We start from the raw sequence: 139,928 nt of genomic DNA, 5'->3' as shown, positions 1-139,928 counted from the left end.
CAGAAATCACACCAGAGCCACTTCCTTCCCTGCCCAGCCCTGAGCCCCACAAACTGCATTCATCACCCAGGCTCCCTTGTCCTCCAGCTCCTTGCTGACTCTGACAATGGAGGGTATGGGCAGGAGTGTGGAAGGCAGGAGGTGAGAAGAGCTGGTGTTTCTCATCTGTGCCCTGCCTCTTTTGTGCCCTCTCTCTGGCAAGGCCTTTGTTCCTCCACAAGCTCAGCTCTTGCCTGCACCTCTTTTCCAAGGTTCCAGCTCTCCCTGGGCTCCAGTTACACTGGTTCCTCCCATTGTCCCTGAAGCGCTAAGGACAGTAACACTCACCATGTCTAGTCTAGTCTCTGGGTACCTCACCTTATCCACATTTCCTTTTTTGTTTTTTGAGACAGAGTCTCACTCTGTCACCCAGGCTGGAGTGCAGCGGCACAATCTTGGTTCACTGCAACCTCTGCCTCTTGGATTCAAGTGATTTTCCTGCCTCAGCCTCCCGAGTAGCTGGGACTACAGGCATGAGCCACCATGCCTGGTTGATTTTTTTATTTTTAGAGAGACAGGGTTTTGCCATGTTGGCCAGGATGGTCTTGAACTCCTGACCTCAAGTTTTCCACCCACCTCGGCCTCCCAAAGTGCTGGGGATTACAGGCATGAGCCACTGCACCCAGTCCCCTTATCCACATTTCCATAAGAAGTCCCTTCATTAAAGTCTTGTTAGTTAAACCATCTTGGGTGAGTGTTTCTTGCCAGGACCTTAACTCAAACCTCCTCGATTATTTTTGTAAAGCCAGAATAACCCTGATGCTAAAACTTGACAAGTGGCACAAAGTGAGACAGAATGAATGAGTCATACACCAGCCTCATTTACACAAATGTAGAGTGCTAATGAAAATTTAATCAGATAAGTCCAATGTATGTCAACAATGTATTAAAAGAATACGGCATGAGCAAACATTCCTGGAATGCATGGATAATTCTACATTAGAATGGTAGTGAACTGATTTACCATGGCAATAGGTCAAAGGAGAAAAAGATCATTTTACATACTGAATAGATGTTTGGTAAATTGCGACATCCATTCCTGATTTTCTTTTTAAAAGCTCAAGTAAACGGGAAATCAAAGTATACTTATCTCACATGATAAAAAATAATAAATCTCAAACCAACAGCCAAAATCAAAAGCGTAAAATACAAGTAGCATTCCACCAAATCTAAGAACAAGACAAACAGTTCTAGTATCTTGTTATTTAACGTTATTCTAAAGATCCTAGCTAATACCATTATATAGAAAATAAGAGAGGGAAACAAATTATAATTATTTGCAAATATGATTGTCTTCCCATAAAAAACTAAGAAAATACAAAATTACCAAAATAGAAGAATTTAGTAAAGTGGCTAGTTATAAAATAACTTTTTCTTTTCTTTTCTTTTTTCAAGACAAGGTCTTGATCTGTCACCCAGGCTGGAGTGCAATGGGGGTGATCTTGGTTCACTGCAATCTCTGCCTCCTGGGCTCAAGTGATCCTTCCACCTCAGGCTCCCAAGTAGCTGGGACTACAGGTGCTCACGCCACCATGCCCAGTTAATTTTTGCATTTTTAGTAGAGACAGGGTTTTGCCATGTTGCCCAGGCTGTTCTTGAACTCCTGAGCTCAGGTGATCCACCCACCTCGGCCTTCCAAAGTGCTGGGATTACAGGTGTGAGCCACTGCATCCAGCCTAAAATAAATTTTCGTTTCCTAATAAACTGTTAGAAAACATGATGCAAAAAACAGGGGCTATATTAGCTATCTCTGCTATGTAACAAATTACCCCCAAACTGAGTGGCTTAAAACAACATTTATTATCTCAAGTTTCTGTGGGTCAGGAATCCAGGTGTGGTTTAGCTAAGTCCTCTGGCTCAAAGTCTACAAGAGTAGAATTAAGGGGTCAGCCAGGGCTCTGGTGTCATCTGAAGGCTCAACTGGGGAAGGATTTGCTTCTAAGTTACCTCACATGGCTACTGGCAGCATGTGGTTCCTCACCAGTTGTTGGGCTGTGGGCCTCAGCTCCTGGCTCACTGTTGGCCAGCCACCAGCCTTGGTTCTCTGCCACTCGGGTTTCCCATAAGGTGGCTCATAACACAGTAGCTGGTTTCATGAGCACAGGCAAGCAAGAGGGTTAGAGAGACAAAATTACAGCAAAACAGAAATTAGCCTCTTATAACCTAATCTCAGAAGTAACAACCCATCATTTTTTGCCATATTCTATTTATGAGAATCAAGTCACTAGATCCAGCCCACACACAAAGGAAAGGGATTCTACAAGGGGGTGAATACCAGAAGGTAAGGATCATTGGGAGCCATTTCAGAAGCTGCCTGCCACAGATGTCATTGCTTTATTTTATGAAAATAAGCACCAAACACACTACATTCACCTATAAAATAAAGCTTCCTAAAGACCTATAGTAAAAAAGACCTTAATAATAGAAAGATATGCCACGTTCCCGGACAGAAACACTCAATGGTGCAAAGAAGTTGATTATCAGTAAATTAATCTACAAAACTAATCCAGCCGGGCGCGGTGGCTCACGCCTGTAATCCCTGCACTTTGGGAGGCCGAGGCGGGCGGATCACAAGGTCAGGAGATCGAGACCATCCTGGCTAACACGGTGAAACCCCGTCTCTACTAAAATACAAAAAATTAGCCGGGCGCAGTGGCAGGTGCCTGTAGTCCCAGCTACTCGGGAGGCTGAGGCAGGAGAATGGCACGAACCCGGGAGGCGGAGCTTGCAGTGAGCCGAGATCGCACCACTGCACTCCAGCCTGGGTGACAGAGTGAAGACTCCGCCTCAAAAAAAAATAAAATAAAATAAAATAAAATAAAATAAAATAAAAAAAACTAATCCAATTGCAATGTCCAGCGGGATTTTTCTTTGCTGGTTTATCTTGGCAGAAAAAAAAAAAGTTTAGAATTTATCTCAAAGAATATATGAATGACTGCAAAGAACACCTCAAAAGAAAAAAAATGGGCCAGGTGCGGTGACTCATGCCTGTAATCCCAGCACTTTGGGAGGCAGAGGCAGGTGAATCACTTGAGGCCAGGAGTTCAAGACCAGCCTGGCCAACATGGTGAAACCCTGTCTCTACTAAAAATACAAGAATTAGCCGGGTGTGGTGGCACACATCTGCACTCCCAGCTGCTCAGGAGGTTGAGGTGGGAGAATCACTTGAACCAGGGAGGTGGAAGTTGCAGTGAGCCGAGATAGTGCTACTATACTCCAGCCTGAGCGACAGAGTGAGACCCTGTCTCAAAAAAAATAATAATTAAAATAATAAAATAAAACAATGGGACTTGTATTCTCAGTCACTAACCCTTATTAAAAAGTTACAATCATTAAAATAGGGCAACAAATACCAATGTAAGAATGATGTGATAGGCCAACGGAACAGAATGGTAAACCCAGTCAAACACACAAAAATATTTAGCGTATGATAAAATGGCCTTTCAGATCATTGGAAAATGATTAATTTGTTTATAATTCATTTGGCGACAGTTGGTTAATTTGCTTTAAAGTTATGTTCTTACCTCTCACCACACATGAAGGTAAAAGAGTTTAATATAAAAAAGTGAAATGAAATCATAAAATCACAGAAGCACATTTAATTGAAAATGTATATGTTCCTGGTGAAGGCAGCAGTTATGCAACAATAAAGTCCAAGACGATAAAGAAAAGATTAATAATCTGACAGCTTAAAAATGAAGCATCAAGAAAGTATTTTAAAAATTGATGGAAATGATAAATTAATTGCATAATACGTGACAAAGAGCGATATATGAAAAGGTGCTAAATACACATCTTATAAACCAATACTAAAAAGATGAACATTACAATAGAAAATAGTCAAAGAATATGAACAGAAAATTTATCATTCATTCACTCAACAAATATTTATCGAGCACCTCTTCTGTGCCAGACAAGTTTACACATGGGACACAGCAGTGAACAAGACAAAGGTCTCTGCCCCAAGGAGCTTACATTCTACTGGAGACAGACAAACAATAAACAAATAAATTATGAAGTATTTTAGACAGTGGTAAGTACTATTGGTTAAAAAAAAAAAAAAAAAGAAGAGTTAAGTAAGGCGATCAGGAGTGAGACATAGGGAGCTCAGGGGCTGGGGAGGTCTCATTAGGAAGGAGACATTTGAGCAAAGCTTTGAACAGATTCAGGGAGTTGACCACACAGAGCAGGGGAAATTGCCATGGTGCGGTGGAGGGGCAGGAGAAGGCCAAGGTGGCTGGAACAGAAAGAGCAAGGGACCAAGTGGCGAGGATCCTGGAGACCTTGAACAGGACTTTGGCTTTTAACCTGAGAACCATTGCAGAGCTTTAAGCAGAAGAGTGAAATGTCTCAAAAGGATCATTCTGGCTACCGTCTTGAGAGCAGACTTTTGGGGTACAAAAGTAGGAGCAAATAGACCATTTAGGAGGTCAGCAAACATAAGGCAACATGTTCACTCTCACGGGTAACCAAAAAAAAAAAAAATGCAACTAAAAAAATATATTCACCTGTTTTTAACCTATCCAATTTTTAATGTTCTTTTAGAAAACGGTACCCAGTATGAGTAAGGGTGAGGGCACTTCAGGCAGGTAAATGGGAACCACCTTTCTGGATCTGGCTGGGTATTCTGTGCTAAAGCCTTAAAAACACTCAAACCCTTTCACCAGAAATGCAACTTCTAATAAATTAATCTAAAGGTCTAATAATTACTGATACTTAGTGAGTGCTTGTACACACCAGGTTCTGAACTAAACACACTCCACATTACCTCATTTAAATTCTTACCATTATTCCCATCTTACAGAAAGAAAAAAGGCATGAAGAGTCACATGTTCACAAATGAGGGCTAGAACCAAACCCAGGCACTGTGACCTGCTACACAGCAGAGGCAGATATGAAGATTTCTTCAAGGGTGCTTATTACAGCATCATTTATAATAGCAAATAAAGTACCCAAAAAAATCAACAAAGGAGGTGATTCATTCAGTTATGATTTGTCCACATAAGTGAGTCATTAAAAATCTGGTTAAAGAAAACTCATTTCCGATCCTGCCAGGTGCTGATACAGGCAGAACTTTCCGGAGCTTCTCCTTGGAAGCTGCCAGTTGCTGTGATGTCCCATTTCTTGATCCAGGTGGTAATGCAGAGGTGTGCTCACATTGGGATCATTCATCAAGTGCTACACTTCGGATTTGTGAACTTTTCTGTGTGTGAGCAGAGATCGCGCCACTTCACTCAAGCCTGGGCGACACAGCAAGACTCCATTTCAAAAAAAAAAAAAAGTTATTTTTAAAAATTTAAGTTGCCAGGTGTTTCTCCCTACGGGGACACCATAAGGCTGTGGAGCAGGCTTCTTGGGTCAGGGATGAGGCCATAGTTATGTAGACCCAAGGCTGGTAGCCACCGCTTGCTCCATGTGGAATTGGCTCTCAAGATTCTGTGGTCTGAGAAAGCCTGGTCCTTCCCATACTGCAGGAAGGAAATGCTATGCAGGAAGTGGCTGGCCTTCCGGCAGATAGAAATGAAGGTCCTCCCCCACCTCACAGCCCACCTTCCCATTCCAACCAGTGGGTTGACATTTCCACCTCCAAGTGAAACTGGCAATCTGACTGCAGGCCCAGGATACAGGTCCAGTCCTGAGGGAGACAAGGTCCTAACAGGGGAGGGGATCACCACTCCAGAACAGAGGGGGTATCTTGGAGAGTGGGGGACACAAGTCTTGACCTCCTCTTCATCTAGGCAGGCAGGAGCTCCTGTGATCAATATGAACATTGAAACAGCAGTTACCTTGACACAAGGAAATGTTCATCAACTGCTATCACACAAACAAAGCAGCTTGTAAAATGACATAGACACTATGATGTAATTGTTTTTTTAAATGAGTGGGCGGGGGGGGGGGTGTGGAGCCTAGAACAATGGTTTTTCTCTAGGTTACAGAATGAATTACTTTTTCTCTTTTACTCTGTATTCTAAATTTCCTATAATTGACCTATTTCTTTTGTAATCTGGGATTTAAAATTATATTACAAAAAACCTTAAGGGAGAGATTGCTGGTATCTCTTCTTTCATCACCCTGTGGCCCTTTCCTTTCCAGCGCCCAGCTGGGCAAAACTAGTCTCCACTGGCCCCAAGAGCCTGCTCCTTCTGTTACAGGAAAGGGGTCCCGATCCAGCCCCCAAGAGAGGCTTCTTAGATCTCACACAAGAAAGAATATGGGGCAAGTCCACAGAGTAAAGTGAAAGCAAGTTTATTAAGAAAGTGAAGGAGTAAATGAATGGCTACTCCATAAGCAGAACAGCCCCGATGACTGCTGATTATCAGTCATCTATGATTATCTTTTGATCATATATTAAAGAAGGGGTGGATTATTCATGAGCTTTCTGGGCAAGAGGTAGGGAGTTCCCAGAACTGACAATTTCCCTGTTCCCCTTCCTTTTAGCTCGCACAGGGTAACTTCCGGATGTTGCCATGGCATTTGTAAACTGTCATGCACTGGTGGGAGTGTCTTTTCGCATGCTAATGTGTTATAATTAGCGTACAATGGGGAGTGCGGTCAACCAGAGGTCATGATCACCACCATCTTGGTTTGGGCTGTTTTTGGGGTTTTGTTTTGTTCTTTTTGAGACAGAGTTTCGCTCTTGTTGCCCAGGCTGAAATGCAGTGATGCCATCTTGGCTCACTGCAACCTCCGCCTCCCAGGTTCAAGTGATTCTCCTGCCTCAGCCTCCCAAATAGCGGGGATTACAGGTGCACACCACCACGCCTGGCTAATTTTTTGTATTTTTAGTAGAGACAGGGTTTCACCATGGCCAGGCTGGTCTTGAACTCCTGACCTCAGGTGATCTGCCCGTCTCGACCTCCCAGAGTGCTGGGATTACAGGCGTGAGCCACCATGCCCAGCCAGCTGGCTTTTTAAAAATTTTAATTGCATTCTATCAGTGGAGTCCCTGTGACCTGTATCTTGGGACCTCCTGTTTCATCCTGTGACTACCAAGGCCTAGCCTCCTGGGAATGCAGCCCAGCAAGTCTCAGCCTCATTTTACCCAGTCCCCATTCAAGATGGAGTCCCTCTGGTTGGAATGCCTCTGTCACTTCCATCACCCACCTCCACTCTCAACCTACACCACCTCCCCTTCTCCAGGTCCACTACCAACCCCCACCAGGGGGAAATAAGTAAACTGCATGAGCTCTGAGAAAGCAGAAAAAAAGCCACCTCATGAAGGTGAGTCAAGGACTGAGTCACTGACAGAGATGGATAGGTAAATGGGCGGAAAGACAGACAGACATGGAGACTGAAATAGAAATGCCTCCCAAAGGCCACAGAGAGCCAGCACCATGTCTTCACCTCCACCCAGGACTATCACTTATGACACCCCCACCAGCCTGGGCACCCACGGGAGACTTGGCAGGTCTGGCTGCTCTCTGTGACAACTGTAGTCAGCACAGGGGCTGGTATTCCACAGATACCCAGGGAACATGCTGAGTGAGTGAGTGAGTGAGTGGATGAATGAAGGAATCGTTCATTGGGAGAAGCATCAGCAGATAGAGATGACGGGAGGGAGTGTGTAACAGAGTTGAGGAGGAACAGAAACAGATGGAGACAGATGGAGGCTGCAAGTCACACAGTTGGCCACAGACAGAAAATGAACGAGTAAGATGGAGGGAGGTTACTGCAGAAAATTTAAAAGCTATAGAAAGCCGGTCATGGTGGTGTGCACCTGTAGTCCCAGAGGCTAAGGCAGGAGGATGGCTTGAGCCCAGGAGTTCCAGGTTGCTGTGAATCCACTACACCCCAGCCTGGGGAACATAGCAAGACTATGCTTTTTTAAAAAAACAAAAACAAACAAACAAAGAAAAAGCTAGAGAAACCCAGAGAGATCCCAGTGAAAGTTAAATATACAGACAAAAAGAAAAGGAGGGAGAGAGAGCACACAAGCCCTCCCTTAACCTTGTCAGGACGTTAGTAGTCAGAACCAGTGGTTCCTGCCTTAGTTTCCCTCCTAGATTTGCAGGCCTCTGCTGGATTGTGTCCCCAGGGCCTGGCGCCCTGCTTGGTTTTGCCAGTTCTCTCCCTTGGGCAGGGGACAGTTGCCCTCTTCCCCCCAGGGCATGCCAGCTCAGGGCCCTCCCACCCAGAAGGCCCAGACAACTACGCAGGCAGGTCCCTGGGAGAAGATCCCTCTCCCCAGCTGGTCCTCATTCCTGCAATAACAATCGGCCCCTGCCTCTACTGGCTCTGGGCTCAGGGCCCCCAGGTTGGGTAGGGGTTGGGGCTGGAGGTGGAGGTAGAGACAGGAATGTTACCATTCTGCAGGCCACACAGAGCCTGCTTGCCCCAGACTCTGAGGAGGGGTGAAAGTCAGAGAGGGGAGAAGCTCTAAGGGGCTGAGGGGGCTTCCCGCCTCCACAGAACCCAACCGGAATGCCCAGAGTACTGTATCAGCTTGGTTATTTCCCAATCCCCTGGGAGCCGTGGGGGAGGGGGCCCAGAGAGCTGGGAGGAAAAAGGACTGGGAAGTAGCCAAAGCCACAGAATTCCCCTGGGTCCTAGAGAAGGGTGGGTTCCTTCCACCCCCAACCCCATTAGTCCCTCGAAAAGGCTCTGACCTCACCTCCCCCACTTCCGGAGTGGAGTTCCAGCCCTGAAGAAACACTTCCAAACCCATGGCTCTGGCCCCCTCCTCAGGCCCCTTCCTCAACTGCCTCGGCCCTGGGGACTGGGTCCCCCGCCCCACCGTTGCACCAGATGTGGCTGCGGGGGAGGGGTAGGCACGGGCCCCAGCTGGCAGTGGTCACTTGGTGGTCCTCTCCCTGCAGAGTCAGCGCTTTCTGTGCCAGCTCGCCCAGCCTCCTCACTCAGCACTTCCTCCAGCCCACTTTCCAGAGGCAGCAGCTGCCTGGGTTGGGTCTTGGATTCCCAGTGCTGCCCAAAACCCATCTACAGTGCAGCCTGGAAGATGGAGGGCTTGGGTGCTCCGGGGCCTGCCCTCATGGCTTCCCCACTACCACAGAAAATTCTGACCCTCAATGGGCCTCCTAGTACTTTCCTCTGCAAAGCAAGTGAGGAATCCCACAGCTCCTGACCCCTCTTTGCTCCCTAGACCTGCTGCTGGTCAGGCCTGCTGCTTCCTGGCTCCCCCATGGACTTTCCAGAACCCGGCCTTCCATGACAGGGTCACAGGACCCTGGCTGCTCCGTGGGAGCCCCAGCAACACAGAGCTGAGCATGCGGTAGGGGCTTAATAAAGTCGTGCCCGATCAACAGGCTCTTTCATCCTTCTATCACCACCCCTCTGAGGGTCCCTTGACACTGGTTCCTAGTGCCAAGAACTGGCAACAAGCCTCAAGCACATGCCTGGGTCTTAAAAATGTGGGTGTGAATCCCAGCCTGTAGGGACAGGCAGAGAGAGCTGCCCTTCCCCCCAGACAGCTCTGGCTCAGCTCAGCCTTTGAGTGCACGCCCTCATTTGACCCCAGCTCTGCACCCTCCATAGCCTGCCCAGGTCTCTTTTAGGACCCCACCCTGCAGGTTTCAACCTAAGGATGCCAGGACACCTCCAGCCACCGAGGCAAGGCCTTGCTCAGCATGAGGAGAGGTGAAGGTAGGCAGGCTCCCCTGGGCTCACAGAGCTGCTGGGCCTGTCAGCCACTGCAGGAGACCTAAACCCAAGCAGAATGAGGTCAGAGGGAGGGATTAGAGAGGAAGGGAAAGGACAGCTCTGGTGGAGGGGCCACCTCTGGCCCCCCTGCACAAGGTTCACCCTGGGCAAGGAAAGATGCTGAAGACAGATAAAAACAGGAAAGACAGAGGAAGTGGGAATGGGGGTCAACCCCAAGAGATACACCCCTCCCTTCTCTCACAAGTCAAGAGGAAAGAAAGAAAATAGTGGCCACATGTCTGGCTCTGTGCTGGGGACTTTTCAAAATCCTCTCATTCCATCCTCCCAAATATGCCACAAGAAAGGTATGATTACCCCCAGGTCACAGACGGGACTCTGAAGCTCTGAGAGCTTAAAAACCTTCCCTGGGGAGTGGCTGGGCCAGGCCAGGTCCCCCGCTTAAGTCATGGTGTGGATCCTGGGTCTCCATCTCAGCAGGGATGGCTGGCAGGAGCGCCGTCCTGGCCAGGGAAGTCTGTGCAGAGGCCCAAGCTATGTTCAGAGCAGAGTTTATTCAAATAGAGCCTAACAGGAAACTTGGCTCCTCTGACTCACTCTGATTCGACCTTATTAAGAAAAAAGAGAGAGGAGCAGGAGCCAGCATCGGGTAAGGTTTCACGCCAAGAGCTGGCTCCGAGGCCCGCTGAGTGGAATGGCCTGTGCCCTGATCCCCCCACACCCAAAGCCTTGAGGCAGTCCCTACTCTGCTGTCTGAGTCAAGGCGAGGGGTTCTGCCTTCATTTTAGGGCAACTGAGTTCCCTTCCTCACAGTCATCCTCTATCCTCCCTCCACTCCTCTTCCCTTCCCTCCCTGCCTAGGGGTACCCGGAGGCCTGTTTCCACTTCTCCCCCTCCTCTGCTGCCGCAGCTGCCCATCTGGCTGGCGGGAGGGCCCTACAGGACCCCAGGGATTCCAAGCAGCTGAGGCCAACACTGCAGGGGGCAAGCAGGAGGGAGGGAAGGCTTAACCCTCCAGGTCCCGGCCCTTAGTGAGTCCTGCCTCAGCATCTTGCTTGGTGTCAGTCACACCAATGGCTCTTTGGAGGAATCTTTTCTGGAGTCTGAGATGGAAACCCCACGCTAGGGAGCTGAGGTGTGAGCGTTGACAGGTTGCTGGCCAGGAGATATTGGAAGCCCCTGACCTCTGGGCTGAATTCCGGGCATTTAAAGCGTAGAGACATGCCAGAGTCCAAGCCTCAGTCCTGAAGAACAGTGCAATGGGTGAACAAATGCTGCCTGGCAAGGATGGGGTTGGGAGGTCTACAGTTCCCAAAGAATGTCCACTCTAGTTACCTCCTCCCTAGGTGGGCTCCAGGCATTTCCAAAATAAGAAGGAATATACAGGGGGCCAAATTAAGGGCAGGTCCTTCATACCTTGTTTATAAGCCCAAGAGGGCAATTTCTGCCCTTCGGTTCCCAGGAATACGGTTGGAGAAGGCAGCCCAGGGGAGGCCGGAAGAGCAGTATTTGGAGTGTGAAGTGTTCAAATTTCTGGGACCCCCTCCTATCCCTGCCATTCCCAGAAGGAACAGAGAATCACCCAAAGCACTCTCAGGAGTGGCCTAATCTTCCATTGGTGAGATGTGGCAGCTGGATCAGATAGAGTAAGGGACTGAGCCACACAGCAACAGGACCAGGCCAGTTCTCCGGAACCACCCTTCTGTTGCTCTATGCTTACAGGCTTCTCTGTCTCACAGTGACCCCTGTCCCATATCAAAGACAGCCCCTGGTTTTGTTTTATCCATGTGTACACTCAAGTTATTCCCAGGCTATGCAGAGTCAAGAGATGCAGGACAGAAACCATACGTGATGTCTGGGAAGTTGCCCTCTCCGAGGATCTCACAAGTGCTATTCAGCCCAGGGATACACCCCACTCTTCAGACTGGGAAAGTAAGCCCTGAGGTGTGCCACGAGGGAAAAGCAGCAGCTCCAGTGCCTCTCTACACAGGTCCAAGAGCTGCGGTGCACCTGAGGCCTGGAATTAGAGAGTGGTCCCTGTTCAGCATCTCCCTGAGGAGGCCCACAAACAAAGAGGGTGTGTGGTTTTGTTGTTTTTTTTTTTCTTATTGAGGGTGTGGGATAATGGCGGAAGGAACATACAAAGAGGGTGTCTCTTAATTAGCACTGGCTCTAGGGAACAAGGAAAAGGGAAAACTCGGGAGTACTGGGAGGAGGCTGGAGCAGACAGGAGTCAGAGGCCCATTCCAGCCCAAAGGAGAAGGCAGTGAGCAAGGTGGAGACCAGGGATGCTGTGTCCAAAGCAGAGAGGAATGGGCGGGGTGGTGCTGACACTCCAGCCCTGTTCTGCCTGCCAGAGCCCCACTTACCAGGCCCGAGTCCCCAGAGGTCCTCTCCTACTCCCTGCTCGATTCCCTTCCTCAGAGGCAGGTCTGTGGCTTGGCTGGGAACTCCAGGGACGGAGGGAGCACTGCAGCTGTAGGACCGGCACATAGCTAAAAGCCGGCGGGCCATAGGGCCCCGCGGAGGAGGCCCCAGCAGGCGGACCAAGAGGCCGAAGCCTCCCGACGCTCTCAGCCTGTTGCTTATTCATTCAGAGTGGGAAAGCGCCAGCCGAGCGGCCAGCCAGTGCGGGGCTGGCCATGTAAGGCCCACAGGCGGTCCTGCCCGCCCGGTGCCCTGCGGAGAGCCTCGTGCAGCCCTGGGCACCGCCCCTGCCCTGCCCTGACCCCTTGGCCTCGAAATGCTGTCATCGGAGGAGCCGTCCCGCTCGGGACAAGGCCAGCATGGACAAAGCTAGAGCTGGGGCAAGCAAGGAGCCTTCCTGTCCTCGAGGCCGTGGGAAGAGAAGCACGCCCAGGGGGCCACTCCTGAGAGCCTCTCTGTCCACCAGGCCTCTGCAGAGGGGTCACCATGGCTCTGGCCCGAGGCAGCCAGCAGCTGGGGGCCCTGGTGTGGGGCGCCTGCCTGTGCGTGATGGTGCACGGGCAGCAGGCGCAGCCCGGGCAGGGCTCGGACCCCGGGCGCTGGCGGCAGCTGATCCAGTGGGAGAACAACGGGCAGGTGTACAGCTTGCTCAACTCGGGTTCAGAGTACGTGCCGGCCGGGCCTCAGCGCTCCGAGAGTAGCTCCCGGGTGCTGCTGGCCGGCGCGCCCCAGGCCCAGCAGCGACGCAGCCACGGGAGCCCCCGGCGTCGGCAGGCGCCGTCCCTGCCCCTGCCGGGGCGCGTGGGCTCGGACACCGTGCGCGGCCAGGCGCGGCACCCATTTGGCTTCGGCCAGGTGCCCGACAACTGGCGCGAGGTGGCCGTCGGGGACAGCACGGGCATGGCCCGGGCCCGCACCTCCGTCTCCCAGCAACGGCACGGGGGCTCCGCCTCCTCGGTCTCGGCTTCGGCCTTCGCCAGCACCTACCGCCAGCCGCCCTCCTATCCGCAGCAGTTCCCCTACCCGCAGGCGCCCTTCGTCAGCCAGTACGAGAACTACGACCCCGCGTCGCGGACCTACGACCAGGGTTTCGTGTACTACCGGCCCGCGGGCGGCGGCATGGGCGCGGGGGCGGCGGCCGTGGCCTCCGCGGGAGTCATCTACCCCTACCAGCCCCGGGCGCGCTACGAGGAGTACGGCGGCGGCGAGGAGCTGCCCGAGTACCCGCCGCAGGGCTTCTACCCAGCCCCCGAGAGGCCCTATGTGCCGCCGCCGCCGCCGCCACCGCCCCCCGACGGCCTGGACCGCCGCTACTCGCACAGCCTGTACAGCGAGGGCACCACCGGCTTCGAGCAGGCCTACCCCGACCCCGGCCCCGAGGCGCCGCAGGCCTACGGCGGAGACCCGCGCCTGGGCTGGTACCCGCCCTACGCCAACCCGCCGCCCGAGGCGTACGGGCCGCCTCGCGCGCTGGAGCCGCCCTACCTGCCGGTGCGCAGCTCCGACACGCCCCCGTCGGGTGGGGAGCGGAACGGCGCGCAGCAGGGCCGCCTCAGCGTGGGCAGCGTGTACCGGCCCAACCAGAACGGCCGCGGTGAGTACCGCCCCCGACGCCCCTCCGGCCGCGCGTGCCCATGGCCGCGCGAAACTGCTCCGGGCGCCGGGCCCCTCAGAACTTCCCGGAGGCCTCCCCTGAGCTGCTAAGCACGGAGCAGCGCCCCCTGCCGACTTCCCCCGACCCAGCCAACAGCCCCCCTGGCACCTCACCTCCCAGCTTAACCCGAACCCAGGCATCTTCAGTGCCAGGGTTTGGCCAGGCAGGTGTGGGCTCTGATCCTGGCTTTGGTGGAGGGACTAGCCGAGCTTTGGGAGGAGGTGTGCCTTCTGCACCTGGCTTGGGTCATCTGAGGACAAAAGGAAGAAACCCTTCATCCAGCTTCTCCCTCATTTCAGTGAGGGCATCTCCTTCTCCCCTTAGAGATGTCCTATGCCAGCTTACAGGGTGAGGCAAGGAGCATCAGAAACCTGAGTCTTCAGGGCCAGAAAGGCCTTAAGGGATGCCCCTGGAGGTGTGGCAGGTTGCCCATCACTGGGCATATGTGAGCTTGGCCTGAGTGCGCAGGAGGTTAGAGGGGAGCCTGTGCTCCAGGCGGCAGTCCAGACTTCCTCGGGGGAGTCTGCAAGGCTGGGGCAAGACAGACCAGTCAGGCACTGGCCTGGGTGCAGAATTTCAGAGGCTACCAAAAAACACAGTAGTTGAGATGAGTAATATTGAGATGTGTTTTTTAAAGTCAAAATTAATGCAAAACAACAACAACAACAAAACAACCCTGTGAGAAACGATATATCCAAATTTTAAATAGAGTCAGTAATAGTGGTATGCCAAGCCATATTGGAGCCTGAGGCAAACTGAAAAGTCAGTAACACGGATCTTGTCTTAATTGGAAATTTGGATATTTTGTTCATTACAGATCTTTTTGCATTAATTTTTATTTTAAAAACTATTGCGTTAAATATTACTTATCTCCACTACTGAGTTTTTTTGGCACCCCCTAAAATTTTGCACCCCGAGCAAAAAAAGAAAGAAAACAAAACACCTCGCTGGCCTAATTCCCCTCACCCTGGTCCTGATCCTGGGGGAGAGCCCCAGCTGTGGACGGGCTCCCTCTGGCTTTTCAGCGGGTGAAGATACGTCCTCCTCTTGGGAAGGCCCAAGCCCTCTGCGCATGAGGACACACTGGAGAGGCAGCTTCCACCCATGCTGTTAGCAGTCAGGGCTACTGTGACAAGGGCTGACGGGTGGGTCTGGCTAGTGCGGATGGCCATCATCCATTCTCTGCTGTCCTAGAATCCCCCGCCCTGCTACGCTCTCCATACAGACAGCCTTTGGGTCAAGGTTTTCTGGTCAGTGCCTGGTACTTATGCAGTCCCACCCTGCCTTGCCTCTTTCAAGTTGTCATCAGTTCCCTCTACCCGTAATCCTCTGCTCCCCATTGAGGTTGCTGTGCCTGGCCCACCAAGTAAGGGCTGAGCCCTACAGTGCCCCAGAGCATAGGTGCTAGCACTCCAGCCTCCTCCTCAGCCTCTGTCAGCAGAGGGATGATGCCTTGTCTCCAGCCAAGCTGACCTCAGGAAGGGGCTGCTGCTCATGGGGTGCCTGTCTCCCTGGGTACTGCTGGAGGCCAAGACTAGGCGAGAGGAGTGTCTCCACGGGGAACACTCACTCCGTCACATCCAAGGGGACTCATTTGAGTTGTGTGCTGAATTCCACTTTAAGAACCTGCAGGAGCTCAGGAAAAATCAGATGGCAGGTCCTTCTGTGGTGTGATGCAGGATGCATCCACCTGCTCTGGTCCTTATCAGGTACTTGCAGCATCCCTGCAGAAGGGCACGTTATAGCCATGCATCAGCTGCTCTAGGGCCCCTTGGAGGACAGGATGTTTTACGTAGAGGGTGCTGAGCTTTTGCAGTGGCTTTTCTTAGAATGCAAGACCTCAGCATGAGGCTCAGCCTGATGGGCCCCACCTCTGGGCAGAGAAAACTGAGCCCTCAAATGCCACAATACTGGCAGAGGCAGGCCTGGGACTTGGCATCTGGGCACCAAGTCAGTGGGTTTTCTAGGGCCTCTCTTTGGGCTGTTAGTTCTTAAGGAAGCCAGTTGGTTGAGAGGGGAATGGGACAGGGCAAGGCCATGTCTGAAGTGGGGGTGCTTGGTGCTTAGCAGACCTCTGGCCACTACCCCTGAGCCCCACAGTTCATTTTGGGTCGGAAACATTTCTCCCCTGAAGGCAGCATCCTAGGTGCCAAGCTGAGTGTGCTCACATGCATCAAGTCCAGGCCCTTCCCTGGGGGAGTCTAGCAGGAGGGGCATCTCAGTGCTATAATTAGGCAAGCATTGGTGGGGCCAGGGGCTTTGGGAGCCCAGAGGAGGGCCCTCCCAGTCAGGGGCTACGGCTCAGGGAGACTTCCAGAGGAGGCAATGTCTAAGCATTGCTGCAAGGGATGGTCGTCAGCACCATCCAGGTGTCCCTTCCCCTAATCATTGAGGGTGTGGGGTGGGAGTGTGTTTTTTGCTGGGGAGGGGGTTGCAGGCTAGTTTAGGGCTCACAAAGAGGCCAGAGAGGGAGTAGTCTCTCCCATCATTGGTTCCTCCCTCCCCACCCTGCTAGGCCAGACCGTGGAAAATCCCAGCCCAAGGAAGGCCAAGCCTTGTACTTGAGATCAGACCCCCAGGCCTGGTGTGGGAGCCCAAGGCGGATTCTCCGAGACTGACTTCATTCCTCCTGGCCACACACCCAGGGGTCTGAGGCTGGGCGCTGGCAGCCTGAGCGTGTGTGTGGGCGTGGACGTGTCCTCACAACACCAAGCACATGTGAGCACCACCCACCTCCCTCCTTGGGTGGGTGGTTTCCAAGCGCCTGTCCTGAGTCCAGTTTCTTCCTCAGGTACCTGTGCCCTCTTTCTTCCTGCCCTGGGCACTGGTACTGCTTCCTGCAGTACCATTCTCACCAATTCTGAAACATGAAACTGAAAAGAAACTAGGGGAAACAGAGGCCCGGAGAGGGTCACATACTTTGCCTGGCTCTCAGAGCAAATCCTTGAAGAGAGGCCTGGAGGGTGGCCAGCCACTTCCCAGGCCCAGCTGCGTCCCCTGCACTGTGTCGGCTCCCTTGATGTGACCTCTCCCTCTACCACCAACCAGGCCCTCCTCTCCTGGGATCCTTGCCTCAGCTCCTGCCTCCCTGGAGTTTCAGCTTGTCTGAGCTGGGGGTCTTAGTGCCACGTAAGAAGCCCTGCAGCCCCAGAAGACCAAAGCTCCCCTCCAAGGCCTTACCCTCCCACCCCCCGCCTGACTCACCGGCTCTGGCAATCCTGTGAAAGGAACATGGAACAGGCTGCCCTGGGCATCCTCCCAGGGCATCTCGGATGGCTGTGCTAGCCTTGCCTGGCATGTGTCCTCTATCCCTGACCTCACATGGCCAATCAGAGGCCAGGAGGGAACTGCAGCTGCCTCCTCCCTGGTCCCTTGCTCCCAGTCTCTCTGTCTCCAGTCTATCCTACATGTGGGCAGATAAACCCCTGCAGTCTGACCAGGTTACTCCTCTGCTCAAGAAGATTCTGTAGCTCCTCAGGGCCTTTAGGACAAAATCTAGTGTCTCAGCCTAGCACTTCAGAGCTAGAGGCACCCCCTTCCTGTCCTTTCTTCCTCCTTTTCTCAAGCCTCCATAGCCCCCATCGGACCATGCTGCTCGTGGGCCTAGATGTTACACCTCCCTAGACACATGCAAGGGTGTTTCTAGGGTACCCCCTTCTCTGTCCAGCCTCCTGCACCCAAGAGGCCAGACCTGTCTGGACCCTTAGTCCCTGAGAGCAGCCCTGGCTGCCTGCTACCACCCCTCCTGCCTGAGCCCCTAGCTCACCTGGGCCTGCTCCACCCTACCTCCACAGGCTGCCTGCCCTCCTCTGCCCTCCAGATCACTCACCTTCCCCTGCAGAGTTTGGAGTAGATGCAGGGAAGGACCAAAGCAGGCTTTACCCAACAAGCTTCCAGAGTTAGAGCCCAGAGGCAGGGATAATAATGCCAACTTGGCCATTTGCGGAAGAGCACTTCCTGGGCTTAGTGACTTCAATGTGCAGTTTCATTCATCCTCACAACCTCCTAATGAGGTGCAGGTTATGGTGCTCCTGGTGTAGATGAGAAAACTGAGGCCTAGGGAGGTGGCACAGAAGGGTACAGCCGAGCTTGAATTCAAACTGATGCATCACAATGAGATGACCCAGGAGGATGCCATGTTCAGCCTGCGGGCGGGGCAGGGCGTGAGCACGGACCCCTCTGCCAGCTTTGCCTCTGTGGTACTCACCTCCCCCATCTGCATCCAGAGGAAGAATATGCTTGCATTTGCTGAGTGCATTACACATCATCTCCTTTAATTCCCAGGTCCTAGCCAGGTACTGTTTTTTGTCCCATCTTACAGATAAGGTGACAAGCTCACTTGCTGGCTTTTAGTAGTGGAACCAGTATTGGAGTCTGTGTGACTCCCTATCTTGAGTTCTTAACAACCATGCATTTTTAAAAAATTGTTGTGTATTACTGCTTATCTTGTACACCTCATTTGTTCACTCATTCATTTGGTCATTCATTCATTCAACAGATATTTGCCTGCTAGATTCTGGGCACTGGTTGTGACAGGGTGAGATGGGACAGTGAGTGTGAAAGACTTTGGAAGCAGAGTCTCTCCCCAGTGTGGTGTTAGGGTGTAGCCTGGTCATGGTCATTGCTGATTCCAGAATGTTTGTGTAACAAACACTCATATAGTGCATACTAAGTGCCGGACGCTGTTCTTGGAGCTTTGCAGTTAGAATCACTTAAGCCTCGACCAGGCGTGGTGGCTCACACCTGTAATCCCAGCACTTTGGGAGGCTGAGGTGGGCAGATCACGAGGTCAGGAGATCAAGACCATCCTGGCTAACACGGTGAAACCCCGTCTCTACTAAAAGTACAAAAATTAACTGGGCATGGTGGCGGGCACCTGTAGTCCCAGCTACTCGGGAGGCTAAGGCAGGAGAATGGCGTGAACCCAGGAGGCGGAGCTTGCAGTGAGCTGAGATCGAGCCACTGCACTCCAGCCTGGGTGACAGAGTGAGATTCCCTCTCTTTTTTTTTTTTTTTTTAAAAAAAAAAAAAGCATCTCCTATTCTTGTAACAACCATGGGATTGTTATCCCCATTTTGCAGATGAGCAAACTGAGGCCCTGAGAGGTTAAGCGACTTGCCCTGGAGGCAGAATCACAGATCAGCATCCCTCCTTCCTTCCCTGAAGTTGTCTCAGATTGTTCCTTCAGAAAGAAAAAGAGTCTTCAGGCTTAGAAAGCTGTGTTGGATCAGACAAGCTGTGGAAACAGAGGGTTCTGGGCCCTCCTCCTGCCTCCCTGTTTCTCCTTTGAGAGTCATCAGTGTCTGAACAAACAAGTAGAGTCCTAAGCAGCCTCATCCCAGGCAGACTTCCTGTCTCCTCTCTTATCAGCTACTTGCAAGACACCTTCTCTCTCCCCTGGTCTCAAACCGGACCATCCCTGCAAGAAGAGACAGCTGCTGTTTTCAATACTAAGAGTAAGAATATCTGATATTTATTGAACAGACACTATGCTAAGCATTTTATTTTTCTCATTTAATTCCCACAACAGCCTTGTGAGATTAATAGTACTATCATCTCCATTTTGTAGATGAGGAAACTGAGGCTTGGAGAAATTAAATAACTTACCCAAGGTCTCAGGGTTAATGAGTGGCCAAGCTTAGACCTAGGCTGACTGTCCACTCCAGTGGGCCCGGCCTCTGTTCTGTCTCTTAGGGAAGGGTGTTTTATGTTCTGTGTCACCTGTCTATGTGTTCACTGTTCCCCTGAGGTGTGAACACCTGAAAAAAACAAAATTTGGGTTTTCGCCTCAAGTTTGCAGGCCCCACAGAGTTGCTGTGGATGGTGGCAGAGCTGGGTTGGGAGCCATTAGTGCCTTTATGGGCCCCAGGCTACTGCTAGACTTGGCCTGGGAGTTCTGGCTTTTTGTCCTCTCTCCTTCCTCCTAACCTCAGCGGTCCCCACTGCAGCATCCTCTGGTCTCAGAAGGGGTACCCCTCTCCAGTAGCTCCTGAGTAGCTCCTGAGTCCATTCTACCTCCTTTCTAAGCTGGAAACACATGGAAGACTTCCCAGGACAGTGGCTGACATGGGCAGGAGAGGAAAGGGGCAGGGAGGGAGCTGGGGTCCACCCAGGTGGCCCACACCTGCTTCCAATTGCTGTGCCCCGCATTCCTACAGAAGAGCAGTCAGGGTTGCGATGCTGGAGAGAGAGGTTTGGACTTGCCCCCTCCCCTGGCCCTGACCTAGCCACCTCACTTCCACAGGCAGCTGGACCAAGGGCCTTCTTTTCGTCTGGACTCATGATCACAGGGCACGGGTTGGGTCTGGGTCATTCTCCCTCTTGCTGATGAGCACCCAGAAACTGGGCATTGCAGTACCACCTGGAAATGGGGAGAGGGGTCTCAGAATGCCAAAGCAGGAAGAGACGCAGGATGGGAAAGCGAGGCCCCAGAGGCCTTTGCCATCCAAACCTCAGGAGACAACCCAACCTTCCCCCTGCTTGTGGGCCAGTTGGAACCACAGGTTTTCCAAACCCGAAGCAAATCCTTTTGCAAAAGAAAGGACTTTGGGAATCGATTCCAGACTCTGCTTGACAATGAAGTCTGTGCTCACACAGGCAATGCCACCAGACCCTTTTTGGAGTGTGGGCATTGGCTCACGCACTTGCCAAGGGCATGCAGGTGCTAGGCCCTGAGCTGGGCATGGAGAATTTCAGGGGCACCTCAGACCCCTCCCTGGCCTCACTGACGTCTCAGCCTGGCAGTAAGAAAACAGACACCTGGGGTGCAGAGTGGCCCAAGCCCACGTCTGTCTTTGCCAGCTCCCAGCATCTGCTGTGCACCTGGGAGACGTGCGCCAGAAGCTGAGTACAGGCAAAAGACAATACCACTCACCCCTGCCCTCATGGGCTCTTGCCTGGCTGCGGAAGGCAGATATCATCTCGTGAGGAAATAGTCATGTAACAAATATTTATTGAGCAACTTACTGTATGCTGGGCACTGTTCTAGAGCTGGGTATTTGTGAAAAGAAAGAGACAAAATTCTTGCCCTTGTGGGTCTTCTATTTTCATGTATAAACATAATGAATATGTAAAAAAAAATAGAAGGTAATAAGTGCTGTGGAAAAATAGAGATAGGTAAGAAAGATCGGGAGTATAGGAGAGGGGCAGGTTGCAAAGGTGGTCGGGCCTCATGAAGGTGACATTTGAGCAAAGACTTGAGGCATATGAGTGAACCATGCAGCTGTCTGCAGGAAGAGCATTCCAGATAGGAAGACAGTCAGTGCAAGGCCCTGAGGCAGGAGTTCTCTGGGCTTTTCAGGTATGCTCCAGTGTGGTTAGAACAGAGTGGAGTGGAAATGGAGGTATAACGGGGGACAGGTCAGAGAGGTAATGGGGTCCAGGCCATGGGGAGCTTGTTGGCCATTGTGATGGGTTTGCCTTTTGTTTTCTGTGCATCCTCTTCCTCAGAGTTTGAGCTGAGCAGAAACATGGGTTTCTGCTAAACAGGGCCCCTGACTGCTGCGCCAGGAGTGGACAGTGGGGAGTCAGCCGGGGAAACTGAGAGGCGGCTGTTCCAGAGACCAGGAAGAGTGGTAGCAATGGAGGAAGCCAGCTTTAGGGTTTGTTCTTGAGATAGAGCTGAGGGCATTTCCTGCTGGGTTGGATATGGGCTATGAAAGGAAGAGAGGTGTCAGGGATGACACAGTGGTTTATGGCTGGTGTGGCTGGAAGGATGCAATTGCCTTGAGCTGAGATGGGAAGGCTATGGGCAGAGTAAGTTTTGTAAGAAATATAAAAATTTCAAGTCACTCTGCAGGGCCTGAGAGGGCAGAGAGGGAACCCCTGGAGTAACCGAAGCATCAGGGGAAGCTCCTAGAGGTGGGATAGGGGGCACCAGGCAGGGCTTGCAAGGGCGAGGAGGACTGCAAGGGCAGGGGTTGGGTTCACGCTGGGAAGAAATGTGCATTAGGTGTGCAGAGAGGCAGCAGAGGCTTGGCCTCTGGGCAGGGAGCTGACCTCTCCAGTGGGTAGTGTCGTCTGCCTCCCCCTCAGCCCAGCCTGCCTCCTGGGCAGCTGGTGCAATCAAGCACACACTTACAAATCCCTTCCGTGAGTCAGGCCCTTCTGCTGCTAGCTGTCTCTCCCCATCAGTGGGGTGGACAGACGAGTGCTGTAAAACGATGCAGGGTGGTGGAGGGGAGGTCAGGTCTGACAAGGTGGGCTTTGGAGCTAAAGACTGTGTACCCCTGCATAGGTAGAGCTGGTGTGTGTGTGTGTCTGTGTCTGTGTGTGCGTGCATGCACACACATGCATAGCTGGGAATTCCAGGACAAGGGCACCATGGGATCAGGGGGTAGAAAGGTTGGGGTATGCTGCTAGAGACCTGCCTACTGATCCTGAGGGTTAAGAGTTCTGGAAGGCTAGGTAAGGCCAAACCACAGACGGCTTTAGCTGCCACTCTAAGACTTCTGGGTTTGATTCTGTGGGCAATGGGGAGCCATTGAAGACTCTGGGCCTGGCTTGATGGCTGTCCTAGCTCTCAGGCTTGAGCTGGGATTACACCTTCATTATGGGGCAAAGTGGAATCTGCAACCCCCTTGCCTGCCTGCTCACCAAGTAGGTGTGGCACCACCAGGCCAGTGCTGACAAGTTAATTTCCTGATTATGAGATAATCATTTCCTAGGGAATCGGGCAGCCAGCTCCCGCCCTGGAGGCCTCTCTGGCTCATCTTTATTCAAGGCGCTGCTCTGCAGAGCTTTCTGCTTCTCCCCCACCTAGGAGCTCCTCTGGAGTCTGGCCGTCCTAGCCAAAACATCCCTCTCAGCACATATTTCACAAGCAACTGACCAGTTCCTGCTGGACTTTGTTTATCCTCCAGCCCTGGGCTCAACAGATTAGGGCTCTTTTGCGTTCCACTTTCCATCATCTGCCCCTCATGAGCAGGAGGCTTGGAGAGGAAAGATTTCAGAAACAAGGTTTACTGAACCACAAAAAAGAGGAAGCCAAGAGGGAAACAGGTGAGGTGTGGACGAGCAATGGGAAGGCAGCCACAGGGCCCTCAGCGCTGGGCAGCCTCCAGGAACCGTTGGGCAGGAGGGAACAGATTTCTAATGAAGCAGGAAGGATTTAGGTCAGACGGTGGGAGAATTTCCTGACTGCTAAAGTATCGTCTGTAGGGGTTGTGAGAGGTCTCGGGCTCTTGCCCAAGGCTGGGGAATGAACTGAAGAGCTCCTAAAAAGTATTTTAATCTCCAAGTGTTTATCGATCCATCCAACCTGTGTTCAAGGGCCAGCTAGTTCAGTCTCCCTCATCGTCCAGATGGAGAAAGTGAGCCTCAGAAAGGTGGCTGGGGAGACCGGACAAGACAGTGAACTCGCCCCTGGAGCCTCACCCCTGAGAAGGCCCCAACTGCATCCCACGAGGGAAGGGGCAGATGGTCTTTGTCCCCAGTTCCCGAGGGCTGGCACAGGAGACATCAGCAGCTCCAGACCCAGCGTTGAGCAGGACAGGGTGGGCTTGTCCCAAGCACACGGGCCCCAAGAGTCAGTGTGACAGGTTCCTCCTACTGTGCCCCTGCACACTCCCACGGAGGAAGCTCCAGGGGCGGAGCCAGGACATAGAACTTTGGTTCTGTTTTCTCAGCTCCATGTTTTCACTGCCCTGGAGGGTTGAAGGGGCTGCTATAGCTAAAAGGCTTACCCCACACCAGTGGCTGGCTGTCTCCCTGTGAAATGAATGGCCCTGGGACCCTATTTCCTTGCACCCAGCTCCTCCCCAGCCGAGCAGCCTGGCTTTGGCCATCTCAAGGGTCTTTGCCACCCTGTGACTCAGCATCCCTGCCATCCTGGCCCAGGTTCTGTGCAGCCTGCATCCGAGGAAGAACGCCCACAGAGGCCAGCACAGGGCCTTAGGCCCCGAGTCAGGTGGAGGACAATTAGAAGTGGAAGAATGGAGACCATGAATTCTGAAGTGGGGCTAGGTCAACCCAAGGCCACACAGGCCTGTAACACAGTAGGGTAAGACCCCAGGCTCCTGTCTCCCTCCTGGGAGGAAGAAATGGATGGTGGCCAGGGTTTCCTTGGGCAGTCTGAGCAAGCCCATCCACCCAGTCTTTGGATGGTGAGGCCCACCCCAGCCTACCCCCCACCAGTGGTGCTGGGGGCTTGGGAGAAGACTGAGCAGGGCTGTAGGTGACCCAGGGAGCTGGATGTGTATCTTTAGGCCCAGGAGGGGAATGTACAGCCATTCACTGTAGCATGTTTGTGGAGCGAGTCAGAGGCAACCTGGGGGTCTAAAACAGGAGGCTGGCCGGGCACGGTCACTCACACCTGTAATCCCAGCACTTTGGGAGGCCGAGGCCGGTGGAACACTTGAGGTCAGGAGTTCGAGACCAGCCTGTCCAACATGGGGAAACCTCATCTCTACTAAAAATACAAAATTTAGCCAGGCGTGGTGGCACACACCTGTAATGCCAGCTACTCCGGAGGCTGAGGCAGGAGAATTGCTTGAAAATACAAAAATTAGCCAGGCATGGTGGCATGCGCATGGTCCTAGCTACTTGGGAAGCTGAGATGGAAGGATCGCTTGAACCTAGGAAGCGGATGTTGCAGTGAGCCGAGATCGTGCCACTGCACTCCAGCCTGGGCTGATGGTTTCCCCTGTATTTGGAGTAAGCAAAAAGACCTCATTTGACTGGGTGCAGTGGTTCACGCCTGCAATCCCAGGACTTTGGGAGGCTGAGGCAGGAGGATCACTTGAGTCCAGAAGATCGAGGCTGCAGTTAGCCAAGTTCATGCCACTGCATTCCAGCCTGCACAACAGAGCAAGACCCTGTCTCAAAGAAAAAAGAAAAGGTGGAGGTGGCATGGGGAGCTGGATGTGTACCTTCACCAAGTCCAGGATCTTCCTTTAAAATGCATACTTTTTGAGGTGAGGGCTGATCACACAGTCTGATAGTAACTGGACTTCACCCAACATTGGCCACTCTGCTTGGAGGGCCTATTGTACCTTACAAGCCAGAAATTGCAGACCAGCCTCCCTACTCCTACACTGAGCGTGTCCACCAGCCCCCAACTCAATCAACCCCTCTTTATCCCCTTCCAACCTCACATAAGCCCCCAGCCCCAAGCCCTGCAGAGGGGCCAAGAGCCCAAGCCTACAGGCCTGACTGCTGACGAAATGTCCCCTGGGAGAGCTGTCCAGAGAAGGAGGCATTGTTCCTTCCTGGAAAAACATACCAGCCGTGGGAGGGGGTCTGCTGTTCTCTGGGACCTCGGCAAGGATCCTGAGGGTGAGGCGGGGGGGCCTGGCCTGAACTCCTGAGGCTACTCCTTTCCAGCAGCTTCCCCAAGCTGCTGCCTCTTGTGTCACCCCCACGGCCATGAGGGTGTGACAGAGTAGAGCACAGAGAGGAGGCCATTGGGGGAGTACAGGGGGCCCCGGTGATGGTTAGAGATGTAGAACAAAGAAAATTACAAAATAATGGTGAGAGTGATTCCATTTAAGTTCTAGAAAAGGCATAACTAATCTACAGTGATTAGAAGCAGTGCAGTGGCTGCCTGGGGTGGTGGAGGCGGGGCGGGGACTTACAGGGAAGGTACCAGAGGGTAATGGAAACAATCCACAGCTTGATTGTGGTGGAAGCTACACGGCTTTCTACATTTGTTAGAACTTATCAAACTGTACACCTAAAATCTGTGCATTTCACTGTGTATAAATTATAGCTCAAAATTTATTTTTATAAAGAGTGACAGGAGGAGTCCTGGGAGGGCAATGAGACCTAAGATCCCCTCCTGGGGTACCCCGGCTCCCTGTGTGACCCTGCGCAGATTTATGGGCCTGAGCCTCAGTTTCCTCCAGTGCTTCCAAAGACATTGTGTGCCTTGGTGTCTTGGGGGCAGGACATGGAACACACTTTGGATTGCCTGGAACAGTCATTAAAGAGGCTCTCCTGACAGAGCCTGAGGGGCTTTGGGCCAGTCAGTCACCCCTAAAACAAAAGTTGCTCCACTGAGGGCAAGTAGGACTCAGGCCCTGCCCATAGAACCCCGTCTGGAAGGGAGGAGACACACACAGGTTAGTATGGTGAAATCTAAGTGTAGATCAATACAAATGGGGTAGTAGTGAGAGAGGAGAAGTGTGTGCAGCCTGAGATATCATTACAATCAGGGGAGACTTCCCACAGGAAGAGGCCCTTGCCTGAGCATGAGATTCCTCAACAATAAGAGGAAGAAGATGATAATCTGTGGGAGGGTCAAGGCTCAGATTGTGACCAGCAGCCCCAAGCTGTTTGTCCTCAGCCTCTCTTCCAAATCTCCACATGCAGTACTCTACAAATGCCCCTCCTCCATACCTCTGACACTTATAACCCTACCCCACTCGGTTTTAATCAAAAGGCTTGATGATATCACAGCGATTCCTTTTTTAAGGTTTTTTTTTTTTTTTCTTTAGCTGAAGAGCTTTCGCCCATCATCAGGGGACAAACAGAAATGAGCCTGAGATTCAGAATTGCTGATAGGCGTCAGACCTTGGTCTGTGACCAGGATCAGGGCCCAGTCTGTGACCAGGATCAGGGTTCAGTGTGTGACCAGCATCGGGGCTCAGACTGTGATCAGGAACAGGGCTTGGTGTGTGATCAAGGCTCAGGGTGTGCCCAGGGCCAGGGTTCAGTGTGTGACCAAGGTCAGGGCTTAATGTGACCAGGATCAGAGGTCAGTCTGTGACCAAGGTCAGGGCGCAGACTGTGATCAGGCACAGGGCTCAGTGTGTGTACATAGTCAGGGCTGGGAGAGGCCAGGAACAGCACTGGCCCCCACTGGCCCCACCTGGCCTCTTCCTCCCCGCTCCTCCAACTTCCCGGGGTTGCGTAGCCAGCTCATGAAATAGCCTAGAGAGGAAGGGTCAGGCCAGAAAAGCTTTGTGGAGCCATCTGTGCAGTATTTCTTGAAACTGGGCCTGGGGTGGGGGCAGCAAGCTGTCTGATGTCAAATGCTGGGTCTCCTGAGTCTTAAAGGCCCAGCTACCCCACCCTATACACAGCTGAGGGAAAGGCACTGGCTGATGGGGACGGGGCCCATCCCCAGTCCTCACCCCTCCCCCAGAGGCTTCCAGGGTCCAGAGAGTGAGAACCAGCTCCCAGCTGGCTTGAGGGCCTATGGGTCCCTTGGGAAATGACTGCAAACATTCCTAGGGGCTCAAGTAACAGGGCCTAGGCTGGCCAAGAAGTCCCCCACCAGCCAGGAGCCACCTCATCCTCACCCACCCTTGCACTCCAAGCTTCCTCTTCATTCCAAATAGGTGAGATCACCCTGGCTGCCTGGACCAGGCTCCCCCATGAGGTCCAGGTCCCAGGGAGAGCAACGCTAGGGTCTGGGAACTCAGGGTGGTGTGGGAAGGGGAACATGCAGGCAGACACTTCTGCCAATGGCTTAGAAGCCAGCCTTCCCCTCTTTGGCCTCATCTTCCAGACCTAAAAGCTGATGAGAGGGTCTTGGCAGCAGGAAAGGGGTGGGAAACCCCTCCATGGGACTTAAGTCTTCCCACCTTGCCTGCTGTCACCCTTCCCGAATCCCTCAAGAGCAGAGTACTTCAAAGAAAGTAAGAGGAGCTTATAGCCTCATCTTATCACTTACCTGACAAAATCCCTGAGGCCAGAGAGGAGAGGGAATTAGAGGCCCCAGGACCACTCCCCTTTAAGTCAGTGGCTGGGCTGGGATAGAGCCCAGGGCCCTGGAGTCCCCCCTGCCCACACCCACCGCTGCCCACACCCACCCCAGCCCACATCCCGTCACTCCAACATTAAGGTATTCCTTCTTCATTCCAATGCGGGATGGAGTCTGGACACCTAAGTGTGGCTTCTGCTTATTCCTAGTAACTCCTGCTCAGACTAATGCATGCCCAGGGAGGAAGGTGGAGGGGCAGGAACAGGATGGACAGGCCACAGGCTCTGGCACATCCTGGGGAACAAGGGACCACAAGGACGGGGGCAGCTTCCAGACTTCCCCTGGGTGCTTGACCCCAGGCCTTGCAGGGTAGGGAGCCAGGGTCTCCCTCAGATTGGTGGCCAGAGGTTGCAGACAGAGGAGGGTGTGGTCAGGTCTAGGGGGCTGATGGCAGGAAGTGGTGGCAGGTGATTGGGGGCGGGGGTACGGGGAGGAGTGGCTGTGCCAGGCAGAAAGGAATTCTGAGAAGGTCGGGCTGGGTGCCCAGGCTGCGAATCCTGCCCTGTCAGCAGCCTGCTCTGGGGAAATGTTTTCCTTCTAGCCCATCCCTTCCTGCCCACCCCGACTCCTGCCAGCCTGCATCCACCTGGCTCTGCCCATGAACCTTCAGGGACACACTCCAGGCCAGAAGCCCAGGACTCTCTTGGTGGTTCACAAAGAATGCTGACTGCAGGGATCAGAGGAACGGAGGGTGTCTGGGGGCTGCTGTCCAGAGGCCTGGGGAGTAAGGACTCGAGGGAGGGCCTCTGTCAGGAAGTTACATGGTTCACTCATTCCTGCCTCCAGGTCTTCGTTCATGCTGTTCCCCCTGCCGAGGACACCCTTTCCTGCTCTCTGGTTCTCTAAATCCTGCCCCATCTCCCAGATCTTGTTCATGTCCAAGCTTTTCCAGGAAGTCTTAGCAGCTCCCACACCACAGAGCTCGAGATGCAAGCTCTTGCTGCCTGACTTCCCTGACCCCACACGTGAGCCCAGGACCCAACGCCCAAGGAGAATGGCAAAGGGTTTTGGGGTATGAGAGGATGTTTGGGGTATGAGGAGGTGTCTGGGCATTAACAGTGGCCAACCTGACGCTCTCAATGTCATGCTCTTCCTCCCTCCCCCCTCTCTCCCACTGCCCACTCCAGGTCTCCCTGACTTGGTCCCAGACCCCAACTATGTGCAAGCATCCACTTATGTGCAGAGAGCCCACCTGTACTCCCTGCGCTGTGCTGCGGAGGAGAAGTGTCTGGCCAGGTAAGCAGCTGAGGCAGAAGTGTAGCGTGTTGGGATAGTCCCTGGGAGTCACCCAGAACCCAGCCTAGCTGCGGCTGCCAGCTAGGCTGTCTGCAAGCTGATGACCCTGGCCAAATGCCCCGGCCTCCCAGAACCCTGACCTTTTCATCAGTGAGCCTTGCCTGCCCTGAGGGAGTCAGGAGGGGAGGGGAGGGGAGCAAGCGGGGACCCAGCATTTCTGTATACTGTACCTTACTATACAAGGAACTTCACTTTCACTGTGGCACTTCATCTTCATACGAGCCCTGAAGGCATGGGTTGCCCCCTCAGGAAACTGAGGAGCAATGAAAGGAACTCAAACCTTTTGGATCTGAGCTGCTTAATGAGAAGGTTCCTCTTGGGAACCCAGGCTTCCAGTGCTCATACAGGGACCTATGGAAGTCCTACTGGGTGGGTGTACCCGCAGCATAGAGCCCAGGACTATGGAGCCATGTCCACAGAGGACAGCTGTGGCTTTGGCTGGCCCAGGAGACAAAGAAGCTTCAGTTATATGTTGCACTGGAAAGAGGGGAAGGAGACCAGTTTCCATGAACCCAGAAGGTGAGCACAGCTGGCTCGCCATTATTCATGGGTGATCCTGCCTCTCACAGTGTTTGCTTCTAATTTATTAGCAGTTCATATTCTGCTGGAATATAGGTTCTTTGGGGATACCTCCCTGGGCTAAAATAATTAGTTAAGATTATGTTATCTGCTTCTTTTGTTAATATCCCTCTATGTTGAAAGCACCTATTTTTCTTAATTACCTGCTTTTTGGACATTTGAACTCTGTGTTTAGTTTGACTTTCTACTATCTAGGAAACCCTTCAGAATCTCAACATTTTCTCATTTCTAGAACTTCTAGTTCACTGCCACTATAAGTAGCTGATCATAAACCCTTATCTATCTGTAACAAGATAAAAGAGCTTGCACCAGAATGTAACTCAACTCACTCCTTCATTGAGAAAGTCTTGTTTAAAAAAAGAAAAAGTGTCCGCTGAACTAAGCACAGTGATTAGGAATGTTGTCGATATACATTCTGGTGCAAGTTCCCGATCCCATCCCAGACGGGCATCAGTGTGGAAACTGCCCCTGGTCCAGGGACCACAGGCTGAGTACCACTCAGCCAGCCTGTCTGGGCAGTTCGTGTCTTGTTTCAGTTGTCCTGGGGAAGAGAGCGTAATGGTCCTGCTGGAATTCCTCCAGCAATGAGGAACTTACAGCCTCTATGACAGCCCTTCCAGTCTTAAGAGAATTAGTCAAAGCCAAACTGTTAATATCACGGCCTCTTCATGAAGGATCCTGAGTGCCCGGACCTGCGCTCCCAGCTGGGGAGAGGAGGCAGCCTGTTCTCTGTCCTGGAGGGTCTCCTGGTACAGCTGGAGAGAACAGCCCTCACCTGTACCCCAGTGACAGAACCAAGACATGAGTGGGACAAGAGCCAGAAGGATTGGTTCACAGGCCAGGGCTGCTGGAGGTCAGAGGAGGGAGGGGTCAGCAAGGGCTGAGGCCTCAGAGGAGGTGGGCGCAAGAGTTCAGACCTGGAGAACCCTGCAGAACTGGAGCCCTGGGGCTGGAGGGCCTCTGAGATCATTGGAAGTATGGGCCACGGGCTGGTGCCAGTTCACACGCTGCAGGCAGAACCCAGAGAAAGAAAAGGACCGGTTCCAAGTCTCACCGCCAATTTGTGGCCAAGCTGGGCCTAGAACCTAGACCCTTATGGTTTCCCACGGTGTGCTGAGCCGAACAGAAGGGCAGGATTTAACTGAACAGAGGGAAGGAGGATGTTTTGTTTCAACCCAGACACAGACAGATTCCAAACCTCCCCCAGACAAGGCTGAGGGCCTTTCATCCTGGCAGACAGTCTGAGCCGCCTGTTGTCCAGACATTCTCTCAAAGAGAGTGCTAATCCCTACGACTGGCCACCACTCCCCTCTGGCCTTAGGACTGGACCTTAATGAGTGCCAGGGAAGAGCCCCTGAGGCCAACAGGGTTAGCTGTCAGCCATCAGCTGAAGAGGGGAGGGGCCTTCAGCCCCCCTTCCTGTTCCTACCACACATGTGTGTGCGCGTGTATGTATGTGTGCATATGTGTGTGTCTCGCCTCACTGCAGCCTCTCGTTCCTCTTTCCACCCTTTTCCTTTTGTCACAAGGCCTGCCTCAGTTGGAAATCTGGCGTCAGCAGGTGAATTGTGAGCAGGCAATTCATACCAGACCCACGATCCCTGAATAGAAAAGGACAGGTTGCCAGCCTGAAACCATGCAATCAGGGAGAGGTGGCCTGGTCATACCCAACCCAGTGCAAGATGTAGGTGGTATTGGGCTGTGCCGCAGTCAGTGCTGTTAGAGCTCACAGGCAATCGGATCCTCTAAGTAGAGCAATCCAGGCAGACTTCCTGGAGGAGGGGACTTTTGAGTTGACCCTAGGAGGCTGGGTGAGTTTTGGAATTCTGAGTCAAGCAAATAGCATGGGGAAAAAAGTATGGGTCAGGGAAAAAGTTCAGCCTGTTTGGAAAATAGGCTTTGAAGCAGGAACCCAGCGTGTGTAAGGGAGTGGAAGGGCAGATGGGACTAGAAAAGTGAAGAGGCTTTGACCAGAGGACCTCAAGTCTGTTTTTCAGGCCCACACCCAAGACATGGCATACTTTTGTCAACAATTAGGGCTCTGTCTGGAGGAAAGAAGACTTATCAGAATCTCCTGGAGAGGACTTTTTTTTTCTTTTTTTTTTTTAGAAAGGGGGTCTCACTCTGTTGCCCATACTAGAGTGCAGCAGCGCAATTATAGCTCATTACAGCCTCAAACTCCTGGGCTCAAGGTATCAGTCTCCAAGTAGCTGGGGCTACAGGCATAAGCCACCTTATCCGGCTAATTTTTTAATTTTTAAAAAATTTATTTAATTAAATTAATTTTTTAAATTTTAATTTCTCACTGTGTTGCCCAGGCTGGTCTCAAACTATTGGCCTCAAGTGATCCTCCTGCCTCAACCTCCCAAAGCTCTGTAATTACAGGCATGAGCCAAAGTGCCTGGCTCCCGCAACAGGGCTGTTTTTCAAAGGCCCTTCAGAGATTTCTTATGTGCTCCTGCACCCAGGGGCTGACCCCAGCTGAGTCACCTGCAGGTATCAGGGACACTGCCGTGCCTGGTACCGCTTTAGAAAGATGCTGTTGGCAGCTGCCGGCCACATGGTGGAGGCCAGAAAGGAGGGGACAGCCAGGATTTCACGGGGTCAGAAGACAGAGGAAGAGGCCTGAGCCTCTGCCACAGTTCGGGGAGTCAGAGGAGAAGATCTTCAGGGACAAGTGGTGGGGCTGCAGAACCAGTGGCCAAGGGCTGGGGGTGGGACTGAGGGGGCCCATGCTGGGTTCTGGTGTCACTATGCCCCAACCCACCCCCTTATCTCCCCTGTCGTCCCTGCAGCACAGCCTATGCCCCTGAGGCCACCGACTACGATGTGCGGGTGCTGCTGCGCTTCCCCCAGCGTGTGAAGAACCAGGGCACAGCGGACTTCCTCCCCAACCGGCCACGGCACACCTGGGAGTGGCACAGCTGCCACCAGTGAGTGGGGAGGGGCTGGGCCTGTCCTCTTCCACTTCTCCTCTGGACCAGGGACCTTGGTGCCTGAGCTCCCCCTCCCGCCACGAGCACTCTGAGAGACACAGATACTGGATTAGAGGGCCCCGGGAGGTGTTATCTGCCAACTCTTGCCACTGGGGCAAGTGTTTCTCAGAGAAGTCTTAGCCAAAGGTAGGCTGGAAGATGGAAGGATTGGTCTCAATAAGGGATGGAAATGTCTAGAATACGGGGCATTGCCCAGTGAGGTCATTACAGGTGGGAGCCCAAAAAGGAAGTGAGGGGTCCAGAGCATGTGCTGTCCTGGAGCGACCCACCTAGGTGGGGAGCACAGAGGGGCCACCCCGCAGGACTCAGGGGACAGGAGAGCCTAGATTGGCCAGGAGGCTGTGCCACAGCGGGGTCACCTGAGCCCATCTCAGGATGAGGACAGGATGAGAGGCCCAGGGAACACTAGGCCCTCTTCTCTCTCTTTCTCTCTCCTCTCCTCTGCCTCTAGACATTACCACAGCATGGACGAGTTCAGCCACTACGACCTACTGGATGCAGCCACAGGCAAGAAGGTGGCTGAGGGCCACAAGGCCAGTTTCTGCCTGGAGGACAGCACCTGTGACTTCGGCAACCTCAAGCGCTATGCATGCACCTCTCATACCCAGGTTGGGCTGGAGAGATGGGGTTCAGGGCACAGGCGGATGAGGAGTGGGGAGACAGAGCAAGGCCTGCTGAGGCCGGCTGAGGCCTGGCTAGTGCCAAGGCTTCTGGCCACTCAGCTCTGCTCACAGTGAAGGTCTTCTCACCAGTCCTCAGGCTGCCACAGTGCCCTGCAGGGACTGTTCTCTCCCTGCCCAAGCCCCTTCCCATGTTATTCCCAGGCGATCTGCTCATGGAGAGAAGGAAACATTGCAACAGTCTGGAGAGCAACACGTCCCATTAGCCTGTTCACCCACCCATATCCCTCTTTCCATCAGCCAACCTAAACATCCACAAACTGTCTGTCTGTCCCGTCTCTCTTTATCCATTCTGCCATCCATCTTGCCCACGCATACCAGCACATCCATCTCATCCCTCCCACCTGGCTATTAGAGATCTCTGTCTTTCCTCTGGTCCGTCTAGCCAGTGACTTTAGAGAGGGGTGGACCCACCCTGAGCAGTTGCCCTGGGCCAGGGTCAGGGGAGAAACCCAGGGGAAGATGGGCCTGAAACTCCTGAAAGTGGGCATGGGGTGGCTCTGGGGAACCAGCAGCATCAGCCGCTCCTCTTGTCCCTTTCCCAGGGCCTGAGCCCAGGCTGCTATGACACCTACAACGCAGATATCGACTGCCAGTGGATTGACATAACCGATGTGCAGCCTGGGAACTACATCCTCAAGGTGGGCCTCTGAGTCTGGGGCTTTCTCTCCAACCGGATGTTCATCATTCCTGAAAGAAGCTTCAGCCTCTGGGCCTCTTCCCTTCTCCCCAGCTGCTGAGCAGAGGCAGCATCCGAGGCATCCCTCAAAGGTTCAGGCTTCCCAGCCGAAGATTTAGGTCTCAGGCTGGCATAGCCTCTCTCTCCATAAAGAACCCAAGGAACCTTTGCCCCAGCTGTGGTAATGCTAGAGGCAGTGGTGATACTGTCTCCCTAAGTGACTGAGGACCAGAGAGAGCAAGGAAGACTTGGAGAACCATGTGGTCTATCTTCCTGTCTTCGGACAGGGCAGACTTTGTATCATTTGGGAGACAGATGAGAGGCCGTTGGCTCCTTACAGGGACCCCTGCAAGGCCAAGGGCTCCTGTGACCAAGACCCTTCTAGCCTGAACCCCTCCTGCTCTAATGGACACTCACCCCATCGCCTCTTCCCTTGGTTGGGAGAAAAGTAGAAAAGCACATTAACAACACACAGCCAGACTTGGTACATACGTGTAGGCCAGGTTGTCATGGGCCCACCTGGGGAAGCCATGTCTCAGCCTCCTCCACACAGGTATAAAATGAGGAGGGATCATTCCACCAGTTCATCTGGACCCACTCAGAAGCAGAAAAGCAGCTCAGTAAGGGAAGAGCAGTGAAGACAGGTTTGCAGGCGGAGGCCTTCCCTGCAGAAAGTCAGCTGGTGGAGAGATGCGTCCAGCAGTGGTTCTCTGCGGTTCCCTCCTGAGTGCCCCTCAGCAGGCTCCAAGCTTGCTCCTCCAGGGCCTGGGGTTGTCCAGTATATTTTTTCTTTTCCTCATTCATCCACTCAGTCAAACACATAGGAAGTCCCCTCTGAGTTCTAGGCACTGGACACACAAACCACATAAGCAATACAGTTCACAGTCCCTGCGCTTTGGGAGCATACCAGGATTTGAAAGTCACATCCCTGCATCTGTTCTTAGATGTTCTGTGAATAAAGCTGGCCCTTCCCTAGTTAATCCAACATTTAAAAGTGTTGTATCCCAACAGCTCCTTTTCAGACAAAAAGCATAGACAGGAATGCATAGGGAACAACTTTGAGCCTTGGCGTTGGGGAGGCCAGGTGTCGAGTCCCTGCTCAGCGCCTCATTACTGCATTCCCAGGGGCAGGATCCAACCTCTCCAACCCCAAATGCCCCATGCAGGGCCCACCTGGCACAGGCTCTCGCTCTAGGGAAACATCCAATCTTCTGATAAGGGGGATCAGATGATGTTTGCTTGGGTTACCAGCTGCCTCTTCTTTCCCCTCTGTGTCTCTCTAGCAGTGTGTCTCTGTCTCCATGTCTCTTGGCCTCACATGGTCTTTCTCTGTCTCCTGTCTATGTCCCCTCTCTGTCTGTCTGTCTGCCTCCTTACCACCTTCTCTGGTGAGCGGTTGAGGTGCAGCCCCCCGACTAGACTCCCTTTCTCCCTGTTTCTCTTCTTCCTCAGGTGCACGTGAACCCAAAGTATATTGTTTTAGAGTCTGACTTCACCAACAACGTGGTGAGATGCAACATTCACTACACAGGTCGCTACGTTTCTACAACAAACTGCAAAATTGTCCAGTAAGTGCTTGCCCCCCATCCTTCCTAGCCCTGTCCCTTTCCTGCCTGGGGAGCAGGCAAGGCCACCTGAAATACTTAAGATACCTGCACTTTAGGTCATCTTGATGGCCGAATGCAGCTGCAGCCGGGCCCAGCAAAAAGAGCCTTGTCCGTGCCAACCCCAAGCTGAGTGTTTACGGTGGGGCTCAGGCTGTAGGGTGTTGATCTGGGGCTGCATCCTGTGGCTCCCTGAGATGTCCCAAGTGAAAACCAGCAGAAGGCAGAGTCATTTGGTGCAAGGCCACGAGCTCTGCAGTCCCAGTTCCACAGCTTCCTCGCTCTGTGACATTGGGTAACTACTGTACTTCCCTGAGCTACTTTCATCAACTATAAAATAGGTATTTCCACATAGGCTGGGGCTGAGGATCTATAGGCCTGATGTCTGCATGTTCAACAGCCCAGCACACAGTGGCACACAGTGAACAGCAGCTGTGATCATTAGTGTCCTTATCAAGTGGACTGGATTAAACAGTCACAGATTAGAAGTGATTCTGGTTAAAAGGGGCCATCTTCAGTCCCTAGGCCCCTGTTGTAGAAGAAGTCCCTAAAACCTGGGCTTGGGATTTTAGCACATGGCTGCTGGGTAGGGTCCTCAGTCTTTCTCCGGATCCCCACGTGAAGTACTTTGCAGAGGGACCCCCTTCCTTACAAGCTCACAAGGAAACCCTACCACACTCCAGATCAAAGGAATCCTTTTCCATTAAAAAAAAAAAAAAAGTCCTAGAGCTTTCGGCTTTACTTCATCAACTGGGAGAAAGGTAGTAGAGATCTCAAGGCCCAGAGAGGTATCTTTCCCTAAAAGTGTATGCTTATTAATGGATGGCAGGTATGAGAGATTAAGCCTATGACTGTGGTCAGAGTGTGGTGTATGGCCAGGGTCAGGGCTCAGTCTGTGACAAGGGTTAGGGCTCAGTGTGTGACCAGGATCAGGGCTCAGTGTGTGACCAGGGTCAGGGCTCAGTGTGTGGCCAGAGTCAGGGCCCAGTGTGTAGCCAGACTCAGGGCTCAATCTGTGACCAGGGCCAGGGCTCAGCGTGTGACCAGGATCAGGGCTCAGTGTGTGGCCAGGGCCAGGCTCATTTAGAGACAGCCCTCTCACATTTGGCTGCTACCACCAACCTAACTGTTCACAGCATGCTGCCACCACATCATGAATATTAAAAATGGGAACAGCAGCCTCTAGTTCAGTGCAGAGATTAGGTTCCTCAGGAGTAGAATGAGATCAAAATTCCCCAGGGCACACAGCGTGTTTGAAAGGACGAACTCCTATCCCATCACTGGCAGTTTGGCTCTTTAGTAGGCCTGGGTTCCCAGCACATTCCCGCTCCTCAGGGCCTGTCTTAGCTATTCAAGACCCAGGGGTCACCTAAGTGGTAGAAGCCATTCTAGGGAAGGAGGAGGAAGGAAGAATGGGGTATCCAGGAAACAAAGGAGGCTGCTGGGGGCTCAGGGAGGCAGGGAGTCCCGCCTGCTGCTGGGAAAGGGGGATGGGAACAGAAACAGCGTTCCATGTCCCAGGTGCCTGGAGCAGCCAGCGGGGCTCTCGGCAAGGCAGATGGAGAAGCAGCCTGCACTGCCCTCCCAGCTCCCGGGGGCCTGTGGGCAGCAGGGGGTGCCAAAGCCCTTCCTTCCAAGAGCTCTTTACATAAGTGCTTGGAAAGGCTGGGTCTTATTAGAGTGTCTCAGTCTCTGTGACCCTGACCACAGGCAGGCGGCTGGGCCGGCATGCACAGGAAGCTGGACAGAGCGTTCCCAGAAAGGCCACGGGACTGACGCCTGTGGGTTTCCATCGTATTTCTGGAGGAAAAAGGAGGCTTTAAAAAAAGGTTCTGAGTTAGAAAAAACAAGAAAGTATTTCCAGACAGTAGCAGCTCTGCTAATGGCCTAGAAAACAATCTGGGACTAGGGCATGGGGAGGGGAATGTGCTGAGACTGTGCCCTGGGTGGCTGGGAGTCCATCGAACCCCTCCTTCTGGAGCTGGGCTGAGGGGGTCGGCACTTTCTCTTGAGGGAAATGGAGGCCCATGCCTGCCCTGCCACGAGGGATCTGGGCTGCGGGAGGGAAGCCCTGGCTGAGGGGGCCACGGGGGCCCTACTTTGCAGCCCCTCATTGACCCACTGTCTTTCCTTCCTCAGATCCTGATCTCTGGGAGGGACAGATGGCCAATCTCTCCCCTTTAAAGCAGGCCCTGCTCCCCTGGCAGCCTCCCGCCGAGGGGCCCAGTCCCCCAACCCACCGGCAGGGGCATCCCTCCCTGCCGGCCTCAGGGAGCGAACGTGGATGGAAACCACAGGGATTCCGGATGCCAGACCCCAATTTATACTTCACTTTTCTCTACAGCGTTGTTTTGTTGTTGTTGGTTTTTATTTTTTATACTTTGGCCATACCACAGAGCTAGATTGCCCAGGTCTGGGCTGAATAAAACAAGGTTTTTCTATTCTGCGGCTCTGCATGCGGCCTGCTGGCTGGCCAGCCACGGCTAGTTTGGGCCTGGGGGATGTCCTTGGGCGTCATCCTTCCCCTCGCCAAATGTGGAAAGGGCAGCCACCACCCGGTCAGGACCACAGCAACCATGAGGGCACTGAGCCCATCGTGGAAGCCTGTGGGGTTGAGCCCTTGGCCAAGCCTGTTGTATGGGAATGGGACCACATCCGACTAGGGGAGGGCCCTGCAGTGGGGTGGGCAGTGCCAGCCTGCTCTCCCTGCTTAGCCCCTGCTCCTATCTGGGCTCGTGTACCCACTGCTGCCCCTTCTCAGCCTTCAGCCTCACACTCCCACCGTCCCCTACTCTCAGCCCTCTCACTCTCACACCATTCACTCTCTACCAGTCATTCACTCCCTTACAATTGCAGGTTCCGGAATTCAGTCTCCTGAAGGCCAGGCACTGTGCTAGGGCACACGCAGGAGCATCGTAGCTCCTGCCCTCAGGGAGCGCACAACCACAGGGAACAGGGAGCACGCAGTGCCCAGTGAGGCAGAACCTAGGGGCACCAGGGAGCCTTCACATAGGAGAGGGCCTCCTTCCAGGCAGGGAGGGGAGAAGAGGATTCTTGGCAGAGAGACCGCCTTGAGCAGAGATCATAGGGTGGAGCTATAGGCTGATGGTGTGAGTGGGAGATGGAGGGAGGCCCCATGGCCCTGCAGCCCCTGTCCCCTGCCTTGGCTGTGGCATCCCAGAGGTCCTGGACACTGGGATGGACCAGGAAGAAGCGAGAGGGTGGTGCCTCTCTTCCTCCCCTGACCAGTGAGCCCTCGGGATGCCTCCAGACCCACCTGCTTCCCTGTGGGGGCAACACCAGTGAGAAAGGGAAAGAGACTTTGTCCAAGTACCAGGGCTCTGGATTCCAGGGCCAATCCTGCTCACTGCTGTGTGACTGTGGGCAAGTGAGACTTCACCTCAGTTTCCTCACGAGTAAGATGGGAATGCCCTCCTGCTTGGCTCCCACACTGACATGGAGAGTTGATGAGCTACTGCTGCCAGGGAGGCACTGGGGGAGCTACAGGGTGTTGGCACCCACCCCTCCAGATCTTGGTGGGTCCCCGCCCATTAGCAGAGGTCCTCCAAGGAGGTGTCCCCTGCTTTTGGCTCTGATGTGATCCTTGCCTCAGGGCCCCTGGTAGCAAGGAGGTTTTCTGATGCAGTAGAGAGGGAGGGCTTCTTGGAGCCATGCTGTGCATCCAGGAGGGTCCTGCCCCAGTACCCTGGAGCCCTTGGGCCACTCACCAGCCCAGGCAGTAGGGTGGAGTGGGTGTGGCTGTAGCCCTCTCTCGCCTTCCCTCTGCAAGTCTGGCTGGGATTTAACTCTGCTGACAGGGTAGGTGCTGCAGCTCTGCCACTCTCCCTCTGGAGCTGGACCAGGAGGGCTGAGAGGAGTACGGGCACATGCCTGTCATCCAGGGCTGCCATTCTGCTGCATCCCCTGCCAGTGTGTGCCTCCCAAGATGCCATCCTTATTGCAGCCCCACCCCCTCTCCTTCCTAGGTACTCCCAGGAGTGAGCTGGGGACGGGGCAGACAAGGTCAACCAATTCCAGGCTGTCAGGAGGCCCCTATGAGGTAGAGACAAAAGCCCCCATTTCTCAGGTCAGAAAACTGAAGGCTGTCTGAGACCACAGGCAAGTTCAAGGCAGACACAGTGCTGGAGCTCACGTCTCTAAGCCGTAGGCCAGGGCCAAATGCCGGGTGTGCGCAGTTTTCTGGGGAGATCTGTACCTTCAGCAGATGTCAAGGGGGAGCTATGGCCCTGAACACAGAATTGGATGGAAGGAGAGAGTAAGGGTGGCTTTTCCAAAAAGCCCACACATCATAAAGTGTGGGGAGGTGGGGAGCATACAAGGAGACTCCCAAACACAGTGCTCCACCATGCTCGTGAACCTTTGGCCTGGAGTTCAGGTTCTGGGGGGCTAGTGGATGTCCCCAAGCCTGCCCTCAGAGTGAGGACACCTGGGCCAGTCCTCACATGCTGGGAGGACTCTGAGATTAGATCTCTGGGGAGGGGCTTCAGATATTTGCCCCCCAAAAAGCAGAGAAGGCTTTCACCCAAAGGAGAAGAGAGAGAGAGAGAAGAGAGAAGACAGCCACGACGCGCAGGGACCAGGGCAGCCCTCACCACTTCCTGGCTGACCTGTCAGTGCCCTATCAGTGCAGCTTCATGGCACTGTCCAGCAGTAATGGCCCCTCAGGAAAGGAGATGCACTGCTCCCACCTCAGGAGACAGGGTCTCCTCAGGTATTTTGACTCCATGTAGAATGGCAGAGTCTCCCTGGGAGTGGGGAGAGAAAAACTGTCAAGACGGCAGGAGCCTGGCAAGCACTGAGCTGAGGGGGGCGGCTGGGAGAGGAGTGCCCTTCCAGCTCGGCCTCGGCCTCTTGAGGTCTGTCTGGCTGTCACTGCATGGCAGAACAGCCTGCTTGTTCCTTGTTCTTGCTGTCACCTGGCTCGGGCCCCTCCCCAGATAGAGCTCACCTGGTGGGCTCACCCCACCAAGCCAGGCCCAGGGAGAGGTGTGTGAGGCCCACAGGAGGCCAGGTCACATGACGCAGGGACTCAGGCCCACTGGTCCCCTCACCCTTCCGTTTGCCCCTTCAAGGCCAGCTGAAACCCCGATTTCTCGAAGCCTTCCTTAACCATCCCCTCTCCCCTTCAACTGGCCTCACTGAGGACTCTCCCACCCCCACCCTGCCATGGACACACATGGGAGGAGGCACCCAGGCCTTGATGCTGGACAAAGGTTACATACGTGCCATCTCAGCCAGGTGCAGTGACTCACGCCTGTAATTCCAGCACTGTGGGAGGCTGAGGCGGGCAGATCACTTGAGGTCAGGAGTTCGAGACCAGCCTGGCCAACATGGCAAAACCCCACCTCTGCTAAAAATACAAAAGTTAGCTGGGCACGGTGGCACCCGCCTGTAATCCCAGCTATTCGGGAGGCTGAGGCAGGAGAATCGCTTGAACCCAGGAGGTGGAGGTTGCAGTGAGCCAAGATTGTGCCACTGCACTCTAGCCTGAGATAGAGTGAGACTCTATCTCAAACAGACAAACAAACAAACATAGGTGCCATCTTCGCTCCTGACCCAGCACCTCCTTCTGGGCTGCACAGACCAAGAGGGTCTCTGCTGGTACACTGGGCACTGGTGTGCAGGAATCCACTTGGGCTGTAAGGGCCTGGAGTCACCTGCCCAGCATCCCTCCCTGTCCTCTTCTTGCTCAGCCCCAGTGCTGGGGAGCTCACTGCTTCTCAAGACATTTGCTGTTAGAAACACCTTGAGGTGAAACAGACCCCCCACCCTGCCCCACAGCCTTCCCTTGGGCTGGTCCTCAGGGTCTGCTAAGTAAACGACTCTGGTGGATGTGACTGGACAGCAGGAAGGACAGAGAGAGCAGAGGCAATGCCTGGCAGGGGGCGCAGCTGTGGCCCTGACTCTGTCCTTCAGTGGGCCTCAGTCTCCCCATCTGTCCTGAGGGGACTGAGTGTCTTGCTAGTCCTTGCCTGGCAGAGAAGAGGGGACAGGGGAAGAGAAGAGAGGGAGGGGAGGAAACGGGAGGTAGAAGAAAGCTGGGTGGGGAGTGGTAGGCAAAGTCCAACCTGGGGGAAGGTGGGCAGGCAGCAGGGGGACTGCCTCAAAAGGGGAGCAGGGAGCCAGCAGAGGCACTGCTGGGACTGCTACCTGGAGGGCTGGGGCATTATCTGGCTTGGAGGATGCCACAGACAGAGGCCTGAAGTGGGGATACTGGACCTCAAACCAGGGCTGGCCTGAAACCCTTGGAAGGGCCTGCTGATAGAGACAGAGGTGCGCTGGGCCCTTGGCAGGGCGGGGTGGGCTCTGAAAGCCAGCACGACAGGACCAGCCCAGACCTGACCCCTCCATGGCCTACCATCCCGGCCACAGCCTTGACCTTCTCCCTCCCCCGCACCTCAGATGCCCACACACCCTGTGCACTACGCTGTGCCCTCCCACCCAGGGCAGCAGCCCCCTACAGGGAGGGCCCAGGCTAAAATCCCACCCATTCTGTCTCCTCTCCTTCCATTAGAATCCCACCTGTTTTGAGAAGTTAGCTGGGCCTGTGTTAAGGAAGCACCTGATAACCAAGGTGAGAGTGGTGGTGCTGGTCCCATGTCCTGTCTCACTTTTAGATGAAGAGTTTCTTCATCCTCAAAAAAAATGACTTGTAAGAGAGCCCTTTAATAGACTTCTCAGCCAGGGGTGGAGGGCTTGTAAGGACATTTCCAGATCCTTGAAAACAGAACTTCCAACGTTTAACCCTGGAGAGAGTGGGAGCCCAGGCCCCAACTCCTTACCCTGCCCAAGCCTCTTCTCTGAACTGGAGGCCTCTGAGCCTGACTCTGTGCACCCTAACGCTGGCCCACAAGCCATGGCTCCCTTCTGATGTCCCCTGAGGCCGCTGGCATTGGCAAGGGCTCCCTCAGCACCTCCTGGCGGGTGGGGGGGGGTTCCCACTTTCCCTACTTACTCCAGCCTTGGTTAGGGGGCCCACTTCCCAGCTCCTGCCAGGCCTCTCCACCCATTTGTGGTCAAGGCAAGAGAGACCACACCCCCTTGGATGTCCAGGCACTGAGTCCCTGCCGGCTACTCATATGGATGGGCCCTCCCCAGCTGCTCCTCACCACAGCTGCATCCGGGTCCACACCACAACCACAGCATTGTTGGAAAGCAACCGCACACCTCCCTGCAACTTCCCCTCGCATCCCCCAGACTGAGTCATGCAGGCGGTGCCCGTGAGCAGGCCTGGCCAGGGTTGGCACCAGCTGGCCAGAGAGAATGAGAGGCACTGACCACACTCAGGAACCTCCCCAAAGTCCATGCATAGGAGTCAGGAGAGCAGCCAGATGCTGGGACCCAAGGGTGCCTGTGACACACACCACCCTGAAAGTTGCAGCTGAGCTTTTCTGAGAAGGATGACAAAGTCCTGGAAAAGCTTTAACTACAAAACTCAACATATGGAAGGCAGAGGAAGCAGGTATGGATTCTGGTCTCCTTTTACGTGAAATAGCTTCCAAAAAAAACTGTTTCAAAATCACATTTAATATGCGTTGAGCCCCCTGGCTACTAGGTGGGAAATTCAAAGACCTGAATCATTTACTCCCACCCTAGATGCCTAGAACTTCAGAACTTCAGAGAGGAGTCCTGCGGTCTTCAGTCCTCCCGGTCACCGCTCTGTGGCTCATTCACTCTCCTCTAGGGGTGGTGTCTCCACTTCCTGCAAAGCTTGGGCACATGGGCAGCCATGTCCCTCGAGGTTCGCCACCTCCCCAGGGCACTGCCAGGAGGCACTGTCCTCACTATTAGCAGAGTCAGAGCCACCACCACGACCATAGCCACTACCTCCCCAGCCTGGGGAACTCTCCCAGCCTCTTTCCTCGGCCTGTCTTCACTCCCTCCTAACTACTCACTCCTTTCCTCTTCCTCTCTGGGGCAACCTTCCATTATCCCTGCCATGTGCCTTGGTTCACGGATCAACTTTGGATTCTGGCCCTTGAGATGAGAAATCACAAGTACCTTCTAGAAATGAGAAAGAAGAAAAGACCCAGCAGGGGAATGCCAATAATGTTAGTGACACTCACCAACTTCTTCAACACTTAGCCATGGGCCAGGCCCTGCCCTAAATGCTCTACAAAGGTTAAGGCCATTTAATTCTCACAAGAGCCTTATGAGGGAGATGCTGTCATTCCCATTTTGCAGATGGACAAGCTGAGGCACAGAGAAGTCATGTGACTTGCCCCAGTTCCATCAGCTAGTGAATGGGAGAGCCAGAATTCCAACACAGGCACATTTCTGGAGACAGGGCATGGGTTCCTCCAGGTCCTCAAAGGCATCTGGGACCAGCAAAGAAGCCATAGGTCTGTGCTCAAACATGGTCACAGCACTGTTCAAACTGTCACCTCCTTCCTCCACGAGCCCTCTAGAATCATGCGTGACTCCTGGAAACCACAGCTTGAAAAGGATTGGCGAGAAGTATAATTCCTCTTAGAAGTAGTGTGGGCCGGGCGCGGTGGCTCACGCCTGTAATCCCAGCACTTTGGGAGGCCGAGGCGGGCGGATCACAAGGTCAGGAGATCGAGACCACAGTGAAACCCCGTCTCTACTAAAAATACAAAAAATTAGCCGGGCGCGGTGGTGGGCGCCTGTAGTCCCAGCTACTCAGGAGGCTGAGGCAGGAGAATGGCGTGAACCCGGGAAGCGGAGCTTGCAGTGAGCCGAGATCGCGCCACTGCACTCCAGCCTGGGCGACAGCGCGAGACTCCGTCTCAAAAAAAAAAAAAAAAAAAGAAGTAGTGTGGTAGTGTAATTCAGACTTAGATTGTTCTTTATGGGTGAGAGAGGGGGTAAATTACAATCGATAAACCAGCTGGGTGCAGCGGCTCATGCCTGTAATCTCAGCACTTTGGGAGCCTGAGGTGGGTGGATCATTTGAGCCCAGGAGTCCGAGATCAGCCTGGGAAACATGGCGAAACCCTGTCTCTACAAAATATACAAAAATTAGCTGGGCATGGTGGTGCATGCCTATAGTCCCAGCTATCTGGGAGGCTGAGGTGGGAGGATTGCTTGAGCCCAGGAGGTGGAGGTTGCAGTGAGTTGAGATTGTGCTGCCGTACTCCAGCCTGGGCAACCGTAAAGCCCTGTCTCAAAAATAAATAAATAAATAAACCATCATCTAGTCAACAAAATATTAATAGAAAAATACGGGATTAGAAGGGATAAGGACACAGCCATGGAGATGACTTTTCAAATTGAAGAAACTAGTGCATGCTTATAAATAGGAGTGTCCCAACATTAAATAATAATTTTCTAGTACTTCTAAATTGCCAAAATTGACTCAAGTGAAAAGCACAAAAAGACCAATTACCACAGGAGAAAATTTAAAAATTATCATCTCTAAAAAGACACCAGCCCTAGAGAGTTTTAGCATGAGTTATTTCAAACTGGAAGAACAGTGAATTTCTCTGTTATTTAAACTCTTCCAGAGCATATGGGGAAAACGCTGAATTGATTTTATGCTTCTAAATTGATTTTATGAAGCTAATCCTAACACCAAACTCTGATAAAGATTGCTATCCTGCACCACCCACCCTCATGCTGATAACCACAGACCAATTTTACTCCTGGCTACGAATATAGAAGTCCTGGATAAAATGCCACCAGTGGAATCCTGTACCATTGTACTGCCAGATGCAGCCCGTGTTTGGCATGCTTTCCCCTACACCAGATGTGTGCTAGGGCAAAACTGGAACCTGATATCTGGGTCCAGGCAATTTGGACACAACATTCATTTCTGTGGTCCTAAGCACCCCCTCTCAGGAAGCAGAGAGTAAAATGCAGCAGGTGTCCAAAGCTTGCAAATATACAGAAAGGCTACAGCTTGGATTACTGTTGTTGACTGGCAACATAGTTAACCACAATATCCTGTTAAGAGTGATTGTTCGGCGTTTCTCTTTTTTTTTTTTTTTTTTTTTTTGAGATAGTCTCGCTCTGTCGCCAGGCTGGAGTGCAGTGGCGCTATCTCGACTCACTGCAACCTCCACTTTCTGGGTTCAAGTGATTCTCCTGCCTCAGCCTCCTGAGTAGCTGGGGCTACAGGTGCCTGCTGCCACACCCAGCTAATTTTTTTATTTTTAGTAGCGGCGGGCCTTCACCGTGTTGGCCAGGCTGGTCTCGAACTCCTGACCTCAAATGATCCACCCGCCTCGGCCTCCCAAATTGCTGGGATTACAGGTGTGAGCCATCATGCCTGGCTGTCATTTCTCTTCCTTGTTGAGAAGTTCTTAAGTATTTTTTGTGCTTTTTTTCTTGTTGGTAGGTGGCTACCTTCTCTGCCTTTTCCCTGCGGGTTTGATAACATGATTGAATAAGCAAGTCCTAATAGATGCCCTGTTTGCTGTATCAACATGGATACCCCCAAAACTTGGGAGACAGTGCCTGTGGTGCCCTGGGAAACCGAATCCTGGGCCCAAGGGACATGATCCAGCTGGTAGTGCCCCTGTGCCAGGTGAGAAAAAGAGACCTTGCCCTCTGCGGGAGTTGCAGCAGCCTGGAGCTTCTCGGCCAGGGAAGAGATCTTCGCTGCAGCTGGAGGACACCCTATTTCAGATATGACATCAAAGGCCATCTCATTTCTGGTTCACAGCCACTGCCCCTTCCACTTCTTCACTAAAATTCAAGTATATTAAGAAATATATTTATTTTTTGAGACGAGGTCTCACTCCGACGCCCAGGCTGGAGTGCAGGACTGGCTCACGCAGCCTCACCTCCCTTGGCCTAGGTAATCCTCCCACCCTCAGCCCTCCTGGGAAGTGTCTGAACTACAGGCACCATGTCTGGCTAATTTTATTTATTTATTTATTTATTTTGTAGATGGGGTTGGTTTCATTTATGTTGCCTAGTCTGTCTCAAACTTGAGCTCAAGTAATCCCTCCTGCCTCTACCTCCTAAAGTGCTGGGATTTATTTATTTTTTTGTAGAGACAGGGTTTCGCCATGTTGCCCAGTCTGGTCTCAAACTTCTGAGCTCAAGTAATCCTCCTGCCTCCACCTCCTAAAGTGCTGGGATTACAGGCATGAGCCACAGTGTCTGGCCAAGAAATAATCTGCATACAGCAAAATTTACCCTTTTTAGGTGTACAGTTTGATGAGTTCTGACAAATATATGCAGTGATATAAATACCCCCACAATGAAGATGTAATACCTCCATCAGTCAGGACTTCCCTCATGCCTCTTTGTGGTCTGTTTTCTATCTCCCACCCGCAGCCCCTGGCCACAACTAAGCTGTTTTCTGTTCCTGTAGTTTTGTCTTCTCCAGAATCTCAAATATATGGAATCACATAGTATATGGTCTTCTGTATCTGGCTTGCTTCACTTAACATAATGCTTTTTTAATTTAAATTTTATTTTTATTTATTTATTTATTTTTTAGATGGAGTTTCGCTTTGTCGCCCAGGCTGGAGTGCAGTGGCAAGATCTTGGCTCACTGCAATCCCCACCACTTGCCAGGTTCAAGCAATTCTCCTGCCTTAGCCTCCCAAGTAGCTGGGATTACAGGCACGCACCACCATGCCCGGCTAATTTTTTGTATTTTTAGTAGAGACGGGGTTTCACCATGCTGGCCAGGCTGGTCTCGAACTCCTGACCTCGTGATCTTCCCACCTTGGCCTCTCAAAGTGCTGGGATTACAGGCAGGAGCCACTGTGCAGGCCTATTTTTGATTTTTGAGACAGTCTTACCCTGTCACTCAGGCTGACGTGCAGTGGTGCAATCTTAGCTCACTGCAACCTCTGTCTCCCGGGTTCAAACGATTCTCCTGCCTCAGCCTCCTGACTAGCTGAGACTGCAGGTGTCCCCCACCACACCTGGCTAATTTCTATATTTTTAGTAAAGACGGAGTTTCTCCATGTTTGCCAGGCTGGTCTCTCAAGTGATCTGCCTGCCTTGACCTCCAAAGTACTGGGATTACAGGCATGGGCCTCTGCACCCAACCTAATCTTATTTTTAATTGTAAACTGACAAATAACAGTTGTATCTATTGAGTATGAAGTGATGTTATGATGTATTAATATGATGTTGAATAATCAAATTGAGCTAATTAACATATCCATCACCTCAAATACTGTTCTTATTTTTTGTGGTAAGAACATTTGGAATTTACTCTGTTGACAATTTTGAAATGTACATTATTTAAGATACTTGGCCAGGGGTGGTGGCACATGCCTGTAATCCCAACACTTTGGGAGGCCAAGGCAGGCAGATCACTTGAGCCCAGGAGGTCCAGACCAGCCTGGGCAATATGGGGAAACACTGTCTCTACAAAAAACACAATAACTAGCCAGGGATGGTGGTGGGTACCTGCAGTCCCAGCTGCTCAGAAGGCAGGGATGGGAGGATCACCTGAGCCCAGGAGTTTGAGGCTACAGTGACACTGCACTCCAACTTGGGTGACAGAGGGAGACCTTGTCTCAAAACAAAAAACAAAAACAAAAACAAAGTGTCTACATGCTCAGCAGACACATTATATCTTCTTTTTTTTTTTTTTTTTTTTTTTTTTGAGACGCCAGGCTGGAGTACAGTGGTGTGATCTCAGCTCAGTGTGCAACTTCCGCCCCTGGGGTTCAAGCGATTCTCCTGCCTCAGCCTCCCAAGTAGCTGGGATTACAGACACGCACCACCACACCTGGCTAATTTTTGTATTTTTAGTAGAGACAGGGTTTCACCATGTTGGCCAGGATGGTCTCAATCTCTTGACTTTGTGATCTGCCTGCCCCAACCTCCCAAAGTGCTGGGATTACAGGGGCGAGCCACTGTGCCTGACCTGTATCGTCTTTTTTAAAGCTATTCTACTAGGTACCCAGTGGCAGTCATCTTTCCATATTCCTGGGGACTGATTCCAGGACTCCTGAAAATAGGAGAGTCCGGGGATGCTCAAGTCCCTGATATAAAATAGTGTAGCATTTGCATAAAACCCATGCACATCCCCCACTTTACTTTATCTCTAGATGACTTATGATCCCTAATATAATTTAAATGCTATGTAAATCCTTGTTATGTCATATTGTTTTTTATTGTTGTATTGTTATTTTTTTCAATATTTTTTATCTGTGCATTCACTGTGCAGTTGGTTGAATCCGTGGATGTGGAACCCATAGATACCGAGGGCCAACTGTATTTCATTCTGGTTTAAATTTTCATTTCCCTAGTGACTAACAGTGTTGAGCCTCTGTTCATGTGGTTGTTTGCCAGGATATCTCTTCTTTTTTATGAAGTTTCTGTTCAAATCCTTTGCCCATTTTTAATTGGCTTGTTTGTCTTATCATTGAGTTGGAAGAGTTCTTTATCTATCTATTCTGGATACAAGTTCTTCATCAGTTATATGTTTTGCAAATATTTTCTCCCAATCTATAGTTTGTCTTTTCATTTTCTTACTAGTACCTTCTAAAGAGCAGAAGTTTTTAATTTTGATAAGAGCGAATTTATCGTTTTTTTCCTTTTATGGATTGTGTTTTTAGTCCTATCTAAACCTCAACTTAAACAATGTCACAAAGATTTTCTGTAAGCACTGCAGTAAATGGTATCCCATGAATTTTTAGAACTAAGTTCTGAGTTTTGATCTTGCCAAAATTTCTATCTAAGTGGTCTAGGAAGTCATGCCCTACAAATCATAAATTCTCATCAGATGGATTTTATTTATATATCGTGACTTACTTTTCTTTTTTTTTTTTTTTTTGAGACGGAGTCTCGCTCTGTCGCCCAGGCTGGAGTGCAGTGGCCGGATCTCAGCTCACTGCAAGCTCCGCCTCCCGGGTTCACGCCATTCTCCTGCCTCAGCCTCCCGAGTAGCTGGGACTACAGGCGCCCGCCACCTCGCCCGGCTAGTTTTTTGTATTTTTTAGTAGAGATGGGGTTTCACGGTGTTCGCCAGGATGGTCTCGATCTCCTGACCTCGTGATCCGCCCATCTTGGCCTCCCAAAGTGCTGGGATTACAGGCTTGAGCCACCGCGCCCGGCCGTGACTTACTTTTCAATCTGACTCTGGCATAACATTACGAGACAAGGAAAAAATATTTAACCCCAAAATGTATTTCCTTGCCATACCTTGAAATTGCCCTGCAAGTCTCTTGTGGGAAAAATCCACATTCTATAGAGAATCCCTTTTCCCTTTTGTTTTCCTTTCTTCCTTTCCAGATCCAGGAGATAATCAACTAAGAGCCAGGCACCCTTTTAGGTCTAATAAGAAACATTTTACAATCTGCTGTCTCTCTCTCTCTCTCTCTCTCTGAAGTCTGCTATCTGAGAGGTTCCTCTGCACAATAAAACCTGGTTTCCACAATCCTTTATTTTAACCTGAACATTTCCTTTCTATTGATCCCAGATCTTCAGATAAACCAACCGTCAACCAGAAAATGTTTAAATTTACCTATAGCCTGGAAGTCCCCGCTTTGAGTTGTCCCTCCTTTCTGAACCAAACCAATGTATTTCTTAAATGTATTTGATTGCTGTCTCATGCCTTCGTAAAATATATAAAATTAAGCTGCACCCCGACTATCTTGGGCACGTGTTCTCAGGACCTCCTGAGGGCTGTGTCACAGGCCATGGTCACTCATATTCGGCTCAGAATAAATCTCCTAAAATATTTTACAGAGTTCGACTCTCTTTTTTTTTTTTTTTTTTTTTGAGACGGAGTCTTGCTCTGTCGCCCAGGCTGGAGTGCAGTGGTGCAATCTTGGCTCACTGCAACCTCCGCCTCCTGGGTTCACGCTATTCTCCTGCCTCAGCCTCCCGAGTAGCTGGGACTACAGGCGCCCGCCACCATGCCTGGCTAATTTTTTGTATTTTTAGTAGAGACGGGCTTTCACCATGTTAGCCAAGATGGTCTCAATCTCCTGACTTTGTCATCCACCCGCCTCAGCCTCTCAAAGTGCTGGGATTACAGGCATGAGCCACCGCGCCCAGCCAGAGTTCGACTCTTTTCGTCGACAGTTTTGTATGTTGTATTTTTATTTCCATTAGAATATTTCTAATTATCCTCATGGTTTCTTCTTTGAACCATAAGTTGTCTAAAAGTATGTTGTTTGATTTCCAAACATTTGGGGACTTTCCAGATATCTTTCTGTTACTGATTTATAGTTTAATTTCATTATGGTGAGAGAACATACTTTGTATGATTTCACTTATTTTTATTATGGTGAGAGAACATACTTTGTATGATTTCACTTATTTTTAATTTGTTAAGATTTGCTTTGTGGCCCAGAATATGGTGTATCTTGCTAGAGTTCCATGGGCACGCAAAAAGAATGTGTATTCTGCTGTTGTGCGGAATGTCCTATAAATGTCAATCACATTAAGTTGGTTATTAGTGTTATTCAAGTTACCATACCCAGCCTGATTTTCTGTGTACTCACTCGACCAAGTATTGAGAGAAGAGTGGATTTGTCTATTTCTCCTTTCAGCTCTAACGGTCTCGATTTCTCGATTTCAGCTCTAACGGTCTCGATCCTCACTGTGTTCTCCAGTGCACATGCACGGACAGGTATGATGTCCTCTTGATGAATCAACCCCTTTATATACGGTCCTTCTTTATTCCTGAAAATATTCTCTGTTTCTGCTTCGTCTGACATTAATATAGACACTTGAGCTTTCTTTCGATTAGTGTTTACATGGCAAGTCTTTTTTCCATTCCTTTGGTTTTAGGCTATCTAGGTCTTTATTATTACTTTTTATTTCTTTTGAGACAGAGTCTCGCTCTGTTGCCCAGGCTGGAGTGCAATGGTGTGATCTCAGCTCACTGCAACCTCCGCCTCCCGGGTTCAAGCGATTCTCATGCCTCGGCTTCCCAAGTAGTTGGGATTACAGGCACATGCCACCACACCTGACTACTTTTTGTATTTTTAGTAGAGATGGAGTTTCACCATGTTGGCCAGGCTGGTCTTGAACTCCTGCCCTCAGGTGATCAGCCTGCCTTGGCCTCCCAAAGTGCTGGGATTACAAGTGTGAGCCACGGCCCCAGCCCTAGGTCTTTATATTTAAAGTGTGTTTCTCACAGACAGCCTGGGGGGCCCGGAAGTTTTCTCAAAGTTACGGCTCCACCCTCAGCTCCCAGCAGCCCCTGCACCACCTAGGGGATGTGAGGTCTTGCCCGCCTCCTGGTGATAAATGCCGTTGCTGCTACTCTTGGTTGGGCTAGTGGTGGAGGCGGTTTGTGGATGTGTATTAAAGGGTTTACTGGCGGTGGGATGTTGCTCCATTCTCCTGGCCCAGCCTCCACAGAGCCTGTGTACTAGGGTCTCAAAAGGTGGAGTCTTCAAAGTGCTCTTGTCCCTTCTTCTCGTGCCTTCTATCTCCTGTAGGTTTAACACAGGAGAGTGTGTCCTGCCCCTCCTGCAGGGGCAAGTGGTGTTTACTTTGATTCTGCCCCAGAAGTAGTGGATCTTCGTTTCTGCCTCTCCGGTAGCAGCCTAGGGCCAGAGAGAGCAGCCTCCCACGTGGCTTTGCCCAGAGAGAATCATCCTGGGGAAGCAGGTGGGGGTCGCTGCACAGCAGCCAATCACCGCTTGCATGCTTGTGTCACCAGCAAGCGGGGAGGGATCTCTCCCGGCTCCCCCTCTGCCTCTAGTCTTTTTACCGCAGTGAAGGCCTGTGCAAAAAGCTCAGAAGGCAGGGCAGACTCCCTCCTGCCCACCATATGCTCTGTCCTGCCTTTCCTTGGTGGGGCTTGTCACTCTTTGGAGTTCAGTTCTCTTGGTTGCCTGCCCCCTCAGCTCCTGACTGGTTTACGAAATGATGGTTTTGCAGATTATCTGGTGTTTTGTTATTGTGAGAGTCATGGGGCAGGGTGGCTTATTGCTGTACTCTCAGCACTTTCAGGGGCTGAGGTGGGTGGATCCTTTGAGCCCTGGAGTTCGAGACCAGCCAGCCTGAGCAACTTGGTGAAACCCTGTCTCTACAAAAAATAAAAAAATAAAAAAAATAGCCAGACGTGGCGGCAGGAGCCTGTAGTCCCAGCTACTCAGGAGGCTGATGTGGGAGCATCACTGGAGCCCCCCCAAAAAAGAATGGGAATGATGTTCCCTTGTGATTTTCTACATCCTAGAGGAAATAAACACTCTTCTCTTTCACTTTTAACATATGCAAATGAGTGACTCCAAATGCCTTCTAGGGCAATGTCTCATGGCTTACAGTGCCTCGTGATTTTTCTTATTTCTTTGACGATTGCAGTTGTATTTGCTACCACTCGTGCAGCTGACATTTACCAAGCCCTTACTGTGTTCCAGCATGGTTTCATTTAGAACCATCCCTGACTCCTCTTTTCTCTCAAACCCACATTCAATTTGTCAGATAATCCTGTTGGCCCTATGTTGAAAATATAACCAGTTCCTTTCAAAAATAAAAATGGACTTATCATAAAACCTGGCAATTGCACTCTCATGCATTTTTCCCAGAGAAATGAAAACTTATTTCTATGGTGGAAGTTGTACACAAATGCTCACAGAAGCTTAATTTGTAATAGCCCTAAACCAGAAAAAAATACTCACAAATTATGGTGTATTCATACCACAGGATACTGTTTTGCTGTAGAAGGAATGAACTATAGATACAAGCAACAACTTGGATGAACTTTTGCTGAGTGAAAAAGCCAGCCTCAAAAGGATACATCACTGCATGATTCTATTCACATAGCAAATAATGTAATTAGAGACATGGGGAATAGACTAGTGGTTGTCAGAAGTTAGGAATGTGTATTAGTCCTGTTCTCCTCTCGCTATAAAGAAATACCTGAGACTGGGTAATTTATAAAGACAAAAGGTTTAATTGGCTCATGGTTCTGCAAGCTGTACAGGAAGCATGGTGGCTTCAGCTTCTGGGGAGGCCTCAGGAAACTTACAATCATGGGGAAGGCAAAGGAGGAGGCAGGGACTACTTACATGGCCAGAGCAGGAGGAAGAGAAAGGGGAGGTGCTACACACTTTTGAACAACCAGATCTCATGGTGAGATCCCATTCATGAGAACTCCGCTGGATTTGGTGGGGACACAGATCAGTACCATATCAGAATGGGAGGGGAGGATGTGGCTGCAAAGGGGTAACACAAGAGGCTTTGTGGTGATGGTACAGTTGAGCACCTCGATCATTCTGGTGGCTACTGCAGGCTACTCATGGGACAAATTTGCATAGAGCAACTTTGTGGTTGGCCAGGCGTGATGGCTCATGTCTGTAATCCCAGCACTTTGGGAGTCTGAGGTGGGGGGGATCATGAGGTCAAGAGATCATCCTGGCCAACATGGTGAAACCCCGTCTCTACTAAAAATACAAAAATTAGCCAGGTGTAGCAGTGTATGCCTGTAATCCCAGCTACTCAGGAGGTTGAGACAGGAGAATCGCTTTAACCCGGGAGGAGGTGGTTGCATTGAGCCAAGATTGCACCACTGCACGCCAGCCTGGCAACAGAGTGTTGTTTGTCTCAAACAAACAAACAAACAAAAGCTTTTTTGTGGTCTTTGTGCTGATATCAAGTAAGTGGTATCATTTCCAGTACCAATTGATTTTCTGATTCTGTGATACCAATTGGGTGTTCAATAATTCAATTCTATTCCGATACTAACTACCTGGAGTTAGTGTCAGGCTCCACAGGCTGAAGGGCTCAGTCCCATAAGACCACTCCCATTTCTGCCAGCCGCGGTGGCTCATACCTGTAATCCCAGCACTTTGGGAGGCTGAGGTGGGCCGATCACCTGAGGTCAGGAGTTCGAGACCAGCCTGGCCAGCATGGTGAAACCCTGTCTCTACTAAAAATACAAAACTTAGCCAGGCATGGTGGTGGGCACCTGTAATCCCAGCTACTCAAGAGGCTGAGGCAGAACAATTGCTTGAACCCAGGAGGCGGAGGTTGTAGTGAGCTGAGATCACGCCACTGCACTCCAGCCTGGGCAACAAGAGTGAAATTCCATTTCAAAAAAAAAAAAAAAAAGGGGAAAGGGGCCAGGTGCAGAGGCTCATGCCTGTAATTCCAGAACTTTGGAAGGCCGAGGCGGGTGGATCACCTGAGGTCACGAGTTTGAGACCACCTTGGCCAACATGGTGAAACTTCATCTCTACTAAAAGTACAAAAATTAGCTGGAAGTGTTGGTGAGTGGCTGTAATCCCAGCTACTTGGGGGGCTGAGACAGGATAATTGCTTGAACCCAGAGGCAGAGGTTGTGTGAGCTGAGATTGTGCCACTGCACTCCAGCGTGGGTGACAGAGTGAGAATCCATCTCCAAAAAAAAAAAGACTACCCCGATTTCACATGCCAGTCATGCGTACTGCGTCCCCAGGTTACCCACACTTCTGTCCAGCCAACTACAAATTTGGAGGTTCCCATGACCCCCATTCCTCAGGTTTGACAATTTTCTAGAATGACTCACAAAATTCAGAAAAACATATTACTTAACCATTACTGGTCTATTATAAAAGATACAACTCAGAACAGCCAAGTGAAGAGATGCATAGGACTAGGTACCGCGGGGTGCGTGTGCAGAGCCTCCCTGCCTGCTCTGCGCGTCACCCGTCCAGCATCTCCATGTGTTCCAACCTGGAAGCTCTCCAAACTCCATTGTTTTTTTTTTTTTTTTTTGAGACGGAGTCTCGCTCTGTCGCCCAGGCTGGAGTGCAGTGGCCGGATCTCAGCTCACTGCAAGCTCCGCCTCCCGGGTTCACGCCATTCTCCTGCCTCAGCCTCCCGAGTAGCTGGGACTACAGGCGTCCGCCACATCGCCCGGCTAGTTTTTTGTATTTTTTTAGTAGAGATGGGGTTTCACCGTGTTAGCCAGGATGGTCTCGATCTCCTGACCTCGTGATCCACCCGTCTCGGCCTCCCAAAGTGCTGGGATTACAGGCTTGAGCCACCGCGCCCGGCCTAAACTCCATTGTTTTGGAACTTTTTGAAGGTTCCATTACAGAGGCATGATTGATGAAATCACTGGTCATTGGTGACTGAACTCCATCTCTAGCCACTGTCCCCTCCCTGGAGGTCAGAGAGTGGGGCTCAAAGTTCCAGCCCTCTCATCACCAATCATGGCTTAGTCTTTCTGATGAGCAGCCTGCATCCAGAGACTATTTAGGGTCCTTATTAGCATAAGCTCAGGTATGGTTGAAAGGGGTTTGTTATGAATAACAAGACATTACTGTAACTCAGGAAATTTTAGGAGTGTTTTAAAAGCTCTGTGCCAAGAACCACGGACAAAGGCCAACTCTATTTTTCTCACTGTATACATGATTTCCCATTTCCTACAGGCACACACAAACGGGTGCGTGTGTAACTGGTTAGATCTGAATAAACTCAATGGATTGTGCCAATGTTCCATTTCTTCATTTTGATACTGTACTCTGGTTATGTGAGTTGTTCGTATGAGGGGAACATGGGACTTCTCTCTACATTCCTTTGTGACCTTCTGTGACCCTACAATTATTTCAAAATTAACAACTTAGAATACAAATAACCAGAGTCCAACTCCCACCCCGCTACCAGCCTGGTCCACACCACTTTTTCTCCTGCCTGGATTATTGCAACAGCCTCCTTTTGTTTTGTTTTTTTTTGAAATGGAGTCTTGCAACAGCTTCTTAATGGATCTCCCTGCTTTTACATACAGTCTATTCTCAATAAAGCAGCTTTGTAAGACGGGTCCTACCATTTGTAGAAATAAACAAAAACCAATCAAATGAGAAACACAAAGGCTACTTATTCAGAGCTTGCTATAGCAAGGGAGTCAGCCAGCATCACTTGCATTTTTGTAGGGATTCAAAGTCAGGCTGAGCCTTATAGTGGGGGGGGAAAAAAAGAGGTTGGGGAAGGCTTCGGGTGTGCCCTAATTGGAGGCTATTGGCCTGGAGGAGCTGAAGGTGGGATAATTTGGAGGGGATTCTGAGATTGGCTGGGGAGAGGTGGGTGCATATTTGGCTTTCTCTTGCTGGCCCCAAGTTGGAAGCTGGGACAAAAATTAGGGAAGCTGCCAGTTTTTAATCAAGTCCTGGCCTTTGGGGGCTGGCTGTTAGAGAAGTTATTGTTTTGCTTCCTGGATGGCTACTGGAGACAGTGATCTGGCTTCCTACATGTCTGACTTATAGCAGACTGGCATCCTTGGCTGTGGATGCCAGATGACGGGGTTGGTTTCCTGGGCAGCTTGCTGCAGGCTAGGCTCGGAGTTCTAGTTTCCACAAGGTCTGGCCACGGTACACCTGTATGTTCAGTCCCTCATGTTCCTCTGCTTAGAACCCTGCCGGGGCTCCCACTGCACATAGCCCTTCCGGTGGCCTACCAGGCCCTACACGAGCTGGCCCCATTTCCCCTCTGGCCTGGTCTTCTGCCACTCTCCCACCTCTCTCCGTCCCAGCCACAGTGGGCTCTTTGCTGTTCTAGAACATGCCAGGCCCTCTCCCAAGGCATTCATGGCCTTTTAACATGCTGTATGCCTTTCTTATTTCTCTCTCTCTCTCTCACACTCTCTCTCTCTATATATGTGTATACAATATGTACACATGCACACACACATACACATATATGTATACACACACATACACATATATGTATACACACACATATATACATACACACACACACACACACATGTATTTTTTTTGAGACAAGGACTCACTCTGTCACCCAGGCTGGAGTGCAGTGGTGTGATCCTAGCTCACTACAGCCTCAAACTCCTGGACTCAAGCGATCCTCCCACCTTAGCCTCCAAAGAGCTGGGATTACAAGCATGAGCCAATGCACCCAGCCTCCTTTCTGATTTTTAATGCTTATTGCTTAAGTTTAGCTCTCCCAACGAGAATGTAAATTTCACAAGGACAGGGTTCTTGGTGGGTTTGTTCCCCTACTATATCCTTAGCACCTAGAACATTGCCTTGCCCAGCACATAGTGAGTACCCAATAAAAAATGTCTGAGTGAATGAATGAGTTTTCGAGTATGTGTGTGCAGATACATTTACTAACATCTACTACTTTCAATTAGGTGCTCAGCGTTTACCAGACACTATGCTAAGTGCTTTTATCTAATATCCAATTTTTATTCTTCATAGCTTTCCTATGGGTAGGTGTCATCAGGCCACTTATCTTTCAGGTAAAGTGAGCTCAAAGGACATGCTGAGAGCCCATGAGTTTTCAGGGACCTAAATCAATGTTTAAAACCTGAGAAAAGTCTTGGCTCCAAAATGTAAAAACTACAGAATCATCCAAATTGATAAATGTTTAATCAAATGTCTACAAAGTGTCATCGATTGTTAATTTATGTCATTAATTCTCTATTGGCCTCTTTAATTATTAAATGTAGTGTTCATAAGAATTTCATTACTTTTAAAAAGAATCTGTAGACTAGATGTTTTTTAACTCTTGGAGCACAGTCATGCATCCGTTAACCACAAGAATACCATCAGAAAAATGCGCCATTAGGTGATTTCAATGTTGTGCAAACATCGGAGAGTGTCCTTACACACTCTGTGATGTGTGGCCTGCTATACACTTAGGCTATATGAGATATAGGCTACAAACCTGTACAGCATGTGACTGTACTGAACACTGTAGGCAATTATAATACAATAATAAGTATTTGTGTATCTAAACATAGAAAAGGCACAGTAAAAATATGATATAAAATATTTAAAATGTATACCTGTCTAGGGTACTTACCATGAATGGGGTTTGCAGGACTGGAAGTTGCTCTGGGTGAGTCCATGAGTGAGTGGTGAGTGAATGTGAAGGCCTAGGACAATACTGTACACTACTGTAGACTCTAAAGACACTGTAACCTAGGCTACTACACTAAGTTTATTAAGAATATTTTTCTTCTGCAGGGCGCAGTGGCTCATGCCTGTAATCCCAGCGCTTTAGGAGGCCGAGACGGGTGGATCACCTGAGGTCAGGAGCTCGAGACCTGCCTGGTCAACATGGTGAAACCCCATCTCTACTAAAAATACAAAAAATTAGCCAGGCATGGTGGTGGGCACCTGTAATCTCAGCTACCCGGGAGACTGAGGCAGGAGAATTGCTTGAACCTAGGAGGCGGAGGTTGCAGTGAGCTGAGATAGCGCCATTCCACTCCAGTCTGGGCAACAAGAGCAAAACTCTGTCTCAAAAAAAGAAAAATTTTTCTTCAGTAATAAATTCATTTTAGCTTTCTACAACTTTATGAACTTTTAAATTTTTTTTAACTTTTTGACTTTTTATAATAACACTTAGCTTAAAACACAAACACATGATACAGCTCTACAAAAATATTTTTTCTTTGTATCCTTATTCTATAAACTTTTTATTTTTCAATTATTTTATTTTTACTTTTAAAACCTTATTGTTAAAAACTAAGACACAAATACACACATTGGCCTAAACCTACACAGGGTCAGGACCATCAATATCACTGTCTTGCACCTCTACACTTTGTCCCACTGGAAGGTCTTCAGAGGCAACAACATGCATCAAGCTGTCACCTGCTGTTACAACAATGCTTTTTTCTTTTCTTTTCTTTTTTCTTTTTTTCTTTTTTTTTGATAGAGTCTTACTCTGTCGCCCAGGCTGGAGTGCAGTGGCATGATCTCAGCTCACTGCAACCTCCGCCTCCAAGGTTCAAGTGATCCTCCAGCCTCAGCCTCCCAAGCAGCTGGGAGTACAGGCACGTGCTACCACGCCCAGAGAAGGGGTTTTGCCATGTTGGCCAAGCTGGTCTCGAACTCCTGACCTCAGGTGATCCACCTGCCTCCGCCTCCCAAAGTGCTGAGATTACAGGCGTGAGCCCCCGCGCCCAGAGGACAATGCATTCTTCTGGAATCTCTCCTAAAGGACCTGCCTGAGGCTCTTCTTGAGGAAGTGTCCGTCTTTTCAGAAATATGTCCATGGTTGTTTGCCGGGTTTGTTTCTATTTTCCATCATAGATTTGCATGAGTATGCTTTGTGTCACCTAAAATGTTAGCTCGGCTATGACATCACTAGGCAATAGTAATTTGTTAGCTCCATTATAATCTTACGGGACCGCCATCGTATACGCAGCCCATCACTGACCTGAAACGTCGTTATTTGGGGTGTGATTGTACTTTAAGAATGCAAATGAATAACCCAGGGAGGGCTGAGAACGCATAGGTAATTACATCATAAATGAATTACTCTTAGCCAAGTAATTTCCAAGGCAAACATGAAAAATCACCTGTGTTATCTTACAGTGCTATGTAATATTTAACGTAGGATTTCTGTGTATTTTAATATTTAATAAGATGTGGGAAGGAACTTCCAAAGGTAATAGCCCCTGGTCCTAGCGAGGTCTTAAAACGCCCTTTGATTTCAGAATGCCTCATTTTGCAGATTTAATCCAGAATCTGCAGTTTCTGGCGACGCAGTAGTCCGCCTCCCCCAGTTTCTCCAGGCCAAAGCCTCCCACTTTCCTCCTTACCCCCACAACCCTGTCAAGTGCACCTGGGCCAGGCACAACAGCGGTGTGTGTGTGTGTGTGTGTGTGTGTGAGTGTGAGTGTGTGTGCGTGAATGCATTTGGGAAAGGCTAGGCAGGGTGAATATTCCCTAGATCCCGCTCTTCACCCTCACTCTACCACAGCAGCTCACTGCCCCTCCCCGCCCCGCCCCGCCCCGCCCCGCCCCTCCCCTCCCCTCCCCGGCCCTGGAAAGCAGCCTTTGGAAAGAGGAAACCAGCTATCTCCCGTGTCGCCACAAGATGGCACCACAAGCTCGGGACTGGTTTTCTCTACGTTTCCGTCATGAAAAAACGGGAGATCTGACCTGGGAGCCAAGGCGCCCAGGGAGGCCTCTGGATGCCACTGCCCGGGCGTCTTCTCCTCCTCGGGGTGACTCGGACCCTCTGGAGTGACCTGCATGGCTTTGTGGTTTGGGTGCTCATGAGACCCAGAAGTCAGCATGGAGACTCAGGGCTTCTCTTGGGCCACTTTTCTCCTCATACCCAGCATGCAGACCAAGGTTGGGATGAGATCTGAACATGGGGCAGAGTCCCTGACCCCAGAGCAACTCTGAGAGCACCTTGCCCTTCTTCCCACGGCACAGGCACCAGCCCTCCTCCCCAGCTCAGTCCCTGCTTCTTTCTTTTTTTCTTTTTTTCTTTTTAAAGACAGGTTCTTGCTTTGTCACTCAGGCTGGAGTGCAGTGGTGCAATTATAGTTCACTGCAGCCTTGACCTCCTGGGCTCAAGAGATCCTCCCTCCTCAGCCTCCCGAGTAGCTGGGACTACAGGTGCACACAACCATGCCCAGCTAATACCCAGGCTGGTCTCCAAATCTTGGGTTCAAGTGGTCCTCCCACCTTAGCCGCCTAAAGTATTGGGATTAAAGGTATGAGCCACTGCCCCGGGCTTGCTTCTCCTTTCTTCCTCTGTGGCCCTGTTTCTCACTCTGTCTCTGCCTCTATCTCTCTCCTGTCCCTCCCCCTATCCCTGTCTCCCAGTGGTTTTGTCTTTCCTAGTTTACCTTCTCTTTCTATCTCTGGCTCTCTTTCCCTCCCTTCTTCTATTCCTCCCTTCTTCCGGCCTCCTCAATATCTAAGACTTCTTCATCTTACTCAACAAGCTAATTTTAAAAACCGGTTGCTGGTGCCTGTTACATGGCAGACACCATGCCAGGCTTTGGAAAGTCAATGAAAGCAAACTGGAGCCCCAGCCCAGAGGGGAACTATGGTGGACAAATCTTCAGTGCCGAGAAGAGTCTCTTTCATCTTCAGCTTCCTCCCTCTCTGTCTCTCCCCACCACCTCACCTATCCTGTCTAAGTAGGGGGGAATCTGGGGCAGTAGGGGTAGAACTGTGTCCCCCTCTGCCCCACCCCGACAGTCCCCCCATCAACCCCTATGCAGTGGAGTCAGGCTTGGCAGAGCAACTGAAAGTCCCAGGTCTTGAGACCTTCTTTATTCTAAACTCATCCTACCTCCCCACAGTTATGGGCTTGGAGCCATGAGACCTGGGTTCAGGAACCTGCTTTGCCCCCAGAATCCTCTGGGAAGGTTTTCTCTGGGCCTGCTGGACCCCCATCTTCCTTGGCAATGAGCCGGGTGGATCAGTAATCCCCTGCTCTTCTCCCACTCTGCACCCCAAGGTGCTCCTGACCGATCCCTCACTGCTCCTTTAGCTTCACCTAACACTCCCAGCTGCCCTCATCAGTCTTGAAGATGTTGGCCTTGGGTCATCACTGAAAGGCTTGATCTCCTGGTTGGACTTCACTTGGCCCAGGACAAGAATGAAGAACTACCCACCAGCCCTCACCACTCCAGTATATAAACAAGTCTTCCCAAGTGCCCCTCCCCATCACTCTCTATGATTTTGGGCTGGGAGGCCCCACTGAGGGGCTAACCAAGAGTAGCTGAGTAGCTGCTGCAAATGACCCAATGACTAAGATTTTACCATTGGCACTTCTTTCCCTTGAAATTGTTACAGGCACTAAACATCCCAGAGCCAATGGGGTAAGATGGGCTATGAAGATTTTCAACCTTTACCCAGGCATTACCTGCTTCCCCTAGCCCACCATCCTTTCTCCTGTCTTTCTCCAGGGCAGAGTTTCTTTGTCCTTCCACCAGGGCTCAGGACCCCAGTCTCTTCTCTTCATCTAGAAACTCCCTCCTGGCCAGGTGTGGTGGTCGCTCACATCTGTAATCCCAGCACTTTGGGAGACCAAGACAAGAGGATCGCTTGAGGCCAGGAGTTCAAGACCAGCCTGAGCAACAAAGCAAGATCCTGTATCTCCAACAAATTTAAAAATTAGGTGTGGTGGTGCATACCTGTAGTCCTAGATACTTGGGAGGCTGAGGCAGGAGGATCACTTGAGCCCAGGAGTCCGAGGCTGCAGTGAGCTGGTGAAACTCCATCTCTACAAAAAATACAAAAATTAGCCGGACATGGTGGTGCACACCTGAAATCCCAGCTACTGGGGAGCTCGGCTCTTAAGATGCGAGTCTGCCGATGCTCCCGGCCGAATAAAAAACCTCTTCCTTCTTTAATCCGGTGTCTGAGAAGTTTTGTCTGCGGCTCATCCTGCTACAGAGGCAGAGGTTGCAGTGAGCCCAAGATCATCTGAGATCTGAAATTCAAGATTGCACCACTGCACTCCAGCGTGGGCAGCAGAGTAAGACTCTGTCTCAAAAACAAACAAACAAACAAACAAACAACAGAAAGAAAGAAACTTACCTGAAGTAACCTGACATCAATCGGTTATTTTTCTTTTTTTCTTTTTTCTTTTTTTTTTTTTTTGAGATGTACTTTCACTCTGTCGCTCAGGCTGGAGTGCAGTGGCGCGATCTCAGCTCACTGCAAGCTCCGCCTCCCAGGTTCACGCCATTCTCCTGCCTCAGCCTCCCGAGTACCTGGGACTACAGGCTTCTGCCACCACGCCCGGCTAATTTTTTTTGGATTTTTAGTAGAGACGGGGTTTCACCATGTTAGCCAGGATAGTCTCGATCTCCTGACCTTGTGATCCACCTGCCTCAGCCTCCCAAATTGCTGGCATTACAGGCATGAGCCCCCCCACCTGGCCACCAGTTATTTTTAAATTGTTCTGTTTCTCTGTTCCTGCCTTACGAAGAAAGTAACTTTGAAATGACCGATCCACTCTTCGTTCTTTGTTTCTGGCTTAAAGCCTATTCTGTCTTTAAAACCTGCATCCTCTGCTCAGCTCAATGGTACGCTCATTCTGTTTTATAGAAGTTAGTAAGTATGATACTATGATATATCTATTTTTTGTTTCTGTCTATAGTTCCTGACTCACAGCCCATATAACCCTTGTAATTTCCTAAGAGACTGAAGTGTGATAAGAGTATCTTTCCTTAAAATACTTGACCTTTCATCCTTGGTTCCTGAAACGGCTCTGGAGCAGCTCCAGAATAAGCATAAAGGTGAAAGATGGGCCAGGCGCAGTGGCTCACGTCTGTAATCCCAGCACTTTGGGAGGCCGAGGCGGCAGGTCACGAGGTCAGGAGTTGGAGACCAGCCTGACCAACATGGTGAAACCCTGTCTTTACTAAAAATACAAAAATTAGCTGGGCGTGGTGGTGTGTATCTGTAATCCCAGCTACTTGGGAGGCTGAGGCAGGAGAATTGCTTCAGCACAGGAGGCGGAGGTTGCAGTGAGCTGAGATCATTATTGCACTCCAGCCTGGGCAACAGAGTGAGACTCCATCTCAAAAAAAAAAAAAAAAAAAAAAAAAAAAAAAAAAAAAAGTGAAAGATGGGCTTGTTCTTTAGAGCCACAACTGAGCTTATGTTCATAACCACAGGATGGGTGGCTGCTTGCCAGGGGAACCAACCATCTGCTCAGAGCCCTACCCTCCACCTTCGGGCAGGGGAGAGGGACCAAAGGTTGATCACTAATGGCCAATGATGTCATCGATCATGCCTACTTAACGAAATCTCCATAAAAACCCATAACGACTGAGTTGAGGGGTTTTCCAGGAAGGTGGTCTTGTATGGAAGATTTTGTATTCAGGGATGGAAGCTTTTGTATTTGAGGCCCTTCCAGAGTGTGCCCTGTTTATCTCTTCATCTGGCTTTTCATTTGTATCCTTTAAAATATACTTTATAATAAACTGCTAAATGTAAGCAAGTGCTTCCCTGCATTTTGTGAGCTGCTCTAGCAAATTAAACCCAAGAAGAGGGTCATGGGAATCCTGATTTATAGCCAGTTGGCCAGAAGTACAGGTAACACAACCTGGGGCTTGTGATTGACACTGGAAGTGGGGGACAGTCTTGTGGGACTGAGCCCTCGACCTGTGGGATCTGATGCTATATCCAGGTAGATAGTATTGGAATTGAATCAGGACACCCAGCTGGTGGCCACTGCAGAACTGGCTGCTGCTTGATATGGGTGGGTGGAGGAACTCCACACATGTGGTACCAGAAGTGTGTTTCTGGAGTATGGTAGGAGAAACTGAGTTTGTTTTCTACTCATACAGAGAGAAACAAAATCACTAAAGAGCAATAAATTGTATTCTGTTCAGATAATATAATGGAAGAAATATTCCATTTATAGTAGTACCAAAAAGGGTAAAGTACCTAGGAATAAATGTTCAGACAATATAAAGGACATTTCAAAACTTCTAAAGGACACAAAAGAAGACATAAAAACACACCATGTTCATGGATAGGAAGACTCACTATCATAAAGACTGCAATTTTCTTTTTCTTTTCTTTCTTTCTTTCTTTCTTTCTTTTTTTTTTTTTTTTTTTTTTTTTTTTGAGATGAAGTCTTGCTCTGTTGCCAGGCTGGCTGTAGTGTAGTGGCTCAATCTCGGCTCACTGCAACCTCCAACTCCTGGATTCAAGTGATTCTCCTGCCTCAGCCTCCCAAGTAGCTGGGACTACAGGTGCATGCCACCACGCCCAGCTAATTTTTGTATTTTTAGTAAAGATGAAGTTTCACCATATTGGCCAGGATGGTCTCAATCTTGATCTGACCTCATGATCCACCCACCTCAGCCTCCCAAAGTGCTGGGATTACAGGCCTGAGCCACCACGCTCGGCTAAAGATTGCAATTTTCTATGAGTTACTTGACACATTTAATATAATCCCAATGAAGATACTGACAATATTCTTTTTAAAAAACTACACCAGGTAATTCTAAAGTTCATTGAAAATAGAAACACTAGTCAGCCATGGTAAGTGGCTTGCATCTGTAGTCCCAGCTACTTGGGAGGCCAAGGTAGGAGGATCATTTGAACCCAGGAATTTGAGGCTGCAGTAAGCTATGATCGCACCTATGAATAGCCACTACACTCCAGCCTGAGCAATATAGCAAGACTCTGTCTCTTAAAACAAAAAAAGACAGAAGGTCTTTCTTAAGAAGCATTAAAAAGAATTACTCCTATAGATATTTAACGTTTTATGGCACCTCAATAATTAAAACAAAGTGGTCCTAGAGCATGGATAAACATTAGCTTGATGGAACAGAGCAGAAAGCCCAACTATAGACCTCAACACAAAAAATTCATGGGGTTGAAAAATGGGGGATCAATATTTTATACTTTATTATTTCCAAATGCGTTTACAATTTTACATGTAAAATATAAAATAATAAGATTACATTAAATTCTGTTATGATCTCAGAATGGAGGTTTTTTTACTTATGACTCGAAATCCAGAAGTCATAAAATATTTATCAATTCAAATACATTTTTAAAATTTCATGAGAAAATATTATAAGCAAAGTCAAAATACAAACCAACAAATTGAGTGAAAAAAAATTTACAGCTCATATCAAAATGGCTAATCTTCCTAATATTTAAAGAGCTCCCAAATGTCAAAAACAGAAATAGAAACAACCAACACTAGAAAAATGAACAAAGTAGAAAAAATAACAGTTTGTAGAAAAGGAGACACGTGGCTCTTAAACATATTAGAAGATGCTCAACCTCACTCAAAATAACACAAAAGCAAATGAAAAGGTTTCTAGGTAATTCAATGGGGGAAAGATACCTTTAAACAAAAAGTGCTGGAAAAATCGGATATCACCATGAAAAAAAAAGAACCTCAACTTTTACTTCATATCATATACAAAAATTAATTCAAAAATGGACCACAGGTCAGGCAAGGTGTCTCATGTCTATAATTCCAGCATTTTGAGAGGCCAAGGCAGGTATATAACTTGAGGTCAGGAGTTTGAGATCAGCCTAGGCAATGTGGCAAAACCCTGTTTCTACAAAAAACCTAAAAATTAGCCAGGTTTGGTAATGTGTACCTATAATCCCAACTACTTGGGATGCTGAGTGGGGAGGATTGCTTGAGTCCAGGAGGTTGAGGCTGCAGTGAACCAGGATTGTGCCACTGCACTCAGCCTAGGCAACATCTCGAGACTGTCTGAAAAGAAAAAAAAAAAGGATCATAGACATGAAGTCAATAGCTAAATCTGTAAAATTTTAGGAGAAAACATAGGAGAAAATCTTCAAAAAGTTGGGATGAGCAGAGATTTCCTGTGTTAGTCCCTTCTCATTCTGCTATAAATCACTGCCCAAGATTGGGTAGTTTATAAAGGAAAGAGGTTTAATTGACCCACAGTTCCGCAGGACTGGGGAGGCCTCAGGAAACTTATAATCGTGGCAGAAGGGGAAGCAAACACATCCTTCTTCACGTGGCAGCAGGAAGTAGTGCCCAGCAAAAGGAGAAAAGCCCCTTATAAAACCATCAGATCTCTTTTAAGAGATTCCAAGTAGCTGGGATTATAGGTACTCACTATCACGAGAACAGCATGGAGGTAACTGCCTCCATGACTCAGTTACCTCCCACTGAGTCCCTCCTACAACATGTGGGGATTATGGGAACTACAATTCAGTATGAGATTTGGGTGGGGACACAGTTGAACTGTATCACCTAGGCCAGGCACAAAACCTCTAACCATTAAAAAATTATAAATGGGACTTCATCAATATTTTAAAAACTTTTGCTCTTCAAGTTAGAGCATTAAGAAGCTAGAAAGGCAAGTTATGGACTGTGGAAAAATATTCCAAATATACATATCTATTAAACACTGTGTCTAGAATATTCTAAGAACTCCCTTTTCTCTTTTCCTTTCTCTTTCTCTTTTTTCTTTCTCTCTCTCTCTTTCTCTCTTTTTCCTTCTTTCTTTTCTTTCTTTCTCTCTCTCCCCTCCCTCCCTCCCTTCCTCTCCTCCTCCTTCTTCTTCTCTCTCTTTCTCTGTCTCTCTCTCTCTCTCCCCCCCCCCCCCCCCGCTTTCTTTCTTCTTCTTTTAAGAGATCAGGTCTTGCTATGTTGTCCAGGCTGTTCTCGAACTTCTGGGCTCAAGTGATCCTCCTTCAGCCTCCCAAGTATCTGGGAATACAGGCATATGTCACTGCATCCAGATATACTAAGAACTTCTAAAGCTCAACAATATTAATAGCCCGTTTCTTAAATGAGCAAAATATTGAACAGATAGTTCACAAAAGAAGACACGTGCCCAAAAAGCAAATTAAAAGTGGCTCAACATTGTCAGTCACACCTGCTAGAGTGGCTAACGTTTAAAAGACTGACTATACTGCATGTTGACAGGATCACTTTGGAAATGTTTGACGGTTTTTCAATCCAGCAATTCTACTTCTAGGTATTTACCCAGATGAAAATATATGTCCAAACAAAGACTCATACACAGATGTCTGGAGGAGCTTTATTTAATAACCAAACCTGAAAACTACTCAAATGTTCATCAATGGATGAATGAATAAATTGTGCCTCTACCTAGACAATGGAATGTGTTGGCAATATAGTGAACTACGGATACAGAATAACATGTATTACTCTCAAAACCATTACAGTGAGGGGAAAAAGCTAGACACAAAAGAGTACATACTGTGTACTCATTTCATTCATATGAAATGCTAGAAAAGTGAAATGTGGTCAGCGGTTATGGAAAGGTCAATGGCTGCTCAAGGCTGGAGGTGGTAAGCACTGACTGGGAAGTGATGTGGAGAACTTTGTGAGTGGATGGGAATGTTCTGTATTTGATTGTAGGGGTGGTGGTTACTCAGGTGTTCACATTTGTCAAAGCACATCAAATGATACATTTTATTTTTATTTTTATCTTTATTTAATTTTGAGATGGAGTCTCGCTCTGTTGCCCAGGCTAAAGTGCAGTGGCATGATCTCAACTCACTGCAACTTCCGCCTCTGGGGTTCAAGCAATTCTCCTGTCTCAGCCTCCTGAGTAGCTGGGACTACAGCGGTGTGCCACCACGCCTAGATAAATTTTGTATTTTTAGTAGAGATGAGGTTTGACCATATCAGTCAGGCTGGTCTCAAACTCCTGACCTCAGGTGATCCACCCATCTCTGCCTCCCAAAGTGCTGGGATTACAGGCGCGAGCCAGTCAAATAATATATTTCAAAAGGGTGTTTGTTGTATGTAAATTACACCTTTAAAAAATACTCAAATGCTAGGGGAAGACAGAAACCAAACCAAACCAAACCCTGTTCTTTGCTGGAGCTAGAAATCCAAGACTTACAAAGCAATAAACAATTGGACAATAAACAGGCTGGGTTAGGTGGCTCGTGCCTGTAATCCTAGCAGTTTGTGGGGCCAGGGCCGAGGTGGGAGGATCACTTGAGGCCAGGAGTTAGAGGTCAGCTTGAGAAGGCCCTGTCTCTACAAACAAACAAAAAAGCCACGCATGGTGATCCCTTAAGCCTGGGAGGTTGAGGCTGCAGTGAGCCATGATCACTGCACTGTACTCCAGCCTGGGTGACACAGTGAGACTCTGTCTCAAAAAAAAAAATTGAACAATAAACAAAAAAATTACACTGAGATACAAATTTTAACTTTCCAGAATGTCAAAAGACCCAAAAGTTTCATAACACAGTGTATTGACATGACTCTGAGAAAAACACACCACTGACAATGGGAGTGTAAATTGGTATAATCCCCAGAGAGGGTATTCTGGCAATATTTACTAAATTATAAATGCTTTGATTTAGCAATTCCACTTCCAGGCTTTTATCTTATAGATAAACTCTACCATAAATAGCACATGTTAAAGGTTATTCATTGCAAAAGCATTTAAAATAGCAAAGCACAAGAAATAATCTAAATGTCTATCAGTCCAGGACAGGTGGAATAAATTATGATACATCCATACTATGGAATCCTATGTAACTACAAGAAAGAACAGGGAAACGCTGTCTGTGGTAACATAGAAAGATCCTCAATGGGTGATGTTAAGCGAAAAAGACAACATTGTGTTTCTAGGTTGCCATTGTATAAAAACAGGAACAACAAAAACCCAGAAGATACATGTTTGGATTTTCTTGCATATGTATTTTTTAAAGAAACAAAATCTTCTGGAAGAATTACCAAGAAACTAATTGCAGGGGGTAGGGGAAGGCCTGGGAAATATGTGTGGAGGGAGAATTTTCATAATATGCTTTCCTATCTTTTTAAATGTTTAGCCAACCAACATTTAAATACTGGCTGGGTACAGTGGCTCACACCTGTAATCCCAGCACTTTGGAAATCTGTGGTGGGAGGATACTGCGAGCCCAGGAATTCAAGACCAGCCTGAGCAACGGAGGAGACATCCTCATCTCTATAAAAGAGATTTAAAAAACTAGCCGGTTGTGGTGGCACACACCTGTGGTCCCAGCTACTCAGGAAGCTGAGGCAGGAGGATCGCTTGAGCCCCAGAGTTCAAGGCTACAGCGAGCTATGATCATGCCACTGCACTCCAGCCTGGGTGATAGAGCAAGACCATCTGAGAAAAAATTTTTTTTAATGCTTAAAAATAAGGCCGGGTGCGGTGGCTCACGCCTATAATCCCAGGACTTTGGGAGGCCTAGGCCCGCGGATCACTTGAGGTCAGGAGTTCGAGACCAGCCTGGCCAACGTGGTGAAATCCCGTCTCTACTAAAAATACAAAAATTAACCAGGTGTGGTGGTGTGCGCCTGTAATCCTGACTACTCGGGTGTCTGAGGCAGGAGAATCACTTGAACCTGGGAGGTGGAGGTTGCAGTGAGATGAGATCGTCCTGCACTCCAACCTGAGCGACAGAGTAAGACTCTTTTTTTAAAGAAAATACCTTAAAATAACATCAAAATAACACATTATATATTAATATATTAACCAGGATACTATAACTATTATCATTACTCACCAGGTTATCTTGAAGAAAAATATAATACATAAGAAGTGTCTTGTCCAGTAATAAGGACATATTTGGCACACAGTTATGGTTACTTTTTCTATACCCTGCCCCTCAAATGCCCGCACACAACCTGTCTCATACTTCAGGTTCTAGTTCCCCAAAGCCCAGTTGCCTGGCTGCCTCTTCTAGCTCTGCCCTTGCAGGGACTTCTCCTCTGCTGAATCATTTTCCCCATCTCTTCTTACTGTCCACCTATCTGATGTAGAGGACATCACCTCCTCAGGGAAGTTTCTGATTGACACACATCCTCCTCCTCCCTCTTCACACCGACCCTTTAGGTGGCCCTTGTCCTCTCTCCCCTGTGGATTGCAGGGTCTGCTCAGTCCTCTGTAGCCCAGGGGCCACAGAACCCGTAGGCCCCCATTCCTAGAGTGCTGGCCCAGGATCGAGCTCTGCTCCGCAGGGTGGGGATCAATGGCAGGGCAGGCCTTACTCTCCACCTACACACACATCCAGAAGAGTTTTGGTTCTCCTAAATGTTATGTTGATCTTCCCATGCCCACAAAGAAGAGTTTGGGTTTCCCCTAAATTGTGATGTCATTTTTCCTGTCTTCCTCTACCCCCCAGCCCTACCCCAGCCAAGGGGCAGTGCCAGCTTTCATGGTGAAGATGCCTGGGGTTTCCTGGGCAGCCCTTCACATACTGTGTAATAGCAATGGAAGGAATCCACAGGTGAATGCTGATGTGGGAGGCTCTCAGTCCAGCAGGGAGGGCAGCCATATATGCAAGGAGGAGAAACACACAATGTGGAATGGGTACAGAGAGCCAGGCGAGGGCATAGAGGACAAGTCCCACTGGGCCTCAAAGTGTGGCCGCAGTGTGGCTGTGGGGATTGGAAGGCAGGCTTTGGAACAGACAGCCTCAGCTAGAAAGCCCTGGAAGCGCCCATGAAAGGCCACCAAGTAAGCAAAGGGGCAACAGCAGGTGCAGCAGCCTGGGACTCTAGGAAGGGGCCCTGGAAACCTGAACCTCAATGGCCATGGCAGTGACAGAGGGGTCTGTGCTGGGCTTTAGGGAGGTGCCTCAGGCAATGTGGAGGACCTCCAGGAGGAAGGACAAGGCAGTGTCTGGCAAAGGCAGGGACAGACAGCAAACAAGACAGAGCCAGGCACCCAGGAAGGGGAGAGACCCCTGGGGGAAGGGGGGATACGGTGCCAGAGGACAGGCTGGGGGCTGTTCTTAAGGGGAGGCTCTGATTTTTGTGGTTTTGTTTTTCCCAGAAGTCTCCCCAAGGAGTAAGATTCCTTTCTTAGGACTCAAGAAGTCAGAGGCCCCCCTTCTCTGGGGCCCCTGGGGTTTGGGCGGGAGTACTGGAGCAGAAAGCAGGGCTGGGCTGGGCTGGGCCTGGGGCCAGGTCTTGATGACTGTTTCCTTCCCGGCAGCCAGCGGAGAAGCAGTGACAGAGTGTACCAGGAGGGGAAGCTGGCAGTGGTCCCAACCCCTCTCTTCAATGGGACATGACCACCCCGCCTGCCCCTCAGTGTTTGCAGGACACTCTGGCACACTCGTGCCTTGCTTTCCTGGTGAACCTGTACCCCACTACAAAGAGGAACAGATAACTCCCCACCCAGCGCCATCCCTGCTTCCAGGGGCTTTGAGACACTCAGGAGAAAGAGCTTCAAATATTGTGAGGGTCTGTCTGTGTCAGCCACCAGGACGTCAATCCCTGCCTGGGCTGGCAGCAGGGACCTCGTGGACCCTCCTAGCCCACCCCATGCCCCCAGGAGCTCCGCTTGGCTTCTTCTCTTTTATACATTGTAAACACCACATTTATTTGTCTGAGGTTTGCAAACCTCTGGTAAGAAGCACAGAACGCAGGGCTCTACTTCATGCTGCCCTGGGCCCCAGCTCGCCAGGCATGCAGGACGGAGCTGGCAGATGAGTCAGATATCTTCGGGAGCAGTGCCAGGGGAGCAGCAGGCCCTGCTCCTTCCCATGTCCACTCCCGCTAGCCTGGGCCTGGACTGCAGCCAGGAAGGCAGGCCAGCCAGGATCCCCAGGTAACTTCGCCACAGGGACCTCTTCTTGGAGGCTGCCTTCCCATCCCTCCCCATCCCTCTCCAATCACTGCAGAGCTTAGAGCCTGGACCACATGCTTGGTCCCTCACACAAGGTCCAAACCAGCTGCTGTCAGGCTGTTTCTGTGGGTCCTGCCTCTTCAGTCAGGAAGCCAGCAAGGTAGGGCCCGGCAGGGCGGGCCTGGCTTACCTCCTGGCATCACACCGTGCACCCAGCTCAAGGCTGGGCACTCAGCTGGGGACCAGGATGGACAAAGGCTTGTCCAGAGAACCATTGTAGGGGAGAAGTGCATGGCAGCCAGACTCAGTCTCCCCCAGCCTCCATCCATGGGCTCTTGGCTGGGCCTGAAACTTGTTAGGGCCTCAACTCTCAGTGGTACAGATGAACACTTCCTCCTCCAAGAGGCCCCTCGGGCTTGGTGCCAGGCTTGGGACTGGGCTATGGAAAGTCAACCAAGGCTGCTACTTCAGGGCCCTGAGGACAGCCTCCAGCTTCATGGCCACGGCCAGGTCGCCCTTCACCTTCAGGCGTCCGCTCATGTAGGCCCCCAGGGGCCGTAGCTCTCTGCACAGCAGGGCCCGCAGGTCTGCCTCGGCCATCTCTACCACCACATCAGGGATGCCATCAGGCACCCCGTGTCCCACTCTTCCTTGTCCTGTGGGGGAAAAGAAAACCGAGTGTCAGTAGGGGGATGGAGGAACATGAAGGAGAGCTATGGGGATGGGAGGGGCTGGCATTTCCCATTGGGAGGAGAGTACTGGTTCAGAGTTCGGGTTCTAATACCCTGGGTTTGAGTCTTATTGGCTGTGTGAACTCTTGGAGCCTCCGTTTCCAAATCTGTGATGATAATCCCTTTACAGATGACAATTCCTAAAGCATAAGCTCATGGTGAGAAGTCGGTGAGATAATGCACAAAAAGTACTTGGCACAGAGCCTGACAGGCAGCAGGCCTGTAACATGGGCAGGCCTCTTGGTATTGGAAGCCTGGCTGTGTTGTCCTGCGGACGGTGGGGAGACCAGGGCATAGATAATGCCTGGAAATGGTGTCTGAGCCCCTGCCTGCCATGGGTTCACTCCAAATTATTAGCAGGAGCAGGGGGCAGTCTATAAGAGCACCACTGGGGTGGGTAACATGCAACCTAGCAAGCTGGATGGGAAGGAGAGGCAGGGAGGGCAGCGGCACCTGTAGTGAGGTCCAGGAAGTAGGCGCTCTGGGTGCCGCTGGGCAGGATGACATTGAACTGGTAGCAGGCCCCGACTTGGTTGACCAGGGCCTCAGACAGGAAGGGCTGTAGAGCAGTCAGCAGCCCCTCCGCCAGAGGCTGCTTTGGACTGGGCCTGGCACCGACTTGAGGGGCAGGTGGCTCAACTTCACTCACCATCTCCACAGTGTCTGCTGGGGATGGCCAACAGGGTTGGGGAAGGAGGCAGAGAGGAGGTCATCGCATTGCCAAGGTCAGGACCACTCACTGTGGCCTTTGCACGTCTCCTCTTACATCCCCTTCCGGCCTTTGTTCAAGTTCCTGCCCTACTGGAAAGGTGCCCCTGAGCTTTCAGCCTAAACCACAAACTCAGTTTCTAAACTACTCCAGCCTCAGATATAAAACTCTTTCCAGCTGCCCTTCTGGTGCTGTCGCCTCCTCCCACGGAGACTGCCAATGGCCTCTACACACTCAGACACCTGGCCTCCTCTCACTGCCTGGGCTGTGGTCAGCGTGGGCTGAACATCTGTGCAGGGTGTGTACTGCACAGGGCTGCTGGGATAGCAAGCAGTCTGTGCTGGCACCAAGCTGATAAGCACCCCCGGCCTCCTCCCCAGGGGTCCTCACCTGGCCCCGGGGACGGGGCACCTCCTGCCACTGAGTTCATGCTTCCTCCCAGGAAGTGCAGGGCCAGCTGCTGGAGGGTGCTGTCCAGGTTGGGCCCAGTTGGGCTGTCCTGGGGCGGCTGGAGCACGGCCTCCACCGCCAGCTCCACTCGGTCTACCTCCAGCCCCCAAGCCCTGGTCACATCGTTGATCTCCAGCTGGAGGACAGGGAGAAATGTAATTCATTCAACAAACCTTTCCTGAGCACCTTCTTTGGGCAGACTGTGTGGCTGTGCACGGACATGGAGGCACCACACCACCCTTGAGACGCTCCTAGCCTGGGACACAGGCAGAGGGCAATGACCACTCAAGCTGTAGTAAGTGCCAAGACAGAAGCAAGGCCGGTGGTGAGCCCCCAGCAGAGGAGGGTGGTGCCAGCAGGAGGGAGTCCTCAGGTGGAAGAGGACCTTGCCAGGCAATAGGAACAGCATGTGCAAAACCCCAGACAAGAAAACCTGGCATGTTCACGGAGCTGCGAGGAACGAGAGTTCCATTTAGCTGGACCCTCACATGTGGGCTGAGGACTGGAGACAGCTAAGGGGTCAGAGGTGGGGTATTTCTGCTTACTTGGATTTATTCTGAAGCAACAAAGAGCCCCAGAGAAGAGTTTGAGCAGGGAGGTGACAGAGCAGACTTGCTTTAAGGCAAGATCCTCCTAGCTGCTGTGGAAGCTGGATTTTAGGGGGCTGAGGGGAGGGATGGAGACCAAGTAAGACATTGTTTCAAAATACAGCCAAGGAATGATGCAGCTCTCGTGAGGGCAGAGGGCAGCTGTGAAGCCAAGATCCACTGAAGGAGGCATGCCTCTATCAACTCTACTGAGCCATAACAGGGCACTAGAGAAGTGCAAGCACCAGGTTAGGGGCTGCCTTGATGTGCAATGATACAAGAGGGGGCAGGAGTGGGGAGGAGTCAGGCTGCTGAATGGATGAGTGTGGCATTCACTAGAGAGGACACACAGGGGGTGGGAAGGGAGGGTCGGCAACCTTTTTTTTTTTTTTTTTTTTTAACTATTGTAAGCTTGAAGTGTCTGTGGGGCAGTCAACTGTCCAGTAGACAGCTGGAGAAATGGCCCAGGGTACAGAAGCATCAGGGTTAGGGCAGGTCGTTGTGAATAATCAGTGTCCACAGGCAGCAGACAGCCCAGATGGATGAGCTCTTCCAGGGATGTCACAGATGAGAAGAGGCCAGTGATGAAACCCTGGAAACTCAAGGGCAGGAGAACAAGTGGCAGTAACCAGGGGTAACAGGGAAGGAGGAAATGCAGGGGGTTCTGGGGACTGGGGGCTGGGTCGACCATGTCGAATGCTGCCACCAGGTGATGTAAGGGAAGGGCTGAGAGGTGCCCACTGGGCTGGCATTGGGAGGTCACCGTGATGTTGGCCAGCGCTGACTCAGGAGCCCAAGGAGGTCAAGACGAAGGATGTGGGGGCAGGGGTTGGGGGCATGGATGAAAGTCTTGCAGAAGAAAAGGGGAGAAAGGGAGTGGGAGCTAGAGGGCACTGGGGCAAAGGGAGAGTACATTTCTACACAGAAAGGAGAAGTAACAGAGAAAGAGTGCATGGAGTGGAGGGAAGGCATCCTGGGACAGCAGGGGGCCCAGAGCACTGCGCAGTACAGGGATGAGCCTCAGAGAGGGGAGACAGCCAGGAAAAGAGGCAGGAAAGCAGCACAGAGGCAGGTGGGTTTGAAGGGGTGAAACCGGAGGAAGCAGAGTGCTCATCCTAGTCTTTCTCCTGAGTGTTAGGAGGCAAGGCCTGCTGCAGAGAGCAACGGGCAGTGGTGGGGGCTGGAGGGCAGTGAAGGGCCGAGGCAGCTGGCCTGGACCTCTGGCAGGTAAGGAGTGGTAACTGGCTAAGGAGGGTCCAGCAGGTGAGAAGTGGGGACTCTGATTTCTCTAGAAGAAAATCAGGCATGTGAATAAGTGTACACCTGAACCAGGGCCTGAGGCCGGTGTGCTGGACTTCCTGAGGTTCTGTCTCAACCACAGGCACAGATCTCACTCTACCAGGTGCCCACTCAGTCTGGGAAATGGGGCCTAAATGACTCTTACATCCTCGTGTGGGAATGGCTTCCCCAAACTGCCTCTCTCACATCAAAGAAATGTGCAACAAGACTGAGATCAATTTTCTCTTCCTAAAGGTGAATTAACATGGGACATGGTTTTATGAATAAAAGTTGTTATCCACTTGTTATCTGAGTTGTGTTAGATCAAGCACTGGATTGAGGGGAGCTGGTGGGATGGAAGCAGGTGGTCTGGCTATGACAAAGGCAAGTCAAATTATTTCTTAGCCTTAGTTTCCTCCCTCCAAAATAAAACCATAGTACTGACTTGCAGCAAAAACGTGAAGCTCAGACACGCTGGGCCAGACAAAAGGACTTTGTAAACCATAAGCTGCTAAGCATGTGAGAGCTATTGTTAGGACCTCAAATAGTATTTCCTCAGGGATTTCACCTCGCTGCTTGCAGTGGGAACTCCAGGACTGGCATTTATCCCACTCCCCTGCCTGTCCTCTAACCTTGATTCCCCAGGGCAAAGAGGAAAGAGGAGCCAAGAGGAATGGGGAGAAACTTCACCTACATTCCCCTGTCAGGACACAAGAGGAAGCACAAGTTGAGTGTGGCTGCAGGGGACATGCCTCTGCATGTGTATTTATTTCTACCCCATCTTGTAGCAGAAGACATTTAAGGCAAACTCCAGTATATACATGGAGAAGAGGCAGGAAAAAGATCCAAATGTCCTCATGTGTCTTTGTTCTGTTCCAAACAAGGAAACCGAAATCACAAGCATGCACACGCTGCATGGTGAGCCTGGAATTCCCCAGCAGGTGACTGGGCTGGGAGGGTCCCTGCTCCTTTACCCACCTGCCTGCCCCATGAGTCAGGCCCGGAATGAGAGCTGCAGAGGCCAGTGTCATCATGGCAGAGCAGTGAGGGGTAAACACTCAGCAGTCAGGGGCAGACCCCAAGAATGTCTGCCGGGGCCACTTCCTCTTCTCAGGGACAAGTTTGCCCAAGATCGTTATGGTCTATGCCCACCTGCCATTCCTCAACTCATGGCCCCACCCAGGCACTGGCTCTTCAGAGGTGGTTACACTTTTGGGACATATGGTAAACTGAGGCCCAGAGTGGTCTGATGCTTTGCTCAAAGTGACCTGGCAGGTGGAGCCAGGCCGGTGCCACTCCCCAAGCTCTGTCTTGTGAGGGGCTACCTACCAGAAGCTGGTCGCTGATCTTGAGCTTCTCCATCTGGATCTCCCGCAGCGGCCTCTTGAGCAGGGCCTTGGTCATGGCGTTCTGGGCCGTCATGCGTGTGGCTGTGTTCAGGTCTTTCACAGTCATCACCGACAGCACCGGGTCCCAGATGCGAAACTGGACATCGGCTCCCACGGACAGCACAGCCCCGTCCTTAGAGGCCAGCTGTTGGGGGAGGCCATGAGAGACAGACACTGGAAGGGCTGGGGGTGCAGGGAGGTCAGGCCCACTGGGGCCACCCAGCTTGACCCACCTGCTTGGCAGCTAGCTCCTCAAGGGCAAATGGTGTCCCAAAGTATGTAGGGTTAGGTGTATGAAGCAAGGATGTCCTCCCAGCCTCCATCAATTTTCTGGTCTCTTCTTCCCCCTTTCCCCCTCAGATGGTGACTCACAGGCCAAGGTCCTGGCACCATAGTACATTCTAGACAGGCCCCCAATTCCTCTGTCAAGGCAGCTGAGAAGCCCCTCACCTTGCAGGGAGGGACGTTGAAGGCTCGTGTCCTCAGATCCACCCTCTGAAAGGAGTCAATGAAGGGCAAGAGCAGAACCATGCCAGGTCCCTGGGGGGTGCGGATCCGGCCCAGGCGAAACACGATCATCCGCTCATACGTGGGCACGATCTGTCCACAATGTCAAGGGAAAGAGTTGAAAGTGGTTAGCCAAGGCTGGCCAATGCCGTCTGCCTAAGTCCCTTCCTCACTTCTCTCCTCCTCACCTGGGTCACAGTTAGGTATCCCTAGCTCTGTTTTCAGATCAGAAAACCAAGGCTCACGGAGGCTAAGTTACTTGCTCAAAAATTGCATAGCCCTAAGTGAAACAGGGAAGACCTGAATGCAGTTCTGAATAACTCCAAAGGCCATGTGTCTTAACCACTGCACTGTATTGACTTGATCATCTCTATGGTCTGAAGCTAGACATGACTCATACCAGGAAACTGTCTGTCCTTGGATTAGTTAGGAGAAAAGGCTGGGCTGCCCTAACAGCCGGGCAAAGGGCTTTGTCAACTTTAGGTCCCTGGACCTCTTAGGGAAGTAGTGATATCCAAATTGAGAAATGAAGGCCCAGAGAGGCAAAGCAACCTGCTCAAGGTCACACAGCATTTGTTTCTGTGGCAGTTTTAGAACTAGGATCTGGGGCCATTTAAGGACTCCCTGGCAGACCACACCAAACCCAGTGATTGTCTAGAGAGGGACTGTTGCCTAGGGTTACACAAAGGGCAAGGTCTCCTTGGGCTTCCACCTTCCCCACAGCTTTCATGTGTGATGCTGAACTACAGCTCCATGACTCATCCTTTTCCCACTGTACCACCCCTTATTGAAAATGAGGCCTGAATTCCTATTATGTGTTACCTGCTGGGCTAAGTTGGGTGTTTTCATTTCTAATTTATTCTAACCCAAAGAGAAGATAATTTGGCAAAGACGTCTGTGTGCACCTTAAAGCCAGTGTCCAGATCCCAGGACTTAGGAGTTTGGGACTTGTTTCTACCCCCTACTGGCTCCCAGTATGACTTTAGACAAGCCCAAGCCTTGTTTCCTCCCCTGAACAATGTGAATGAATGATTCTTGCCTAGCCCATTTCGCAAAGGGGTAATATTTAGGGAGACGGGACAGAGGATAGGCAAATTTATTCATCAATGCCAAAGCTCTGTGTGGCCCAACCATCCTGGGGGCTGACCCAGCCAGCCTTACCTTCAGGGCAAACCAGCCGGAAATGGGGAAGGTGACCAACAGCAGCAAGAACCCCAGGAAACTGATGAGGCCATGACAGAGGCAGGAGGGCCAGCTCTGGGGTGCATCTGCAGGTGAGAGCAGAGATGGTCAACTGGACCTGCCATGACAGCTGCAAGTAGACTGAACTTGGGCAAGCGTACCTTACGCCCACCTTCCCCTCGAGAGGCTCCTTCCTTCTCAGGGTTCTCAGTCTGGCTCCTTGCCTAATATCCCCATATCTTTGGGCAGCTGCGAGTTAGGATCTGTTCCCTCCTCCCATACATCAATACTCATTTGTCCCAAGTCCAACAACCCTCACAAGGCCTTATTCTCTGCTAGGCAACAGTCATCAATCTCAGAATCCAGTCCAGGTGATGATGCTCTCCTCACTGGACTGAGTAGGGGTCAATCTTCTCGTTTAATTTATATTGCCTACTCATACCTGGCATGCAGCCAGGAGCACCTGGGCATCTGTAAACATGCACTGAATATTGCTGGCAAAACACATTCCTCCTATACCATTAGCCCCAGAAGTATGCTTTCCAGGAGTCCTTATGAAGATGATGCCTTAGCCTACAGGGATAGAGCATAAATAGCTTATCAACAGGAGCCATAAATGAGGAATAAGATTATTATTTTCTATTCCTCACCCTACTTTAATGCCTTAATGACCATTTAAAAATGTCTATTTCACGAGATTGCGCCACTGCACTCCAGCCTGGCGGACAGAGCGAGACTCTGCTTCAAAAACAAAACAAAACAAAACAATAAAAAAACAAAAAACAAAAAAAACCTGCCTATTTAAATTCAAGAAAATTGTTAGGGGTCGGGGTCAGGGGCAGGGCTAGAAAGATGAGGCTTATCCAAGCCAAATGTCCTGGCCCCTGGAGAACCAGGATGGGAGCGCAGCCAAGACAGCTCCAGAATCTGGGATGAGGTTATTTGCTGCTTTCCTTCCCCCAACCCTGGACAGGAAGCAGTCAGGAGCCCCTGCTCCATTCTTCAAGGAAGCCCTGCCCTCTGGGCTAATCCCCAGAGCACTGAGGCTCCACTTTGTGCCTGGCTCTGATCCCCCAGGCCTCTCAAGAGAGTTCTGGATACGGAGAGCTTTCAGGACAGGAAGGCCAGGGAGGGATCAAATCCAAGGTTAGGCGGTCAGGCTGAACAGTGTGGGATCTGGCCTCTAGGCCAAAGGAGCCACAGAAGACTTTGAGGGCAAGACACAGGCAGGGCAGATCCAACAGGCAGCTGAGGACCTGTCTTTTTGGCCTGCACATCCAGGAGATGCCTAGTTCCCGGGCTTCTAGAGGTGCCCCCTAGGGTGAAAATACTTCCATTTCTTGGCAGCAGGTGCCTTTAGGGTGCTGGTGGCCTCCTCTGCCTAGACCTCGGTTTCTTCTATGCGAAATAGAAATCTGAAACGTCTTCCCAGGCCTAAAGGGCTAATAAGAACCGAGGACAAGTGTGGTGAGGTGAGGTTTTGGAAGATAGAAGCAACGCTGGCTGGTTCCAGGGCCACCGCCCCGTGACCCTAGGGAGGGCGTATCAGCGCTAGCACCAGGCGTCGGGTCCAGTCCCCTCTCCACATCGTATCCCCTTCTCAGTCCCCCCTCGTAGGGTGCGATGACGCCGGGCCGGCCGACTCCTCGGAGGCAGAGATTTCGGGCCTGGGGGTTGCCGGCCGGTCCCCCCCGGGTCCGCCGTGCCGGGCGGCCACTCACCGGCCCCCGTCCCCACGCCGCCCCGCTCCGGGGACAAGCAGCCCTTCTGCGAGCCCAGAAAGCCAAAGCTCGACTGCTGGAAGCGGTCAAAATCCCCCAGGGGCAGCGCCCGGTACCCAGACCTGCCCAGCATGGCTTTTGACAGGAGACACGCCCCGCACCCCACACGGCGCCCTTCCTGACCAGCGGGCCCTACGCGGCCCCGCCCTGCTGGCTGCTGCTTCCGGCTTCACCCACGCTGCCACCCGCTGCAGCGGCGGGCGCAGGAGGAGGAGACTGGCCGGGGCCCGCTCCCGCTGTCGTATGGTGTCCCCAGTGCTGGGAGGACCGAACTGCAGCCGAGGGCCAAGGGGTGTGATCGGTGTTCCCGGGAGCACGCTGGGGTCGTCGCCTCCTCCCGTCTTCTACTCAGCCTTAGAAAAGCTGGAGGGGAAGCTGGGCACGGTGGCTCACGCCTATAATCCATCAGTTTGGGAGACTCAGGCAGGAGGATCGCTTGAGGCCAGGAATTCAGGACCAGCCTGAGCAATATAGTGAGAGCCTATCTCTACAAAAAATATTGAAAAATTAGCCTGGCGTGGGGATGCCTGCCTGTGGTCCCAGCCACTTGGGAGGCTGAGGCGGGAGGATCTCTTGAGTCCAGGAGTTTGAGGCTGCAGTGAGCTATGATTGTGCCACTGCACTGCAGCCAGAGAGAGAGAGCAAGATCTCATCAGGGTTGACAGGAAGCGAATCTTCTCCAGGATCAAGGACATGCTAGTATCAGCCTTCTCAGCACTCCTTCTCGCACACTGGAGGCAGGGCATGCCATATCTGGACTTTGGGTTTCTCTGGGACATAGTCTGCAAATTATTCCTCTTTGTGAACCCATAGCCCAGCAAGCAGGGACTGGCATAGGGCAGATCTCAGTACTTATTTGTTAAGTAATGGCCTAGCCAGGTCACCGTGATCAAGGTGGAGTAGGAAGGCCTGAACTTTGGCACAAAAAGAAAGAAGTTTCATATGCAGACCTCGGGGAGCACGGAAGTGTAAGGAAGAAGGGGCTAGCACAGAGCCACATGAGGGCAGGGGCCCCAGAGCACCACAGAGGTGAGGCCCTCAGTCCTGCAGGTCTAGAAACAGCATGCCCCTTGATCTAGGTAGCTGAAATTAACTGGCCTCTCCAGGGCTTGAGAAAACCTGAATGCAACTTGCGAATTTACTTTGAGAAGTGTTAACTTCCAACAGAACTCTGGGGTAGTCTGGGAGCAGGCTATCTTTCAAAGCAAGCAAATAAATGAATAAAGCTTCCCCAGCTCTGCCTCCTCAGCCAATCGCCTCTGGCCTCCAAAGCCCCATCCTGCCATAGCCCACTTCCAGGTCCCTTGTGCAGATGGCTGCCCACCATATTTGGCTTTCATGGACTGATTCTCTAAAGGCCTGGGAGTACTGACCAGGCTGGAGGGAAGGGCAGGCTCCTGAGGCCTCTTACAGTCCCTAGGAAGTTGGGTATCCACCCAACCCTTGACCTCCAGCCCGCATACTATAAGGTTTACAAGAGCCAGGCCCTATCATCATCCTTTCTAGTCTGTTTCTAAGTTGGAACAGAGTACAGAATGGGTACACAGGAGCCAGCACAGTGGTTGCGATGGTTTAGGTTTGAAGCCAGGGGCACTGGCCCAGTGAGGTCACCTGGAGCTGTGCCCTTTTCCCCTCACCAGCTGGGAGTCTGGCATGCTTTTCCACTGGTGAAGACCTAGCTGGCTCTCCCCTCTCCCTCTTCATACCGGCTCTCCAGCTCTCCCCCTCCCTCCTGCCCCCACCACCTCACATCCACCAGCCTTTCCAGCTGTCACTCAAGGCGTCACCCTGCTCCCTCACCTCCAGTCACTGGCTTCCCAGGATCTCTGACTCAAGACCCTCCTCTGCATCCCACAGCCACTGTCCTAGACCAGGGTACGTGCCCCTAGGTTGTTAGAGTGACCGTCCCATCATGCACAGCTGATCATGTTGTTCCCTGGTTCCAGATCCTTCATCAACTTCCCATCACTCCCAGAACTGGTCCAATCTCCTTAGCTAGGATCTTGTCCCAGCACACTTCTTGGGCATCATTTCTCATGAATTCCCTCTTAAATCTGAAAACGGCCAAAACTAGTTCCCAAACAGGCTTTCGTGTTTCAAACTTCCATGCCTTTTGCAAGAGCTATCTTTTGTGTTTCCGGTGTCCCCTGGACCCCACCACCTACAGCCCTGAATCCCTGGTGAATTCCCACTGCTTTTTCAGGTCCCAGCTGAGGGCTCTCCTTTCCAGAATGTCTCCGTTTGCAAGCTTGCTCTTCCATTACATCTAGGGCTCTTAAAAAGCAGGGGCTGCGTGTGGCTCATCTTTGTGCGCCCAGCTCCCGGCAGGAGGTGGCACGAAGCAGTGCCAGTGTGAACTGATGAATGGATCAAACCTGGGGGCGGGGCTGCCCCTCTGCAGCTCTGCCCTGCCTCTCCCGCTTTATCGTAAGTCAGCAGTAGGTCTGCGGCTCCCCGCCTCTCCTTCCTCCCCGCTCTGGGCGTGTCTTTAAAACCCACAGTCGGCCTCTCTGCCCCTAGAACCGCCCCCAGCTTCTGTCTCACTTCCTCTCCAGAGGCGGGCCCTGAGCTGGCACCTCCCCTTTAGGACAGCTAAAGGGGCTCAGCCAACTGGCTCACGACTCCCCTTTAGTTTCTTTTCACGCCCTCCAAGATCTAAACCGAGAATCGAAACTAAGCTGAGGTCCATGGAGCCTGCACCCGCCCGATCTCCGAGGCCCCAGCAGGACCCCGCCCGGCCCCACGCGCCCACCATGCCTCCCCCCGAGACCCCCTCGGAAGGCCGTCAGCCCAGCCCCAGCCACAGCCCTACAGAGGTACTATTGGGTTAGGGGATGATGGGGTAAGGCTTTGTTGGTTTACTGTGGTGGGGAGAGTGGGGAAGAGAGGGTCTAACGGAGGATTTGGTCAAGTACGTTAGAGAGTGACACAAAGCGGGAAGACCAGACACCAGGGTCCTGACCCTCTTGGCTGGGGCATGGGAGGGTAGGATAGAGTAGAAAAGAGGACCCGGAGGAGTTGGGGCGGCCTCGCTGGGCTGCGGTTTCTCCACTGAGCAGTTGGGCAAGGTGAGAAGGGTCAGTGGCCTCCGGGCCTGGGCCCTTCCGCCCACCCTCGAGCCCTGCCTCAACCCTGCCTCAGATGCAGGACCACAGATTAGGGAGGATGGAGGTGGTAGCCCTGTTGCGCTGGCCTGGAGCCAGGAGCATGTCCCAGGCACAGCAAAACTAAAACCAACTTCCCAGATCCGAGGTGAGAAACTGTGGCTCAGACTGAAGAGGTATCTTTGCCAAGGCCTCCCAGCTCATGTGGTTTCTGCTTAAGGAAGCCTCCCTAACAAACCCTTCTCTTGCCACACCTGTCCTGCCTACCTCCCACCTCCACCCCCAAAGGAACTACTTGGGTTTCTTGTTCTGCTGCCTTCCAGGCCCTTTTGCTCCCCTTCATGAAAGTACAGAGGACACTGTATTACAGTAACTTTTATAAGCATTATTACAACTAAGAATAACATTACTTAACAACACTAGCTAACATTTATGAGCACTTCAAATGTGCCAGGTACTGTATTAAGCACTTTGGTTTTTTTGTTGTTTGTTTTGCTTTGTTTTTTGTTTGTTTGTTTATCTGTTTGTTTTTGAGATGGGGTCTTGCACTGTCGCCCAGGCTGGAGTGCAATGGTGCGATCTCTGCTCACTGCAACCTCCTCCTCCCGGGTTGACGTGATTCTCCTGCCTCAGCCTCCTGAGTAGCTGGGATTACAGGCCACACCACCATACCTGGCTGATTTTTATATTTTTAGTAGAGTTGGGGTTTCACTATGTTGGCCAGATTGGTCTCTAACTTCTGACCTCGTGATCTGCCCACCTCGGCCTCCCAAAGTGCTGGGATTACAGGCGTCAGCCACCATGCCCGGACTGCTTTTGTATTTTAAAAATTGTGGTAAAATATACGTAACGGATAAGCTCCTATGTTAACCATTTCTAAGTGTAACGTTCAGTGGCATTAAGTAGATTCACAATATTGTGTAACCATCACCACCATCTATTTTCAGAACTTTTTAATTACTCCAGAAACTCTGTACCCTTTAAACCATAGGGGAGGGAAAGATGGCTTCCCTCCACCCTTCTAGTTTCCTTGGCTGGGCTATGAATTAAATAGTCATAAAATAGATTAACAGGGGGAAAACCCATATTTAATTACATATGTATACTCAGGAGTCCCACAAAGTATGAGACTCAAAGAAAGTTCAGATGATTGAAGCCTATATAACATCCTGATCTACAGAAAAGAGCTTGGAGCTTCTGGGTGGTGATGATGACACAAGTTATGGGAGGGCGAGGAGAGGAGCTGTTGTCTTGCTATGTAGATAAAAAGTTCTTAGATAATAAGAGTTGTCTGGAGCAGCCCTCTTTTAATATAGACCATTTTACTAATGTAGATTTTCTTTAGGATGCAAATGCCTTTCTGTTTTACAAAAGGAGAGCTTTTCAGAGCTATTCCTGTATCAGCAGTTTCTCAGAATAACCAGCTTAAAATATGCCAACAAAGTATATTTCAAGGGTGGCATATTCTGGCCTCCTGCAGTCATATTTTGAAGTGGTGTGTCCTGAGTCTCAGTAAAGCAATAGCTCCTCATTTTCTCCTTCCCCTAGCCCTTGGTAACTTCTTTTTTTTTTTTTTTTTGAGACGGAGTCTCGCTCTGCCACCCGGGCTGGAGTGCAGTGGCAGGATCTCACTGCAAGCTCCGCCTCCCGGGTTCACGCCATTCTCCTGCCTCAGCCTCCTGAGTAGCTGGGACTACAGGCGCCCGCCACCTCGCCCGGCTAGTTTTTTTGTATTTTTTTTAGTAGAGACGGGGTTTCACCGTGTTAGCCAGGATGGTCTCGATCTCCTGACCTCGTGATCCGCCCGTCTCGGCCTCCCAAAGTGCTGGGATTACAGGCTTGAGCCACCGTGCCCAGCCTACCCTTGGTAACTTCTAATCTACCTTCTGTCCCTATGAACTTACTTATTCTAGATATTTCATATAAGTGGAATTGTTACCAGTAGACGGTCTTGACTGCAAGTTGTTCAGGTTCTTGGCGTTTTGAACAAAGAATTGGACAAAATGCACAGCAAAGCAAGGAAAGAATGAAGCAATGAAAGCAGAGATTTATTGAAAATGAAAGTACACTCCACAGGGTGGGATGGGTTGGAGCAGGGCTCAAGGGCCCAAGTTACAGAATCTTCTGGGTTCCAAATATGCCCTAGAGGTTTCCCATTGGCCACTTGGTGTTCACCCCATTGGTTGTAGAAAGCAACCAATCAGAGGTACTTTCAATTTTCCATCTGCCAGGCAGGAAATGGGGTGTTTTGCAAAGAGAGTAGCCTCTGGTCCTTTTGTTACTTAGGCGTGGAGAGTTCGGTTTTTCCTTTGGATTTAGTTCTAGGAAGTCAGAGGGAATCGGCCTTAGGTTCCCTGCCTCCAGACCCTATTCTCCTGCCTCAGAATCATACAGTATTTGACCTTTTGTGTGTGGCTTATTTCACTTAGCATAATGTTATTGAGGTCCATCTATGTTGTAGCATGATCAGAATTTCATTTCTTTCTAATGCTGAATAATATTCCATTATATGTGTAGACCACATTTTGTTTATCTATTCATCTGTTGATGGATACTTGGATTGTTTCTACATTTTGACTATTGTGAATAATGTTGCTCTGGACATTGTTGTACAAGTATCTGTTTGGGTCCTTGTTTTTAGATCTTTTTGTTATATATGTAAGAGTGAAATTGCTGGGTCATATGATTGTTCCATGCTTACCTCTTTGATGAACCCCCAAACTGTGCATTGAGCACTTTATATGAGGTTGGTACTTACTGTATCTACCTTCCAAACTGAGTTCCTTGAAGGCAGAATGTATCCTATACCTCTTATATCTCAGGGCCTAGTACTGTGTGTGATGAGAAGTAGATGCTCAATAAATGGCGCAGTGAGAGCAGGAGGGCCTGAATAAGTGGGAGTATTGGGGTGCTGATAAGCCAGGGTTTTGCATCATCCAATGACTGGCTGGAATGGAATATGAGGTCCTACTCCAGGCTCCAGCTGTAAGGGTGGTTGGCCAGTGGGTGGGGGCTCTTGGGACTTCTCCGGGCCTCACCCGCCTCTCTGGTCCCCCAGCAAGCCCCCTCTCCGGAGGAGGAGTTCCAGTTTCTGCGCTGCCAGCAATGCCAGGCTGAAGCCAAGTGCCCGAAGCTGCTGCCTTGTCTGCACACGCTGTGCTCAGGATGCCTGGAGGAGTCGGGCATGCAGTGCCCCATCTGCCAGGCGCCCTGGCCCCTAGGTGCAGACACGTCTGCCCTGGATAACGTCTTTTTCGAGAGTCTGCAACGGCGCCTGTCGGTGTACCGGCAGATTGTGGATGCACAGGCTGCGTGCATCCGCTGCAAAGAGTCCGCCGACTTCTGGTGCTTTGAGTGTGAGCAGCTCCTCTGCGCCAAGTGCTTCGAGGCACACCAGTGGTTCCTCAAGCACGAGGCCCGGCCCCTAGCAGAGCTGCGCAACCAGTCCGTGCGTGAGTTCCTGGATGGCACCCGCAAGACCAACAATATCTTCTGCTCCAACCCCAACCACCGCACCCCTACGCTGACCAGGTGAGTGGGCTGGCACAGGGTGGGATGGTGCATCCAAGAACCAGGTAGAGGTGAGAGGAGCAAAGATCCAAAGAGTCACACAGCTGAGGACAAGGAGCTTCTGGGGCCTTGCAACTCTAAATGTGGTCTGCAGATATGCAGCATCTGTGGTGACGACCGCAATTTATGCTGCCAGTCCCCACGCAGGTGGATAGTAAGTTTCCAGTTTCCTCCTGTAATAAATAATGCTGCAGAATCATCTTTGCATTGTTATCCAGTAATTTCTTCAGGATAAATTTTTAGAAGTGCCACTGCTGGCTGTAGGGGGACAGAAATTCTACATTTGATACATGTTACCAAACTGCGCTTTAGAAAGTCTTCGAGTGAAATTTTCCGTGAGCGCTGACAGGGAATCTCAGTAAGGCTGGATTCTAGGATCAGAGGCAGGTAGGTAGTTTCTGTCTGAAAAGTTGAGACCATTAACACCAGGCAGTGCTATCTGAGAATGTCTGTATGGGAAAAAAAAATCACGTCCAGTTGTAATTATTTTTATTAAACAGATTTTAATTTGGTTTTTTAATAGGTAATACATTTGTACAGTTCACGAACAAAATTTATAAAGAGGAGAGAGAGAGTGCAGTCTTCTGTCCATCCTCAACTGTCTAATTCCCACCACTTCTCCCTCTTCCCATCCACAGGTAGTTTTGAATGTTTCTTCTGAGAGTTTCTTTATGACTATATATGCAGGTAGCAGCAGTCTTATCAGGTCCTATTTTCCCTCTTTTAGCCAAAATGGTAGCATAACTATGTGAACTTTCAACCATCAGAAATAGATTGTTTATAGAAGGCTCTTCTTGGTTCTTAGGGATCCACTTGCAAAATGGAAGCATTTTTCGCTTGTTTTTGACAACTCAGAACTATATATGGCTAAACCACATACCTGCTAAACTACATATCTGCTAAACTGAGTGTGGTTTGTTTCCTGCTTTAGGATAAACTTCCCCCACTATCAGAATAAGCTTTCCCCTCCGACTTCTCAACAACTGGTATCACCACATTTCTTAGCTTGTTGTAAAGGTTGAGTGGCTTTCCACTTGTTTATTGGCCATTGTGTTTCTTCATTTGTGAATGGCCTGTTTAGGTCCTTTGCCTGTTGTTGTTGTTGTTTCCTTTGAGGAATTAAGGGATTAATTAAGGAATTCAGGAACAAATTCCTCGAAGGAAAAAAATTTATGCGTTTCTTTTGCTCTTACAATTTGTGCAGTTTTAAAACTTACATATTCATTGGATTTTGATTGAAATTGCAATAAATTAGGGGAAATTGGCTTTATCTCTGGTTATATCTTTTGGATTTAAAATTTTTTTTAAATTTTTTTTTTTTTTTTTTGAAATAGAGTCTCCCTGTGTCACCCAGGCTGGAGTGCAGTGGCGCGATCTTGGCTCACTGCAACCTTCGCCTCCCGGGTTCAAGCAATTCTCCTGCCTTAGCCTCCCAAGTAGCTGGGATTACAGGTGCATACCACCGTGCCTGGCTAATTTTTTGGTATTTTTAATAGAGACGAGGTTTCACTATATTGGTCAGGCTGGTCTCCTGACCTCAGGTGATCCACCCGCGTCGGCCTCCCAAAGTTCTGGGATTACAGGCGTGAGCCACCGCACCCAGCCTTATACTAATTTCTTAATGAATTTGTAAGCTTTCATGTTTTGAACATGATAATGCAGCCATCCCACGGGATCCATGGGAGATTGGTTCAAATTCATAGATGCTCAAGTCTCTGATATAAAATGGCATAGTATTTGTATATAACCTCTACACATCCTCCTGTATGCTTTATTTTTTATTTTATTTTTATTTTTTGAGACAGGGTCTTGATCTGTCGCCCAGGCTGGGGTGCAGTGCTGCACTCGTGGCTCACTGCAGCCTCAGTCTCCTGGGGTTCAAACAATCCTCCCACTTCAGCCTCCAGATTATATGGGACTACAGGTGTGCACCACCACGCTCAGCTAATTTTTAAATTTTTTTGTAAAGACAGGGTTTCGCCACATTGCCCAGGCTGGTCTTGAGAATTCTTGGGCTCAAGCAACAACCCTCCCACATAGGCCTCTCAAAGTGCTGGGATTACAGGTGTGAGCCACTGTACCCAGTCTCTCCTTGTATACTTTAAATCATCTCTAGATTACTTATAATGCCTAATACAGTGTAAATGCTATGTAAAGAGTTGTTTTACTATATTTTTGAATTTGTATTATTTTTTATTGTGGTCCTTTTTTTTGCAATTTTTTTCCCTGAATTTTTTTTTTTTTTTTTTTTTTTTTTTTTTTGAGGCGGAGTCACCATCTGTCGCCGGGCTGGAGTGCAGTGGCGGGATCTCAGCTGCACGGCTCGCCTCCCGGGTTCCACGCCATTCTCCGGCCTCAGCCTCTGAGTAGCTGGGACCACGAAGCCCTTCACCTAAGCCGGCTGGTTCCCTTATTTCTTAATAGAGACGGGGTTTCACCATGTTAGCCAGGATGGTCTCGATCTCCTGACCTCGTGATCCGCCCGTCTCGGCCTCCCAAAGTGCTGGGATTACAGGCTTGAGCCACCGCGCCCGGCCCTCCCTGAATATTTTTGATCCAAGATTTGTTGAATCCACAGGTGTGTAACCTGCAGATACTGAGGGCCAACTGTACATATAAATTGTTTAACATAGTGCCTGGCACATATTAAATACTCAGTGAATGTTAAAATTCTATTATAATTTCTCTGCTCTAGAACAGTTTGAAGAATATAAGAAATTTAGGCTTAAAAAAGTTTTTTGAAAAACCATCTTGGAACTGGTGCCTTTTTTATAGTAGATTTTTGAGAACTTGTCCCATTTTTACCATGGAATTAGTCTGTTCTGGTTCTTGTGTCAGATTTTTGGAAAATTTTCCAGTTCATCCTGAGTTATCTTTCATAATTTAAAAATCTCAGCCAGGTGCGGTGGCTCACGCCTGTAATCCCAGCACTTTGGGAGGCCAAGGTGGACAGATCACGAGGTCAGGAGATTGAGACCATACTGGCTAATACGGTGAAACCCCATCTCTACTAAAAATACAAAAAATTAGCCAGGCATCGTGGCGAGTGCCTGTAGTCCCAGCTACTCGGGAGGCTGAGGCAGAAGAATGGACTGAACCCAGGAGGCGGAGCTTGCAGTGAGCCGAGATCGTGCCACTGCACTCCATCCTGGGCGACAGAGAGACTCCGTCTCAAAAAAAAAAAAAAAAAAAAAAAAAAAAATCCTCTATGTCTGTAACTGTACCCCCTTTTTTTATTTCTGATGTTGTATATTTGTGGTTTAGTGGTCTTTTCAAAGTACTGTACTTTTAGTCTTTCCTGAGATTGCTTACTGATTTTAATATTTTCCTTCTTTCTGTTTGGTCATTTTATTATTTTTGTCATTTTCTTCCTTCTAACTTTTGTCATTATTCATTTTCTAGCTTCTTGAACTTATAATTCATTTATTTGCAATCTTTATTGTTTAATAATAATAACTTTTTTTTTTTTTTTGAGACAGAGTCTCCCTCTGTAACCCAGGCTGGAGTGCAGTGGTATGATCTTGGCTCACTGCAACCTGTGCCTCCTGGGTTCAAGTGATTCTCCTGCCTCAGCCTCCCCAGTAGCTGAGACTACAGGTGCCCACCACCACGCCTGGCAAATTTTTTTATTTTTATTAGAGACGGGGTTTTCCCATGTTGACCAGGCTGGTCTCCAACTCCTGGCCTCAAGTGATCCACCCGCCTCAGTCTCCCAAAGTTCTGGGATTACAGGCATGAGCTACAATGCCTGCCTAATAATAACTTTTTTAAGGCATAAGTTTTCTGTATATGGCTTTGGCTGTATGCCATAACTTTGATAATTTTATGAGTGTTCTTATAGTCAATCATTTCTCAAATATCATTTCAGTCTTTTATTAAAAAGGTTCTCTTGCTTAAGGTCAAGAGTTCGAGATCAGCCTGGGCAACATGGCAAGACCTCATCTTTACAAAAAATAAAAAAAATTAGCCAGGCATGTTAGGTGGTACTTGCTTGTAGTCCCAGTTATTTGGGAGGTTGAGGCAGGAGGGTTACTTGAACCTGGGAATTTGAGCCTGCAATGAGCTGTGACGGTGCCACTTCACGCTAACCTGAGCATCAGAGCCAGACCCTGACTCGAAAAAAGAAAAAATTTTTTTTCTTTTGAAAAGTTTTAGAGAAGGGTGTTTTCTAAAATTTTCAAGTGGTTTGTGATGTTTGGTTTCTCGCTCTGTCACCCAGGCTGGCATGTGGTGGTGCGATTTCATACTTGCTAATTTCTGCCCTATGGCCAGTTTATACAGTTTGTATGAGTTCTACATCTGAGACTATATTGAGATTTTCTTAGTGGCCTAGGATATTCCTTGGACTCACATATTCCTAGCAATAATCCTTAGAGTTGAAAGGTTGTATTTGTTGTACACACATATATATAATATACAAATATATGTATATATAATGTATATATGCATATATATGTGTATATCCATATATATGTAAGTTCTAGTGCTTGTGTGTGTGTGTATCTACACTCTATTGAAACTTTCTACTTTTCTTTCTCTTTTTTTTTTTTGAGACGGAGTCTTGCTCTGTCGCCCAGGTTGGAGTGCAGTGGTGTGATCTCGGCTCACTGCAGCCTCCTCCTGAGGGGTTCAAGTGATTCTCCTGCCTCAGCCTCCTGAGTAGCTGGGACTACAGGTGCATGCCACCACGCCCGGCTAAGTTTTTTTGTATTTTTAGTAGAGATTGGGTTTTACCATGTTGACCAGGATGGTCTCGATCTCCTGACTTTGTGATCCACCTGCCTCAGCCTCCCAAAGCACTGGGATTACAGGAGTGAGACATCACCCCTGGCCAAAACTTTCTACCTTTCTTTCCATTCTGTTTCACCAATTCTCTAAATAATAATTACAGAGTGGTAACTTCCCCATTAAAACATATATATAGGCCGGACATGGTGGCTTCCACCTGTAATCCCAACACTTTGGGAGGCCAAGGCCGGCGGGTGGATCATGAGGTCAGGAGTTCAAGACCAGCCCGACCAACATGGTGAACCCCGCCTCTATTAAAAACACAAAAATCAGCCGGGCGTGGTGGTGGGCGTCTGTAATCCCAGCTACTCAGGAGGCTGAGGCAGGAGAATCGCTTAAAACCAGAAGGTGGAGGTTGCAGTGAGCCGAGATTGTACCACTGCACTCCAGCCTGGGCAACAAGAACGAAACTCTGTCTCAAAAAAAAAAAAAAGTGTGTATACACACACACGCACATGCACACTCTAGAACCTATCTCATCTATCACCACAAAGAGTAGAATATAACTGTTCTTCCAGAGAAAATAAAACATTTAGCACACTTTTATAATTTTTCTTCTTCCCTCTTCCCTCTCACTTTCAGATTTAGTTGAAATAATGTGAACTTTTAGTTCCAGATTACTACCAAATTTTTAATTTTTTTTTTCTATTGTAAGCATCCTTTCTGAACAGGTATTAAGCTTCATGGTCATATTACAACCCACCTGTTAGCCATACCTTAGACTTTAATTGGATTCATTGCTCAACATAATTTTTCCTATAGCTTTTCTTCCCCTTTCTTGAATTATTTAAGGTGATTAATTTTCCATTTGGCAGGAATACTCCATCAAGTAATTAAAAAAAATTATTCCAGAGTTTACTTTCTGAGACCTTAAGTGTCTTTACTTGTATGTCCTTCTTTTGCTGTCACATATGAGGGAAAGTTTAGGTGTAAAATTCTGAGGTCACAATCACAGTGCTTTTACCTCAGAATGTATAAACCTTGCTTCACAGATTTCTAGTCTGGTGTTGCAGATGAGAAGTCCAGTTATGGTCTATTTTTTTCTCTGTGAGTATACTTTTTAGAGATGGGATCTCACTCTGTCACCCAGGCTGGAATGTAGTGGTGCAGTCAGAGCTCACCATAGCCTCAAACTCCTGGGCTCAAGCAATCCTCCCACCTTGGCCTCCCAAGTAGCCAGGTCTACAGGCACCTGCCACCACGCCTGGCTAATAAATATAGTTGGATGGTTTTCATTTGTTTATTTGTTTGTTTAGAGACAGGGTCTTGCTTTGTTGCCCAAGCTGGTGTGCAGTGGTGTGATCATAGCTTACCGTAACCTCGAACTCCTGGACTCAAGAGATCTGCCAGCCTTAGTCTCTGAGTAGCTAGGACTACAGGTGCCTGCCACCATGCCTGGCTAATTTTTAAAATTTTGTATAGAAATAGGATCTCACTCTATTGCCCAGGCTGGTCTAAACTCCTGACTTCAAGTGATCCTCCTGCCTTAAACACCAAAAGCACTGGGATTACAAGCTTGAGCCCATGCCCAGCCTGCTAAAGATCTTTATATAATTTTTTCTTTTTTCAATAATCTTCTATCACCATTGTTGATCTGAAAAACTCAAGTCTTTCTTCAGCTTTTCAGCTCAGGGAAATTATATTTTGCTATTTATTTATTTATTTGAGATAGAGTCTCACTCTTGGAATATAGTAGCATGATCTCAGTTCCTTGCAACCTTTGCCTCCCAGGCTCAAGCAATTCTCATGCCTCAGCTTCCCAAGTAGCCAGGACTACAGAAGTGCACCATTACACCTGGCTAATTCTTGCATTTTCTTTTTAGTAGAGACAAGGTTTTGCCATATTAACCAGGCTGGTCTTGAATTCCTGGCCTCAAGTGATCTGCCCGCCTTGGCCTCCCGAAGTGCTGGGATTATAGGCATGAGCCACTGTGCCTGGCCATACTTTTTAATGTACTCATAGCCCTTCATTTGTTTAATTTATTATTTATTTATTTATTTATTTATTTATTTATTTTAGACATGGTCTTACTCTGTCACCCACGCTGGAGTGCAGTGGCACGATTGTGACTCACTGCAACCTCCGCCTCCCAGGTTCAAGCGATTTTCCTGCCTCAGCCTCCTGAGTAGCTGGGACTACAAGTGTGCACCACCACGCCCAGCTAATTTTTGTATTATTAGTAGAGACGGTGTTTCACCATATTGGCCAGGCTGTTCTCAAACTCCTGACCTTGTGATCCACTCACCTTGGCCTCCCAAAGTGCTGGTATTACAGGTGTGAGCCACTGCACCTGGCCCATTTGTTTATTTTTAAAATGTTTACTACTGTTGTTATATGGATATTGGAACTCCAAGAACATATTTTGCATCTTTTAATTTTTTTCCCCATGAATTCTGTTGCTTTGCCCTTTTTCCCCGAGATTCTCTGAGCGCTCCTCGAATTGTTTTTCTAACTTGCCAGCTCATCTTTTCACAGCTGACTCCATTCTTCTATCTGCTACCCCTGTTGAATTGTTGTGGGTTTTTCCCCACCCAGCAATCTTTTTTTTTTTTTTTTGTTGCCAAAAGAGCTTAATGCTGTCAGGATGCTTTTTCTTGGCAGCCTGTTCTTGTTTTCTCACTGTAATATGTTCTTAAGACTCCCTGAAAAACACACTTCGCATTTACAGAGGTGTATGTTTCCTACATGATCCCCTTTTCAATGGGGACTTGCTCAGTTTGGCTGTTGATTCTCTTCATAGTTGTCCTGCGGTCTGTGCTGTCTGCTCCCATGTAAAGGCTGACATCCAGATTGTTCAGTGTTTGTAGCTAGCGTGGGCTGGCAGCAGTTGTGTAAAGCACAATTTATACCCCACACTCAATCCCTGCAGTGGAACAGGGCCGCTCCCGGCGAGTCCCAGATGGTGTCAGCTTGTAAGTAGTCCCACCTCTACTGTGGGGGTCAGAGGTGGATTTCTCCCTATTAAGGATGGAGAAAACCTTTTGTCTGTACCCATTTTAGATGTCCAGCTAGGTCCCTGTAAATTAGACTCACAAGATACAGATTCACAAGAGAAAAGCAGGCTGGGCACGCCTGTAGTCCCAGCACTTTGGAAGGCCGAGGTGGGTGGATCACCTGAGGTCAGGAGTTTGAGACCAGCCTGACCAACATGGCGAAACCTCATCTCTACCAAAAATACAAAATTTAGCCAGGCGTGGTGGCACACACCTGTAATCCCAGCTACTCAGGAGGCTGAGGCAGGAGAACTGCTTGAACCCTGGAGGTGGAGGCTGCAGTGAGCCGAGATCACACCACTGCCCTCCAGCCTGGGTGACAGAGTGAGACTCTGTCTCGGAAAAAAAAAAAAAAAAAAAAGAGAGAAAACCAGGAGCATTTTAGCATGTGCATCTAGCATGGGTATCACATCTAGCATGGGAATTGTGCATATACATGGGAGTATCCAGAGATGAGTAACTCAAAGCATTGGTTAGAACTTTAGCTTACATAGCATCTTAATGAAAGAAAAGGAAATGTTTAAAGAAGTGGCAGGATAAAAGAAAGGGGTTTTAGGCTTGCAAAGGTGGCAAACTGTAGGAAGTTGTGTTTCTGTTTTGCATTGCTAGAAGGAATACCTGAGGCTGGGTAATTTATAAAGAGAGGTTTATTTGGCTCATGTTCTGCATGCTGTACAAGCGTGGCACCAGAAACCTGCTTGGCCTCAGGTGAGGCTGCAGGTAGGTTTTAATCATGGCAGAAGGTGAAGGGGGAACAGGCGTGTCGCATGGCAACAGAGGGAGCGAGAGAGAGAGAGAGAGAGAGAGGAAGCTGGAGAAGGAGGTGTCAGGTGCCTTTAAATAACCGGCTTTCCCATGAACTACCAGAGAGAGAATTGTGGCCCCAAGCCATTCATAAGGGATCCACCCTCATGACCCAAAACACCTCCCACTAGACCCCGCCTCCAACACTGGAGGTCACATTTCAACGGGAGATTTGGCAAATATATGGGAATACTAATGGAGTAAGGTTTGTTTGTGCGGGCCTACTTGGCGCCAGCTTTCCATCTTCGCGGCTGTAAAACTTGCCTGAGAGAGGAGATTTATGCAGTTCTTGTTTCTCAGAAGTTTCTGCTTTTAGTCATAAGAGCAAAGAGCGTAACAGTCAAAAGAGTTTCTGTTTTTAGTCATAAGCTCTTAGAAGGCTCCTTTCTGTATCTGTTGGTTTTCATTTGCCTGCAGCTCAAAACAATCACATGCCAAAGTGGCATATTTTGGAGTGGCATATTTTTATCCCCTATGTCAGGTACAATGAGCAGGGAAGGTTCAGCCAGCAAGAGGGCAGGATTCCTGTTCCTTCAGCACGATGCATGGCCTTAAAAATCCTGAAAAATCATATGCTTCCACTCCCATTTCACACTGCTTCACAATTTACCAGTGGTTACTGGATAAGCTCAACTTATTTTTTCTGCACAAAACCTCAATGCCATAAATAAAAGCTCACAACTTCCTCTGGTCCCAAGTCAATTAGCAGCCACCTCGCTCTTTGACACTGATCTGATTTAGAGCTCACACTGGGGAGCAGCCGCAGAGGTGGCTTTAAACCTGGGACTTGGGGTGTCTGCCCTGGGGCCATTGGTATTTGCTCCACATGCCTGTGGAGTCCATTCTTTCATGTTCATGTCACACCTACTGTGTGGCATGTTCTTTACTAGGGGCTGGGGTAGAAATATGAAGGGACACAGCCCCTCCTTGAGGTCACAGCCTGGTAAACAGATCAGCCATTAACATCGAGGCGGCAGGGTTCTGTGCAGAAGGCTGCGTGACTTTGCTGTCTATTGTGACTGTGTTCTGATAGTTGCCTTTGTCACACTGTCTTCTGTGTTAGGTTTGGCCTCAGCAGCATGCCTTATCTGGCACAGGGCCGACATCCTGTTTGTGCTCAGTCAGTTGTGGAAGGAAGAAGGCAGGCAGGCACAAAGGTGGCTGAGCTCAGAAAAGGCCACTTACCCTGCTGGGATTGGCTGGGGAAGGCGGCTTCCAAGAGGCCATCACACTTAGTGTGATGTATAAGGAAAGAGAAAGGTTACAGACAGGAGGGACCGCAGGGGCAAGGAAGGGGCACTAGTGAGTCTGCAGCATTTCAGGAACTGCAATAGAAGGTTGATGTGAGGGCAGGCACTGGAAGGGTGAGTTGGGGTCAGACGTGGCAGGCTTGGAAGGAGTCAGGACTCTATGCTGCAATTTCCAGAACACTCAGTGTTGTCAGCTTTCTCCTTTGTCATGCCTTCATACCACCTAATCTTCTCACCAGTGACTATCCTCTGGAAGACAATGGGAATGGGACCCTGTGGTGGGCTCTATTGAAAATCCATTGATGGGGCCGAGCGCGGTGGCTCACGCCTGTAATTCCAGCACTTTGGGAGGCCGAGGCGGGCGGATCATGAGGTCAGGAGATCGAGACCATCCTGGCTAACACGGTGAAACCCCGTCTCTACTAAAAATACAAAAAAATTAGCCGGGCGTGGTGGTGGGCACCTGTAGTCCCAGCTACTTGGGAGGCTGAGGCAGGAGAATGGTGTGAACCGGGAGGCAGAGCTTGCAGGGAGCCAAGATTGTGCCACTGCACTCCAACCTGGGCGACAGAGTGAGACTGTCTCAAAAAAAAAAAAAAAGAAAACCCATTGATGGGTGTTGAGGAGTGGTAGGATGGATGATCAGACCCTCTCTCTGCACTCTGGTACTTTGACAAAAGTGGGCAAGTTTGGGAACAGGGAGATCAGAATGTCTTTGGCTGCATACTTATTTATATTTCAGCCCATTCCATGGAGAATTTGAGGGGACTTGCCACCAGATATGGGATACATATCCAATAGAAACTGAAACAAAGAATCTGGAGAAGGGAAAGGGAGCCTCATGAGTACACTAGGTCTTAGGTTCAGGTGGGGGTGAGACCTGCAAGAATGCGGAGAGCGAGGGGTGTGGAGACGGCTGCAGTCCCACACTGCCAGCACTTGCCTGACCAGACATTCTCAGGAGTGCTTCCACCCAAGAATGCAGAGATGGCTGCGGTCTCACACTGCCAGCACTTGCCTGACCAGACATTCTCAGGAGTGCTTCCACCCAAGCATAGTGTGGGTCTAGGGCTGCAGGTGGAGCTGAGTCTTATCTGTGGCTGGGTGTCAGATCCTAAAGTTTGCTGGATGGAGTGGGGGAGTTAATCCAAAGCCATCAAAGCCTGCAGCCAGAAAGAGCTTGAGTTATCATTAATGGGAGGAAACAAAAGGCCTATTAATCAAGTTTAAGAGGTGTGATTGAAGGATCAGCACCCATGCCTGCTTGGTGCTCTCTTGGTGCCCTCTATGAAGTTAGCAGTAAATTGCATTTTATTGGGGATTGATGATATTATTGGGATTGCTTCCTGGCCTGCCAGGAGCATTACATGGGCAGAAGAAAGGCTGCTGCCAGGAGTTGGGTAACATGATGAAAGATGTGGACAATAAATGACCCATTTCCAAGTTTTTTATGAACTTACCTCGAAGGTAGATTTGTAGAATAATATGTGGATAAAAGGGGTTTTCCTTCTGGTCTCCTTTGATGTTTTGGAGAAAGCAGCAAGAAGTTTACTTATTTATTTGTTTATTTTTGAGACAGTGTCTTGATCTGTCACCCAGGCTGGAGTGCAGTGGCACAGTCATGGCTCGCTGCAGCCTCAACCTTCCAGGTTCAAGCGATCCTCTCACCTTAGCCTTTCTAGTTTGTAGAGATGAGTTTTCACCCTGTTGCCCAGGTTGGTCTCGAACTCCTGGGCTCCACCCACCTCGGCTTCTCAAAGTGCTGGAATTACAGGCTTGAGCCACCATGCCCAAGCCAAGATCAGGATTAGGGCTGGCGCTCCTTTCCGCAGCTGTGGGAGTGGGCTTTGCTATTCAGGGATGGAGGCCTGGGACATTTTAGAACAATTTGGGGTTTTTTCGTTTTGTTTTTTTGAGACAGGGGCTCGCTCTGTCATCCAGGCTGGAGTGCAGTGGTGCGATTACAACTTACTGAAGCCTTGACCTCCCAGGCCCTAGTTTTCCTCCCACCTCAGACCCCCAAGTGTAATAGCTGGGACTACAGACATGCACCACTAGGCCCAGCTAATTTTCTTTCTTTTTTTTTTTTGTAGAGATGGGATTTCACTATGTTCCCTAGGCTGGTCTCAAACTACTGAGCTCAGGCAATCCACCTGCCTGGGCCTCTCAAATCCACCTGCTGGGATTACAGGCATGAACCACTGTGCCCAACCTTTAGAACGATTTTTATTTTATTTTATTTTATTTTTTTGAGACGGAGTCTTGCTCTGTCGCCCAGGCTGGAGTGCAGTGGCGCAAACTCGGCTCACTGCAAGCTCCGCCTCCCGGGTTCACGCCATTCTCCTGCCTCAGCCTCCCGAGTAGCTGGGACTACAGGCGCCCGCCACTGCGCCCGGCTAATTTTTTCTATTTTTAGTAGAGACGGGGTTTCACCATGGTCTCGATCTCCTGACCTTGTGATCCACCCGCCTCGGCCTCCCAAAGTGCTGGGATTACAGGCGTGAGCCACCGCGCCCGGCCAAGAACGATTTTTAACAAGACTTGAAATTAACAAGCTTTTGGCATAGTGGTGCACGCCTGTAGTCCCAGCTACTAGGGAGACTGAGGTGTGAGGATCACTTGAGCCTGAGACGTTGAGACTGCAGTAAGCCATAATCATGCCATTGCACTCCACACTCCAGTCTGGGCAAGAGAGCGAGGGCTTGTCTCCAAAAAAAAAAAAAAGAAATTAACAAGCTTTTCTCATTGATTGCTAACTGATACAATTAAAAACTAACTATTAATGGAACCACGGCCAGCCAGCCAGACAGCCATTGAGCAATCACTTATTAAGCATCTATTTCATGACTGGTATTATGATAGCTATTGCCAGATGAAAAAGAATGCCTGCCTTTGAAGCTTGAATTTGTGGAGAGTTTCAGCCTATGGATAAGTTGCATGTGTGTGCAACCTTGTACTTGATGGCAAGAACCCAGAGGTCCCAGAAGACACGTTCAGATCAAGTGCTGTGGCAGTTTTAAGAAGGGAAAACTTGTGTTTATGTGGGAGGGTCAGGGAAACCTTGATATTTTAGCGTTTCAGCTACACCTTGAAGAGGTTTATTTGTCTCTATAAGTTGCATCTAAAACAAACTATAAATTAGTGACTTTTTTTAGTTAGTAGGTTAAGCAAAAGCTGGATTGATGGCTGATGTAAGTGAATCGGGGTCAAGCTGGCCTCTGACCTGACTGATTAGATATTCAGATTGTGTCACCAGGAGGTACTTTCTCTGTATGTCTTGTGACCTGGCTTTCTTCCAAGACTGGTCCATTCACAGAAGGGTTAACTCCTCATGGGTGCCAGATGTTTGCGACAGCTCCAGAGGTTACGCCCTCAGCCCCAGATTCAAGGGGAAGAGAGTGTGACTCTCTCCCAGCATTCCAAGCTAAATCTCAGTGTGTCTTTGATTGTGTCAGGTTCCTCTCCCTGCAAGGGTGGCTAAGGCTAGGGGGGTTCTCAGATTAGCTTAAGCCTGAGTCATATGCTCCCCCAAAGCTCATGGACTGAGAACAGGAATGTGTGGCTACCTAAAGGCAAAGTCCAGTTTCATATTGGTACAAGAAGAAAGAAGAATGTGCCTTCAATACATCTTAGAAAAAATGTCCAGTAGCCACTGTAAATGAAAGCAAAGAAGATAAAAAACACTCCAGGTGTATGGAAGGCAGTGGAACAGAAACTGAAGTGCAGGGGACAGGTTTGAAGCCAGCCTCAAGTAAAACACCCTCACCTCTTGGTATCTGGGTAAACTCTCTTCAATAGAAAGCCATCCTTTTCCAACCAGGTTAGGAAACGGGCTGTTTGGGCTGCATTCAGCCTTTCCTGTTAACAAAGTAGAGCACTATCCTGCCATTTGAGATGTTTTTCCTGTGCTATTCTTATAATTCCCACACCCTCCTGTAAGATTATTAGGAAGAGAGAGCTGTTCCCTTTGTACAAACAAGGTGAGAGGCCAGAGAGTTAACAGGAGCTTCCCAAAAGGAAGAGCTTGCGGGAGCCAGGGCCAGAACAGGATGCAGGATTTCCTGATTGCAGAATGGGTGCCCCTTTCCTACTCCTGCTGGACTCTACGTTCAGGCAGCCCAAAGCTAACGACTGCACTGAGTTGCAAAAAGAATTCTAACAGTTGTTTCTTAAGAATTTAGAGTGTATCTTAAGTAAGCATGCAATTTAAGCAATGTTGAACTTAATTTTCCCTGACTTTTACAGAAGATAAAGAAACTAAAGTAAAATTAGACTTGCTGAACTTCAAAGAAATAATTCTTCATCTTAAAATATTTTCCTAAAAGATCCCTCTAAGATTAAGGAAAAAAACCGCAAGACATTAAGAGGTTGCAGTCATACTGTTTTTTTGTTTTGTTTTGTTTTTTGAAACAGAGTCTCACTCTGTCGCCCAGGCTGGAGTGCAGTGGCATGATTGCGGCTCAGGGCAACGTCGGCCTCCCGGGTTCAAGCGATTCTCCTGCCTCAGCCTCTCGAGTAGCTGGAATTACAGGCGTGCACCAATAAGCCCAGCTAACTGTTTTGGAGTTTTTGGGTTTTTGTTTTGTTTTTGTTTTTGTTTTTTTTTTGAGACAGAGTCTCACTCCATTGCCCAGGCTGGAGTGCAGTGGCGCGATGTCGGCTTGCTGCAACCTCTGCCTCCTGGGTTCAAGCAATTCTCCTGCCTCAGCCTCCCAAGTAGCTGGGATTACAGGCTCCTGCCACCACTCCTGGCTAATTTTGTATTTTTAGTAGAGATGGGGTTTCTCCATCTTGGCCAGGCTGGTCTTGAACTCCTGACCTCGTGATCCACCCACCTCTGCGTCCCAAAGTGCTGAGATTACAGGCGTGAACCACTGTGCCCAGCCATTTTTTTGTATTTTTAGTAGAGACGGGGTTTTGCCATGTTGGCCAGACTGGTCTGGAACTCCTGATTTCAGGTGATCCACCCACCTCAGCCTCCCAAAGTTCTGGGATTACAGGCAGGAGCCACCATGCCCAGCCTCATATCGTTTGTTTTTAATGAAACGCTTCTATTTTACATGGTAGTAACTGAGTCTCTGCAATGAAAGATCAAGATGGTTGGCTTCCATCCTTCTAGTTTTGGTTCCATGTCAATAGGACTATAAGGTTCACCACTGGTACTTTTTATTTTAACATCACTTTTCCCAAGTTATGTATTTTCATTGAGCTCTTAATTGGATAGATGTTATCAATAAGCAATTTTTTTTTTTTTTTCAAGAAGAACTTCTTTGTTCTGAATTCCTTGAGTCTCTTGGTGTTGAGAATGTCTCTGGGTTACTCTGATACTTGAATAATATCTTGGCTGGGTATCATATTCTTGGTCACAATCACTTTCAAAATTTTGCAGACGCTGCTGCATTGTCTTCCAGCATCAACTGTTCATTATGACAGCTCTGGGGCCAAACTGACTTGCTTTTTCTGTCTTTCTTTTTTTTTTGTATTTTTTAGTAGAGACGGGGTTTCACCGTGTTTGCCAGGATGGTCTCTATCTCCTGACCTCGTGATCCGCTCATCTCGGCCTCCCAAAGTGCTGGGATTACAGGCTTGAGCCACCGCGCCCGGCCGCTTTTTCTGTCTTGATGCCTAAAAATATTTTTTATTCTTGAAATTTATTAATTTAACCAAGCTGTCTTGGTGTTGAACATTTTGTATCAAATTATTCTGGAACTTAGCATGCTCCTTCAATCTAAAAATGCTCTTTATTTCAATTGCTTAAATTGCTTCTCCTCCGTCTTCCTTTTCTTCCTTCTCATTTTCTTTTTCTTGCTCTATTACCAATAGTATTGCAATTTGTAATTTATTAACTTTAGGTTTGTTCAGTTTAGTAATATAACAGTACTACTACCATTTGGGGGGGGAAATTATTTACTTAATGACTATTGAATGAGTAACCAAGATTAGAACCACCATATACATTCACTTGATACATATTTTTATAAAAGTGCTTGAGAATATCAGAATTATTTATGTCACATAAGGAGTTACTGCTTGTTTTCTGTGTCACCAGATTATATTAATATTTAATGATTAACTCTACTCTTTGAATTTTGTAACAAATTCCTGCTGTGGCATATTTTGCAATTTGGTTATCTTCTGCCAAAGCTGTAAGAGTTGGTGAGGTGTGTCAAAATTGGCATGACTGAATAGAAGAGCTGTCCGTTCTCACGATATGTTTATTAACTCATATATTGCTATGTTATTTTTATCTTACTCATCAAATTATCTTTTTTCTTATACATGGCTTTAATTAATGATTATTTTAGGTATTTCCATCTCTTGACATTTCATGTACTGAAAATAGATCAGATTTAAATAAAATAGCTTGATAATCAGTATTTATGTGATAAACTTTGTCTTATTTCTTGCAACATTTACCAGCATGTAAATCCAAATTGAATATTGGTTAATGTTCACCAATATTCAATACTATATAATTATAGTGTATTGTTATGAAAGTCAATGAATTTCCCCCAATGATGTACTTTGTTCCAAAATTTGAATCTCCTTTAATAACGTATAACACATATGATGCTTAAAAAATTTCTCACCGCTGACACTATTTGGATTGTACTTATGACGGGCATACTGGCCATTACCTCAGCATATGAGGATAAGCATATTTTAGAAATACCATGCTGGTGGCACTGGGGAGAGCTGATTAGAGCTGGAGAGACCAGAGGCAGGGAGGCCTCTTAGGACATCGTGCTCAAGGAGATAAGCAATAATCGAGGCAAGAACAGAGGCAGTAGCAGTGGGAACTGCTGGGACAGGTTTAGGAGTCAGCATTCTGCCTTAATCATCTTTATACCCTTGCCCCATGCCTAGACCTAGATGGTATTCAGTAAGTTTTTTGGTTTTTTTTTGAGATGGAGTCTCACTCTGTCTCCCAGGCAGGAGTGCAGTGGCATAATCTCAGCTCACTGCAACCTCCGCCTTCCGAGTTCAAGTGATTCTCTTACCTCAGCCTCCCGAGTAGCTGGGATTACAGGCGCCCGCCACCACACTCAGCTAATTTTTGTGTTTTTAGTAGAGATGGGGTTTCACCATGTTGGCCAGGCTGGTCTCAGACTCCTGACCTCAGGTGATCCGCCCGCCTCAGCCTCCCAAAGTGTTGGGATTACAGGCGTGAGCCATCGCGCTCAGTTGTAAGTTTTTTAAGTCAATGAAGACAGGATCAAGAAGACTTAATAAAAAATTATGGGGCCAGGTGCTCACGCCTGTAATCCCAGCACTTTGGGAGTCCGAAGTGGGCGGATCACAAGGTCAGGAGTTCGAGACCAGCCTGACGAATATGGTGAAACTCCGTCTCTACTAAAAATACAAAAATTAGCCGGGTGTGGCAGCAGACGCCTGTAGTCCCAGCTACTTGGGAGGCTGAGGCAGGAGAATTGCTTGAACCTGGAAGGCAGACGTTGCAGTGAGCCAAGATCATGCCACTGCACTCTAGCCTGGGTGGCAGAGTGAGACTCTGTCTCAAAAGAAAAAAAAAAAAAAAAAAATCATTGAAGCCGTAGAGGACAGGGAGGCATCCAGGAGTGGCTGTTGAATGGTTGTGCCATTCCCCACCATAAAGATGGCAGGAGAAACAGGGAACCCATGTGGCAGTGTACCCGCCGCCTATTGAATGAGTGACATGATCCCGAGGAACACTGCCCACCACGGATACACCAGCCATATGCCTTGGGAGCAGGTACCTGTGTAGAAAAGAGTGGAGAAGAAAAAGCACAAATATTCCCTTCCCCATTCCTGGGTGTGGCACCAGCATAAGACAGAAGTGTGAAACAGTGCTTCCTTTCACCGCTTTCCTTGCTGCTTTTCTTGTCTGGTGTCTTCTTCTCTAAGACCTCAGGCTTTCCCCTCTCCAACACCGCTTCTCAACCAATAAATCACTGGAGGGGAGGTCAATAGGAATAATGCATTCACTCTCTTCAAATACCCCAGGCTCTAGAATTACCCATCTCCTCTCCTGGTTTCAGAAATCTTGTTTTTTCAGTGGTGAGATAGCAGGAAACTGATCTGGTGAAATGCGTTCATACTACTGTATAAATGATCGATGGATTCTTTTAACTGTAGTTACTTGAATTTCCAAAAGAGCTGCTCTTTTACCACTCTACCAAAGTGAAAGTGGCAAGTTGCTGCATGGAAGTGGGACAGGTAGAGGAGAGTTTTTGGTCACCATTCAGGTAAGCCAGGTGGTACCAGCTCTCCTTCACTGGTCCTGTTTCATAACATTTTTGCTTCTTGCATTTTAGAGCTACCAGTTCCCTAGAACAGCAGAAATAGCATGCTCCCCTGGCCCAACCAAGAGGTGTGGCTATAGTGGCCTATCTGTACTGGGGAGGGGACACCCCAGATCTGATATTGATAGGTTCACCCAACAGCAGGGATGTCCCATGCCATGTGTAATACCCCCTCTTCTTTTATGGCTCCAGAATGTCCAGTGACTACATAGCACTGTGCTGAGCCGTTCACATACACCAGCCTATCTTTGTGCTTGTAACAGTCTATGAGGGAAGCATTATTACTCCCATTCTACAGGTGGGGAAATTAAGACTTAGAGAGAAAAGGTAATTTGCTCAAGGCCTTGTAGCTAGAAATTGCAGGAGCTAACACATACCACTCTTGGCATGGCAGTTTAGACATGGACAGCTTTAGGATGGGGAGACTGAAAACCCAGGAAACATGTTGAGGCTTCTATTAAAATACACTACTCAGCCAGGCATAGTGGCTCATGCCTGTAATCCTAACACTTTGGGAGGCCGAGGTGGGCGGATTATGAGGTCAAGAGATTGGGACCATCCTGGCCCACCTGGTGAAACCCTGTCTCTACTAAAAATACAAAAATTAGCTGAGTGTGATGGTGCACACCTGTAGTCCCAGCTACTTGGGAGGCTGAGGCAGGAGAATCGCTTGAACCCAGGAGGCAGAGGTTGCAATGAGCCGAGATCTCGCCACTGCACCCCAGCCTGGTAACAGAGCGAGATTCGGTCTCAAAAAATAAATGAATAAAAATAAATTAAAAAATAAATAAATAAAATGAAATGAAATACACTACTCAGGAGGCTGAGGTGAGAGGATCGCATGAGCCCAGGAATTCAAGTCCAGCCTGGGCAACATAGCAAGACCCTGTCTCTGAAAAAAAAATTAACAGTGTGGAGTCATTGCACTGAAGAGTCATAAAGGGGTAAATGAAACAATACATCCCAGAGAAGAGAAAGAGCTTTGTTGTAATACCTAGATGGGAGGTTCTTTGAGTGTTCCCCATTGCTTCCTATTTAAAGTCCAAACTCCTTTACTTAGAATTGATTATAGAAACTTTTGGAAAATCTAAATAGGTGAAAAGGAGGGACGAGAGTAAAAGAGGAAACTACTATCACTCTAGACCTTTTCCTTTCCTTTTTGCTATCTCTGTGATCATCTAAAACAAAATGAACAACACTTACTGTTGTATAACTTGCTTTTCTTATAAATAGTCATGAATATCTTTCAAAAATATATAGTTTTGATTTTTTTTTTTTTTTTTTTTTGAGATGGAGTCTTGCTCTGTCGCCTAGGCTGGAGTGTAGTGGTGCCATCTCGGCTCACTGCAAGCTCCGCCTCCCGGGTTCACGCCATTCTTCTGCCTCAGCCTCCTGAGTAGCTGGGACTACAGGCACCTGCCACCACATCCGGCTAATTTTTTTGTATTTTTAGTAGAGACGGGATTTCACCATGTTAGCCAGGATGGTCTCGATCTCCTAACCTCGTAATCCACCTGCCTCGGCCTCCCAAAGTGCTGGGATTACAGGTGTGAGCCACCACGCCCGGCCTAGTTTTGAATTTTTAAGGCAGTGGCATCTACTGATTGTGTGGTTTCTTTCGTTTTTTCAGTAATTATAGTGTCTTTACTATGGCGAGAGTAAATAGTCCACTATGTTTTCTCCTTCGAGATGTAATTTTACACATTTAACTTTGTGATTCATTGGAAGCGTATCTGAACATGAAACAAGAAGCAAAGCTCTAATTTCATTCCTGCCCCCTACCCTCCTCCCTAGCTAATTTCTCTGATTCCAATTGTTGAAAACCCCTTTAATGTCCATCCGTTTGGGCTGCTGGCTGGGCGTGGTGGCTTATGTCTGTGATCCCAGAACTTTGGGAGGCAGGGGCTGGCAGATACCTGAGGTCAGGAGTTCAAGACCAGCCTGGCCAGCATGGTGAAACCCTGTCTCTACTAAAAATACAAAAAAATTAGCCAGGTGTGGTGGTGCACACCTGTAGTCCTGGCTGCTTAGGAGACTGAGGCAGGAGAATCGCTTGAACCTGGGAGGTGGAAGTTACAATGAGCTGAGATCGCGCCACTGCACTCCAGCCTGGGCGACACAGTGAGACTCTGTCTCAAAAAACAAGAGAAAAAGATGGGTTGCTTTCTTCATTATATAAAATATTACATTTCTATATGCCAGGGACTACATCAGGCCTATCAGGTCTGTTCTACTGATCCTTCTCTTGACTCTTGAACTAGTACCATATTCTCTTAATAATGGCATTTCTGTAATGTGTTATCCCTTCCTTACACTGATTCCTCAAACATTTCTTAGCAGCTGGTCATAGTGGCTTAGACCTGAAATCCCAGCACTCTGGGGGCCAAGGTGGAAGAATCACTTGAGCCTAGGAGTTTGAGACCAGCCTGGGCAAAATGTTGAGACTCTGTCTCTATAAAATTAAATTTTTTTTTCTTAGCTATTTTATCTGTTTGTTCCTTCATATGAAATTTAGAAACCTAGCCAGGCATGGTGGCTTACACCTGTAATCCTGGCACTTTGGGAGGCCGAGGTGGGCGGATCACCTGAGATCAGGAGTTCGAGACCAGCCTGGCCAACATGGTGAAACCCCATCTCTACTAAAAATACAAAAATACAAAAATACAAAAAAAAACCATTAGCGAGGCATGGTGGCTCACACCTGTAGTCCCAGCTACTTGAGAGGCTGAGGCACAGAATCCCAGCAGACTTCGGGGAAACAGAGGTTGCAGTGAGGAGCCAAGATTGCCACTGCACTCCAGCCCTGGGCAACAGAGTGAGAACTCAGTCTCAAAAAGAAAAAAAAAAAAAAAAAAGAAATTTAGAATACTTTGGTTAAGTTTCAAAAATAATTTAATTGCCTTAAACCTGTTTATTAACTCAAGGAGAATTAATAATTTTATAATATTTAGTCTCTCTTTTTGGGACCTTGATACAGTCTTCTGTTTTTTTAGACTTTATCTCTTAGTAGGTTTTTGTAATTTTCTAGGTATTTTGTACCTTTTTAAAATTCAAAACAAGTTTTTTAGAGATGGGGTTCTTGCTATGTTGCCCAGGCTGGCCTTGAACTCCTGGGTATAAGCAGTCCTCTCACCTCAGCCTCCCTAGTAGCTGGGACTATAGGCACACAACCATGGCTTTGTAGAATTTTTTAAATAGCTGCTGTGAATGGGAAGATGGAATTTTCCCCATATTTCTTTTCGTTTGCTTTGCTAAGATAGAATTATGCTATTTTTCTTTCTTAATTATTATGTAATCTAGCCACTTTGGTGAGCAATTTCTTACTAAGTTAGTGGTGTTTTTCCTCATTATTTTGAGTATTCCAGAAGCAAATAAATAATTATTTTGCCTTTCTGAAGATACAGTTAAGTCTGGGTTCTTGTCATGGAGCCCTTCTGGGCAGTTGCCCACTTCACCTCTGCCTCCTCCAAAGTGCCAAGCACACAGTAGGTACTCAGTGAGTGTCCTTTGAATGAAGGTAAAGGAACCGCCTGGCTAAGGTCATTCCTGGCCCTGGGTGGCAGCCCTTTGATTCAGGGTCTGCACCTCAGTCTTACCAGAGGGCTGGGGGCTTTTAGACCAAGTGTCTGATTCAGGCTGGCCACCTCACAGACACTTGCTACCCATTTCCATGTGGAGTGGGAGCAGGGGCCAGTCTCCCTAAGGAGACCCCATTCAGGACAAAAGAAGCTTAGAAAAAGGACACAGCGGAGGCGATGGCCATCCAGAAGGTCTTGCTCTCTATCCAGCCAGGCTGCCTGAGGCGTGCCCTTACAGGCTTGGAGCCCTGTCTCCAAGGAAAGGGATCCAACATCAGACACAGCCCCTCTCCCCAAGGGTCCAAGATCCAAAGTGGGAAACTGACAACTGTTTCTTATTCTCCTCCCTTTATTCTTATACTCTATAGAATTGCCCATATTTATTAGTATTCTGTTTTTTGATTTCAAAAAAAGGAATACATTCATACATTCACAAGGCTCAAGCATAATCTAAAAAGGTATACAGTGAATGTCTTACTCTACCCTCATTCCACCCATCCCGTAGCCACTTTTAATAATTTGCGTGTCCTTTTAAGATTTATTTATTCAAATACAATCAAATATGAAGATATTCTTATTTTTCCCCATTCTTACACAAAAGGTAGTATCTGATACACACATTTCTGCACCTTGATTTCTAACTTAAAATATATATCATAATAATACAAATAGTTAGCATTTATTGAACACTCATTGTATGCCAGTCATTTTTCAAACTTTCATCCATATATTAACTCATTTAATCCTTCCAGTACTCCTATTATTAACCTCATTTCTCCATGGAGAATTTTCCTTATCATTATATAGATTCCTCAGTGGCTTACAGCTACATAGTATTCGTTGTATGGGTGGATCATAATTTATGTAACTAATTGCCTTGTAATGGACACGTGGGTGGCTTCTAATTCTTTGCTATTGTGGACTGTGCTGCAGTGAATAAATTGTATGGATATCATCTTGTTATGTGTGGAGATAGAGCTGTGGAGCAGATCCATAGAAAGAGGATTGCTGGGATAAATGCATTTGTAATTCTGATAGGTATTGCCAAATTGCCGTCTTCAGAGTTATTAGTTCTTTTCATAATTGCTTAGTATTTCTAATTAAGCGTAGCATTGATGAGCACTGTGTATCAGTCTGGCTGGCTAGTAGGCTCTCTGTTGCTGGTTCCAGAACAAGTTGATCTCAACATGGTCCCAGATGAGACCCTTTCTTCTGGCCTCAGGTGGGCTGACTAATTCCTCTTTTTTTTTTTTTGGATGGAGTCTTGCTCTGTTGACCAGACTGGAGTACAGTGGTGCTATTTTGGCTCACTGTAACCTCCGCCTCTTGGGTTCAAGCAGTTTTCCCACCTCAGCCTCCCGAGTAGCTGGGATTACTGGCGCAGGCCACCAAGACTTATTCTTATCACTGCCGGTGAGGGTAAATTACAGCAATATTTCTGGGGAAGTAACAGTATTTTCCCTGGTAATATTTGAAGAAGCAGCCTTGTAATGGTTAAGAACATGGACTCTAAGCTGGACTACCTGGGTTTTTATATTTTCTTTTTTTTTTTTTTGAGACGGAGTCTCACTCTGTCGCCCAGACTGGAGTGCAGTGGCCGGATCTCAGCTCACTGCAAGCTCCGCCTCCCGGGTTTACGCCATTCTCCTGCCTCAGCCTCCGGAGTAGCTGGGACTACAGGCGCCCGCCACCTCGCCCGGCTAGTTTTTTGTATTTTTTTTTTTAAGTAGAGACGGGGTTTCACCGTGTTAGCCAGGATGGTCTCGTTCTCCTGACCTCGTGATCCGCCCGTCTCGGCCTCCCAAAGTCCTGGGATTACAGGCTTGAGCCACCGCGCCCGGCCGGGTTTTTATATTTTGTTTTGCTGCTGTAACAAATTACCACAAATTTAGGGGCTTAAAACAATGTAAATGTATTCTCTCATGGTTCTGGAGGTAAGACGTCTGAAACAGGTCTCACTGAGGTATATTAAGGTGTCAGCAGGCTTTGCTCGTTTGGGAGGCTCTCAGGCAGAATGTTTTCTTGCCTTTCCCAGCTTCTAGAGGCTGCCCACATTCCTTGGTGCATGCCCCCTTTCTGTCTTCAAAGCCAGCAACATCACAACACTCCCACCTCTGCATTCATCACATCTCCTCTCATTCTTCTGCCTCCCTGCCCTTTCCTTTGTAAGGATTCATGTGATTACATTGAACCCACCCAGATAATCTAGAATGATCTCTTTATCTCGAGGTCCTTAATTGAGTAACACCTGCAAAGACCCTTTTGCCGTAGTAAGGTGACATATTCACAGGTCTCAGGAATTTGCACGTGGACATCTTTAGAGGCCACTATTCTGCCTACTAGAGTTTGCATCTAGACTCTACCACTTACTAATCGTGTGACCTTGAACAAATTATTTCGCCTCTTGCACCAGTTTTCTCATCCTTAAAATGGGGATAATAATGTTATCTATTCCATTGGATTGTCAGGAGGATTGAATGAATTGATATTTGCCAACACTTATAATAGTGTCTGATACACAATAAATGCTATGGAAGTATCTGCTAGCTAAAATATATTAACCAGGCTAGGAGTGGTGGCTCACGCCTGTAATCCCAACACTTTGGGAGGCTTAGGCAGATGGATCACCTGAGGTCAGGAGTTCCAGACCAGCCTGACCAACATGGAGAAACCTTGTCTCTACTAAAAATACAAAATTAGCCGGGGTGGTGGTGCATGCCTGTAATCCCAGCTACTCGGGAGGCTGAGGCAGGAGAATCGCTTGAACCCGGGAGATGGAGGTTGTGGTGAGCCAAGATGGCGCCATTGCACTCCAGCTTGGGCAACAAGAGCGAAACTCCGTCTCAAAAAAAAAAAAAAAAATTAACCAAATAAAAATATTAAAATACAAACACTTTGATCTAGCAAGCCTATATTTATAATCTATTTCATAGGAACAAAAGCATCCATGTTTAGGCTATATAACTTGGATATTACTAAAGTGTTGTCCATATTGGCACCAAAAGAAAAAAAGGAAAGGAAAAGAAAGAAAATGCACAAACAGGAAATTACCTGAATGCCAGCAAAACGAGTGATTGAATCAATTGTAGCCCATCTGGGATATACCAGAGCTATTAAAGAGAATACATCTGATCTGTGCCTATGCACCTAGAGGAATGCTCTGAGTGAAAGTTTGTTAAGAGGAGGAAGTTACAAAGTAATTATATGAGTTGATTTCTTTCTTTTTTTTTTTTTTTTCTTCTTTTTTTTTTTTTTTGAGGCGGAGTTTCGCTCTTGTTGCCCAGGCTGGAGTGCAATGGCACCATCTCAGCTCACCGCAACCTCCGTCTCCCAGGTTCAAGCAATTCTCCTGCCTCAGCCTCCCAAGTAGCTGGGATTACAGGCATGCGGCACCACACCCGCCTAATTTTGTATTTTTAATAGAGACGGGGTTTCTCTATGTTGGTCAGGCTGGTATCGAACTCCCAACCTCAGGTGATCCGCCCGCCTCGGCCTCCCAAAGTGCTGGGATTACAGGCGTGAGCCACCGCGCCCGGCCGATTTCTTTCTTTTCTTTCTTTTTCTTTTCTTTTCTTTTTTTTTTTTGACAAACGTCAACCCCCAAAATTGTAGATATCCAGGTCAATCATTTAACATGTTCTGTTTCTTCCTCTGGGAAATATGCATAACAATAATTCTCATCCAAGGGGCTCTCGCAAAGGTTAAGTGGCATGGCTGACATGTGTCAAGTCTGTACCATCCTGCAAGCAGCTGCCAGTCTGGCATTTGTGTAAAGCGGTTTCACTGGAGAGAGGTGTGGAAGGGTGCACCCCACAATGCTTACCTGGTGCTTCCTCAGTGAGGAAGGGAAATTCAGAAGTGGTGGAAAGAGATGATTGTCGTTTCGTATATCTTTGTATTGTTTCCCGGATGTTGAAATTGTTACTGTAGTAACTTTTTATACTCGTGTTATTGGTAGTTTGGATACTATCACCATAACCACAAACAATGAATTGGGAAAAGCAGAAACCTAGAAACACGCCATGATTCAAAGTCTGGTAATTTTGGAAAAGGAATTTTATAACGAACGTTTTAAGAGGAAAAAGTCAGGAGAGTCCTAACCCAGGCCAACCTTGTGTGTCCACAGCATCTACTGCCGAGGCTGTTCCAAGCCGCTGTGCTGCTCGTGCGCTCTCCTTGACAGCGGCCACAGTGAGCTCAAGTGCGACATCAGCGCAGAGATCCAGCAGCGACAGGAGGAGCTGGATGCCATGACGCAGGCGCTGCAGGAGCAGGATAGTGCCTTTGGCGCGGTGCACGCGCAGATGCACGCGGCTGTCGGCCAGCTGGGCCGCGCGCGCACCGAGATCGAGGAGCTGATCCGCGCGCGCGTGCGCCAGATGGTAGCTCACTTGCAGGCGCAGGAGCGCGAGCTGCTGGAGGCAGTGGACGCACGGTACCAGCGCGACTACAAGGAGATGGCCAGTCGGCTGGGCCGCCTGGACACTGTGCTGCAGCGCATCCGCACTGGCAGCGCGCTGGTGCAGAGGATGAAGTGCTACGCATCGGACCAGGAGGTGCTGGACATGCACAGTTTCCTGCGCCAGGCGCTCTGCCGCTTGCGCCAGGAGGAACCCCAGAGCCTGCAAGCCGCTGTGCGCACGGACGGTTTCGACGAGTTCAAGGTGCGCCTGCAGGACCTCAGCTCTTGCATCACCCAGGGGACAGGTAAGCACGCAAGCCACCATCCTGGGCGCCCTGTGCCTCTGCTGCACCCTAGGAAAGGCGAGTCAGAAGAGATCGTCTCCATTTGACAGAAAAGGAAACTGGGTTTTTATTCAGTCTTTGGGATTTGGTAAGGTCTTAGGTTCCAGGACACAGGATAAGGGGGAGATAAGGCCCTGACAAAGGGCTGCAGCCACCCAGAGGGGACACGTTTTACTAATTTACAAGACTCTGGATTGACCTAGCGATGACTCATGGGGAACGAAAAACTGCAAAGCTGAGAATCAGACCCAGTATCATTTTGGCGCCAGAGGGACCAACCACTTCAGGAGGTTCTCTTAAGCCACCAGTGTCTCGGAACAGAGAAGTCAATTGGGACCTGGGGTTAGGGTAGAAGGGAGCTAAGAAAACCTCCGGGAGATGATTGGATGCTTACCCAAAACCGTACAGTGGCTCAGTGGAGGAGACCTCTTGTCTCTAGGATGACCTGCTGTCTGACAACCTTTGCACGCCCTGCCTAGCGTTGGGCACTTGAGAGGTAAGGAGACACAGACCAGTTTCTGATCTCAAGCAGCCAGAGCCACATCACATAGCTGGAGAATGAGACAGTGCTCAGCTCTGCAATCCAAATCCGGGAGATGTGGCAGCTGTGTATTAGCTGGAATAAGGGGACTTTCAAAGTAAGGGGTGAGGGGAGTGCACAGGAGGGTCTCCAGGACTCTTTGACTAAATCTCCAAGCTGGAATGTGAGCTCTGAGCAGCTGGTATAGGACGCCCTTACTGGGAAAGGGGAGGGAGGCTACGGAATCTGAAGGCACCTGGGTATGTGCCAGTGACAGAGAGCTTACTTACTTCTCCTGGAGCTGGACATGGATCATAAAGGATAATCTTAGAGGGCCTGGACCTGTGCCTTCTCCACCTAGGCAGTGAGTGTTACCCATATTAAGGAAGTGACCCCACAGAGTTTACACAGCTTGTCTTAGGTGTTATAACTGGGCAGTGGCAGAGAGAAGGGTTATTTTATTCTGAAGCATAAGAGATTTAGATTTAATAAAAACCAGCCTGCAGATAAGGAAGATCATGGAGCTCTCACTATATGCAGAGAGTCAGTGAGCTGGGAATGATGGCTTTATGATTGCTCACAATTAGCCTTGCTGGTGGCTCAGAGATGGAGAGAGGTGCACTTGGAGTTTGGAGCCAAAAGCAAGCACTGTAATGCCACCTCTCTTTCCCTTCTGGCTGGGTTCCTGCCCACCGAATTCGAGAGAGCTCTCCTTCCAGCTGCCCCTCCAGGGAGTTGTCCAGTGCTGTGGGATGCCCTAGAAAATGGGTAACCAGGAAAAGCAACAGGGACCTCCTGTCTATCACTGTCCCAGGTCAGGATGTCCCTTATCAGCATTTCCTTGACCTGCCTGTGACCTTCTCTGTGTTCTACAGATGCAGCTGTAGCCAAGAAAGCCAGCCCAGAGGCTGCCAGCACTCCCAGGGATCCCACTGACGTTGACTTGGTGAGATGGGTTTGAGGTCTGAAGGGGAGGCGGTGGGGCCCAGCAGGTCAGGCAGGCTGTGAGTCCTGCTATCCCTGTGTGTGCAGGGAGAGTGTCTGAGTGAGGGACAGCAAGTGGCTGGACTGGAAATTTCAGTGAGAGGAAGTAAAGGAAGACATTAAGGAAGGGTTGGCTGGCTACCTGGCTGACTCTAGGCTCCTAAATGCCGAAGTTGCTCTTGATGGTCCATGAGCCAGGTTCAGTGGGGGTTAGATGTGGGGTAGACGGACGGCTACAGATCAGGGCTGCTGCAGAGGGAATTCCAGCATTAGATGGCATATGGGTGCCTTCCAGCCATGAGAAACTGTGGTTGTCAGATGTATGGTTAGATATAGGGTCAGCAGCCCTAAGGGATGTGGCAGATGTCCTCTCCCCTCCTGCACCCTGTCCCCAATGTGTGAGCCTTCTCTTGGAGTCAGCATAGGTGGGCCTTCCCCCGCTGTTCCCCACAGGTGGTTCTTGGAAAGGAATGGGAAATGAAGCCAGGAGTCAGATCTCGATCCCAGTTGCCCAGGTTCTGCTGGTGTGATTCCAGGGCCACCATACATGTAACAAACCAGAGTGTCTCAGGGTTGGAAGGTATCTATGTCCCATCTAATGCTGGCGTTCCCTCTGCAGCATCCCTGAGCCGTGGCTGTCCAGCTTTCATGTACACATCTCCAGGGACAGGAAGCTTACTCATTCTAGAGGCAGCTGCTCCCAACTCTGGACTGCTCTGACTTAGAAAGTGCTTCTCTGGGTGGAAATGCAGTGGTGTCCCTTTGACTTGCCCCCTTTGGCACTCACAAGTATGGCTCCTCTCCACCAGAATAAGCATCCTCGGTTTCTTCCTGGACCTGGCGTCTGGTCTCTTCCCCAGCCTGGTCACTCAGATTTGTGTGCACCTAGCCTATCAAGGGTCTGGCCCCAGGACTGGCCAGTCCTTCATGGACAGCAGGTCTTCTGGTGGTGGGTAGGGGCCTAGCTTTTGCCATGGCATGACCCATAGGAGAGAGAGAGTGCTGTAGGTTGAGGCAATCAGGAGAGGCTTCCTGGAAGAGACAGGACTTAAGAGTCTCAGAGTTTTAGAGCCAGGCAAGAGCATGGAGTCTAACCCCCTTTTTTTTAAACAGAGGACGAAGCTAAGGCCCAGAAAGAGGATGTGACTTACCTAAGGCTACACACAGCAAGTTAGGGGCAAGATTAAAAGCTGACTCTGTTTTTGTTTGTTTGATTGATTGTTTGTTTTTTAGATGAAGTCTCGCTCTGTTGTTCAGGCTGGTGTGTAGTGGCACAATCTCAGCTCACTACAACCTCTGCTTCCAGGGTTCAAGCCATTCTCCTGCCTCAGCCTCCCTAGTAGCTGGGACTACAGGCACGCACCACTATGCCCGGCTAATTTTTGTATTTTTTAGTAGAGATGGAATTTCATCATATTGGCCAGGCTGGTCTTGAACTCCTGACCTCATGATCTGCCTGCCTCGGTCTCCCAAAGTGCTGGGATAACAGGCGTGAGCCACCGCGCCCGGCCTAAAAACTGACTCTTAACTGCCTTGGGTACTGCATTCCTATATACACAACCTCAAAGTAAAAAGAGGACTTTAAAAAAATATATATGTATACACACATAATACAATCACATAGTCAGAAATAAAAACATAGAAAGTGATTAATAGTGTCTTACTCCCACTTCAGCCCCCAGTTCTTATGCCCATATAACTATCAAGGCCGAGGTCTCGCTCTATCGCCAGGCTGGAGTGCGGTGGCCGGATCTCAGCTCACTGCAAGCTCCGCCCTCCCGGGGTTGATCCGCGCCATTCTTGACCTCAGCCTCCCGAGTAGCTGGGACTACGAAGCCCGCCACCTGCAGCCTGGCTAGTTTTGTATTTCTTAATAGGGAGGCGGGGTTTCACCGTGTTAGCCAGGATAGTCTCGATCTCCTGACCTGTGATGCATGCGTCTCGGCCTCCCAAAGTGCTGGGATTACAGGCTTGAGCCACTGCGCCCGGCCTTATATAACTATCTTTTAAAAATTTATTTTGAGACAGTCTTGCTCTGTCACCCAGGCTGGAGTGCAGTGACACAATCTCGGCTCACTGCAACGTCTGCCTCCTGGGTACAAGCCATTCTCATGCCTCAGCCTCCTGAGTAGCTGGGATTATAGGTGTGCACTACTACACCCAGCTAATTTTTTGCGTTTTTAGGAGAGATAGAGTTTTGCTATGTTAGCCAGGATAGTCTCAAATTTCTGGCCTCAAGTGATCCACCCACCTCAGCCTCCCAAAAGTGCTGGGATTACAGGCATGAGCCACCGTACCCCGCCTCTTTTTAAATTTCTTATATATCCTTCCACAATTTATTTATGCAATTACAAGCAAATATTATTACAGATATTTGCCTTTTGCATTCTGTGCTTCACAAAGGTAGCATAATACCATATACACACGGCATCATACCAGAATTCTTATCCTATCAATAGGTAGAGAGCTTCCTGATACCTGCATAATGGACCATTAAATGGATATGGCAGGCTTTATTTAGCCAGCTCCTTGTTGCTGCATATTTAGGTTGTTTTGCTATTACAAACAATGCTACAATGGATGATGTTTGCAAATAAATAATATAAAATAATAAGGCTGGGTATGGTGGCTCACACCTGTAAACCCAGAACCTTGGGACACTAAGGCGGGCATATTGCTTGAGCCCAGGAATTTGAGACCAGCCTCGGCAATGTGGTGAGATCCTGTTTCTACAAAAAGTGTAAAAATCAGCCAGTTAATCCCAGCACTTTGGGAGGCCGAGACGGGTGGATCACGAGGTCAGGAGATCGAGACCATCCTGGCTAACATGGTGAAACCCCGTCTCTACTAAAAAATACAAAAAACTAGCCGGGTGAGGTGGCGGGCGCCTGTAGTCCCAGTTACTCGGGAGGCTGAGGCGGGAGAATGGCGTGAACTCGCGAGGCGGAGCTTGCTGTGAGCCGAGATCCGGCCACTGCACTCCAGCCTGGGTGACAGAGTGAGACTCCGTCTCAAAAAAAAAAAAAAAATCAGCCAGTTGTGGTGGCATGTGCCTATAATCCCAGGTACTCAGGAGACTGAGGTGAGAGGATCACCTGAGCCCAGGGAGTTTGAGGTTGCAGTGAGCTGTGATCACACCACTGCATTGTAGCCTGAGTGACAGAGTGAGACCCTGTCTCAAAAAACAAACAAACAAATAAAATCAAAATAATAATGGGGAAGTGCCCTTGGTCCACAGACTCAGCTGTCTTCCAGGTGCTAGTCATTGGTAAATGAACAGCAAGAGAGCCTGCACTGTCTTGTGTGAAGGTCTAGGTATTTTGGGTCTTTGTCTTGATAAAATCAGAATAGACGTGGCCTGTCACTATCAGCTAGGAAGCAGTTTGAACTTGGACTATTAGAGGGTTGCTCTTTTTGCGGAGCCTCTGGCTTCAGTCCTTGCCTGGGGATGGCAGTGGAGCTGAGGGAAGAAAGTGGGGAACACAGTGTGAGCGCAAGGACAGGTGAGGCAGGCACAGACGGCTGTCCTAAGGGAAAGTGCTCCATCAGCTGTGCCAGGAGAGAAGCAGCTCTTGGGTCCATGTTTCTGCCTTAGAAGGCGGGAGTTGGGCATCTAGCTCCAGCGCTCCTCCCTCTTGAAACTGCTGGTTTGTTTACTTTCATTGCAACTCTATGCCTGGAAGAGATGAAGAGAAAACTCAACAGGCTTCACTAGGATTGTTTGGGTGGGGCGGCAGCAGCTCGGATATTTTCCCTCCTCTGTTTCTCATAGGCTTTTTGTAATCATGTTATAATACTTTAATGGAAAAAAATAAATTTATTATTTAAAGCTATAAAAATTATAAATCCGTCATTATGATGTGTTTTTCTCTACTGAGCCCTCTGGTGTGTTCCCTGTTTTATTAACGTGGATGGAGGGTGTGTCAGGGAGGTTGGGACAGAGGCAGAGAGGAGGCCAGCCCGGCCTTTGGGGAGTTCGTGACCTGTCTGGAAAGAGGGTCTTTTACATACCAGCAGTTTGCAGAGCCAGACACAGAATGATAGAGCAGGACCTTTTAAACTCCTTTTTGAAAAAAAAAAAAAAAAAAAAGTTTAATTTCGGTAAAATACACATAACATAAAATATTTCATCTTAACCATTTCAAAATGTTCAGTTCAGTGTATACTGAGTGTACAGTTCTGTAGCATTGAGTACATTCACACTGCTGTGCAGCCATCGCCACCACCCGTTCCAGAACGATTTTCATCTTCCCAAGCTGGAACTCTGTCCCCATAAAACAGTCACTCCCCAAGCTGCCTCCCCTCAGCCCTGGTGACCCTTGTCTACTTTCTGTCTCTGTGATTTTCACTACTCTAGGTGCCTCCTATAAGTGGAATCACACAGTATTTGTCCTTTTGTGACTGGCCAATTTCACTTAGCACAGTGTTCTCAAGGTTCATCCATGTAGCATGTGTCAGAATTTCCTTTCTTGTTAAAGCTGAATAATAATATCCCATAATGTGTATATGCCACATTTTGTTGATCCATTCGTCCGTTGATGGACACTTGGCTTTTTCCATTTTTTGGCTATTGTGAATATGCTACTGTGAACACGGTGTACAGATATATCCTTGAGACCTTGCTTTCAATTATTTTGCATGTTTACTGAGAAGTGGAATCACTGGATTATATGGTAATTCTATTTTTAATTTTTTTTGAGGAATCACCATGCTGTTTTCCATTTTTTATTGCACAATTTGACATTTCCACCAGCACTGTATAGAAGTTTTGACTGGAGAGAATACAGCTTCACCAACATTTGTTATATTGTCTCTCTCTCTTTTTTTCTTAAATAATAGTCATTCTAATGTGTATGAGGTGGGTTAAACTCTTTTTTGACCACTATCCTCTATTAAAAATGTATATATTTTACATCTTAACTTATAGTGTATACATATGCACACACATACTGTAGCTAAAGGAGAAGTTTTATAAAATAGGCTGGGCGCAGTGGCTCACGCCTGTAATCCCAGCACTTTGGGAGGCAGAGGCAAGTGGATCATCTGAGGTCAGGAGTTCAAGACCAGCCTGGCCAACATGATGAAACCTAGTCTCTTCTAAAAATATAAACCTTAACCGGGCTTGGTGGTGGGCATCTGTAATCCCAGCTACTCAGGAGGCTGAGGCAGGAGAATCATTTGAACCTGGGAGGCAGAGGTTGCAGTGAGCCAAGATTACGCCACTACACTCCAGCCTGGGCAACAAGAACGAGACTCTGCCTCAAAAAAAAAAAAAAAAAAAAAAAGTTTTACAAAATAAATTATGATTGTTACATGGGATATACTCTGATAATATTTCTATTCTATACTATTATTTTTGATATAATAATGTTGGTCATGACCCACTAAATTGCTTTCATGGTTGGATCCACTAATGGGTCACAAGCTGCAGTTTGAAAACCACTGGCCTTAAGAGTGACTAGACTCTCCTAGAGGCCTGGCAGAGACAGATCCTGGGAGATCATCTGTTCTCTCTCCTTCCCCAGACAGACTCACACTCTCTAATCTGCAGAGATCATCCTCCTTCTTTTTAAAGATGTGGAGAAAAAGGAAGGAAGGAAGGGAGGAGGGAAGGAGGTCAATCCATCATGGCCAATGGTGTGGAGCCCAAGAGAAAGACCCACGGCGGGGTTCTGGTACCTGGCACACCCAGGAGCCAGCACTGTGCTGGGGCCATCCCTGCCTTAACTCACATACCCAGCAGCCTCTGTGGGGAGCCTCCTCGCCCAGCCCCAGCTTGCCTGGGTGGTTCTCAGAAGGCCCACATGGGAGGGACAGAGCTTGTCCCCATGAGGAAGGCATATCCCTGCCACTCACTCATTTTCAACAATTGGTCCAGTGGACGTTTAAAGTTCACATAAGAGAGAAAGATGGTGGGGAAGGATGTAAAAGACTCAGCAAGTAAAGAAAATGAAGAGCACGCTGGGGCAGGAAGAGGCCTCCATTTCAAGACACTGGATTTGGCCGGGTGCGGTGGCTCATGCCTGTAATCCCAGCACTTTGGGAGGCTGAGGTGGGCGGATCACCTGAGGTCAGGAGTTTGAGACCAGCCTGGCCAACATGGTGAAATCCCGTCTCTACTAAAAATACAAAAATTAGCTGGGTGTGGGGGTGTGTGCCTGTAATCCTAGCTACTTGAGAGGCTGAGGCAGGAGAATCGTTTGAACCCAGAAAGCGGAGGTTGCAGTGAGCCAAGATCGCGCCACTGCACTCCATCCTGGGAACAGAGCAAGACTGTCTCAAAACAAACAAACAAAAAACACTGGATTCAAGCCAGGCCAGAGGTCCCGAGGTATGTGACCTTTGGAAATCACTTCACCTCTCTCTGCCTCCGTTTCCTTCTCTGAAGATTGGCAATAATCATAGTATGGCACCTACTTTTTTTTTTTTAACTATAATCTTTATGGTGATAAAATTCATATAAAATTCACCATTTTAACTCTTGAAGTGTGCAATTTAGTGGTATTTATTAACATTCATAATATTTTTAAAATTTTTTTTTTCTTTGCAGCTCCAGCTCAAATGGTTAAATTTTTTTCTTTTTAATTTTCAGAGATGAGGTCTCGCTATGTTGCCTAGGTGGGAGGCTGAGGCGATTGTCACACCTCAGCCTGCTGTACTTTCATAATCTTGCACAGCCATTGCCACCTATCTAGCCCCAGAATATTTTTATCCCCCCAAAAGGAAACCCCTTACCCATGAAGCAGTCCCATTTCCCCCTCCCCCATTTCCTGGCAACCACCAATCTGCTTTCCGTGTCTATGGATTTAACCATTCTGAGCATTGCAAGTAAATAGGATTATACAATGTGTGTTTTGTGTCTGGCTTCTTTTTTTTTTAAATTAATTATTATTATTATTATTATTATTGTTTGAGACGGAGTCTCATTCTGTGCCCCAGGCTGGAGTGCAGTGACACAATCTTGGCTCACTGCAATGTCTGCCTCTGGTCTCAAGCGATTCTTGTGCCTCAGCCTCCCAAGTAGCTGGGACTACAGATGCGCACCACCACGTGCAGCTGGCTTCTTTCATTTAATGTAATACGTTCAGGGCTCATCCATGTTGTACATCTCAGTCCTCCATTCCTTTTTATGGCTTAATAATATTCCATCACGTGGCTGTACCACATTTTTGTTTATTCACTCATCAGTTGATGCACATTTAGTTTGTTTTACCTTTTGGCTATTGTGAATAGTACTGCTCTGAACATTCACGTGCAAACTTTTGTTTAACCATCTGTTTTCCCTTCTTTTGGGTGCACACCTGGGGTAGAATTGCTAGGTCCTATGGTAATTCTACATTTAGTCTTTTAAGAAACTGCCTCTATTTAATTTTGAGATAGATACATGAAGTACTTAGCACTGTGCCTGGCACAGAGTAGTAATAAGAACAATATTTATCATCAACGACATTTTCTAAGTGCCAGGTATTTTATATTTTACTTGTATTAACACATTTCATCCACATTACCATATAAGGTAGATGTTGTTACTCCCACTTTATAGAGAGGGACTGAGGCCTGAGGAGTTTTAAGCAATTCACCCAACTATTGTAGTAGCTGACCCAGGTAGAGTTAAGGCTGAGAGGGCAGAGGCAAGGTCCCAGGGAGGCCAGTTTCAGCTCAATGGGAAGATTTTCTCATTGTTACAGGAGCTGCTTTCGCCAGTAGTGAGCACTTTGTCCCTGGAGGTGTGTGTATAAGTTGGGCTAATTATTGAGCATGTCCTGCATCGGGCACTGTGATTCCTGGGGTATCTTCCAGCCCTCTTAGGACACACAAGAACCAAAGTGGTCCCTAGGCACCAGTAACTCAGAGTCAGAAGGAGGTGATGACAGGCGCGGTGGCTCATGCCTGTAATCCCAGCACTCTGGGAGGCCGAAACAGGAGAATTGCTCAAGCCCAGGAGTTCAAGACCAGCCTGGGCAACATAGTGAGAGCTTGTCTCTACAAAAAAAATTTTTTTTAAAAAAGGAAGTGATGTGATGGAGAGTTTGGAGGACTTCTTGTCCCCAGTGAGCTCGGAGCTGTGAGTCAGGGAACCTGGACCTGTGACTCGGTGAGGCCCCAGGGATTGGGCCAACCACAGGTCTGGGGTACCTGGTCCTGGGGCTACTGCCTAGTCATTTCTGACTTGATTTTCCCAACTTTGCAGCCCGAGGAGGCAGAGAGAGTGAAGGCCCAGGCTCAGGCCTTGGGGCTGGCTGAAGCCCAGCCTATGGCTGTGGTACAGTCAGTGCCCGGGGCACACCCTGTGCCAGTGTACGCCTTCTCCATCAAAGGCCCCTCCTACGGAGAGGTAAGGTTCTCCCCAGCCCCGGCCTCCCCTTCCGAAGGCCTCGATTCCACCAGGAAAGTGAGCTGGCACTGGGGTGGGAATCCAGGCCTTCATCAGATCAGCTCTTCGTGGGAAAGATTTTGCTCAGCGCCTTCTCTGTGCTCTCCCCTGTTCTTGGCTGCATGGTCAGGGAGCTCCCCAAAAGCATGGCCCACTCCCAGCCCAGCAGGGGTGCTGAGACACCCAGGGCTGTCAGAGGCCAGCAGAGACTGGTGGACAGCAGATAGTACCAGTTTGGGAAGACTTCCTGTCTGAAGAGAGACGTGATCTGCATGGTTGAGAGCAGAGGAGAGGGGATAGTAGGAGCAAAAGGGTGGTCACAAGCCCCTGGCACTCAGGGCAGGCTCTGCCCACCCACCCCTGGAGGCATCTGACCTGGCTCTGTGACTCCCTCTGTGCAGGATGTCTCCAATACAACCACAGCCCAGAAGAGGAAGAACAGCCAGACCCAGTGCCCCAGAAAGGTCATCAAGATGGAGTCTGAGGAGGGGAAGGAGGCAAGGTTGGCTCGGAGCTCCCCGGAGCAGCCCAGGCCCAGCACCTCCAAGGCAGTCTCACCACCCCACCTGGATGGGCCGCCTAACCCCAGGAGCCCCGTCATAGGAAGTGAGGTCTTCCCGCCCAACAGCAACCACGTGGCCAGTGGCACCGGGGAGGCAGGTAGGGAGGTGGGTAGGGCAGTTGCTGCCTGCCAGGGTCTGGGTGGGACCCCTCTTCTGTATTTTTGGCCCCATCCACAAAGCACAAAGCCAACAGGAGTCCCTTATTCCCACTGAATAAGATAGGGAAAGTTCACAGTGTGCCTGGGGGTGAGAGTGGATACGGTTTACCATGTGTTTTGCCATGATTAAGGTGTGGGGAGCCTGACAGGCTAAAATGCACAGTTCTATGAGTCCTTTCTCCCAAACATGAATCTTACAGTGCCCAGTACTGTGCCTTTGCACAGGGCAGGTCTCCACAAGAAGTTTTGGCTGATGCCTAGCATACTCCCAGAGAGGACTTGGGCATACTGTCACAGGAAACTGGACTCCCCGTGACCTTAACTCTGCTCTCTCAGTCTACACCCATCATTTCCCCAAGTGTTTCTACAAAGGCCACCTACCTAGGTATCTCATTTGTCAGAGTTATCTTCTACGAACACTGCCAGGCAGGTAGTCAGTTGGGCAGGAGTTGAGGTCAACCCAGAGAAATCTGGAACAAGAGAGTTCTTCTTGGATCTGCTTAACCCAGAGTACAGCTTTGTTCTTCATTCTGACCAAGCCCCAGCCCTGGTCGCACACTGAGCACTGACTGATGTTCCTTACCCACAAATGCTATTGGTAATCGATGGGTTTTGATTAACTAAATGAAGCATATTTTAACTCTAGACACCCCAGCTCATGGAGCTGCGAATGAGGACAAACAGTGTGCTTCTTTAGGATTGCAGAAGGTTCCAGACCAGGTAGTGGTTGTCAGGCTTGCTGTACAGGGGGCAAATTCTGAATTCTGGGCAAATAACTTAATTGAATATTCATAGATAAGGCACAGCAAGAAATTATGGAAACCCATTTGTGAATTACACAAATCCAAGTGTAAAGCAGTCACATTGGCACACACAGTGGCTATTCCCATCCCCCTGCAGGGCATCCGTTGCCCCCAGTCCACTGGCCTGCAAGGATTCCAGTAGGTGCACACCCACACCCTCCCAGCGTGTGTCCTGGGCAGTTAATAATGCATCTCTGCTTCCCCGTTTCAGAGGAGCGCATTGTGGTGATCAGCAGCTCGGAAGACTCAGATGCCGAAAACTCGGTGAGTAGCCCAGAAGTTCAGCCCAGGACTCTTGCCTCCCCCCATTTCAGGTCCCAGGGGACACAGCCACAGCAGATAACTCTCAGACTTGCCTTGCACCTGGGGAATTTTCCAGTGAGGCCTTGAGTCCCAAGCTGTGCTGAGGACAGTCTCCAAATGCTAGCTGCATGCCTGGACCACCCCAGCCCTCCCACTATACCAGGGCAGGAGCCTTCAGTAGCCATATGTACTCTTGTGAAATGCTGATAGCATGTGTCCAGAGCCCTGTCTCTTTTCTGGAATGTCCAAGGCCTTTGTCTGGAACTTCCTTATGCATTTACTGTCCTCTAAGTCCTCAGTGAGGAGGGCTGGACAAGAATCCATTCCTTGGTTTATTGCAGCCAGTGGGGGCCAGTGAAGGGGTGTGAGGCCACAGGGCAGCTGTTCAGGGGCCAAACAAGTGAGGTTTGACTCTATCCATGTAAGAAAGAACTGTAAATCCATTCCACAATGAAACAGGTGGCCTCATGGGTAGCGACCCTTCTGTCCCTAGAGGTTTATTACTAGAGGCTGGGCCATCACCTGTCCAGGGGAAAATGGGATCTGAATAGAGTGAAAGGTTGGACTGGGTGGCCCCTGAGGTCTCTTCCAGCCCTCAGTCTGAGGTTCTGTATTGGAAAGTGCACAGAGCCCATGGAGACCGCCGAGCCACAGTCCTCGCCAGCCCAGTCTCTGCTGAGAGCACAAGGAGCCTCCAGCCTGCCCCGTGGCACACACCACCCCCCAGCTTGGCCTCCCCACCAGCCCGCTGAGCAGGCTGCCGTCCCCGATGCTGAGCCTCACAGCCAGCCTCCTGATCACCAGGAGCACCCTGCCGTCCACCGTGGGATCCGCTACCTGTTGTACAGAGCACAGAGAGCCATCCGCCTTCGCCACGCCCTCCGCTTGCACCCTCGATTGCATCGGGTCCCTACTCGGGCTTGGTCTCCCCATGTGGTCCAAGCCAGCACTCCTGCCACCACAGGGCCCCTCAACCATCTTGCCAATGCCCAGGAACATCCTGCCCAGCTGCAAAGGGGCATCTGCCCACCCTGCCGGATACGAGGGACTGTGCGATCCCGCAGCCGCTCCCTCCGGGGCTCCTCCTATTTATCCCAGTGGCTCAACCACTTTTTTTCCCTTCCCCTCTCCTCCGTGAATTCCCAGCTTGATAACTCTTCCATGGTGGGGGCAGGGGGAGGCAGAGCCCAGACTCTTGGAACGGGTGTTTCCCCTGGAGATTCTGTCAGAGGCGCCATGGAGGCTTCTCAAGTCCAAGTGCCTCTGGAAGCCTCTCCAGTTACATTCCCACCACCCGGTCCCCCAGAAAGGCCCCCCATCAGCCCAGTCCCAGGTGCCCGTCAAGCAGGCCTCTGAGAGTGCTACCCTTCTCTTACAACCTTGCCGCCAACACCCCTGCCCGGCCCCTGAGCTGCCTCCTCTAGCCCATGCTCTTTCAGGCCCTGCACAGAGTACACATTCGTTAATTCTTGGTAAAGGAATGACTCAGTGAATGCATGGCTACGCATGGACCTCTGGGCAGGGAGACATGGGTCTTCTCTGGCTGAGAGGGGAAGGCTAAGGCATGGCTGAGACTCAAGCCACCATTCCAGGACTCTGCCCAAGAAAGAAACTTTTGTCACCCCTGCACCCTCCTGTGTTCTGAGTCCCTGGCAAATAGCACAGCCTTCCATGCCCTGATCCCCACCCCAAGCTTTTCCACGGGGCCTCTGCCAGGATCTAAGCCCATGAGCACAGGGACTGGCTATCCCAAGACCTGGCAGACGTGGCTGCTCAATAAACACTTGTTGAACCATCACCCTTGCGAACCCTTATTCCATGACCATCATGTTCTCTGATGGATCCAGCTCCTCGTTGCAGGCTGGTTCTCTCTTCCCTACGGTGGAAGTTGGTTCTCCTGTGGGGATACCATGTCCCCTCTTCTGCCCACACTTATGGGCATCAGAGGTGGGAGGTAGGGTCAAGGCCCCGTGCTTCCTGGACTGTTGCATCCCCCTCCTGGCCGTCTGGTAAGATCCTCTGTGCCTCTGAGGATCCTCTGTCCCTCTCAGGGTGGGCCCTATGCTCCCCAGCTCATCTCAGACACTCACCTGCCTACCCTCACTGAGGGCAGACGTGAGCATTCGCCTCCCAGATTTCTTCTCCCTGCTCAGCTCCTGCCTTCCTCCTGAGTGAATTCTACATCCCCCGACCTGCCCGCCAAGCCACTCCTTGACCTCTCAGGGGTCATCACCCCATTCCGCCCGACAACTGCCTGCCCCATGGCTGCGCCCTGCACCTCGCCATCACCGAGCACTGTCAGTCCCTCAGCTGGCCCCCTCGGACTCTGACCGCAGCCTCCTGTTCCTTGAGCTCTAGGTCCTACCTTTGCCTCCCTCCAGCCCCGCACACTCACCATTTCATCCCATCTTTCATCAGGATCACAGCTGCCTGCCCAGCAGAAAATCCTGGAAGGACTCAGGTGCTTGTCGCCTCTGTGCTGCCACCTGGAGGCCGAGATCTGCGGGAGAAAGGCCTGGGAAAACTATGAGTGGTTGTCTGTAACTACTAAGGGCTCCTTAGTTCTCTGCCCAGCATATCCTTTTGCTCTGCAGGGCAGCCCCCGCCTGCCTTTCCTCACTGGACCCGTGTCCCAGCCTCACCCTCAGCTGGTGGTAGCACCTTCTGCTCCAGGGAGAAGACAGGAGCTCTCCAATGGCATAGGGACAGTTAACATCTTGCTCCCTATTTACAGATCCCCATCACATCCCTTCCCTGTCCTCGTTAGGGTGGAAGGGATGTCTGCCTGCCTCCAGGACTCACCCTGTGTCCTGGCCCCAGCCCTTGACCCCCTGGAAGCCTCATTCCTCCTCCTCATCTGTCTTGCATCTCTAATGCATCCACTGCCTTCTGAACGAAACACCCTGAATGAGGTCTTTCTCATCTCAGAAAACTCCATCCACTTCCCTCTTCAACTGTCGGCTCCCCTTCCTCTGCTTTCCTTGTTTAAACTTCAACCCCCTCCTTGCCCCTTCTTCACTCCACCTCCTGCGCTTCCCCGCCAGTACCAGAGTGGCCTCCATGCCTCTAGGTGCAATGTTGTGTTTAGTCCTTATTATTCTTGACTGGCGCCGGGCCCAGTCTTTCCTGGAAAGATTGCCTGCTCTGGTGCAGCTCTGGGCACTCCTCCCTCTCCTCTGCAGGCTCTGTTTTGTCTTGGGTGTGGTGCTCCTCCAGCTTTGCTGCTGGGCCCTTTCCTCTTTTCGGTCTGTGTATTCTCCCAGGTGCTCTCAGCCATGCCCCTGACTTCAGTTACCGCCCAGGGGTAGCTGATACCCAATGCTCGCACCTGCCTGCCAGACCAGCGTGGCCAATGACCTTCTAACAGCTCCACATGGATGCCCATTGGCACCTCAAACTCAGCACCTCCTCCTCCCCTCTCAGTAGCTCACCCCACTCTCTGCCCCGTTGCGCAAGCCGAGACCCCAGCCACCCAGGGCACCCCCCTTTTGATTATTCCTTACATCCAACCAGTTATTGTGTCTTGTCTTTCTAGGGTCTAAATTCCTCTGAAATCTGGGCACTTATTTCCATCTCATAATCTTGGTAAAATTAAAGCTACCACTGACCCTGGGTAGAGGCAGAAGCCTGGGAAGGAAAGGTGGAGAACGGGATTGGAATGCCAACAGTCTCCCCAGACATCATGGACAGTCAAGTAGAGGGACCCCAGCAATATTAGGGGCGGAGAGTATCTAATGCTCAGCTATCAGCAAGGAGTCATTAGGGGCTATCCAGTGAATTAAGGGAGTGGGTAAGAGCACATTTCAGGTGATGATGAATTAAACACCTAGGAGCTCACATTAGAGAGCAGGCCTGGAGATGTGGGGAGAGAGCCAGAGGACCGCTGCTTTTGTGTATGTAGCTTTAAGACACAGGTTTTAAAAATTGTTACAGGAGTCCCAAACTTTAGAAAATATATATTTTAAAACCCCAACAAATGAGGTCCCCCCATGCATTTGTCACTCAACTTCTATGCCCTTTCCAGACCCCTGGTGCCCCTAGAGTACCCCCAGCACCCCCACTGCAAATTCCTACTCCCCAGCTTAGAGGGAGGGGGTAGGGTGATATTCCCAAGGTGACCCCGGCTCCCTCCTAACCCATCTTCCCCAGCTGTGCCGCTTGTATCCAGCCTTACAGTGAGGAAAGTTGCAGAATACTGATCTGCTACGATATGACACTTTCCAAGTGTATCAGGGCATTTAGGGACCCCTCCCTTGAGCTTCAGCTGTGTCCTAGGGATTCAGTGAGAGACTGCTGGTGCAAGGAGGAGCAAGAGGCAGCAGGGCATAGTCATGGGGTGGAGCAGTGAGTCCCCCAGGCCTGGTTGTGGAGTACCTCGGGTGAGGACTTTGCTTAAAAACTGCCAGAGTGGGACAGCAATGCGCCTGCCCTGGGGGCCCCTGCTTTAGGATCCAAAGTGGAAAAGATAGGTGTTCTCACTCACTCTTGTGATAGATTACTGGTTCCGGTGCCTTGGTGGCAGCAGCAACAGGAGGGGGTCAACGGGAGGGGGCAGCCTGTGGCAGAAGTGGCAGTGGTGATGGCGAAGGAAGGGAGGCCTGTGGGGAATGGCTGATCCACGGAGGGGCCGTGGCCCTGGTGAGCGTGCATCTGAGAAAATGAAATGGAGGTGCTGGCCAAGAGGCTGGAGCTAGGCAGAAGGGCAGCAGAGGCCACAGGCTGGCCAAGTTTATGGTCCAGTTCACTGATAACATGTGCGGTATTCCTGGGGTCTTTGAGGCTTTGCAAGAGCTGGGGTTTTGTGTCTGCAGAAAGACAGCAGTGCATGTGTCTTGCCAAACTGATTCCAGCTGTAGCTGATGCTTAAGTGCTCAGAAAGTTCTTCAGGAGCTTGAGGGCTCTTGATAAGCATGAATGTCAGATGCTCTGTATCTACCAGAGGCTGGAAGCTGACTCTCAGAGTTCGGCTTGTGTGTGTTTGGTTGATGAGCAAACCTGGAATGAATCAGTGATAAGGACGATTGTTCTCAAGCTGGCTGTACATTGGGGAGTTTTCCCAACTATAGATTCGTAGGTCTCACATGCCGAGATTCTAATTGAATCAGTCTTGGCTGCAGCCTAGGCCCCAAGAGTTTTTTCTTAAAGCTACGAATGCCTCGCCAAAGTCAAGAACCACTGAATGGGATTCATTGCATGTCTGGTAGAGGAATGCTGATCGTTTGTTTATAGATGTAGCAGTCTTGAATGCAGGTGACATTTTCATACCGGGCTGTGATACAGCAGAGGAGAGGAGAGGCTGGATCTTCCCTGATGCACCTCCTAGACTTTTGGAAGGTGATTAAAGTGCCAATCCAGCCACTTCCTCTGAGCATGCTTAGGACAACTGTTAGACCTGCTGTGTTGAGTTGGAATGCAGTTGACCTGCTCAGGCCGGGAGATCTATGAGGAAGGGGAGTGAGATGGGTGTAGCTCATGGGCCAGACTGCATGTGTATCCAAGTTGCATGTATATCCTGAAAAAATCCCGGTTCTCACGAGGCTCAGCCTGAACACAGTTTTGCATTCAAAGAAACAATGTCCATGAACCAAGTATGATAAATAAATAAATCCCAGTATCTACTTGCATCTTTTGAAAGAATATTAAAGGGAATCCAGCTCATAACCCCAGCAGCACTTCTTCAGTCCCTCTTCCCCTTTTCTTTGGCGCCTGGCATCTTTCACTACATAGCAAAGGTTTCCCCCTTCCTTCCCAGTCCTCACATGCAGGCTCAAGACTCTGTTTCCCATCCTCTTTCTTCTGTCTCCCTTCCTTTTCTCTTCCAAGCAAATCTAAGCCTTTTCTAGTGACTGTCTCTCTCTATGCTCCCCCGACACCCAGTTATCCTAATTTGTGAAATAAGGCCAAGGTGTGGGGCCTGGGGCAGAATGGGAGAGTCTCCCCTAGTGAGCAGGGAGGGGAGTGTGTCCTGCACCAGGCCACTATGTCTGATGGCCCTGCTGGCAAACCTGAGTCTTTCGGAAAGTCTTGTTTAAATGCGTCAGCACTCCCCAGCCGTGATGCTGGAGTTTAAGGTGGGGCAGGGGAGAATTCTGAGTTCACAGCTGGCTGGAGTTCCAGTGAGACCAGCTCCATGGGCGGCCATACTTTATGGAAGTTCCCAACGGCAAGAGGAATTTTGGAGGAAGTGAGTCAGGGCTGAAAGTTCCAGCCTGTCCTCCATTAACAAGCTCGGTGGAATGGGGTGTCCTTTTATTAAGGGAGAAAGCAGAGGTTTCTTAGAGAAGGCAGCTCCAGTAAGTTTAGGACAAAGGACTTTCCCTGGCCCCAGGACAATGGAAGGCTCTAGAAATGAGGGTCTAGTGGCTGCCATAAATGGCCCTGCTGTAACGATGGGAGAGATCGCCTAAGGAGACAGCACTGTGGCTCTCCAGGGAGCTCTGCTCTTGGAAGAGCAGATCTGAGAGAAGACTGGTTCTAAGGCCGAGGACATTGCCCCGAGCTTTGTGGAGGCACTCAGGAACACAAAGGGGCATTTGCAGTTGCGTTTGGAGCAGGAAGAAGAATGAAAAAGAGAAAGTCCTGTGTGTGGTGTCAGTAGGTGGCAGCATGGACTCAGCCTCAGCTATTGGCACCAGGGATCTGAACCAGGGAGGACCCAGGAGGGGAGCCCAGCCCCTCTGGCAGCTTGTGGGAGAGTGCTGCTGCCCAGTGAAGCCTGGAGAGAGGAAACAACTGGATTCTCCCTAAGCGGGAGAAGGTGGAGCCTCCAGCCACCCAGCTACAAGCTAGGAAGACGCCTTGTAGAAGGCTCCTTACAGGGAGGAAACCAAGTCGGGAAGGTGAGACAGCAGTGTGGGCTCACCCGGAGCAAGACGTGTGAAATCAGCCTTTGACACCGTGGCTAAATGAGGATCTGGAGATGCGAGGCGCTGGGCAGACTCTCTGACTAGATCCCTGGATATGAAGAGGCAAAGCCAGCTCTAGATGGATTCATAGTGAGTGCTTCTGACACTGACTGGCAGAAAGCTGGCGAGCCTGGAGCAGGGCTGTGAAATGCAAATCAAGTGAAACCCTGCCACTCCTAGGAATACGCACCACATCTTAGGTTACTCGTAGGCGGAAATGCTTTTTCTCTCAGTTGAAGCTTGGTTGGAAACAGATGTTTCACTTGGGCATTGGAAGTGAAATGCACTGTCTCCTAGGCCAGGGACATTAGCCAGAGGCCAGAATTAACTGAGGCTTTAGCGCCAGGTGACACCAACTTCACGGAGAAGCCAGAGGCAGTCCATAAGGAGGAAAAACCCGAGGCCTGCCCTGGACTCTGTCCCAGCCATGCTCCCAATTGGCCCTGTGATCCTGGCCACGTCTCTTCCTTGCTGGTCTCTGGCTAACGTCCACAGGTGGCATTCACGGAAGGTTCCAAGTTGGTCACCAAAGACTAAACATCTGGGCTTGGCAGCTCAGCAGATAAGCAGTTAACTCTGTATTACCATCAGAGGCACCACCTCCCTCTGTAGTCCCAGTCCCTTGGGAAAATCTCAGAGCTGGAGCCCTTCCCTCATCCTCTGGCTGCCCAGCCCATGGCTTCTCGAACAGTGTTCCCACCAGGACCTTGGGGCAGGAGAGAACACCTCACCTGAAGGACTCCCAAAACTCAGGTTTCTCTAAGCCTCTGGGTCAGATGCCAAGGGCCTCCACTGCTCTCTCACTGCCAGGGACCTGAGTGTCCACCTAGATGTGGCCTTCAGGAGGCCAAGCAGCCCTTCCCTTCGCCTTTGTGTAGGACACTGGCACCTTGGCTGACTTCGGGGACAAGAAAAGGCAGGCTCCTGACCCCTTCCAAAGAATCATCTGGGGTTCAAGATGAGGCTTCATTCTCCCATCCCAAGTTTTTGGTGCTTCTTCTGAGTCTGCTCAAAAATATGAAATTAGGAGCAGACATCTCAGGTCCTGCCTGCCATAGCAGATGGCTCCTTCCCTGAGCCTCCATAAGCAGCACAACACACTCGTGCACACACCCACTGGCATTTTCTCTCACACTTCCATATGCTTGTGTCAACGCAGGTTCACAGCTCACACTTAACTCTGCATGCACACACAGGCTTAGCACTTGGATTCATTCCCACACATGCACGTTCACAACCTGTGTGTGTCACCTTCCCTCCCCTACTCATGAAGGTGTATGCCCTGGTTCACACACGTAACCCTCACATGTGACACACCTAATTCACACCCATTCATGCACATATACCTTCTCTTGTGCATACATGTCCCCTTTCCCAGTGGTACACCCTCCTTCATGTGCACGCAGATGCCCCCAGCTATACCAGCTTGCTAGTGTTCTGCACAGGTGCTTGCCTTGGCGCTCTGAACCCCTGACGCTTGGTTTTTCTGTGTTGCAGTCCTCCCGAGAGCTGGATGACAGCAGCAGTGAGTCCAGTGACCTCCAGCTGGAAGGCCCCACTAGCCTCAGGGTCCTGGATGAGAACCTTGCTGACTCCCAAGCAGAAGATAGACCTCTGGTTTTCTTTGACCTCAAGATTGACAATGAAAGTGGGTTCTCCTGGGGCTACCCCCACCCCTTTCTAACTGAGTCTCTGAGTCCCAAAAAGAAGTGCAGGCAGAGCCATCTGTCAGGCGCGGGAGAGCGCTGAGCTCTGGCCAACAACTGCAGCCAGGCTGGGCAGAGCACTCCGGCTCACCTGGGCTCCGGGGGTGTCATTTGCTGGCTTGAATGAAGATGTCTGCCTTGTCCAGTGCCTGAGTGTGCGAGGGAGGCAGATGCCTCCACAAGTGCACCTCTGACCAGTTCTTCTCTTAGACGGAGAGCCTGGGGAACACACTCCTAGACAGAAACACAATGTGCGAGCTCATTGCCATGAGCCCAGTCATCCAAGTAAGGCCTCTGGCTGTGCTACACGTTTCTGAGTAGAGGGCCAGTCCCACAGGGGGCTGCACAGGGCTGCCCACAGATCCAAGGTCACAGAGGGACCAGACGCCTTATTCTGGAAGCCCCTCAACTTCCTCCAGTGCTTACCCTGGCTCTGCAAATGCCCCTCCTTGAGCCAGAGCCCCAGGCCCTACCCTGTGGCATGGACTCAACATTGGGGCTAGCCCAGCCAGACAGAAACAGCAAGTGTTTTCATGGTACAGGAAAGTCATTTGCAGACCTCAGTGGGAGGCTCTGGGCCTTGCTCTGAGTGGAGTGCTGTCTATGTCCCAGGGCTCTAACTGGGCTGGCGTCCTTGAGGGAATTGGAGGAAGGAGCATGGGATGGAGAGCTAAGTTCAAATAGCTTGGGATCTCTAGTGTAAGTGGCTGAGGCTGACAGAAGACAGGAGGGACCTGGATCCATGGAGTTTGGCCAACTCTGGGGCTGGTAGTGAAGAAGGGGTGAGCTGGATCCCCAGCTGGTGAACAAAGTGTTTGGAGGGCAGCCGAGCCTCCCCTTCTGACTGCTATCCCATCAGAACCAGGGTCAGAGCTGCATTTGGGGGCTGATGTGTGGCTACTGCCAGCAGGCCCCAAGGTGAGGTCTCTAGATGGTGGGTCAGCAGCCCTAGAGGACCCCCTGCTCCCACCCCAGAGCTCTCTGTGCCCCTGGGTCCTCACCCTGCCCTTCTCTCCTGCCCAGCCCAGAAGATTAGCCAGCTGGCTGCAGTGAACCAGGAAAGCAAGTTCCGCGTGGTCATCCAGCCCGAAGCCTTCTTCAGCATCTACTCCAAAGCCGTGTCCCTGGAGGTGGGGCTGCAGCACTTCCTCAGCTTTCTGAGCTCCATGCGCCGCCCTATCTTGGCCTGCTACAAGCTGTGGGGGCCTGGCCTCCCGAACTTCTTCCAGGCCCTGGAGGACATTAACAGGCTCTGGGAATTCCAGGAGGCCATCTCGGGCTTCCTCGCTGCCCTGCCCCTCATCCAGGAGCGTGTGCCCGGGGCCAGCAGCTTCAAACTCAAGAACCTGGCCCAGACCTACCTAGCGAGAAACATGAGCGAGCACAGTGCCATGGCTGCCGTGCTGGCCATGCGTGACCTGTGCCGCCTCATTGAGGTCTCCCCGGGCCCCCAGCTGGCCCAGCATGTCTACCCCTTCAGTAACCTGCAGTGCTTTGCCTCCCTGCAGCCCCTGGTGCAGGCGGCTGTGCTGCCCCGGGCTAACGCCCGCCTCCTGGCCCTCCGCAATGTGAGCTTCATGGAGCTGCTGAGCGCACACCGCCGTGACCGGAAGGGGGGCCTGAAGAAGTACAGCCGCTACCTAAGCCTGCAGACCACCGCGTTGCCCCCTGCCCAGCCTGCTTTCAACCTGCAGGCTCTGGGTACCTACTTTGAAGGGCTGTTGGAGGGTCTGGCGCTGGCACAGGCCGAAGGAGTCTGCACCCCTCTTGCTGGCCATAGCTTGGCAGAGAGGGCCTCCCAGCAGAGCTGAGAGGAGGGGGTGACCATCTTGGAGTCTCTGGTGGGCAGAGAGGGATGGGGTCCCTGAGCCAGGCCCCACCCATCACAGCATTCCCAGGTCCTGGTACCCAGCCCTCAGTTGTCATTTGGTTCAGAATCAATTCCCTTTCTCTGGGACCAAATTTCGCTTCTCTAAAAATCCTACAGAGAAGGTTCCAAAGCTGAGCACCCACTACCCCAGGTGTGCACCAGACTCCTAGCCCCCTCCTTCCAGGAGCCAGAACCAGGGAGGTCTGGAGTGAGGAAGTCATGACCTCTGGGCTCTCTAGGTGGCCCTGGTCTTGCCCCATCCATCCCACCTGCCACTACCTTGGGTGTCCTTACAGCTCAGTCCTGACCCCAGCCCCTGCCCCAGGACACCTGTTGACAGCTCCCACAGAAAACAGTCTGAGGTGATGCTGGCTACAGCCCCAGCAGCCCATGGCAACTCAAAGTGCCTTCCAAACCAAACTGCCCCTCATGAGGTTAGGGTCCCCCACCCTCCACCTGCCCAGAGGCCAACTCTGTTCCCTTCTTTCATCCCAGAGGGGCCTCATCAACAAAGACAGAAACTGATGTTCCATGCACGTCCCTGCTTCCAAAGCCTGAGCTTCCAAAGCTTGCTTCCTTCCTCCTGGCTGCACAGACACCTCTACTTGGCCACAGCTTTGCTCTTTGGTCCTCAGGCCACCAGACCCCTCACAGCATGGCCCTTGGCTCTTCCTGCACTGCCCTCATCCTCAGCCGTCCCAAGGAGTGTCCAGCACTACTCAGTATGTAGTCCAGGACCTGCGGCATTAGCATCCCCTGGGAGCTTCTTAGAAAGGCAGACCCGTGGACTCTACTGCAGGCCTCTGGAATCAGAATCTTCAGGGTGGGGCCCAGCAGTCTGTGTTTTAACAGGTTCTCCTGGTGATGCTGGTGCATGCTGAAGTTTGAGAACCGCTGCTCTCATAGACAGCTCCTCCAAGGGGAGGTAGTGTGGAACAGGAGAGAAAGTCCCGTCCCTATCTCTGACTGTGCAGTGAGTGTGGCCTAGGAACAGGCCCCTTCCTAAGCTCTAATGTCCCCATCTGTAAAGTGGACTGATTGGCCTCCATGGTCTCAGAGCTGCCATCCCTCTGTGCCATCCTGCATTTTTGGGAATGGAAAGCAGGCCTCTGAGGCAGTGGACAGGAAGCTTTCTCATCCTTGAATTCTAGCTCCCATCCCAAACTGTTAGCCCCCAGCATTGTGGTCACATCAGAGGTCAACAGCAGAACAGAGGCAGGTCAGGGTTGTCCTCTCTGATTAGCAGAACAACGGACCCTTCCTCCTCCTCCCTCCCTCCCATCCCTTCTCATTGGCTCCCTGCTCCTGGGATGCTTTCCAAGACCTCTAGCCTCCATGGCTGATGACCTCAGCTTTCACATAGGTGAAATGTGTGTGCCCATACTGCAGCTCCATCCCATGGGGGCCCTGAAGACCCACTGAGGAATTCCACAGGGTCTTGTTCCCACAATTGGAGTGCTGGCTCTAACAGTGAACTTTGATGCATTTAAAATAAGATTCTGATGCCAGACTGTTAAAGCAGGCGCTGGTTCTGAAGCACCGATGGAAATAGATTGATGCAGATGGAAGGAGGAAGGGAGACTGGGCCCACTGATTTCCAGCCCCACCATGTGCGCTGTTTTCAGATGTGACTGAGGGGTGTTCTGCCCTGCCTCCACTGTCACAGTCTTTAATAAAGATGTAAATCTTGAAAGCCTGATGCTCCAATCACAGACTCTGCTCAGCACCCCCAGAGGAACCACTGAGAAGCCTTTTGCCTGGATAGGAGGGGGCTCTCCCAGGCATAGGCTTGTGGCCACTTGCCCAGCACAACTGTGTTTTGTGGGGCGTCTTTTAGGACTTAGCAGAGCTGAGAGCCCTTTGTTGCTCAGTGCTGTGAGCCTTAAGCATGTGAACCCCCATATGACAAGTGGGGAGACCCAGGGTAGGCTTGCCTTGGGATCATCTCCAAATGGGAGTGCCACATGGAGGGAAAGAAACACCGATTTCAAGAATTACTTCCTAGAGAAAGTCAGGAACCAGAGACCAGAGTCTGCAGGAACTTTGCCACTGCCCCTCACTGGCTAATCCTGTACTTCTCTCTGTGTTCCTTGAGTGACAAGTGGTAAAACCCTTAAAAAGGGAAGTGTGGGAGGCCCAGGACTTTGGTAACAGGTGATGAATGTGTTGTCTTGGCCATCACAGATGGAACTTCGGTTAGTACCCGAGGGATTCCCATGGCACAAGCATTACAGGAATTAGTCCACCACTGGTGTGGGTGAGCAGCCAGGTAATGGGAATTGATCAGTGCCACCACCCTTGACCCCAACTACCATCCCAGATGCCCAGATTCCAGTCCTGGAGTTTTATTCTCAGCTTGACCCTTTGACCAAGAAGATCCAGTCCCAATATGTCACCTGTGCTTCATCTTTGGACTATATATCTCATGTCAGCTAATGGGAACTTACTGGGTTAGAAGTCAGGATGCAGAGTTTCAATCCTCACTTGGTAGTAGTCTGTGGCCCTCTTTGGCACATTTACCTCCCTCCTTGATCCTCAGGCCACACCTCTGTCAAATGGGATAATGTGGCTCCTTTTGACTTCAAGGGATCTTTGTGGGAACCGGTGAGAAAATGTGTGTGAAGATACCTTTTTGGTGTGTTTTGAAAGTACACAAATTTAAGATCTTACTGCTTTATAAAGTGCTTTATGAATTATAGGAAAATAAACACATTTTAGATCTTAGAAAAAAACAAAAACAAAAAAACGTGGGCTTGTCTTCAGGGTAGCAAAGAACAAAATCTGGGATGAACAAACAATTGTGGGGGTCCTGGGGTCTGAGGGAGCCAAGATCAAGGGGCCCACCATGGAGGGGCTGGGCAGGAGGTGGCACTGTGCTCCCAGAACACCCAGATGGGACATTTCAGTCACTGGGGCCCAGAGTAGAGAACAAGCTTTCTGTGTGGCAGCTCAGCCAAGCCGTGCTCCAGGGTCTCCTTCTGAGGCCCAAGGGCCTCACACCCCTGGGAAAGTCATTTAAAAATCTGCTTTGCCCCCTACCCCAACCTGGCTCTTAGCTCCAGCTGCTGTCCCAGAGCCTGGCCAGGCTGTTCTCCCACCCTCTACCTCCCCTTGTTCACCCTTCTCCCTGCCCATGTCCACCCTTCTCCCTATCCCAGCCTCACTCTGACTCCTGGCCCCAACCCTGACCACTCTTCATGCCTCAGAGTCTCCCCCTCAGCCCAGCCCTGCCAGCAGACCCCATCTCCTCCTCTGACCTCAGCCTTGTCTCCGCCTCACACCCCAGGTGCCTCCAGCACGTATGCCTGAGTAAGGGGCTCCCTTCTCACCTTTCTTCACTCCTCACAATTAAGGAAACTCCACGGCTAGTGTGCATACCACCCAGGCTGGGATGCACCAAATGTCAAGTCAAAGAGGGTAGGACACTGGGGACCCTGTCTGGCGAGAAGGGGAGCTGAGCTAGGGCTGCTCCCAGACTCTGCCAGCAGCAGAAGCTGCAGCCCCCACACAGTGCCTGGCAAAGGGCATGAGCCACGGTGGTGCTGGTGGTGCTGGTGGTGCTGGCGGTTTAGGCTCCGGCACCTCAGTCCTTTCTAAAGTTCTGTGTGCACTTCCTGTGGTATGGGAGATAACTGTAGATATGAGACATGTGGAGGAACATTTTTGTTAAATGTTAAACCTTTTATATTTATTTTAACATCTGTTAAAAACAATACAACCAGGCCGTTCACGGTGGCTCACACCTGTAATCCCAGTACTCACTTTGGGAGGCCGAGGCAGGTGGATCACCTGAGGTCAGGAGTTCGAGACCAGCCTGGCCAACATGGTGAAACCTGTCTCTACTAAAAATACAAAAATGTGCTGGGTGTGGTGGCCTGTGCCTGCATTCCCAGCTATTCGGGAGGCTCTGAGGCAGGAGAATTGCTTGAACCTGGGAAGTGGAGGTTGCAGTGAGCCAAGATTGTGCCACTGCACTCCAGCCTGGGTGACAAGAGCAAAATTCTGTGTAATTCTGTCTCAAAAAAAAAAAAAAAAAAAAAAAAGAAAGAAAGAAAAAAAAAAA

At 49.8% G+C, this 139,928-nt stretch overlaps 3 protein-coding genes and 1 long non-coding RNA gene across 28 annotated transcripts; 2 read left to right on the top strand and 2 right to left on the bottom strand.

Moving 5' to 3' along the window:
• Nucleotides 1–3,623: 3,623 nt before the first annotated feature.
• Nucleotides 3,624–12,317, bottom strand: LOC110743699. The gene is made up of 2 exons (XR_004185107.1): nt 12,024–12,317; nt 3,624–5,791 (listed from the first exon to the last, which is right to left on the bottom strand). It is a non-coding gene; the product is annotated as an uncharacterized LOC110743699 (long non-coding RNA).
• On the top strand, nt 11,779–37,715 carry LOXL1 (lysyl oxidase like 1). The gene is made up of 7 exons (XM_003901170.5): nt 11,779–13,675; nt 28,568–28,676; nt 32,111–32,248; nt 32,763–32,919; nt 33,537–33,632; nt 35,123–35,238; nt 37,414–37,715. Exons 1-7 carry the CDS (start codon nt 12,568–12,570, stop codon nt 37,418–37,420), a joined length of 1,731 nt encoding a protein of 576 aa, XP_003901219.1. The 5' UTR covers nt 11,779–12,567; the 3' UTR covers nt 37,421–37,715.
• Nucleotides 37,716–71,683: 33,968 nt separating this feature from the next.
• On the bottom strand, nt 71,684–80,757 carry STOML1 (stomatin like 1). 5 transcript variants are annotated; one of them, XM_003901171.4, is made up of 7 exons: nt 80,504–80,757; nt 78,762–78,868; nt 77,544–77,693; nt 77,035–77,238; nt 73,781–73,976; nt 73,135–73,347; nt 71,684–72,606 (listed from the first exon to the last, which is right to left on the bottom strand). In XM_003901171.4, the coding sequence occupies exons 1-7, from the start codon at nt 80,634–80,636 to the stop codon at nt 72,413–72,415; spliced, it is 1,197 nt and encodes a 398-aa protein (XP_003901220.2). In that variant the 5' UTR covers nt 80,637–80,757; the 3' UTR covers nt 71,684–72,412. The 5 variants fall into 5 exon arrangements, with proteins under 5 accessions (XP_003901220.2, XP_017816251.2, XP_009208840.2 ...); XM_017960762.3 differs by having other exon boundaries at nt 80,626–80,725; XM_009210576.3 differs by having other exon boundaries at nt 73,135–73,344; nt 80,504–80,723.
• Nucleotides 80,758–83,115: 2,358 nt separating this feature from the next.
• PML (promyelocytic leukemia) lies at nt 83,116–137,558 on the top strand. 21 transcript variants are annotated; one of them, XM_031668498.1, is made up of 10 exons: nt 83,135–83,379; nt 86,726–87,198; nt 113,060–113,640; nt 115,075–115,145; nt 123,375–123,518; nt 123,959–124,217; nt 125,293–125,345; nt 133,787–133,937; nt 134,608–134,663; nt 135,017–135,037. In XM_031668498.1, exons 1-9 carry the CDS (start codon nt 83,251–83,253, stop codon nt 134,613–134,615), a joined length of 1,869 nt encoding a protein of 622 aa, XP_031524358.1. In that variant the 5' UTR covers nt 83,135–83,250; the 3' UTR covers nt 134,616–134,663; nt 135,017–135,037. The 21 variants fall into 21 exon arrangements, with proteins under 21 accessions (XP_021796396.1, XP_021796393.2, XP_003901224.2 ...); XM_003901175.5 differs by lacking the exon at nt 134,608–134,663 and having other exon boundaries at nt 83,134–83,379; nt 135,019–137,558; XM_009210580.3 differs by lacking the exon at nt 134,608–134,663 and having other exon boundaries at nt 135,024–135,142.
• The last annotated feature ends 2,370 nt before the right edge of the window (nt 137,559–139,928 follow it).

The sequence above is a fragment of the Papio anubis genome, chromosome 7 (assembly GCF_008728515.1).
Source record: "Papio anubis isolate 15944 chromosome 7, Panubis1.0, whole genome shotgun sequence".
NCBI classification, from domain to species: Eukaryota; Metazoa; Chordata; class Mammalia; order Primates; family Cercopithecidae; genus Papio; species Papio anubis.
The sequence above is the reverse complement of the archived record's forward strand: the minus strand, read 5'-3'. Positions and strand labels throughout refer to the sequence as shown.

What these genes read in the sequence shown, in the direction of transcription:
- PML (XM_003901175.5), top strand. Translation starts at nt 83,251, where the DNA reads ATGGAGCCTGCACCCGCCCGATCTCCGAGGCCCCAGCAGGACCCCGCC. An exon ending in ATCCCACTGACGTTGACTTG is followed by an intron (nt 115,146 to 123,374) that starts GTGAGATGGGTT and finishes CCAACTTTGCAG; the next exon opens with CCCGAGGAGGCAGAGAGAGT. An exon ending in ACTCAGATGCCGAAAACTCG is followed by an intron (nt 125,346 to 133,786) that starts GTGAGTAGCCCA and finishes TCTGTGTTGCAG; the next exon opens with TCCTCCCGAGAGCTGGATGA.
- STOML1 (XM_003901171.4), bottom strand. Translation starts at nt 80,636, where the DNA reads ATGCTGGGCAGGTCTGGGTACCGGGCGCTGCCCCTGGGGGATTTTGAC. An exon ending in CGGCGTGGGGACGGGGGCCG is followed by an intron (nt 78,869 to 80,503) that starts GTGAGTGGCCGC and finishes TCTCACCTGCAG; the next exon opens with ATGCACCCCAGAGCTGGCCC. An exon ending in AGATCAGCGACCAGCTTCTG is followed by an intron (nt 73,977 to 77,034) that starts GTAGGTAGCCCC and finishes CCTGTCCTCCAG; the next exon opens with CTGGAGATCAACGATGTGAC.
- LOXL1 (XM_003901170.5), top strand. Translation starts at nt 12,568, where the DNA reads ATGGCTCTGGCCCGAGGCAGCCAGCAGCTGGGGGCCCTGGTGTGGGGC. An exon ending in GCCCAACCAGAACGGCCGCG is followed by an intron (nt 13,676 to 28,567) that starts GTGAGTACCGCC and finishes TGCCCACTCCAG; the next exon opens with GTCTCCCTGACTTGGTCCCA. An exon ending in GAGGAGAAGTGTCTGGCCAG is followed by an intron (nt 28,677 to 32,110) that starts GTAAGCAGCTGA and finishes TCGTCCCTGCAG; the next exon opens with CACAGCCTATGCCCCTGAGG.